General features: G+C 34.8%; 5 protein-coding genes across 10 annotated transcripts; 2 read left to right on the top strand and 3 right to left on the bottom strand.

Annotated features, from left to right (window-relative positions):
• The first annotated feature begins 812 nt into the window (after positions 1 to 812).
• On the top strand, positions 813 to 5,378 carry LOC146136285 (DNA-directed RNA polymerases I, II, and III subunit RPABC3-like). Of its 2 annotated transcripts, none has more exons than XM_083395860.1 (3): positions 813 to 1,057; positions 1,870 to 1,994; positions 4,570 to 5,378. In XM_083395860.1, exons 1-3 carry the CDS (start codon positions 917 to 919, stop codon positions 4,688 to 4,690), a joined length of 387 nt encoding a protein of 128 aa, XP_083251986.1. In that variant the 5' UTR covers positions 813 to 916; the 3' UTR covers positions 4,691 to 5,378. The 2 variants fall into 2 exon arrangements, with proteins under 2 accessions (XP_083251986.1, XP_083251985.1); XM_083395859.1 differs by having other exon boundaries at positions 1,870 to 2,019; positions 4,523 to 4,984.
• LOC146136284 (KICSTOR complex protein ITFG2-like) lies at positions 4,565 to 16,997 on the bottom strand. 2 transcript variants are annotated; one of them, XM_083395857.1, is made up of 9 exons: positions 16,860 to 16,997; positions 10,901 to 11,069; positions 8,986 to 9,126; positions 6,702 to 6,858; positions 6,054 to 6,127; positions 5,629 to 5,779; positions 5,253 to 5,399; positions 5,000 to 5,197; positions 4,565 to 4,927 (listed from the first exon to the last, which is right to left on the bottom strand). In XM_083395857.1, the coding sequence occupies exons 1-9, from the start codon at positions 16,981 to 16,983 to the stop codon at positions 4,844 to 4,846; spliced, it is 1,245 nt and encodes a 414-aa protein (XP_083251983.1). In that variant the 5' UTR covers positions 16,984 to 16,997; the 3' UTR covers positions 4,565 to 4,843. The 2 variants fall into 2 exon arrangements, with proteins under 2 accessions (XP_083251983.1, XP_083251984.1); XM_083395858.1 differs by lacking the exon at positions 8,986 to 9,126.
• Positions 16,998 to 19,071: 2,074 nt separating this feature from the next.
• LOC146136283 (uncharacterized) lies at positions 19,072 to 35,112 on the top strand. Of its 3 annotated transcripts, XM_083395855.1 has the most exons (8): positions 19,072 to 19,718; positions 20,701 to 20,868; positions 23,417 to 23,682; positions 29,523 to 29,881; positions 29,983 to 30,052; positions 30,171 to 32,591; positions 33,619 to 33,712; positions 33,891 to 35,112. In XM_083395855.1, exons 1-7 carry the CDS (start codon positions 19,648 to 19,650, stop codon positions 33,699 to 33,701), a joined length of 3,438 nt encoding a protein of 1,145 aa, XP_083251981.1. In that variant the 5' UTR covers positions 19,072 to 19,647; the 3' UTR covers positions 33,702 to 33,712; positions 33,891 to 35,112. The 3 variants fall into 3 exon arrangements, with proteins under 3 accessions (XP_083251981.1, XP_083251980.1, XP_083251982.1); XM_083395854.1 differs by having other exon boundaries at positions 33,619 to 35,112; XM_083395856.1 differs by lacking the exon at positions 23,417 to 23,682 and having other exon boundaries at positions 33,619 to 35,112.
• Positions 35,113 to 38,597: 3,485 nt separating this feature from the next.
• On the bottom strand, positions 38,598 to 53,344 carry LOC146136282 (sodium-dependent neutral amino acid transporter B(0)AT2-like). 2 transcript variants are annotated; one of them, XM_083395347.1, is made up of 11 exons: positions 52,755 to 53,344; positions 49,131 to 49,288; positions 47,122 to 47,326; positions 46,013 to 46,215; positions 45,127 to 45,255; positions 44,944 to 45,056; positions 44,585 to 44,756; positions 44,296 to 44,506; positions 41,546 to 41,690; positions 41,289 to 41,479; positions 38,598 to 39,039 (listed from the first exon to the last, which is right to left on the bottom strand). In XM_083395347.1, exons 1-11 carry the CDS (start codon positions 52,942 to 52,944, stop codon positions 38,969 to 38,971), a joined length of 1,788 nt encoding a protein of 595 aa, XP_083251473.1. In that variant the 5' UTR covers positions 52,945 to 53,344; the 3' UTR covers positions 38,598 to 38,968. The 2 variants fall into 2 exon arrangements, with proteins under 2 accessions (XP_083251473.1, XP_083251472.1); XM_083395346.1 differs by lacking the exon at positions 38,598 to 39,039 and having other exon boundaries at positions 39,835 to 41,479.
• Positions 53,345 to 71,812: 18,468 nt separating this feature from the next.
• On the bottom strand, positions 71,813 to 103,397 carry LOC146136281 (anaphase-promoting complex subunit 2-like). Its single transcript, XM_083395479.1, has 18 exons — positions 103,229 to 103,397; positions 100,085 to 100,179; positions 94,065 to 94,206; positions 93,745 to 93,914; positions 89,435 to 89,579; positions 89,111 to 89,255; positions 88,257 to 88,376; positions 85,283 to 85,400; positions 83,314 to 83,489; positions 83,035 to 83,126; positions 81,803 to 81,934; positions 79,908 to 79,976; positions 78,200 to 78,331; positions 77,269 to 77,398; positions 75,243 to 75,339; positions 74,713 to 74,887; positions 74,007 to 74,114; positions 71,813 to 72,624 (listed from the first exon to the last, which is right to left on the bottom strand). The coding sequence occupies exons 1-18, from the start codon at positions 103,337 to 103,339 to the stop codon at positions 72,523 to 72,525; spliced, it is 2,259 nt and encodes a 752-aa protein (XP_083251605.1). The 5' UTR covers positions 103,340 to 103,397; the 3' UTR covers positions 71,813 to 72,522.
• Between the last annotated feature and the right edge of the window lie 35,836 nt (positions 103,398 to 139,233).

Raw genomic sequence — 139,233 nt, 5'->3', positions numbered from 1 at the left:
TATAATTATTAAATTATCGCACATTATTTGGGTTAGGGCGCTGGTTATCGTTTGGGTTTGGTTGGGTCAACTATTGTTAAACTTAATCTTCTTATGCACATTTGTTAATGCAAATTAGTGCATTGTCCAAGACCTCAAAGTCTAAAAGTCGGACTTTTTGATCCTTTGAATGCACTGATTGTCGTAGACCTTTTTGCTTAGAACTGCACTGATTTCTGACGGATGGGGTGGCACACTTCACTTTTGGGTTTTACAAATTTATGAATATGTTGTAGGGTACATTTACATAAATAAAGCACCATAATAATTAAAGCGTGTCCAATATGTTTACTATTCGTTTTTGGTGGATCCATCATGTTGTCAGGTTTGGCTGTAGTGGATCATGGCAGAAATCATTTGAACACCCCTTTATGGACGGTTTTGAAATAACGATTGTCGAACCGGACCTGAACCACATTCCGAAAAAATCCTTGAACCCGAAAAGTCAAACGGTTCGACTCCCTGCTTGAAATTGTCTTGGCTTGCTATTCCTGCCAAAGACTTGACTTGAACTTGATTAGATTTTAGAACGACAAATTATGATCCTGATACGATATGCTAATATCGAGTATATTTCGGCCATTGTTAGGCAAGTTTTATTTATTCTGATCTAAAATGCTTTGTTTGACTAGTATTAATTATTGCCACTTTTTTTCTTTTCTGTCAAAAGCGTCTATTTATTGTCATTCGGGAAACAAGATGGCCTCCATGTCGCTAGAACGAAGAGCGAGTTAGTTGCGCAACTTGTGATTTCTATAGAGACTTTGGTCTACCCCTGCGAAAAGGTGAACATGTGTAATGTCTATACAAAAACAAGAGTTTAGCCGTGAAGTCAGCTGCAGATCAAGAAGTTTAACTACCAGCGCATTTTCTTATTATGGCCACTGGTCTACTGTTTGAAGATATATTTGATATTAAAGATGTTGATCCCGAAGGCAAGAAATTCGACCGCGTTTCGCGGATGCATTGCGATAGTGAGTCATTCAAAATGGATTTAATATTGGATGTCAATACCCAGGTAATTAGCAGCAAGTCTGTGTGGGGGAAAAATATAGACGCTGTCAGCCTTATGTTGCCACCGTGTGTTTTAAAAGACTATATAATAAAATGGGTGCTGGTCTAAGATCCTACCACATTTTTATCCTGGGGGGGGGGTTAAATTACTGATATTTATTTCTTCCTCGCAGTGTAAAATTTGACAACTTGTTTCGTTAAGTGATAGGAAAAGCGTCATTAAATGGTAGCTAGTTACCAGCAACCAGGTAACAAGGCTATAAAATTAGTTGTCTTCAAAGTAAAATTATCTTCTGTTAGTGTATAGCTATTAATGAAAACTACTTAACTAACTGAGAAATGTGAAATGCTTGCTTTGTTATAATTGTGCGAATGCACTACAAAAAGACAAAATGTTAGAAACAGCTAAAATCTTTGTAGCTACATTTCAAAGATATTTGGCACATACTTTGCCTTGATCACATATGGCACATGACTTTTCCTAACCTTTTGCCACACTGAAAAGGTATAACAAAATGATTTTCGGAAATATATAGATGTTGACAAATAATCTTGATACTATGTTCATATGTCAACAATAGATTTTATCAAATTTTTGCTTTTAGATTGTTAATGGTGGACTGGTGGCTACAATTACAGTTTTGGGGGTGTGTAATAAAAACCTGGCGCCCATAAATGTAAACTTTAAAACTTTAATTTTGGGTACGACCTAAGAATATTTTTTGATTTGGACACTGCCTCCTAGCCACCCTACAAATTAAATTGTCTTATCCCTAACAGCAATATAGTTCTTTTAACTATGTTTTCATTGTTTAGCTTTATCCTCTGGAATTAGGCGATAAATTTCGTCTGGTTCTTGCTTCAACATTGAGCGAAGATGGAACGCCAGGTGACATCGAATTTAACCCTCTGTGGGAAAACACTCCTTCACGAGCTGACCAGTTTGAATATGTTATGTATGGAAAGGTAAATTTAAATCCACTTGTTTTGTAGTCGCAAACATTATTAAATTACCCAGGGCTGCACAGTCTGACTCGTACAACATGCAAAACCAATTAGGCCACAAACTGTGAATTGTTAAGGTGGAACAGCATAGAGAGAAATACTTTACAAATCTGTATAGTGTGGGAAGATGAGTTACATGCAGAAGTTAAAGTAATATACTGCGATTTTTAGCAAAGGCGTCACAAATTTATGTCATAGGTAGGGAATAGGGATGTTTAAAGTAGAATCCCAAGGGATTTTAGAACTTTAGGTTTTGAATCACAATACATTTTTTTATTAATTTATTTAACTTCTACTTTGTTTGGGGGGAGGGATTATTGATAATTTATATATACGCAAATACTTTTTGGCGTGACCAAAATTCTAATACCAAGGTCTAAAAAGAAGCCTGGAGTTTTACTACTTGTGATGTCTCATTCAAATGAAAATATGATTTAGTAACCAATATGTTGCAGCCCCACCAACCCCATCTGCTACTTAGCTGAGTGCAATAATAATTGCTGGCAAGGTGTGTAATGATTTTTGGCGCGACAAATTTTTTTTAGGAAATTCAACACTTAAGCTTAAGATTATAAGGTGCGGATCAAGCATTTGGCACACCCAAAAAATTATGAACATATTTCATATTTCATATTTTCTTTTTGTTTTATCATAAAAGAATACATCAGCGAACTAATTTGAAGAAAATTGCATTTTTGAGAGTTTCATGCTACTACAAAGCATAAAACTTCTACTTATAGTTGTCATGCGCATGTCGAGAAGACTCCCTCGAAACGCAAACGGTTAACAACCCTGCTTTGTCCAGCCTAACTATATGCACCAAGTGCAACCAGAAAAATTATTTATCTGATTTAAGTTTGCATATTTTAATTTTAAGAGAACAACATGCTCATGACATTTCGGTTACAGAAAACTGGCTAAAAAGGCTCAGCAGATCAGTATGGTGTTTCGGTAATTGCCAAAATAGTGTTGGATTGCAAGCTGCTCTTTTCCCATTACCGCCATCTAACGAAAAAAAGTTTGAATAAAACCAAGTAAATTTCGCCTGGAGCAAACTTTAAAAAAATACTGTCAAGGTTGTTAATGATGCTGCTGAAAGAATGCTAATTGCATTGCCTCTTTTGTGTTGTATTTGAGATTGCCAACCATTTAACGAGCCCTTGATTTTGCATTAGAGTTAACTAAAAACTAATGGATCCGATACTGAAGTCTTTATCAGTGTACTTGTACAGGAATTTATTAAAACACGCAAAGGCTTAAACAAGTGGATTCCTTAATTCGAATGAATTCAATACAAAACAATGTTAATAAAACAGAATCAGTAAGTTGAACATCATCGCCAAACACTTACTATAATGTCAAGGCACCATGTGCTCAGTGACCTTTGACCTCAAGTCATAGAATGATTACACAATGAAATCGGTCATAAAGCACTTAAAAATGCGGTTTTGCAAGCTCACTGTTAATCTTAACATTTAACTATTGGTGGTTTGTTTAATAATATCAAGCTGAGCAAACTCACAGCGGTTTCCCAAATTCTCGCTATGTCTTGTCGATAATACGCATATAGCCTACGATCAATAGTTCACATCCGGAAAAAAGAATAAGTGGAGGTACAGCTAACAGAAGAGTTATTCACAAAAGAAGTGCACCTTCGATACTCTTCAATGTTTATTTCTGATTTATGGCGCATAATGATCAGTTTTTACTTTTTATGTGTGGAAACATAACAAGCAGAAGCCAACAAGCACACTTTGTTTGATTGTGCAGCAAACTTGTTTGGCGGCCGTGTTGGGCAGGCTGTTTGGTTGCTGACACAATCATTTAAGCTGTGCCTTGTCGAGTAATTCATTTTATGTTGCGATGATTGTAGTTCGTACCGCATCTTTAGAGATTAATGTTGTCCTAAAGTAACCTTTGAAATCAGAAATAACGTAATAATTGCTTTTCTTGCGAAACCTAGATTCGAGTTAATTCTATTCCTTCTGGACTCTTCTCCGACTTAAACTGAATATTATAAAGCTTAGGATGTCATAAACGTATTTACTCAACCTGACGTTTAGTTTTAACAATTGTTTGTGGAACACTTGCGGTCACCCAAACCAAACCTTAAAAAAAACCCTGGTTCAGAGCATTAAATTCTCCTTGTATAAATTTCTGCTTCACTTGTATTCCGTTCCGTTTACCACTGGTTGCCTATTTTAGTTGCATCCTTCTACAGCAATGGGTCGCAAAGCATTTCTAAATGTTACAGTTATCTATTAGATCGGGAAATTATTACATAACATTTAATACATATATATCACATTAACTATTTCAGTACGTACGCCAGTAGTGAAGATGCAGGTTTTTTATGTAACTTTATTCGTTTGGTCATATCTCATTGTGGGTCGCACAGTAAAACTTGCATTAAAAGTGGAGAAGCTCTATGGACATTAGGAGTAATAAAAAAAACATTTTTTAGGTTTACAGAATAGAAGGTGATGAAAGTGGTGGTGATGTTGCATCAAGATTATCAGCATATGTTTCTTTTGGGGGACTTCTTATGAGATTGCAAGGTGATGCAAACAATTTACATGGAATGAATGTGGACTTGAACATCTATTTGCTGTTAAAGAAACTTGCCTTTTGAGCAACTATAACACTGCTGACCTATTAGATGGCAACTGGCAAGGAATGCTAAAATACCATTTGGTTGTACTGTGACTCCATGCAAGCGATTGGCCCTTTGTTGTGCTTTATCTTCTTGTAAATTGTTTGAAGAAATGCATGTATCACATGGCTTTTAGCATTGAATAAACTTGCATTTTGAGCCCCCATGTTGTACTTTATCTTCTCGTAGGCAGTTTCGAAGAAATGCACGCTTGTCCTTATTAAAAAATAATAACAGTTTTAAAGGGTGCATGCATTATTAGCACGCAATAAAAAGTAGTTAACATACTATATCTGTTTCTATCCCTAATGTTTTAAACGTAGCATCAAATGCTTGATTATGTTTGGCGAGCCCAAGCAAAGATGGAGCTCTTAGAAAAGGTAATCGCACATCATAGTAAACCCAAATTTGTTTGTGAAAATCGGCATATACAAGGCACGGGCAGTTAGTTTTGCCATCAATGCTGTAGTTTCCAGCGTAGAATGCCTGTAAATAAAATAATTTTATGCAAGCCTAAATGTGCTAAAGGTGATATTCCAACCTGAACTTCATCTTCAAAATGGTATCGCACAACATTTTTATCGTGATCAACAATGTATGTTTGGCCATCTCTTGCACACACTATAACTTCTTCTCTATTATCTCCAAGAACATCCATCTTTTGTAGGGTGAATAGCTGGTGATCTACCTTTACATATAAAATGTTATATAATTTTATGTTTTATTAAAGGCATAGATGCAAATTTACTAAATGCAACACAGTTACCGAAGTTCCATGTAGAAACTTCACTACATTTAGTAAATCTGCATCTATGCCTTTTATTCCATCATTACATTAAAATTGACTGGATTGACACCCAACTGTTTAGGAATTAGGTAATTTGTAAAAAAATACTGGATTGAAATTAAAGCTTTACCTGTAATGACCACAAAATATGATCTTGTTCCATTAGCTTTATTGTCCCATCTAATGTACACAAGGCAAAGTATCCCTCTTCACATTTGTTGCTTTTACAAATGTTTCCAATGATTTGGCATGAAATAGCAGGGTTCTGTGATCGTCTTTGTCTGTATTTGTTGCAGTATTACTATATAAGAAATTATTTAAGAAAAATATTCATTAAAGCGATCCTAAAATAAGTAATATTTTATTCAACTTCTGCATCGCATTACTTAAGATTTGTCGATTTGTTTTTGTGTTAGCATATAATGTCAAGTACAGAACTAATCTTGATGCGGAGAATAAATATGTCTGTAAGCTATTATTAAAAACTTGATATTTAAGTTTTGAAAGAAGTATTACGTGCACAAATTAACACAAAGCATCACACAAAACAATTACCTAGACAGTGGAGTATATTTAACTTGACTTTCTGTAGTACATATGTTTTTTGGAAAGTCTTTACTTGATGATTCCTGAAAGTAATAATTGTTGTTTTTTATCAACAAATAAGGTACTGCTATAAAACTGCAGTCTAAGTTTGTTTTGACATTTTAACTCCACAAACAATGTCAGTATAATTTATAGTGCATTTTTGACTAATTCAAAATTAAATTGGGTAAATCCCCTGGCACACGTCTTTTATGGTAAGGAGTGGATCCAGGAGTTTTGTTAGGGAAGTTTATACTTTTTAGAGATGACATCACAAATTTAGTTTTGTTTTTTGTTGAATTTTTCAACTGTTCCAGGATTATATTTCCTTAATACTTTAAAAAAAATATCTGCTGAACCTTTCACAATAACATTCCTAACATAAAACCTTCGAAAACCCCTAAAAAATCCATGAATTCCATCAAAAATCATCTTAAGTCTACACGCACTATCTCGCTAAAAACGCTTTTAGTTGGTGGAGACACAAGAACAAAAGAAGCAGCATTCCACCTCATTTGTCTCTATCAGTCTGATTAAAAGCGTTTTTGTCAACCGGTGGGGATTCGGCCTTATATTAGGCCTTATAATAAAACACTGCTTTAAGCAATAATGTTATACCCAGGCAATATTCAACACCGCATATGAGCATCCAGGTTGTGAAACTATCAATGTTGGCAATCTATCAGTTCCATTATAGTGCAATGTCACATTTCCTGCTAGGTGTTGTAATTTCCATCTTTGTAACAGTACAAATTTTTTAAGACGGTCATTCCACCTATAGCCAAAAATAAGCATTTTTAGCAGACTTTCTTAACATTCCAATGCATAAAAATAGAATTAGTTCCACATGAGAATAATTATATCTATATGTATAAACCAAAGTTATTCAAAGACGTTTCACGAGCAGATATAAACCAGCCAACCTCATCAGAGTTAATAATTACAATGAGAAAACAGTACAGTTTTAATACTTTATAAAAATAAAGCTACACTTTGGTATAGTATACAATAAGGTGTGGTGCAACCAGGTCATCGGATGCAAACCTGCACCATTGCACAATGCAGTGTTTGTTAGCCATAGCATTTAGCTACAGAAATGAGAAGATTGTCGGATATTATTCTTTGCTGAAAAGTGAAACAACTTTTGACTTGCTAGGACTTTTTGGCCAAACTGGTCAGGAAAGTTGGGAACTTGTTACCCTAACTACACCAAAAAAACGTCAAGTGCAATGTCTGCCATGAGAAGGCATCCTGGTTGTCACAGAATTGATTGACAATTTTACTAAAGATTTATCATTCAGTACAACCAGGGTCTTAACACCATGAACAAATATGACTCCTTGTTTTAAAAAAATTTACTCATAACTGTAGGTGAGTGCCATGGATGATAAATGCTGCATTGTTTGATTGTACAAGTTCGCACATGACTCTGTCCCTCTGCACCTTACCACATACTACAGCGAAGTATAGCCTTATTGTTCATCTACATTCTTTCCACTTCACTAAGACTGTACATTAAAATTTGATCTGCAATTGAAGGCCCCCTGTTTATAAAAATACCTAGCATTGCGTTTAACTTATTTTTATGTGTTTTACTTCTTCACATTAATAACAAATACAGCCATTAAATGAATGCACTTTCTAAAAATTTACCAAATAAGTCATTTTAACTTAAAAATTTGGTTAGTCATTACGAAGCTTGTTCTTGGATTCCGCCAAGAATTTTTTATATTCGGCTCTGTTTTGTACAAAGCCAAGAGATGTCGCTACATTGGTTGAAATGATTTGTTGATTTTCGTTTTAATAATGCGTTACTATTACTTAACAAATAAGCACATTTCTAAAGGCATTTTCATGTGGACATTGTGCAAAACAATGCTACGTCCCCTGTTGGTAATTGTTTTGCCACAGCGACAGGCCTTTAACCAAGCTTGACATTCGCGTTTGTTCAATTAGGCGGCGTAACTCTATAAAACAAATCAAAAAGGATCCTATATTGTGCTTTAAATATCCCTACTGCCCAGTCAAAAGTAGGTGTCAAAAAATGTTACAATACGTTACAGGGAAGGATTACAGTCATAATAAAATACACAGATTTAAGTTAACCGGCACATTTTGGAAATGAGGACACTTTAATTTCGCAATACCTAGATCAAGAATTATGCCCATGGCTCCCAGGGGGTTTAAACCAAAGCCAGGTAAAACAGTAGCTCTGCTATGCATAGCAAGACAAAAGTAGCACTTGATCTGGATTGTTTATTCAAGCATCTTTGTGACTTCCGTTAAGATATCAAAATCCAGGGTTTTATCAAACCACAGGAATACAATCCCCAAATAAAATGGCAGCCATCAACCAAGAAAAAGTTTTTGAAATTTTTTTTTAACAGTATTTTTTTATTTGCAAAACAGGAAGGAGTACATTTCTCTGAAGAATAGTTGCAACGAAGTAATTAGTAATGACACTTTAGTTGTAAAAATGTTTACAACACTATTGTTAGCATCCTCGTTCAATTTCAAAGCAACTTTATAAAATATATTATTTTTAAAAAATCCCTTTAATTTGCTACCAATCTTCAGACTTGAAGTGGTTGCTAAATGCTGATAAAAACAAACTGTTTTGCCTGGTAAGAACTAGGGGAATTTCTGTTTTTGAATTTTAGTTTGAAAAATTATGAGCAATGTGTGCATATGGAAATAAATATAGATAAATGCACAGAGACTTTGAGCTAAATCAGTGGTTCGCAACCCTCAAGGGGGACAAGATAGCACTCTATACCTATACTACTGTAATTACTAAACATTGCCAAATTGAGGAATAAAAAGTAGTAAATATAAATAAGTATTGGGAGTGTGGCGCAGGCCCACCTGCCTTTAACCACTGATGTAGGATATTATAGCATACCTAAATGCTGAAACATGTTGATCTGTATGGCTGGTAATGAGTTCATATAGTCCATCTGTATCAACATCAGCTATCAGCATGTTGTCCACATTGGGTATCAACTGTTCACTTAAAACTAATTGAGAACAACCGTCTGTAAAACTTGAATAAAAAATAACACTTTTGCAATTAAAGTGTTTAGTCAAAAAAAATATATTATTTTGTATTATGCTAAGTGACTGGTAATTGATCTTACAGTGAACACACACATTTTCTCCATTACAGGTAATGTAGTGTGGTTAGGGATGTTCAAAGTACAAACTACTATACTATAATTATATAAAAGCCTTTTTCATTTTTTAACCCACTCATGAGAAAACTAACCATAAAAGTGTCACCTAAATTAATTCCCTCATCCCTAAAATATGTTTTTCATATTTATAATAGTATTTTACCTACAGAAAAAAAATTACCCCTAAACCATTTTTAAACAAAAATGCCACAAGAAAATTACATAAATAGCACAAACAGTTTTCTTCAAATGACTTGCTTGCCTGCTAGTTTCAGCTGTGTGATATTTTTTAAGTTATTAAGTTGTAATCTCTCAGAAAAATACTTTGTTTTTTACATATTGCTACAACTTTGATCAGACCTTAATTGTCTTTTACAAGCATGCTCATTGTTCATTATTTCATTTTTGATGCCATTCTGAAAAAAACTACTAGTCTGCGGTGAGGTTTGAACGAGAACGCACAATAGGACCTACAAGACATCAATCTCTGAAATCAGAATATCCAATACTATTAAGACCAACGGCCTAATAAATAACTAATACACAGTAATATCCACAACAGAATAAGATATAAACCTGACGGAATACAGCCTAAATTCATTGGTAAAAGGCCTAAACTGTTGGTAGAGGTGTCGACGTTTGGATGCTGCTGTATTGGCATCAATTTTTGACCCTGATTAGGGTTAGTGGGGGTAGGGGTTAGATATTGGGTTGGGGTAAAATTACTAGGGGAGTTGTTGAACTTACAAGCGGGGGGTGAGGTTAGGTAAAATGTTGCATAGGCTGATTCATTTAGGACTTGGTGTGATTTACATGTTATTACAACATAGGTAGTTTTATGGCTGGAGTCCATTTCAACTCACAATCTACTACTTTATGGGCTTTGATATTTATTCTATATCCTTCACCAATTTTTTGTAATTTTAGCTTATGACTTTTTTTCGGTGGATGATATGAAAATATAATTGATGCAGTCCTTCACATGTTTGATGTGCAATGGTGGAATGACGATTTTCTCTCTGGCAACTTAAGGTTTGTTAATGACATTAGCTTCATCTTGGCTGTCCCACAAGTGGATGAAACATGGATATTTTTGTATAACCACTTGCCAGCTAAGCAAAAACTTTACTATTAGCCATCGGAGAAAGGTCCAGTTTCTATAATTCACTTTCTTTAATATGTCTTAATGTTATTGTACTCAAAAAAAAATAGTAACAATATTTTTAACATCACAAAAGAATGCTAAATATTTGACAAAGTTTCTTGCAAAAGATTTTCAAGTAGCACTTGTTTACCTTGTGGACATATTTGCAGTATTTCAAATTTAGCAAGTTTCAGTAACTTGGATTCTGCTCTTACAAATGGCAGCATTACCTATGATTTGAAGAAACAAATATGATCTCACTTGACTTGAGAGCCGGGGGCGACAGAAAAAAGGTGAAGAACCACTGGCCACTGGCTTCCAAACTTTGTTAATTACTATCCACGGTTATACAAAGAAATTATAACTGGTGCCAGAATTGGATATGAATCAAATTTAGATTTGAATCCAAAGATTCAATATTCTACTTTGAACATCCCTGTTCGTTACCCTTGGCAACATTAAGTACATAGTCCAATATAGTATAATATATATAAGTTTACCTTTTTCCTAAGTCTAGTATTGTACAAATTCCTCCCGCAGTAAGTACAATGACCAAATCTTTTTTATTATTTAGAATTTTGCCAACAGCAATACAACAAACATCTCCAAGGTTTTTTATTTCCTGCCAAGGTTTTAGCAATAGTCCTTTGTACACTGATAATTTCCCATCTGTAAAAAATATATATTTTCAGGTCACCCACTTTTGGTCTAAATATTTTGTTTTATTGCACCTTTTTTCAATGAACACTCCGATCTTAAGAATAAACATACACTGTTTTTAATCTGGGGCAGGGGTTGTGGGTACACACTCACACCTCTTTTTGGTGTTCATTTTTGTCTTATTTTGGTCACTTAACTCTTTGCAGATGAGACATCAAAATCAAATGTGGTTATAATCATGAGCATGTGCACAAAGGTTTTTAATTTTTTTCTCGTATTTATTTGGATCTAAAATAATATTTTAAATAGTTTGTCCTTCTGTTGCTATGTTCGTTTGTTTCCAATAAGAGTTTGTCAATATGAAGCATTTCAGCTTGCAGCCAGTCAATTATGTTTTTCTTTAGGCAGTAAAGGGCCACATAGTATAGCCGACATTACTTTAATTTGATGTGAGGCAATTGATAAGAGTTTTAGTTATGCTAAATTGCCCAAAGAAGAATATCCTAAGGATTCAAATCCAAACCTGTTATTTCTATCATGAATTGGAATGGCTATGATTTATTTTCCAACACATCATTTGCCACTTGAGATGGCTCCCTTAATTGGTTTGTATACAACTGACATGTTTGTAGAACAAGACTGGCAAACAATATGGTACTGTAGATCCCCTTTAATGTAAAGTGGCTCGTACTAAAGCTCGATTCTGGGCCTGTGTAGCTCAGTTGATAGAGCCACGGTTCTGGTATGGCCGGAGGTTGTGAGTTCAAACCTCACTGCAAGCTACTTGTTTTTCTAGCCTGCCTCGCTTGCATCATTGATCGACAAATTCAGTTAGTCTGTGATGGCTTTCGGTGTACTAATGATACAAAGCCATAATCCTTGGTCAAAAAGAAGCTCCAGAAGGGCTAGAAAATTTACATATTTCCAGACAGATTGTTTCAAAATTTAACTAAAATGTGTACATTCAAGCCAAAAGTATGCATAACTAAATTATGGTTAAACTGTCGATTCAGGTGAATCTACAGCAGCGGATTTTGCGGATATTTGCAGCAGACTAAAATAAGTAAAGACGCCATAAAAAGGAGTCAGCCTGTTTGGGCACTTTAAGAAGGAACACTGATGTGGTAACTAAATTTGTCTTGTAAGTCTTTGCTTGGCAACAAAGGGGTATACATTGCATATAGCATTTGTATTGTCTGGTTTTGTATCGTAAACTAACAAAATCAAATAGAGATAGACCGATAAATCGGTATCCATAAATGTGGGCCGATATTTTAGTACGAAAACATAATATAGTTATTAGTTACTGTACAACAAACAACCTACCCATTTTTTAATCAAAAAATTTTGGGTTTTAGCATCACACCAAGTTAATATGACTTTATAGTTTAATAGTTTAATTTAATTAAGGTAAATAAACTAAAACGGTATTTAGATTTTATTTTCAATTAATTCAAGTTTTGAACATTTCCAAGATATACAAAAAAAATTGGTATCGCCAAAAAAGTGATGTCAGTCGATCTCTAAACATAAATATATAATTTGTATTATAGTAAGATTTTTATTGCTATGCCATAAACTGATTGCAACTTCATATTATATAGCAAGCTATGGTGCCTGGCTTGACCTGAGAAATAAAACAGTTTAGAGCAAAGTATAACAAAACTACTTGGTTCAAGGACATTAGGGATGTTTCCTGCCCGATTTCCCAAGTTATAAATCATTAAAAAGTATGTTTTGTGAAAGCAAACGCAAATTGGATTGCATTTAAGGGGTCCGCAAGCCCCCCAAAGTTTTTTTTTCAAAATATCTGGGAGATACCCAACGTTATTCCTTTTTCTGATTGTCAACTAGAGATGGATTATGACCTAGTTTTCAGTAGCCGATTGTTACGACTTTACTAGTAATTCTAGAAAATTACCTAGACCTCCTGTAAAGCCGTTAGTGAGTCCTTATTTTCGGGTATTAAATAACCTACCTAAGAGAACTTATATTAAAGACCACAACAAGAAAACCCAATGTACAGGTGTATTGGTTGCAAGAGTAGAATATTACCACACCACTAACAATAATGACACTTAGACACCACAATTTCTTAAAAAAAAAAAACGACAGACAGAGCATAATAAAACTTGAAGTTTTACTCGCTAATTTCACAAGGCTACACCCAGACGTCTATTGAGCTGTAGGCGGTCAGCCGCTCGTAATATACGCTAAAACAAAACTCCTTCTCACGGGAACCGACACGCTCCCGGAAACCCCAGGCCTGCCTCACAGGGCGGCCGTTTCGTGGAAAGATAACATTGGGCGGACCTTTTCGTGAGAAGTTAAACCGCGGCGGAAAACAAGCGATAAATGATCGTGAGATTTGCAGAATTGTTTAGAGACAGGAAAAAACATGTTTAGAGTCCAATTAACAGCAAACACCAGAGCGCACGAAAATATTTCGTTATTATACACTTATACATGTCTCGAAATGCGAAAACCTAATTCCTAGTCCTACATTTAAGAGCAAAGGCGCAAAATTAATAAAGAATGTTAAAATTTACAGTCGGTGTAACTAGCAACCGGTGATAATTTTGTAGTGCTAATTAAGCACATAACACCGATCTAATCTGTTAAGATGGAAAAGAGTTTCCTTCAGGTTTGTCATATTTTTGTAACAGGGTTTGTAATGGTTTCACCGCTAAGTTCAAGGTTTTTCTACTACCAAATCTTGCTTTAACAGTTGTCGGCCATAACGATTTTAACTGATTCTAAAGGTAATCAACTACTTGGTCGCAGCAACAACAAAAGCCTGTTAGATGGCAAAACAGCTGCTGGTGTAGCGACTGTGCGATAACTAAGAAATAATTGTTAATTCAGTATAGAATTCTGGTATCTACTGTGGAGTTATCTTGAAATGCTTAAATTCAGATTTTTTTACAGCGTTTAATGTTCTTAGTTTCTAGAACAGTTTACAAAATTTATCATTTTATACATTCAAAGATTTTTAGTAATACATTCAAAGATTTTTTTAGTAATTTTTTTTACAAATTTCAATCCCAAATGGAAGAACATAGACAAATCAAGCAATTTAAAACATTACACAATTTTTCTATTGACTGGGTAAAAGAAAGTTCTGAAAGCTGTTAAGGATATAAATCATAATTAGGGCTGTTCAAAGTAGAATTCCAAGGTATTCTAGAATAATAGGTTTCGAATCTAGAATAACGAATCCAGAATAGCGAATCCTTGTATATTTTTATTAAATTATCTAACCTTGGTTTTGTTTGGGGAAGGGATTAATCCTAATCTACCCCACAGGTCCTACAATCACAGCAATAAATCGCCCAAAGAATTTGCTAAGATGTGTACATTATAACAAAAATATCTCCCATATGTTTAACATTCTTAACAACTGTCATTTTGAACCAGTTCTGTAAACTGTATTATGTCAACTGTCCAGGTTGTTGCCAAAACTTATATTTTTGCCAATAGTGAGTACAATGAAACACTGCACACAGAAGTCTTAAGCAATTCAGTCCTCTTTTTTAAAGCATTGTTGGGTTTTAGTGCTTCTTTTTTGACTAACATGATCTGTTATGCAGTCAAATAATGTACTGCAAAGAATACAAAGCTATTGACATAACGAATTCTTGACAATTACGCTGTGCCTAACTGCATAACCTCGCTGAATATTGGCCTAAAGTTGACCTTAAGTAACCCTATAGCGCATTTTGTAGACGTTCAGCACGTTTTACAACGTAATATTACTTTTGCAACTTAACGCATTACACGTTAGTCGCTCGCCCAATAACGTTTGATTGACACTTAATTATTAGACGAACGTTATCGCGAGACGCTGTAATTGGTCGCCCGAAAAAACGCTGACACTGCACTACCAGGTTACATTTAATCCCATCTGGATTCGAATCCAAGGATTCAATATTCTACTTTGAACATCCCTAATCATGATATCATTGATAAGGAAAAACACACCCAACTCTTTTTAAGTAGAGTACAAAAAATGTTCAGAAAATATTTTGGTAATCCTAGGAGCCACAACACAGTGTCCACCTCATTAACCAGGTGCAACACATAGTGCAAGGTAGATGGGGCAAGTTTTGTATTGCCAAAAAATGTTTATGTGGTCTAAACAGATGGTTTATGATGCTATTTTTTTTTAGAAAAACTTCAAAGGTTCAATACATTTTTAACATTATTCTATGTTCCATTTTGGCTTAAAGCAAGCAATCAAAGTGATGCACCAATCAATAACCTAAAGTTTCTCCCTTTAATGCTGGCATACACTGCAATTGATAAGGAAATCGGTAAGGTTGCTTTTAATAAGCTTCATTGTCACCATTGGTATCTTGTTGAAGAAACTGACATATTTTCCTTGTTTAGTAATCACCCGCAAATGACCAACAACAAGAAGGCAGCAATTGCCAAAAAACTTCTTGCAACTGCAAAACCTGAAGTGTTTCACCAATGCATTCCAGTTTTGTATCATAAACTTAACAGTTATACCACTTTAGAGGATTTGGTTGGCCCAGGTTTATTTTTGCACTACCTAATCACGAATGTGATTGGCTGAAGCATTCTTCCGATTTATAATTTGTCGAGTGCAATTTTGTCGAGTCCCGAGTTCAGCCCGGACTCTACAGTCTGTATTTCACCAATTTACATAACTAAAATAACATGGATATTCAGCAATCCACTTGTAGGCGTGTCTTATAATTCATTCACTCACAATACATGGTTGGAAAATATTTCACCATATGCTATTTCGCCTTTACAATTTCTATTTTGCGGCCATATCAGTTTTTAAATTTGGTTGTGCACATGCGCATGTCGGACTCGGGTAGTTTTGCAAGGTCTTACTTGAGTCTTGAGTCCCGAGCCCTGGCACAAACGATTTAAAGTTGTGAATGATGCTGCAGAAAGAGAGGTAAAATTAAACAATGATTATGCTGCTATATTAACAGACAATCCTCAGCTGCAGGCTGTTGAAGATCACAGGCGATCACATCCAGATTTAAAAAAAAAACCTTGCTAATAAAATAACAAAAACTATTCAATGATGTTTTCTTGCTACATATATATTCAACTGTGACATTGTATTCCTTCTTTATCTCTTGTTGATTAAAATACTTTTCTTTTCATAATGAACAATTTGTTAAAATATATTTTATTGTATATATGTGATATATCTTAAATGACGGCTCTAAAAATGGGGTGGAGTAGGGCTTTAGAGGAATAAGAAATTTAAGAATAAAAACTGGAAAATAGATTAGTGCTGCTTTATAGCCATTGTTTAACATAAAAATTCCAAGGTTTTTAAACAAAAACGTACAGTATCTTGTTAAGGGAAGTCTACATATTAGCGAGGTAACTTTAAGGTGTCTGTGGACCCCCTTAATGTAGTTAGATTGTTTTGAAAGCTTATGATTTTTATGTAATCAAGCAGAAAACACAAATTTTCAAAAAAAAGTTAAATCTAAATTAAAAAGTCTAACCAATAAAAAATAATTAGGAAATTTCTTGTCTTATAAATATCGGCCCAACGTGCATTCAATGGCTCATTGTAGCGTTATAAGAAGTACAATGCAATTTCACTTATTCGAAACAAACAACACAAAATAATGTTAATGCTGGCTGAAACCATATATTTTCGTTTGGTTGTATAAAGTTGAATTCTGGCATCAAATTGGAGAATTATTTTAAATGATTAAGTTATGCCAAAACAAACAAACTAAAAAAACGAGTAATATCTTTAAAAAATAATTTCATTAAGTTACAATCACTTGCACTAACTTGCATCAGCAACCATCAACTCATTAGCTTCATCACCATCAACATCACCCAATGCAATACACTGATGCAAGATTTTACTGTCAACTTTTAATTTCAAATGTTCCACAAATGAAACAGATCTCATGTTTGCTTACAGGAAGGTCTGAAAAAACATATTAATAATAGAAACAATAATACTGATCAATTCCCATATTGCTGGCGAAATGTTGTGTGTACTGAAGAAAAAAAGTGTATATTGCTACTGTACAAAACTTAAGTGAAAGTCTTAATTCCAGCATTTAATCTAATACTGTTTTAACCTTAAAAGGTAAAAAATATGTTGTGACTAAAAGGGATTTTCAAAGTAGAATATTGAATCCATAGATTTGAATCCAAATTGGATTTGTATCAATTCAGCCGTTTATTTCAGGTAATAAATTTATTTGTTTCAATATGGATGAAACGCGAGTGGCCAGTTTAGATAAAGGCCTGTGTTACGTGTTTATTAAACATTTAACAACTAAATCGATCAATTGCCATAAGTCAATCCACAAAGTTGTTATCATTATTTTATAAGTAGATAAATAGGGTCTTAGATTAGCGCTTTCTATCTTTCGCACAATTAAATGTTTTCTTCAGATAAATAAATGTAATATTTCATGATGCAATGTTTCCCGTGTTGTTATGCAGTTAAAGCAATTAAGTCAAATTAGAAAATTCCTGGCCTTTCGTTCAGCTCTAGAAACATGAATTTTTAAGTAGATTTTATTTATCTGTATGTATTACAGTTAATTCGTGCATCCGTTCGTGGGAGTCGGTGCTCTTTAGATCTGACATTCAACCTCTAATTTCTAAACAGTGCTTATTACGAGCGACATGTCAAACCGCATTTGCGAGCCACATGCGACTCTTCAACCAGTTTTATTCTAAAGTTTATCCACTTGAAATAAGCTTGTGTTGCCTTCATGATTATAATTTAGCCTTATAAAAGGCCAGTCAGAATCAATCTTCAACAGTGGCCATCCATGTTTTAAAGCTCTAACTAGGCTTGGATGGACTATGGCATGTTTCTTTCGGGAACTTTGCTCGGTCGCTTTTATGCAAACGCCCACCCCATCCGTCAGAAATCAGTGCAGTTCTAAGCAAAAAGGTCTACGACAATTAGTGCATCCAAAGGATCAAAAAGTCAGACTTTTGAGGTCTCGGACAATGCACTAATTTGACTTACCAATGTGCATAATACTTGACCCACCTAAACCCAAACCAGCACTGAACCCAAATAATGTGCGTTGAATTAACAATTACATAAACGCTTTAGGCCCCAATATCTTATTTTGTGACGTAACAATCCTATATACCATGGACGAGAAACTATCTTATGCCCACCGAAAGTTTGTTTTTTCCCCAGCATTCAAATAATTATTACATTAACGCACCTTATTTGGGTTAGGGTGGGTCAAGTGTTATTAATGCCATCTCACACTTTTTGTAATGTTTTGTGAATTTTCAGCGAATATTTTCAATTTATCTACGCCGGAAGTTTACCTAAAGGTCCAAATTAGTGCATTGCCACGACATCAAGGTCTAAAAGTCTAGACTTTTCTGCCATTGGATGCCCTAATTTTCGTAGACCTTTTTGCTTAGAAATGCACTAATTTCTCCCGTATAATATGCAACCTACGCAGTATTTGCGAGTCATATGAATATGGTAGATTTGCTACTTCACCCGCGTCACGATGAAGGCATTATTATGACGTCGTAACTGTCAGGCAATATGTAACTGGTGCATAGCTACATTTTATGCACAATATTGGGCAAATATAACAATTTTCAACCTAATTTGGTGCATATAATACACAAACCATATATTATTTATTTTGGATGTGGAAAATAGAAAAATTTGATTTTACCCCAACTGAAAATTTAAGCAACATTTTAAGAATGCACGACATCGGGTTCCAAAACTTAATATTTCTATGGCGTTTCAAAGACTAAAATTAGTAATCACAATGGTTAACCACCACTGTCGCTACCAGTTTTCTTGTCAAATATTTTTTAGGGTCGATATGTTTATGTAACTTTAATAAATGTAACTAGTGAAAATATAATAAGGTACCCAATCCCTTGTATAGTGTAAATCTATTTTTTAAATATATATTTTAATTATTAAATAAATAGTTTATGATGTGTTAAAACAGGGGTCACCAATTTTTTTTATTAAGGGCCTGATAACTGCAAGACCTGAACTTCGCGGCCCGAATATGATATTTTTAAGTTAATTATCGGGCGCCACGCACATTATTTGGGTTAGGGTACGGGTTAGCGTTTCGGGTTAGGGTGGGTCGAGTATTATTATTAAATAATGAATATAATAACACTTGACCCACCCACAACTAAGCGCTAACTCGCACCATAACCCAAATGCTGTGTGTTGATTTTATAATTGTGGTAGGATTCTAGACCAGCGCCAATTATCGTTATACGCAAAAAATAAAAAAGCTATGCAAAAAAATGTAGTGAGCCTAATAAATTATAAAGTTTAAAATTTGATCACATTTTAACTGTAATTTATTTTTATTAAGGAAATATGCGGCGGACGGGTCTAAATCATCTGACGGGACGGATCTGGTCCAGGGCCCCTTTGGTGACGCTGTGTTAAACTCCAAGATTAATGACAATTCTGCTTTCAACAAACACTTGTCCTACCTACCGAAGCTTTCCACTGATTTTTAAAACAGAAACTTGTAGATACAATTATGTATGTTTGAACATGAACTTATGAGCAAAGATTTCTTTCAAAAAATTTGGAATGTCATTCAGTACCAAGAGAAAACCCAGTCGCCCACCGCGACCTAATCTACCCTATGGAAATCATAACAGGTAACCATAATCTATATACATACATGGACAAACTAATAAACTATCTCCTGCAGAATGTTATGTAAGTTTTTATCCTTATTTTGTTGGTTCAAGTTTTTGGTTCACACTTTCATGTTCACAAACACAGAATCTCCTTTGTTGCTTTTGTAAAATCAATTTGTGTGCACACTTAAATTAGTAACTTGCACACCTTAATTAAAAAAAATGTTGATTTGTGCTAGATTTTCGAACTTCAGGTGTGCATAAAAGCTTGATTGCACACCTAAAAATTTGGTGCTGTACACCCAAGATCTCTGCTTCAAATTCTATAGCATTATGAGCATTTTTATGAATAGTGTACTTATGATTTAATCATATTAGATTATATTTCCTGAACAGCAAAAAAATTCAAATTATACTGCTTATATTGGGTAATTTATCCCGATATAATCCTTGTTTTACCCTTGATAATATAAATGTTTTTATTATCATACCAATAAACCATGGAGTCAAATATGCACCCCACTACAGTGTTATGTACGGGAAATTGAGATGCATGTTTTATTTTTATATTATGAGGTAACGCGAAGTTGACCATTGTACATTTTGAAAAAAAACATGTGAGCTACTTGGATTTTACAAATCACTGTATCAGATAAAAAAATTAATTGACAGTAACCAGCAAAACTAACCGGCTCGCTGATCTCATAAAATTTTGAGAGGTGCGAACCGACTGAATCTAACCACTGGGTTAGGTCTATGGGCAAAAACTTTTCACAGTGAAACTTACGAAAATTTTTGGCTAAATTATGAACCACCTAAATAAAAAGAGACTAACCTGCATAAAAATTGAACAAAAATAAAGTGTGATAACAGACTCTATACACAGGATTTCTTATAAAATCAATTTGCATCAACTTGCCTAACATTCTAGGGCACTAATAAAAAATATCATTTTACTAACATTTTATTTAGTTAGATGTTATTTTTAATATTTGCGTAGGTCATCACGGATGTCACTTGAAGAGTTGAACTCGTCTCCAACATCTTCCTCTCAGATATTGTCAACAAGAACTACTAATCAAGGAAATCTACCAGATTACCACAACATTTCCAACAATGCGGCTTACAACACTGAAAACCCAGAGCCTATTAACAATCACACAAGACGGTAAAAAAATTTGTTTTGTACAATATTGCCATTATTTAAAAAAAAAAAATATGTTTAATGAATGCTAATGTGAGTGACATTTATATAAAATAAATCCTGTGATTAAGAAGTTACAATTTATGTGTTTTTTTACTTTTCTTTTAACTTTCCTTTCTAATTATTAAGGTATATATGTTTGTAAGTAACCATCAGAATAACGTCACTTTTTATCTGATCCGATTGCGTTAGTGTTTGCCAAAATATTGGATATCGGATTAAAATTTCCAGTAATGGGCACCCTAGTCTCAACTGAACATTCTAAAATCTGTGTTTTAGTTATGAATTATTCAAGAATCACATCAACTTTTAGCTTCAAGCAGTATGACCATTTGGCTATGCGGCTAAAAAATTAGCCAAAAAATTAGTGGAAAAAAATATTTTATTTAAAAAAAAAAAATACATTTATTTTGAATGTTGATCTCGCGAGTTAAAAATACCTTTCTGGTTGTTTTCACACAGTCAACCTCCTGTATATGTTGTTGATATGTGTAAACATTCCATACTACATTTGTCCAGAATTATGTTTGTTGTGCCTTCCTGAAAAAACCTACAGAAGTGTTTTGTGGGTAAAGGCAGTGCGAAAAATCTAGATTCTTTATTATTTAAAAAATACTAAAATTCGGTCATAATTTATTGTGTGTTTGCAGTTTTAGTTTGAATGCCAGAACTTAAGTATTCCTGTTTACCTTAAAAAAATCACTTTTCAATTGTATATATGACATTTAAACGGGTGAATCCAGGGGGCAACAGGCCTTTCTATCTACCCCTAAACTATATTGTTTGTCCATTTTAACTTAGTAAATGCACTTTCATCCAGTTTTACTATGTTTTTGTCTGTGCTATACAGAGGTGTAGCTTGGGGGGTTTCTAGGAGTCTTGACACCCTAATTTGAAAGTAAATGTAGATCATAAAACTAAAACCGTGATTGTTGTGAAGTTACAACGGCAACATTGCACCTGGCATTGAAAACAGACCGTGCTTATCTTGCCAATTCACCTCTCTTTAACGTTGTTTCATTTAGCAGTTTGCCTGTTACCGACTCAAGTAATCTCAAACAGACCTGATAACGAAAAAATATTTTATTGATGAAACAGACACACTTTTCAACAATGTAGAAAACAGGCGTGTAAGTTACATTAACATGCATTTTAAACCAAATTGATTTATCCTCGATTTTTTATATGAACTCCTGTATAATATCCAAAGAATAGTTAATATCGCTAATAAGTGCTTTATTTTATATTGATGACCTAGGTACTTCTGTCTTACTTCATGATGAATTATCTAAAAACATTTCCCGCAGAGGAGATTGATTAAAACTTTGGCAAACTATAGCTTCCTGCTAAACTGATAATAGATGGTCATTGGTCATCTTACCATAACTGCAGTAAAAAGCAATCTTTGTATTTTTTTGCACAGTTTCAGCTGAATAATTTACTGATTATAGGACATTGAAGCCATGCTTCATACAGTCAGCGAAATCAAACTGCAATCATCATATTTGTTGAAAGGCATCGTTAATTTTGCGGACAACAAAGTGTAGTTTGTGATTGATATGTCACAGGGGCTGTTCTAACACCGCAATTACCTAGGGTTTTGCATGCAATAGAAATCATGTGACAATCGGACATGAATGTGTCAATGAAGTGTTGCATTTTTCTATCGTTAAACAGACGATTTTAAACAATCCTAAGCTTATCATAATCGCCATTTTCAGCGTATTGAACAGGGGTGGCCAACCAGTAAGAGACCAAGAGCTGTATTGGTTACTTGGCTAAATGCAAAGAGCCACACCTTTTAAATGGGCAGGGATGAATATCACCCTGTTTTTTCTGCACTTACATAAGTACCTTTGCTCAGCTAGTTTTATTATAAATGTTACACACTAATAATATTGTGTAGGCTACATTTAGCGATTTTTATATTCACACTGAAGGACTTCTTGAGTAAATGCCAACACTCTTGTCAAACTTTCTAGATCTATTGACTTGATTTTACAATAAACAAAAGGATCTAAGTAGGGATGGGTCCCATAATTTTGTTTAAGGGACGCGGTAAAAATGTGACGCCACAAAAGAAGTTTTGAATGGAATTATGCAATGAAAAATACACTATATATATTCTACCAGAATTTTTCAAAACTTGCGAAGACATATTGCCTGGTGCCAAAGCAATTTTTTTAGTTTAAAGGCATGCTATGCATACTGTGTGACTTAGCAATCAGCAAACATTTCCTAGTGAATTGGATTGTAAATACCAGTATTTCAAGCGGTATGCAGATCTCTGTTATGTGCAAAATGTGTGGCATCTCTTAAATCTGCAGGTTTCACAAGTGTACTCTGGCATTCCCTTATGTATTTGTTACATCACAAAAAAATTTGCGCATTTACCTTTAAGGTTACAATTTACAATTTACAAATTACTCTTTACAATTTACAAATTAGCCGAAAATGACTTTGATTTTTTCGGCTTAAATTTATTTATTCTAAATTTAAAACATTAATGCAGAGGGAGTGATGGTGACAGGCCTTCACCACGTGCTGTTCGCGAACAGGTGCATAGAAAGCAATCACAGCGCACACGTAGTAAAAGTATGAGACAGAAAGCACGTCCATGCATCACAATTGTATCAGCTGCACCAATGAGTCAGCATCCTGCCTTTGCTGATGGTGCTAAAGGAAGCAACATTCCACCAGAGGCACCACCAAGTTATGATGAAGCAATGAAAGCTTCTCTGCCAAGGAACCCATCGTTTACTGATCCTGCAACACCTGGTATGACAAAGTAAAAAATATATGTATCCTTTGTCTTGTGCAACAGGCCTTAATTAATGGGGACTATAAAAAAACACGGAACTTCAGGACTATTGTTCAGGTGGAAAACTGCAAAAAATGTTAGAGATGATGAAATTAAAGTGATAATCATGATGTCATTAAAAGTGACATTTAAAATCTTCCTATGACCTGATGAACTCTTGCATAAATATACAATTAAAGTGGAGACTAGTAATGTTCAAAGTAGAATCACAGGGATTCTAAAATATTACGGTTTGAATCTAGAACAAGGAAACCATAATATTAAATCCTAGTATGTTTTTATAATTATTTAGTCCTAAGTTTTGGCCTGGGAATTAATTACAATATATCCTATAGCAAGGGGCGTATCGTGGGTGTGTCTTGACACCCTTTTAAAATTTCAGTCAATAATAATATTCACAAAAACGAAAACCGTGATTGCTGCAAGGTTACACCGGAAATATTGCACCTGGCATTGAAAACCTGTCAGTGTTTTTTTTTAATGCTACCACACCATCATCATGCGTTTTAGATTAGTTGTCACCATGGTTGTTCCCTAGCGATGTTGCACATTTATTAGCGTAAAGCTAGTCAGCACCCTTCGCCGCAGGTCTCTTGGTTGAATGTTTTAATTAGCCTCAATCTCGAAAAGGAACGTAAGGCTGTCATGGTTGTAACAGGCAGTGTCATTTCGTCTAGAACACTGGTACTCAACCGAGGGTGCTTAGGGGGCGTGAGCTCTAACACAATATTTAAATTTTCAAATAATTTTTATGGTTTCGTTTCGTGTTCATTCTGTTGACTGATGTCCCATGCTTTAATTAAAATTACAGGTTTGTAATTAAGTAAGTAAAGAAGCCATTTACGGTTTTGCAATTTGCAAGCTTTGCTACTAATTTTTAATAGTTTCTCAGTTTTTAAACTATAATTGCTACTTTTTACGACCAATATGGGCTATATTTAGTCATAACAATATGGTATACCTGTTAGTTGTAGGCTACACATGGATTGGGCACCACTCCTCTACAGCTGTACAAACTCTGTTTTTGCCAACTTTAAAATTGAAACTGCAAAAAAATTTTCCGCTTCAAGCAAATCTTCTCTTAAATTGTAGTTTTGTGTGTTCCCTGTTAAGTCTCTGTAAGTACTACTCCATAACAGCCTAATATCATTTACAGTTTTGCTAATTTATAGATAAACGATAAAATTTATCCCCCGTTCCAACTATTTTTATACATATTTTATATTATGATAACAGGCTAGCAACAGGAAGACTCAATTTTTTTGTGTGCATTTATAATGTTTTGAAACACGATTAATGCACAACATGTTTGTCAAATCAGCTTAAGAATCAATATGTCACGCACAAGTTTGTTGTGTGCCCAATGCGAAATGCCTCCTGGTTACAGTTCAGCCAATTAAATCAAATAAACTTAATTTTTAAATACCCTTTAGTATTTTTAATATTGTCTCACTGATATGTAATTGAAAAATACCGAATTGCTGTGTTACATTAACTTCAATTTTCAAGTTGGAAAAATATGAGCAATATATGGTCATTTGTGCTTTTATGAAACAAGGGACAAAAATTTTTGGCAAGTTTTAACCTTTTTTGAAAGTCAAATTGGCAGTTTTACATAGCCTCACACACCTAATAATAATCAACGCTTTGAGCGTCTACAATACACAAAACGTGAACCTTTTTTCCCCTACACCCGGTTTCCTGGGAGTATGTAAACTACATCTAAAGCCCCTGTTTGTATAGGTTTGATCTTTGTTTGACACAACCCCTTTTAGAATGTCACACTACGAGCTTGCCTATAGTAACCGCAATTAATTGCAAAACAATTAACTAAAACATATTTACATTGTAATAAAAAATAATCTTCCAAATCTTTAACATTATTAACTGCCATCCAGAAATGTGTATAAAAGGACAATAAGAGAAGAGACTCACCATTTTCTACAGTTACACAGCATAAATATTTAAATAAATAAATAAGATTTAATTGACATGGAGCAAATAAAATAAATTTAAACAATAATACAATCGTTAGCTCAAAAATGACATTTAATACATATAGTCAAGCGGGGTAAAAAAAAACAATTTTAGCTAACTTGTCTGCCTAACTTTTATTTTTCGCAATGGAAGTGTAATTTTTCATTCTTATTGAGCTTATGGGTCTACCTTTCCAACCACATAAAGGATTTTTAATTTTATTATAAAATAAAAATATATTTTACAAATCTGTTTTTTTTTTACCATGATGAAATAGAAAAAAAGCAAGTGTACATTAGGACCATTTATAATAATTTATAGAAGCAGGTTTCACTTTATTTGAAGTAAATAGACTAAAAATGCTCTTTCAAAGCCGCAACAACACACAAATTTCATGAATACCTTTAATGGAAAGAGAATTTGAGTAAAAAAAAACATTTTTTATGATTACATTATGGTACCCCGAATTTGCACCTGTTTAAAATATTTTTAGCAACTAATTTCTCCCTGGTAAATTAAAATTGTGCCTTTCAACAGTTAGCACTGGTCATCAGTGGTATTTCTAGGTCCCAGAAGAAGTAAATTACCTCAACAACATGAGTTTTTAGATTTGTGAGCCAGTCCGAGGACAACCTGGAATTATTAGCTTTTTCTTATTTTTTATGAAGAAAATTGCTAAGTTGCCTTTATTTCATCCTCATCATTATAAAAAACATTCATATCTTTCCCCTATGTTATGGGACAAGTCTAAAATAATTGCTCAAGTCTACCTCTGTGATCTGCACTTGTTTAGGTTCTGGGCCACTTGTTATGTTTACTAAAAATAAGTTTTCTACTTTTTCTACTAAGGTAAATTTATAGAAGTTTAACATCTCATGCTAATTACTTTCCTACTGTTAAGGCAAATTTTGATCAATTAACCTGAAGAGAATAACCCTAGAAGTATCAATTTAATCTATTTTGCCTGTTTGAGCATAATATTACCTTCATGTGGTATTGATTTGGATTGCGATACACTTTGTTGAAAATATCGGGTATCGGTATCAGAATAAAATTTCAAGTCCCTATTCATGACTAATTAATTTCTTCAAATGTTTCACTTTCTTTTGGCAGTAATGTTCCCTGGTATTCATACATTTTGGTGTATAGCTTTACATTTTTTGAATAAAACTAAAAAGTTAGGTTATTTTACCCAAGGTATATGCCTGTTAGTTGTCTACCTTAGTGTTTTTAGCTCATGGTCTACAAATAAGCCTCATTATGTAGCTTTGGTATTGGTACATATTGGCTAGGCATATTTAGTTTACTTTTTAAACCTAAAAATTACAAAATAAAATTATGGGATAAAAAAAATTACATTGGGGTAATAAAAAACACTGTTTTTTTTACCCTGTTACCATAGAATCGATTGGGGTAAAAAAAGAAAATATCTAAAACAGCTAGGAAAGTAAGGTATTTTTTGTTTAATAGATCAATGTTATGACACAACACAGAATAAAGGCCATTGCCACAAACTTGGTTGTATAGGAATTACACAAACGTTTCTAATGGTCGTACAAACCTTTTCAAGATACGAATTTAACAACTGTTGTTTAAACCAGCATAACTTAACTCAGAGAAAAAAAAATTAAAATGTTTGAGGGCTTATTGGTTAGGCCAAGAATGTATTTTTTACCTGAAAAAGAAATTAAAAAAAAATTATATATACTTTAGGTGTGATGACATTGTTTTTTTTTTTAACTTTAGCAAATTTTTTTTTACCTCAAGTGAATACATTATATATTACTGTAAACACTGTGTTGATTTTTAATCCTTTTAAACTTTGGGTTTATATTAAAAATTTGCATGAGTACCATATCTTAGTTCTCTTTGTTCTTTAGCATAAAGGTGTAAAGTCCAGGAAGTTGTTGACCAACTTATAACAACAAATACTTAATCGCTTAAATTTTGTATAGTGATTTGAAACTTGAAAGGCTTCTATCAGTGTGTTGGTATCTAACTTATATGCCATCAATAGGTGAATCATTTGAATGAGGAAGTTAGCAGAGCTAAGTGACGTAATATGCCTGTTAATGTATGCTAAGTTAAACTGAATGCATTGTTTATTTATTACTGCATAGATATTTAAAGGTTACAGCAGGACTAGAAAGATTTAGCAAATTATTTCCTTGTAGTTATTACATAACCATACCTGTTGAGCATTATGTTTTTAATTAAAATTCAGGTCTGTTTAAACAATAAAACTGTTTTCTAGATGAGCCAACTTTGTGACTGTTTTCAGGAATATTTTAATAGTTGGGCATAGCCAAATATTCAGTTATTGGTATGATTGTGCCCAGTTGCGTTTTGAAATTGCACCTAAAAACTGAATTTGCTAGTTAAAAAAATATATGATATAATAACATTACCGGAAATTGTAACATTTAACTGGACAAGAAAAAAATTTTATGGTTTGCATAGAACATAAAATAACATGTACTCCTTTTGTAAAGTCAAATCTAATGGTAGTCTAGTAACTTACTATTTTGTTGTTTACAAACGGCAGTATGAAACATGTGTAACAATATGACAATATTCTTGTAAGACAAATTATTAGAAGTAAAAATGTTATGCATACACAATTCATTTTTTTTCTAATTTGGCTCAAACATATTTCACACAAATAAATGTGTTTATAAGGTTTACATGAATTTGTATAATTGAATGCATGAGTCCAATGTCCACTTAACTGGTGCAAGTTATTATATTAGTTAAGCTCATAGGAGTAAATATGGAGGATTTAAAATCAAGTTTACCATGTCATATTTAAGTAGAGTTAAAGCAATATTTCGGTTTCAAATTAAATTACTGGTGTTTTGAATGTAAGTGGATAACATGGACTTTGGGATTGTCACTGAGCTTGGTTAGCTAATAGCTTTTACTGGGAATGAATTCAAATTAATTTGTTGATTTAAGATAAGGTATTATTTTATTTAAATACAGCCTGTAAACTGAAACCATACTACTACAGTGTTTCATCTACCCCTGTAAATAGCATTGAAAAGTTATGATTCAAGCAGATAGGTGTTTTCTTGCCCTAGAAATAAAATATGTTTGATATTCATTTATGTTGTAAAAATTACTTACCCAACTGCATTACCTTAAAATGACATGATAAAACAAAGTAATTTTGTCAATGCTTTGCTGGCATTGTAATGCGACAAAACCTTTTTTTGGAAACACTGCTCTAGGTTCTGTGACAGGGATGTCCAAAAATATGGGATCGGAGCCAATACCCGATTTCAAGTGGTAGTGTCGATACTCCGATACCAACTTAATATGGGTGTTTTAGCAACTATTTGCAATGCAAATTCTATCTTGAAAGATAAATTCAAAAAAATATTAGGTTAAAAACTGATAGTAATAAAACTTCTTAACACAAAAGTTGTGGCCTAATAAACTAGGAAAATTTATCTTTTACTGTTTCAGGTAATCTATTTTGTTTGTATGAGAATACTAATGACGTCTTCGGTATAGGGGTAAAATGTTAAGTATCGGGCATCCCTAGTGATTTTAATTTTTTTGTAATTTTTAATTAATGACAGCTTGTTGTACATTTGATTTTTTCCCAATAATCAGTACAATGATTTGTTACTAATTAATAAAAATGCGCTAAAATGAATGAAATATTGATTACTTCTTTAAAAACATTAAAAGCGGCACATATTGTTATAAAAAATGGCCAATGCTGATATATAATAAACAACTATAGGTAGGATATCTTTTGCAACAATTTTTTGTAGCCTTTCTATTTGATTTTGTTTCATACTATTTTTGACAGATCACGTTTCTCAACAAAGGAGAATTTTTCCTGCTGTTGAAACAAGTGTGACTTCCAGTTGTGATTCTTCATTGACTCCAGATGCAGAAGCAGAGACCCAACCTAAGTATTCATACAGGAACTCACCTGAATCTGCCTGTATAAGTGGACAAGTTGTTGAGCCATTGGTTGTTTCCTTACCAGACCAAAGCAACACCAATCGTAACAATAGTGAGGGGTCACCAGTGCAGTGTGTTATATCAGAAATTGAAACTGTTAGTGAAACTAATTTTGAATGTTCAAGAAACACTGAAGTCCTAGAATTCATTAATTTAACTGAAGAACAACATCCAGTTCCTACACCAAGAACAAAGCGAAGAGTAAGTACTTCTTACTTTAATATTTAGGGTCCATAATAAACGATACAGGTTTAGGATTTTCATAAAAAACAATCTTAAAATATGAACACGATTTTTTTTAGGTTTCAACACAAAGGAGTCCAATGCCAAGCTGTTCTAGTTCAACTTTAAATACAAGCAAACTTCAAATAGGTAAACAACAGAAAAAAGTACATTTTGAGCACATAAATAACTTATTTCCTTCTACAAAAAAACTAACAAACAGCAGCTTGGAATTTAACTAAAAAAACATATATTTTGTGTTTAATAGAGGATCATTATTCAGAGGAAGTGAAACACGAATCACAACCAATGAATTTATCTCCAAATAGAAAGATGAGGCCACCACCAAGACCCGCTACTCAACCCAAGTCTACTGGCTTGCCAAACACTAGTGATTCTCAGGAATTAAACAATAAGCAACCTGGAAGTTCCACAGGTGTACAGGACACTTTTGGTGTTGCAGTGCACCAAGAGTCAAACTTTTTAAGTAGATTTGATGTAGGTAAAGATTCTTTGTTTAATACAAACACTTCAAATCCGAATAAGAAATCAACCAGTCTACAATTAAGTTTGAATGCTTTACATATACCCAATGAAATTGAAGCCTTAACGGAAGTCAAAGAAAGTCACAATTTAAATGATAATGGAGAAAAACAGGAACCTGTTTATGCACAGGTTAATAAAAAAAATTGCCAATCTTCTTGCAAACCATTGCCTTCTAAAAAGCCTAATATACCTATTGCGGGAGAAGCTTTGCCCGAAACTGAGCAGTGTGCTGTTGGCATTCAGCTGGCAACTACACCACCACCGATTCCAACTAGAGGGCTACTCATGGAGGATAACCTTGATACTGTTGAACAAGGTCCCTCATCCGACATTAACCACCCTATATCTCCGTCAAGTAGTGTTGAAAATCTGTATGAAACTGTTAGCCAGCATAAAAATGTTCCAAATTCTCAAATATCTCCCATATCCTCACCAACAAGAACCCCCAAACCAGGATTAATTATTTCTCCTGTAATTCCACCACCTTTGCCAACATCAAGGCCTGTAGGCAATTTACTAAAAGGAACAGAATGTCAAAGACCCCAGTCTTCCCACATGAGCAGAAGGGCATCAAGCAGTGGAGAATTAAAAAAGGACAAAAATGCTATGAAAATAATTCGTAGAAAGAGTGCTCATTTTAAAGAAAGAGGTATAAAGTTATTCCAGAAGAAAGCATCATCTGATGATGTTGAAAAGCCTACCTCAGCTAGCCATGACACAAACCAAGAAAGAGTAAAGCCAAAAAAAGTTCCACCACCAAGACCTGCATTACCTGTTTCTTTACAAAAAAAACACCAGCAGTCACCTAACTTAGTTAAAGGTCCTCAAACATCTAAAACTTTTGATTATGGTTATGAAGAAATGTCTGATGACCATTTAATTGCTGTTGACACTTCAGATGAAAATAATCTTTTCAAGCTGGATTCAAAACAGGGTTACCCTGAGAATGAAAATAAAGCAACACCAAGGGCTAGACCAGCACGACCACCCCCAAAGAAACCTAATGCGATTAAAACAACCTCTAGTTTAGTTTCACAACAAAGAAAAGAAAATACAACCACAGAACCACCAGTTCCCAAACCTAGGAAACAACCACAAGTTTCAGTGGTCACCACCAATGATGATTCTTTTGACATGCAACCATTATTACCTTTTGTTAAACCCAAACCAGCTCGTCCTCCACCAGCTTTACTTTCAAATCAAATGATACCAATTCCAACGAAATCAAATTCTCAAAGTAATCCATTAAAAGAAGTTCAACCTGAAGTGGATGAAAAGATGAAGCAATATGTTAAGGGTGAACAACATTGCATAGCAATAATGACTTATAAACCGACTGATTTCACACATCTTACATTAGAAGCTGGAGAAAAGGTTTTGGTGATAAAAAGTATTGATGATTCTACCTTATTTGGTCGCAATGAAAGTGGTGAGGAGGGGCCATTTCCAAAAAAGTTTGTAAAACCAGAAAACACCAGTGACATTGAACAATGCTCACAGCTTACAGCATTTCAAAGTGGCACCGCAAATCAAAACAGCAACAACAACAGCAAAACCAAAACTGCAGAAAATTATGTATTTGCAGTGTTTACCTACCAAAGCAACAATTCAGAAGATTTAAACTTTAAAACTGGTGAATTAATTAAAGTCATAGAAAAAGTGTCAGATATGTGGTTGAAAGGAGAGATTCATGGTAGTGTTGGTATTTTCCCAGTTAACTTTGTTAAGCCATACATACCAAAAACTGAAAATTTGCTGCCAAAACAAAGTTTACCGTGTGTTGCATTGTACGATTTCATGGAAAATAGAAGTGGGTTTTCCTTTAAGCAGGGAGATACAATTGAACTGATTCGAATTATTGACCCTCAATGGTTTGAGGGAAAACACAATGATTTTACAGGTATTTTTCCTTCTAACTACATAAAATTGCCACCACAAGAAAACAAAATTGGAAATGGATTATTTCAACAAGAAGCCATTGACTGTTTAAATGGTGCAACAGACAAACCAATAAACCCCCCCAAGTTGACAAAAAAATCAAATTTGTTGCCGGTGTATGGTACTGCAATTGCTCTGTATGATTTTGTCGGAAAGGATGACAATGAATTATCCTTCAAAGTTGATGATGTCATTGAAATTAGTAGTAAGTATTAGGTCGAGCTTGGTATTATTGTTATAAACTCAAATTTTAATAAATATGCAGGGTATAAGGTGCATGAAGTTCCAATCTAGTATTTTTTTATTGGCAATCAAAATTGCTAACCTTTGACAAGTATTAGAACTAGTTTGCGAGGATTGCATTTAGGAAACTTTATATTTCAAACTAAATTACACAAAAAATATTAGAATTAAACAGAGTTGGATGAGAGGGTTTTTTCAATTTAAACAGGTATTCTTCTTAAAGCCGGTTGGTTGTGTGGGAAAAAACCTCGGTTTCTGTTTTAAGTAATATGCACATTTGCTAAGCAATATATTGAGCTCTGTGAGTTATCCATTGTGCAGGCTATGCGTTCTGAAACTGAGTAAAGCCTTTATTAAAGAGTTAAAATACCCCCGGCTATATTTATTGGTCTAAATTAGGGTTCATCAAACTAAGGCCTGTGGGCCAGGTTCTGTCTGCTTGTTTTATTCTTTCGCCAGTGGCTTATTACCATAATAGACCCAAAATGCAATTGCTCACTGTATATTTTATTGATTTTTGTTTTCTTTGTTTTATAATAGTTAAGTAAAATAAGGTAAATGCAAAGTTATATATATAGCCTGCGGTTTTGAATCTTTACAGTTATACGGGCTTGGATCACCAGTCCTTGGTGTTATTTCGCCCTTAAAAATTAATACATATAATAAACTTTATGCATGAAGCAATAAAAAACAGACAGATGGTGTCTGGGACACTTTTTTTATGTTTCGCTAAGATAAATGACTTTTTTTTTCACAATAAAACTAAGAAGTTTGGGGTGTTCAGGAAAAAACCTACCCCGAAATATCAACTTACTATAGAGTTTTAGGGATAAAAGAGTTTCTGGATAATATTGGTAATTTTCCGGTAAAGTACTATTTTATAATAGAAAGAGTTATACTAGAAGCATTGTAGGTAGGCTTAGCAAACGTATTTCCTCATATTACTTTTAGTTAATTTAGTTATAAACTCAACTGTTCTAATGTTTCAGAGGAGGTAAACAATGAATGGGTGGAGGGAAAGCTAAATGGAAAAACTGGAATCTTTCCAGTTAACTTTGTTTACATCACATGATTACATTGATGGTATATATTCTATATTATGTCAGTAACAGACCGTTTTTTTGGAGGACTGTTTTTTACATACCAAACCTTTTAGTTCGCCTAGTAGGTTAATTTATTTTATTTGTTTTGTTATTGTGTTAAGTTATTCTCAGTACTGTACTGCTAATTAATTCATCAATGCTTTATTTGTTTACAATAGTTTGGCTGGGAATTTCCATTATCAGAACTACATGCCGTTTATTTTTTCTTCATATATTAACCGAATCAATAGAAAATGTGCTGGAATATTCATGGTAAAATAAGACATTTTTGATGTATGGCGACATTGGCAAAACTACAGCTCCTGAATGAAGATTTTTTCTTAAGTTATTTTATAATTTATATTATATGAAGTATGTAACTCATCAATGTACAAACATATGTTGAGAAATTGGCAAAACTACAGCTCCTGAATAAACATTTTTTCTTATGTTAAAGTTATTTTATAATTTGTAATATGATAAAACTGCATGTAATCAGTATATACCTTATTTTTTCCATCATATATAAAGTATGTAACTTATCAATGTACAAACGTATGTAGCAGTTAATATATTGTAAAAGCGTGGTATGCCATTATTCTAATAGATCAGGGAGTTTTAACTGGGACGAATTTAAGCGGCCTTTTAAAACCCCAAATGTTGATATATAATTTCAAAATACTAACAATTCCTGTTGTTATACATATACAATTCTCTGTAAAACAGATGATTAACTTTTTGCACCAAAAGTAAGTGTCATCCACTTTGACCCTTTAACTGGCATCGGCCACTTTAGTCAGTGAATTAATAGTTTGTAATAATAATTTATTATAATTGCCAATGTGTTGATAACATATCAGATTTCGCCACAATGGAAGTTCAGCTAATAACAAACATAACAATACTTCATGTTTGTATTTATATATTACAAAAGTTTAAAAGGTAAAAAGAAATGCTTTTAAAACAATTTGCTTAACAAATGATGCATATATTTAATTTACATCTTTAACACATTTAAGTGCCTAATACATTTTATTTTGTAATTGCACTTCATATTCAAAAGACCTTTTTATTTCATTGTATTCAACGAATAGTTTCAGTAGCAGATCGAAAAAATGGAATAAAATCGCTGCTTTTGTTACTGTTGATTTATTTTAGTTTCAACTAAAAAAATAAATATTTTTTATTCTGTATGAAATGCAATATGACGCTTTTTTTGCCTCGTTTTACTCAATGCTTTAGCATTATTTCCTATTTGCTCTGTGACTTTAGTATTAATTAAAACTTTTAAACTTTATGATTTTTATGTTATAGTTTTTTGTGCAAATTTGATGATTTAGTGTTTTGTTTTAATTGTGTATTTTACGGTAATGCCTATTGCTGTACAATGTAAAACTTCATAGAGAACTTTGTGTCAATATTGACCCTATTAGTACAAAGCGTTAGACATGATACTGTATTAGAACGGTGGAAGGTCTCTTTGAAAATGTGAAATGGAAGTCACATAAAAAACAAGATTGTTAAATGTAATATTTAATGTATATATTAGAACTTTTGGTTATTCTAACAAAAATATATAACGTTTACCGATCACTAGTAAAATTATGCAAGCATATAGTTTTCCAAAGTTGTTAGTTTTGGTAAACTCAGGGGTCCGTAGCTAAGTTTTATAAGGGGTACAGAACTAAAAAGATTTGGAACCGCTACTCTAAGCCAAGGTACACACCCAATAGACATCATTATCTGTGCCCCACAAAGTAAATGTTTTATTTAAAGTATTTAAAACTGTTTTTGTTTGCATGGCACTCGTATGTCTGGCGGTCAGGGGCTGATCCAGGTGGAAAGGGTCCTGGCCTCCCAGATTATTATAATCTATGTTAATGCAAACAAAATTTTGCTCTTCACGCTAATATTTCTTGACTTTGCATATTGTTTTAGTTCATTTAAAGGAATTGAGCCGAAAGATGTAATGCACAACATGACATTCTCAAATTACCTACCGGACGTTCATGGACCGTCAGGGCAGTGGCGTAGCAAGCCGAAAATTTTTGGGGGGCCAAAAAGTTTGAAAATTTTTGTTTAGCTTTTGTCATTGTATTAATTGCCGTAAAGAACACAAATAACTATGCTAGCAATCCGTTTCGAGCAGCAATTCTGACTGAGTGTTAACGTAATACTCAAAAAACATTCAAAGAGCAAAAACTGAATAAAAGTAGTAAAACTACATTAATGTCTATAGCAGTGTTTCCCAACCTTTTTATAGTTGTACCCCCTTGCGCTTCATATTATTTCGTACCGCTCCCCTCTCTTAATTAATGACGTAGGTGCATAACTTAATTAAAGCAAATACTTTACATATAACACTAATTGCGTTAAGGTTTAAACACACTGGTACTCTGCGCTCATGCAATTGAAATGTTTTTTTTTTATAATTTTTACTGGCCCTGGTCTAGAACAGTGCTCCGCAACCTTTTTCCACTTGTGGCACTCCAACAGAGATGAAACAATTTGACCGCACACCTACGAAATTTATGTCGATCGACAATAGACAACATCAGCAAATATCATAGGCAGCAAATAGAAAAAGAAGCGACTTGTTATCAAAGGCGCCGAAAATTTTACGTACTACATTCCTTTATCATCTGATTTCGCGGTTTTGCAGAATTACTAAATTTTCTCAGTCAACGTCCTGAAAAGTGTGCCCCCTTGTTATAGCTAATTACAGAGGGCTTTTATAGCATTCAAAAAATCCAACCCGACCTTGGTGCTATTGTACTTTTTCGTTTAATACATTTTTTGAACTAGCTGTCAACCCTAATTAATGGATGGGGTTAGAATTATAGGATCAAAACTACCTGTCTTGATGACATATACATTTTTCGCATTAATTCGATTGATCATTAAAAAGTGCATCTCTGATGGGAACACACCTGGTACACCGGTTGCGGAGAACTGGTCTAGAAACCTACCACATCGTTGAAACGTTTATTAAAGCAACGCATAACATTTAGGTTAGGGTGTCGGTTAGTGTTTTTATGTTGAGGTGGGTCAAGTATTATTATTTAACAATATTGCTTAACATATAGCCGTTATTACGAGGAAAAATTCAACTTTCTGCACCAAGACTTTTAATAAACAAACATTTTGTCGCGTATAAAATGGTGAAACGCACCAACAACCAACGGGAACACACATTGAGACCTAAAAAGCAACAACACCTAAAGCAAGAAAATCTATAAAACCATAGTATTCAAATCAACGACATAATATAGTCAAATACGCAGTATATAATATCCAGTACTGAATAAGATCGAAATCATCTGAATAAGACCTAAATCTGCCGTAATACGTCCTAAAATCATCCGAATAAGGCCTAAATTACGCCTGAAACTGTAGTATAGGTAGAAGATATGGGACAATCCGTCGGTCTGGCCTCGGCCGTTTTAGTGACGATGTTTGTGCGCCACTGTTTCGGCACCGGATTTTTGATCGTTAGGGGTTATTGTAAGGTAATGGGTGGGGTTAGAAGATGGATTGGTTGAAATTATGAGGGGAGTTAGTGATGTACTTAGGGGTGGGGTTAGGGGTTAGTTAAAGTGTTGTTTAGGCCTGATTTTGACAATTAAAGTCTTATTCCGACGGATTTAGGACTTATTCCGATTTAAACGGCACTACCGCCATTAGGTTTTAGTCCTATTTTGGTCTTATTCCGAACTGTGTTTTATTTTGACGTTGATGTTGTTCTATCTCGGTTTTATGGCTAAAAAAGCCGATTATTACGTCAGAAGTTAACAATGGGTGGGAAACTACTACGGTACGTTCGCAGTACTAAATTGCCATTTAAGCCTCAATGTTACATATATTACAGTGCTGTTTGTTACTATTTTTATGTAAACAGTTCGGAAAATTTTGCAGAAAGTACTTTTACGTAACGCCCCCTTACGTGCGTTCAGCGCCCCTCAAATGAGACAAAGACCCAAAACGCCCCCTTGTAACTCGCTAACGCCCACAAGGGGGCGGTACCGCCCACGTTGGGAACCTCTGATGTATAGCAAACGTAATATTAACTACATCGTTTGTGACGTAACAGTGCATAACAATTGAAGATGTGGCATGCCTGTAATCGACTGTTGTGGTGCTGCTGCTCATAAATGCAAAAAAAAAACAAATTATTGAAGAGTAAAATATTTATAAATTTTGAGGGGGCATAATTTCCCCTGTCCCCCCTGCCTACGCCTATGCGCCAGGGGTCCACAGCGGTATTTTCGAAGGTCAAAGAGCTTTGTACATGCAAAATCAATGCAGAATAGTAAAAATTAGTATTGTCTCAGCGTGGTTCAGACCCACGTGCCAAATGTGGACACGAGAGCCTGTCGAACTATATTTTTTGCCAACTCTATAATGTAAACGCAAAATATTTCGCGGTTTGCGCGTTTAGTCCTCGTTTTATTATATGTTTTACATTATGGCATGACAGTGTTTTGGGCATTAAGGTGCCGCGTAATGTTTCACTATAGTATTTCACGTTCAATAGGTCTGACAGAGTGCTTTTGGGCCGCGACAAAAATAGTTTGCCGACCACGTTTTCCCTATTTGTGAAATAACAACGAAAAGATTTGTGTATTAAAACCGCCAATCTTAACCGATATAAAACAGTTAGCTTAAGCTGCAATGAACCACTGAGAGACTACCACTGAGAGACTACTATACTGTAGCTGTAACGCATAAGTGGGCACACCAGTTTATTTGATTACGGTATCACACATAGAGAAAAATAATAACATGCACCATTTCATCCGCACGACGTTCGTCATCCGCACTACAATTTTTTTTCATCCGCACAAGTGCGCACCATCCCACGGGTTGAAAAGCAAGATGCCACTTTGCAAATATCAACGCAGTTAACCGTCGATACCTAAGAAGGTTAGTTTTCAAGCGGATTACGCGTCTTAAGTAGGCCTACACAAATCAAAATGCTGACACCAGAGAGATGATAACGGAAAACGCTAATTAGCATGTAACACGGTGTGATTTAGCGTTACTTGGAAGTAGACGATAATTCTGCCACATAAGCAGAGACGGCATAACACGTAAACTATAAAAGCCATTTGTTGGTAATAAATTATAAAGAGTATCACCTTTCCAGAAAACACACTTTTAGGGAAAAAATATTATTATTTATCTTCATGAGCAGGGTTTTTTTAAGGTTTGGTTTGGGTGACCGCTAAGTAGTTTTAAGAGACCGCAAGTGTTTCATTTAAATACCAAAAAGTTGCGAGTCCAAAATTTGGGAAACCGCTGGAGAAATTTGGGGGACCGTTTCTGTTCCTGCAAAAAAAATCAAAAATAAGCTTGGAAAAAATCAAAAATAAGCTTGCGAACTTAACGAATGCTTTATTAACCCTCCGATTTTTCTTTCAAATTTTGTGACATTATGCTTTTTTGCAAAACTTAGTCATTGAACTAAAAAATATATTTTCTGTATAGTAATCGAATCAGCATTGGATGGCTTGTGCATTAAAATATAATTTTACTGATAACATTCTGTATTTCATTTAGGCCCACATCAATTTTTAAAAACCATACATTCATGTAACTGTAAAATGTATTACTTAAAAAAGTTAAAAAAAAAACATACATTTTCCATTGATAAATATATAAGAATGAAAATAGTAATAAATTAAATATAAAAATTATAAATGAATTATAATCAGTTTTACTTAAGTTACTAATTGAATAATTTTGATTTGTATATTCATTTCTACTGATATAAAATGTACATATGAACATCATAGGCATAGACTGAAGTTAAATTATGTTTATATATTTAAATTGCCCTTTATTGCAATTAGGTAATATCAGGTTTGTGCGTTTTTTCTCTAGATTTACTGGCCTAATTGCTAACCAAAAGCAATTTAGAAATGTGTTTATTTGACTTTTTAACGTATATGTTAACCAACAATATAAAACAACTCAAAAATTGAACATAAAAATATTTTTTAGATAGATCGCACTATTTAGGAAAGTTAAAATACCGAACCAAACGCATAAATATATAGAATGATGAATTGTCAATAGACGAGTTGCTTATCTATAACAGTAGAAGATCTACCTTACTGCAGAGGTTTACAAATTTGGGGCCAAAATATTGACTGGGTTACCGCGCTGCTTCACGACTTTAAGATTTATTGGTGTTGACAATCAGCTGTTCACCGAATCAACTTTCTTACGCCCTGGTCTAGCAGGGATTTTGATGATACAAACGAGCTAATACATATTCACGAGTCGATCATTTATCTTGGTGCAAAAATATGGAGAATGTAATTTATAAAAAAATAATGAGTAGACGTAATCAATCAAAAACACATAGTGAAAGTTTAAAATATTTTTTACCACGACGGTAAAGTAATATGTGAAACACTGTGTGTGCGTGACTTCAGCGGAAAATCTAGGTAAAGCAAGATCAATAAAATAATTTAGTAAAGTTAGGAAAAGTAATCATGTCAGACACATCAAATGGCAATGAGTTGTGAAAACAGTATTAAATGAAATCATAACAGTTCAACATAAACACTTCATTTAAAACAGCCGTAACTAAAAAAATCATATCTTAGTGGGTCTTATCTACAAAGAATTAGGTAACCAAGTTTAAAAGTGATATATTTAGAACAATCGTGGAGGCTTCGTCATGAATTAAACCGTTTTTTTATTATGCCGTAATAGGTCCAGTCAAAAATGTTTACATGTTAACTAGTTTGCCACATGGTGAATTAAATCTAGCATTAGACGAAAAATGCAAGGTAATAAATAGAATTAAAATTGGTATAAACTCCAAGACCGTGAAGATTTAAAGTAGACAGTTGCACTTCTCACAGAAGTCAAGCTTCTTTAACAATCAGCGCTAAATCATAGCAATACGTATTCGCCACAAAATGTGATTCAACGATTTATCCGTTAAGTTAAAATTACTGGTGTACAAAGATATTACAGTTTATATAGCACTGTTACGTGTTGTTCCATGATCAGCGGTGACACAGCTTTACCAGCACTAATCATGTTTAAATTTGTGACTTTTGTGAAATAATATTCTACGCATTAAAAGCGTCGTAGTTGTGCGAATTGTTTAAGGGGCTTTCAACATGTTAAGATCGATACAAGGCCATAACTACCACGCAGCCTAATGAAAAAACGATTCAGGTAAAATCGGGGATACAGTCATGTCATACAGGCGAGGTTCGTAAAAGGTTAAAAAGCTTCATACAAGAATATAAATATCACCATCGACACACCACAAATCACAATAATGTGCATCTAAATGTCCAAATGCGACCTACTAACCGTGGTGTTTCTAGCTTCATAAAGCTATATGCACAAAAATAAGTATCACTATCAACTGTTGATATTTAAAGCAAGTGGCTGACATGATTCAGTCACGTTATCTTCAATTTCCTTGCGTTTGGAACACTTGGCGCCAAATACTTTAGGATTGAAAGCTCGCTTGTAGTACAAGAGAGCCATGGCAGGTATGAAGAAAAGTGACAGAAGAATAATCATAACGATTATAAAGACCGCCCAACCTGGGAAAGTTAATACATCTTTTTTTCCGGTTTCTTCATTCCATCCATGGTACTCCGGAGGTTGCATAATCAGTCCAACTACACTTGCTATCAGTATTACAGTGAGAGCTAAAGGACAAACGAAGCACCAGGAGATTCGAAAGTACAAGTTTGGAGCTGTTCCAACCATTTCTTTAAGATCTTTTTCAAACCTTAAAACAGGAAAACAACACACGTATTTAAAAAAAAGAAAGTTTACGGCTGATAACGTTTATCACCTTTCAATTTTGTAAACGTAGCTGACAGCTAAGACTTCGCACAACGCAATGGTCACCAACGCAAGAGTGGAGGAATAGCTGTCGAATATATCAAGAAAATAGCTGCCTGATCGTTGCGTAAACAGTAATCCTGTCACAAACATACCTGAAAACATTTAAAAGACAAATATTAAAAAATAATTTGTAGATGAAAAAACGACGGCAAACGAAAAAATCTTGCATTTTAATAAAGTGACGAATATTTGTGAAAATCCTACGTGCGTAGATGTATACATAGCTTTGTTGTACAGCCTAGGTGTTAGTTTAAAAATAGGCATTGTAAAAAAAGTTTGCACATAGTAGGTAGCTTACAGCCTGCACTAACGCTGTTCGCTTTGACATAACGATTTGATTGAGATAAACCACTCGCTAAAATAACAAAAAATAGTGAAACATCCCGCTACATGATTTTGCCTTTAAAGTGCTTTGTGGGGGTGTGCGTATGATTAATGGCTTCTACAGCTTCGACACGAACATCTAGTATTGCAGTTAGAACCAAAGGCTGGGGATTCGGAATCTAATTGGTTTAAACCGGTGGTTCCCAAACTGAGGGCAATGGCCCAGTAGTGGGTCATGAGACTACTTTAAGTGGGCCACAGTGCTATTTGAAAATATTGCAACTACACATTTTGTTTTACTAAAATAGTTGTTGTGCGTGCGAGTTGTTTAACTCCAGCAGACTTTTCAAAAACATAATAAAGTTAAAATTGTTGTTAGACAAATGGTATCAAGGAATAAATATGTTTTATAATATTGGAAAACTTTTGTTAATTAATATGCACTAGTCATAACTAGAGGTGAAAAAAACGATGGGCTACGGTCCGTTTTGTGAAAAAAAGGGCTACGGAATAAAATAGTTTGGGAACCCCTGGTTTAAACCGACTCCGCAGCCCTGGTTTTCTGTGCTATCGAAGTTCACCGCGGCCTGAAAAACAGGAGTTCACAGAGGTATGTTCTTTCGGGGGTCCATGAACTTTAAATGCACACGATCAAATCAAAATTGTAAAAATGAATTGCCCACAACCACATGCATGACTCAGTTTGCAAAATGCGCTTAAAAATGCAATTTAAAAATAAGGCTACACATAAAATAACATATTGACTTTAGTCAATGAGGCAAATCATTTTACTGAACAATTTTGGCCAAAAAATTCTTCTAAATTTTTACTCAGCAAACATTTTCCCAGGCTTATAATTGATTTATGCTTAATTGCCGTAATAATTTTGGTATCTTAAGAAATATATTTTTGTTTGATGCAAGTGACTTGACTTGCACTGGAACTTGCTATGTGTTGAAAACAACGTGACTTGCATTTAAGCTTATTTTCATATGACTTGACTTGGGTTGCGGTTAAGGGTTATTTCAAAATATTATGTTACGACTTATGAAACTTGATTGTTTGCTTTCTATGAAACTTTTATATACTTAACTAACAATCTTATTTAGCTTTTTAGTATATTAAAGCCCATTTGGACTTTGTAGCATAAAGCAACACATACGATATTAACTATATTCATTACAATTGATAAATGACATTATATAAGATAGAGCAATTTGTGAATCTTTTTTGTGTGCTTAATGCTTAACGCCCAATTAGAAATCAAAGTTTGCTTATTTCTTAGCACGACCTGAACCGACAACAGAAGCTCCATACAAGACGTGTTATGACTAGGGCCCGCAAAAGCCAATAAATTCAAAATTGTTTAAGGACCTCGTCTGTCCACGAATCAAAGAATAAAGTTGTTTTTAGCACCAAGGGGACTGTTTCTAAGAAGTTTATAGGTTTAAAATAAAAGCAAAATTTTCAATAAAGTCAAAATTTGTCAAATTATGGCTTTCGACAAATTTTTTTAGGAATAGCCTACTGACATTCTGTAACACAAAAATGCCTAAGCAAGCTAAATCTATCGCAAAAAAACACAAAGCACTTTTTATTATCCAAGCATCTTGACTTTTCAACAAAATATTATGTTTGGGTAACTGGCATCAATTCAAGGAAGAACTGTGGCCTTCAAAAATAAGCAATTTCGTTAAATAAAAATGGCCCTAGTTATGACGTCATCTTTGAAAATTTATATGCCATCCCTCAAACGAAACGCTAGATCATAACCTGAAGTTTAACTAGTTTAGTTAAGGGATTCGAAAAGTAGTCAAATATCAAAAAAGTTCGGAACTAAAGGCTTAGACTCTAAGCCAACGTTTCTCAACCAGTGGGCCATGGAAACTTTTTCGATGGGCCACAGACCAATTTAAAAAAGTTAGATTTATTGAAGAATTTAGTTTCATTTGTGTCACTATACCTAATTTTACAGGAATAATGGATTGGGGAGGAACTGAGTAGGAGTGTAAGTAAAGTTTGTCCATTCATAAAAATTTATTGAGCCACAGAATTTTTATGCAACGAAAATGGGCCACGAAAGAAAAAAGGTTGAGAACCACTGCTCTAAGCGCTTCAGTCGAAAAAAGAAATAAAATAGAAAAGCACTTAAAAAAGAAAGCGCAAAAATCATATGAAACGATTAGTTTTACAGGTAAAAAAGTGTCCCCTAGCTATAAAGGCTGGACAGTGTTAGGGCTGGCAAATTTACAGAAAGAAATGTTTTTATAAAATGTTTAAAAATTAAATAGTGTACTAAGATCCAACTCATTGTCGCATTTATGACAACTTACATTTAAAAAAGGAAAACTAAGTTGTTAAAACATGTCTTACACGAACACAAAATGGCGGTAAGAAGCGTCTTCGATATTTTAAAGCCAGCGTCGAGAACCGTTGTGACCACGGTTTGAAGAATGCCAAACTCACTGCTCATACCGATGTTAAGCAGCATAAAGAAAAACAGCACCGACCAAAATGGAGCGGCTGGAAACATCTGCACGGCTTCCGTGATAGCAATGAATGTCAGGCCGGTACCTTGCACGTTCTGCAACATAAAAACGCTTTCGAGTCGGATGAATTAACGTGTAAATATTTCAGTTGCGAAACTCGATAGTTCACATACGTTGTCCAGTTCATTTTTAACAGAACAATTAGAGAGGTTTCCCATGATTTGGATAGCTTCATTAGATCGTATATCCATTAAGGTGTGTTCAACTCTGTCGGCTATTTCATGGTAGGTCATGTTGATGTAGGGATGCAATTCAGGAAAGGATGCCAAAATGATTTCCTTATTTCTGATCAATACAATAACATTGAATTAAAGTTTGTCTTTAATTACACAAAATATGAATATTGCTGACCTAATATTAAAAAGCATATTTTAAACAAAGCACTGCACTAAACAACTTCTGGTGGTGAAATTCTACTGAAAAATTGAACAGGTCAAATAAAGAAAAATATTATAGTAAATAAAATAATTACCTAGTTAAACATTCCAAGCTTTTCGCTTTTGCTTTAAATCCAAGAATTGAAAAAATTGTAACACAGGCAAAAATAGAAGTTAGACAATTCGCACTGGCAATAAAAATTGCATCCTATAAAAGCAATAATTTTTGAAAATACAACGTATATAATAATACCGAGTGAGTTTTCACAATCAGTTACCCTCTGGCAGTTGTTGTTTGACTTGCTATAACTAGAATAAGCAATAATGGTACCATAACCAAGACCAAGACTGAAAAATATTTGGGTAGCAGCATCTCTCCACACATTTGCATCTTTGAGACGAGTTAGCTGAAAAAAAAGATATTAAGAGTTTAATTCTTTAAGGATGTTAATGACGACTTTTCATATTTGACCATGGTAATACTAGTTAATATGTTAAGACAGATTTTTTAAATGGAGATGTGATAGATTGATGTCCAATGTGTTTCCGGCGCTGATTCTGAAAATGTCCTTAATTTTTTTACTATTCCAGGTTTTTTGAATATTCGCTTTTTATTTTTTTGTAATGTGTTGCTGTATTATTAATATAGTCACATTACGCACTTTGACATAATCCAACTATAATGCGACTCACATACCATTCTATCCGTTTTTTAGTAATATCTTAAAAAAAAACAATATAGGAAAGACCTTTTGTTTTTTGTAATAAGTAGTTAATTTTCAGATGTAAAAACATCTCCTGAGCCGAGTAAAAATGTTGTTTAAACAAGTTCTCATAACACTACAGCAGAAAAAGTAATGTTGTTACTTATCAAAATGTAAAGCAGACATGTGAAACACAAAAACAACAGTGCAGACTCATAATGTTTGGTTTGGACTTTATTGTTGTTGTAAAAAATACTAGGGCCCCTAGGAAATTATGCTTTTTAGACTAAATTTTGATTGCTAAACACTATAATGATATAGATCCATATTGCTTTAAATTGAACTGTTACATGACATGAGGTTTGCCTTTTACTACTTAACAACTGAAAAGTCCACTTGACAGCTAGTATAGTGATAGTTGCAGGTGTACAAATATAACAGAGCACAATAATACACTTACATCTGGGGAAAACATATACTTGACTCCATCGACAGCTCCATCAAGTGACATTCCTCTTATGAAAAAGGCGACAAGAACAGCATATGGAAAGAGGGTGGCAAAGTACATAACTTTTCCCGAGGACTTGATTCCCTTGTTCATTCCCAAAAACACAATAAACCAAGCAACAAAAAGAACCAGTACCATTCGCCAATTCTGTTGACCTACGGAAGAAATAATTACAATAAAATAATAAAACTTTTTGTGTGTCAGACATTTCCGACCTTACACGTTAACAGTATCAAATAAAACTTTCTGCTTTATCTATGACACTGTAATCAGGTGAATAGCCCGGAGTGAATAAACATTTTGCAGGGGTGAACCAACCAAAATAGGTGAATAAGGGTGAACTGTCAGAAATGGATGATAGCTTGCGAGCAGGGCGGTTATTCTGTGTTTTTTGCAGCTTTATATCTCTGGATTCGAGAAATTGTAGATTTACAATGGTAAAACTTAGCTTAAGTTGATCTTAACAAAAATCGAAATGAGACAACGGTGAATGGAATCTGGAGATAGATGCTAGGGGTGAACAAAACTAAAAAAGTTTAAGAAGCACTGATTTATGACACCAAGCATAATGCACATCAGGGGTTCACAACCTGGGGGCCATGAGCCTATTTCAAGGCAGCCATGAAAAAAATTAAAAAATAATAATTTTTTAATTTATCATCTCTAAGTCTACTCAACAATAACAAAGGAAATAAATTCAAATTTAATAAAAATACTAGTACAGGAATAAGCTACTTCTTGATCTTTACTGTCTTTGTTTTAATTTTTAGATTTATTAATTTAGATTCTAAAATAGGTGGGCCATTGATTTCTCAAAATTTTTATAGGGGGCCACTGGTTAAAAATGGTTGGGATCCCCTGATTGACATGCATAAAGAATACTATTTTTATTGAGTAAGACTACAAAAATCTCAAATAATAAAAATAAAAATAATAAAACAAAACTATATAAAAATAGGTAAATGATAATTCAAAAATATTTTTTGCATACAACTAAAAATTGTTTCTAGGCAAAATAGGTATATTTGTTGACTAAGGAAAACTTTAAAAACTTCAGACACCTCCAGAGTCAATGGTGTATGAAATGTCGAGGGTTTCTCTGTACCAGAAATAGTTTGTTGGAGAGCTCACAGCACATTCATGAACAGGTGTAGAATTGACCATGGGACAAGACTCCCAAGGTAAAGGAGATTGAAATGAATTGAACAAATAAAAAATGGCCCAACCAAGGATCATATTGTAATACAATCCAATCATCAAGCAAACCTGGTAAGAATACAGTTTGTAGGTGGTATTCAGTGGTGTTGGATAAATTGAAAAGTCACCAGTTATTAATTACAATAGTTAAAAGTTATGAAATACAATAAAAAAATTAGGGCCATAGCTTATTTCTTTTTGTTTATTTTTTTTCTGTTTTCTGGTTAAGGTGCCCAAGTTTAAAAAACATGGTCCAAAACAAAAACAGGAGGATACCAACTAGGGTTCCTCTTTTTCACGAATTTTTCACTCCCCGGAAAATGAAACTTCCCGGGAATCCTGGGATCCCGACGAAAAAATTATATATAAAATTACGTCATTATGACGTTTGAATTTTTTTTGTTTTAGCTTCAAAATTTAATGAAGCTCAATTATGGGCGTTCTTTCAACTTATGCACATGGAAAGTTATGCAAAAACCAAAAAAAAAAATACTGCATACCACAACTCATATTGTTTGGGTAAGGGTTGGTCAAGTATTACTATGTTTATTATCAATAATAACGCTTGACCAACCCTCACCCAAACGCTAACCCGCACCCTAACCCAAATAATATGTGTTGTGGTATGCAGTATTTTAAGACCATTTTTTTTATTAATTTATACGTTCATAACTGAAGAACCGCCCATTTATGTTCTGTAGTATTGCTTCTGCAAACTTACAAGACCTTCTTGTATTAAAGTCAGGACCCTTATTTGTTTTTATTTAAAAAAAAAGCGCATGCTTTTTTATTGGTAGAATATATTTAATTAAGTTTTTCCGCTGATAAGCGCAAATAAAGCAACTCAGGCAACGACGTTAACATGGTTGGTACTATTTTTTTCTCTATATTAGTCAAAAACGACAATATATTTAAGTTTTGCTATGTTGCCGAATAACCGGGATTTTAAAATAATTTCCTGGGATTCGGGATTGTTAATTCGTGGGAAATCCCGGGAATTTCCCGTCAAAACATTCCCATAGAGGAACCCTAATACCAACTGACAAAAAACTTTATGCCACTAATACAATGGCTAAACAACCTCAAACACATCGGTGTGTATTATTGTCTAACATTTGCGTTTAAAATTTAATTGTAAAATGCATTACTTTGTAGTAATTATTTTTTTAAATACGCAAAGCAAAGTATATATTGCGTAAAATAACTTAACTTTGAAGCAGGTTTAAAATCAAGCACACAGCTTGGGACGCAGAGCCGTTAAAAAACAAACCAGAGTCTGACTCCAGTGTCCCGAGTCTGGCCAAATGTGCACTTTGTTGCATCCTGAATTTGGCCCTGACGATAAAGCCTTTATTTGACCGGATTACGTAACTATATTAAGGTGGATTTTCAGCAAATCCCTTAAAGGGTTTATCATATAATTCATCCACTCATAATACATGGTTTGTTTGCGGCAATATCAGTGCAGGCACACATCGGACTCTGGTAGTTTGCGCGGTCTTGCTAGAACCAGAGTCCGACACCAGCAAAACACACCGACTCTATTGAGAGTCCCAGTCAGAGATCCCGCAGCCCTGCTGAGTACTATACAATATATATATAAAACAACATGATGAAGTAAAAAGTAAATAAGTTGAACAACCAATGACACTAATGTTTAAAACACTTTACAGCATATATATAATTATAAGAATCCTGGCACATTTAGAGCAGTGTTAACTGTTAACAAAAGCTGAAAAACATGTTTTTTACCATTAAGGGAATGGATTAACTGATTAGCATCCATGGACTAATGACTGTTTCTGTGTAACACTCCGCCTACAGGCGTACCACAGGTTGAGAACCACAGGTCAATATTAAACTTGCAACTTACCACATTACTAGCTACACCAATGCCTCCAAGGTAAGGATTGATATGTAACCATACTCCTACGGAACCTTTTCGTATCTTTTGTCCCACAGCCAATTCCAGGTAATAAAGTGGATAACCCTCCACAAACAACATTATCAAATAGGGTATCAAAAAGGCTCCTGCAAAACACAATGACAAAATTTTACAAGAGAAGCAAAAAGTATGTTGGGATTTTTACCTACCTGTCCAACAATGCGGGTATCTGTAGCTAAACATATTACAGGACTGCCACACAATTTTAGGGAAAAAATCAATAAGAAAATTATTGTTTTTTAAAGACCTAAAATTGGATTGCACATTTTAATATTTTTTGAAAACATAACAGTATAAATGCCATGGTCGAACAACATTTTCTGAAATTGAATTTTAACTGGCACTCTCTAAACGCATAACTTAAGCTGGACATGAAAAAAAAATTCAAAGATTATTCAAGGACATTTGAAAAAACCTAGGGTGTTTCGATCTAACAAGCATCCCAATTTTAAGTCAAAAAACATAACATTGCACACATTTGACAACAGCCTCAAATTAAATAGTATTAAGTGGTAGAACAATGTAGTTTAGACCTGGGTTTCCCAATCGTGGCCCTCACCCCCTGGGGCTACAAGCATAACTCTAGCTAGATATTGCGAAAACCTGAGTATCACTATTTTCAAAATTAATGAATTGATTTTTTCAGGCGGCCAATTAATACTTGCCTATAAGCTTCGCCTAATAAGTAAATAAGTGTCCGACAAATGCTGTTAGGCGAGCAACTAGTGTGTAATGGCAGGTGCAACGGTTTCGCAATTTCCTTTAATAGCGTCCAATTGAAAAAGAAACATTCCATCGTAGAATGAATAAGTACGCAACAGGGTTATTCAAGGTCAATTTTAGGCAAACATTCAACAGTTGCTAGACACCCCCCTTTGAAATCTTAGTGAACAAGCACAAAACTAAAACTGTGATTGCTGCGATGTTAGATCCCCAACATTGAACCTGTCATAAAAAAAAACACGTCGTTGCCTATTTCCGCCACCGCCTAATCACCACTCGTCTTAAGTAATCTCAAACAAGCCTGATAACGTACAGATATATTATTGGTGAAACGAACAAACTTCTCAACGAAGTAGAGAAAACAGGCATGTAAACTATAGCAATGTGCATTTTAAACAAAATAATTTATCCCTAAAGATTTTTTGATATGAACTTCTGTATAATATCATCCATGGAGTAGTTAATATCCCGGTGCCATATCAAAACGTCTTAATCAAGATGACGATCTACTCAACTTTCTTGGCTTTGCGATTCATTATCAAGTTACCTTACAGATCCGTGCATAGTGTACCCAAATAAAAAAACTAGCTATAGTATTTAAAGTTATGCTCATACATTTATGACATATTTCTTGAGCGGTTACCACCTCACAAAACCCAAATTTCAATTACCGATACCTTGTCAATTCTCTGTCGATATTTCTCAGACTTGAAAATCTAAGTGAGTTAACTTTGACCATTTTTCTTGGACGTAGGACATGTAATGACTCAAACATGATCAGCAGTCTTTTAGTATCAATTGAACAAAAGGATAAAAACTTATTTGTGTGAAATTTTCTTATAAATTAAGTCATAAATCTCCTGTAAGCTCATTGATTTCTATTAGTCAATTTGAAGAATCTCAGCATATTGTTAGAATGCTTTAAGGCCAAATTTTTTGAGACTTCATCTTAATAAACCATGCAGACTTTGCATTTTTTTAAATACAAATGAAGCATGATATTGGTAATCAAATTATATGGCTGTGCCACACAATTTTGGCAAACATTTTTATTTTAAAGCATTTTGTCGCTTCTCTGAAAAAGGTTTGACGCCTATGGTTTTTATCGGAGGTTCTCAAATTGTGCATTTTAAAGGTCTTGCATAGGGATTCCGTTTTCCTACCGTTTAATGAGTTATGATTTCATTCAACAAACCAAAAAATTGGCTTTCTTGTCTGAGTTTTAGTTAAATTTACATTGATTGGTGCGTCACAAGTCCAACAAACTTTTAAAGGGAGTTCCAAAAAAAAAATTGGGGAATCACTGGTGTAAATAGATTATATTTACTGTTTCATAAAATAAATGTATATTTTCTATTTCTCCTTCTTATATATATATCTTAATTTGTTTTCGTTAAAAATCTGCATAAAATGTTACATGTATATGGCCAAATCGCGACAATAATATTCTTTACGCAAAGCAACAATAAGGACTTCACAGGGCCTTGGCTTAATGAACAATTATTTAGTTGATATGTTTAGTATTTGAAGTAACTACAATTTATATTACATTATTAAGTAATTTAGATAAATCTAGATAAAGTAAATAAGACCAAAAATATATTGTTTAAGCTGGCTATTTGAACAAAATGACTTTCCCGAAAATATGAAAGGTGTGGAGAGTTTGCTATAGCACATCTAGATAGAGGTATAGAGCTTAAATCACTTACACTACGATAGCACACCTATTTGAAGATTTTTGCTCTCCACTAAAAGACTCCCAGGCAGTATGGCAGAATGCTGGCAACTTGGCGACTATGTCGGCCGAAGAATAATTTTTTTAAGATCCATTTCTCCTTAAAAAAATTGTTGTTTCTGCACATACTTATTCACATATATTTTTGAAATGCAGAATATGTAGAAACATTACGCACTACAGTTGGCAGGAATTATTTTTGTTGTGTCATTCTTAAAATTTCGCGCTTCGCGCAAACTTTACCTTTGTTTTGCTATGGTTCTGTCTCTGTTTTAAGCAAATCTATTCAGCCCATAGCCACTATTTCTTACTATGGCATGACTCTAAACTCGGTAAACAATTTGTATTAAACTTGATTATAAATATTATTAATTCAAGCAATATATATTAAAAAATTTCCTCTATTTAACCAAAGAATTGTTTTGCGTTTTTAATCTGGTTTTGCACTGCATGTTTTCTCATGAGTTCGCCCGAAAACAGCTTATCTATGTAACATTATAGGAGTAAAAAAAGCAGACATGTGCTACCCCAGGCTCCAGTTTGTGCTTTAGCATGTCCCTTAAATGTAAATATTTGTTTAAGTCACAAAAAAATTTGCGCAATGTTTTGTAAACTGATCTACTTGTTAACAGCCTTGTTTATCACTTTAACATGGCGCAAATACATCATTTAACTTTAGGGACGCGACCAAAAAAACGAAGAATTTAGGCCTAAAATGCGCGTCACCAGAAGGCTGGCAAGATTCTGCCAGTCTGCTCCCAGGTAGGCAGACCGCTAAACTTCATACGATCATCTTAATACTACCTCCGTTATATCAGAAAATAAAAAGCTTTAATGATTTTTACTTTTTTTTTTTTTTTTTTTGGTTACTATATCAGCAAAACAAGATATGTCAATAAATTTACTACTTGATATTTAACAGTTTATTGGGACCAAGTTAAGTTAACAAAAAAAGCTACCAAAAACTTGCCCGAAACCACACTTCTATGAACAGAGAATTGCAAGGTGTGCATAATAAATGCATGGTGTGTTGGTATAAATTATTATAAATTTTATCATTTATTATAAAAGCAAAGAAAACAATGAAATCCTACCTCCACCATTCTTTTTACAAAGATATGGAAACCTCCATATGTTTCCTAATCCTACAGCAAAACCCAATGCAGCCATCATATATTGAAATTTGTTGTCCCACTGTGGTCTTGGTTTTTCTTCGGACTCTAGAGGGTACTCATCAAAATCATTAAGTTTTTCCATAGCTACAATATCGGTTATTTTTTCCATTACTTCCAAGTGGAATTAACCAGAAACCCTACACTCAAACACAAAAATACAAGTCTCATTTCATTAGTTTTATATCTTTAGGAATATAGTTTTTTCTCATAAAGTGACAATGTCTATATAGTAGCTCTAAGTTTCCCTTTGTGAAATTTATTAACAATGCGAATCTAAAATATCTATAGTCCCAATTTATGCAAATGAAATATTTGCTGCTTTTAATTAAATAGGTTTGTTAAAGCTGTGTGTTTGTAACATTTTTGTAAACAATTTAAAAGCAGAAGCTTGTTGTGTTTTAATTTATACAGATAAATCTGTGATGGCTGAGTTCAAAAGAGCAAAGGATTCAACAGCATCTGTCACATAACTAAGCCTAGAAGCTAAAACGGAAGTTTTATGACTTGTGGTCTTGTGGTCTTGTGGTCTTGTGGATGTTACAATCAGGCCTGCGCAATCTTGCCAGCCTTCTGGTGACAAGTGGTGTAATAGTGGAGGCAAAACTGCAAAAAAATACATAAGGAAACAAAAACTAATAGATAAGGTTAATGTGAAAGTGCAACCTTTAGGTGTGCCATTTTCCTTTTCTTACTCTCCACATGTTACATCATAGGTTGTTACATAGATAAGTTATACCCAAGCGAAGTCATGTGCAAATATGCAGCATTAAGTTGGTTTAATTGCTTGAAGTTCGAAAAATAGATTGATTGAAATAAAATAGCCAAGATTTTCAATTAAAAGAATATATACATACAACATCATACAACGGCATTTGTGATCCAATTTAAGAGGTATTGTTTGCAGAGAGTCACACAGTGTAACATACCATAATATGCAAAATGCCTTGAGCTAAATAGATTTGTTTAGTATAGACAAAGGCTGTGCAGCCGGTTGAAAACAACCAGCTAATTTGGGCACTTTTTTGTCAGTATGTGGACAACAATACTATTTTGATCTCAATGAGTGTATCTGAAACAACTACTACAAAATTGTACCACTTGAATAATGGTTTAACAATTACATTTCTCTTCTCGGATTCACTTCGGTGTGCATCAAATAACAGCTGGAGAAGTTAGGTATATCAGTGCCTATATATTTAAGACACTTGGTATAAGTTTAAGTATATATCATGTACAAGCACTGGTTATAAATAAATAAAAAAAATAAAAGCCAATGTTGCAGTCTAAATGCAAATATATGGTAATCGTCCTAAAACAAAAACAATGTTAGCTAGTACAATGACTTTAAAATTTGTGATTTATGTTTATTCAGAGAAATGCAAGAAACAACTAATGACACTTTAGTGTGTTATATGCATAGAGGTATGGGCCATTAACAACATGACGCCTAATAAGCTTAGATGTCAATAAGGATTGTTATTTTGCAATTCATAATTAATTAAACCCAGTGTTTTTTTAGTGTAATTGCTCTGTTTATACGCCACATTACTTTGCAAGACCACACGTTACACCTATGATTCCTAAATTGGTTTTGTGCTTTGCGATCGATATATGTCACAGGTCTTCGTTACATATAATATGCGAGACATGTTTAGCCAAGGTTGTGTGTTTAGTAGCTCCATTTAAAAAAACACACAACGTTTTTGTTTAATATTAAATACCCAATATTTTTTTAAATCGTTGGCTATAACATGCGGCTTCAGCAAGCTTATACAATGTTTGTAACATGTGAATTAGTAATTAAATGATCACAGCGCGTTCCCGCCTTTCCTTTAAGAGACCTATTTCAGACACAAAACTGCTTTTTAGATTATACGTTGATTTTTTATTTTTACACTGTTTTAATGATGCTTAATAAGCTTAGATGTCAATAAGGATTAATTATTAAATTTGCAATTCGTAAATAAACGCAGTGTTTTTTTAGTTTGAACACTCTGCCTACAGGCCACACTACTTTGCATGACCACACATCACACCATGATTCTTAAACTGCTTTTGGATATGCAGTTACATTTATGTGTTTTCTATACACAAATAAGTAAAATAGTAGAATTCACATCACTAGATGCATCACAAGATATAAAAAAAACTTTTACAAGGGCGTCACAAGGAAAATAGTTTGAAAAAGGGTTGGGGTTTTGCACTTGCCCGCTTGCCAATGCGAGTGCAAATATCCAGGCTTTTTGTTGCATTGACACCGACACTTGATTTTGTAGTGCTGAATTCAAATATTCAGTTGTTTTTATTCTATAGCTACAGATTTTTTGCAATTCAGCTTTTTCCTTTTTAGCAAATTCAGCATTATTACCACAATACAATAGGGTTGATTTAATAATAGCCATGTAGTTTATAAGGGTAACACTAATTTACGGAATGATGAATGGTCGGAACGCTCACAGTAATATTATTATAAGATAATAACACTTGACCCGACTTCACCGAAACGCTAACCCCCACCCTAACCCAAATATTGTGCGTTGGTTTAATAATTGTTTTAACGGGGTAACACTTAAATTAGTGAGCGTTCCGACTATTCCGACCATTCATCATTCCGTAAATTAGTATTACCCGTTTATAAGCGATTTCGTACTTAAATATGCCCTATAGCAGGGTTTCCCATTTTTTTTTTCTGCTCGTACCCCTTCGTCAGGTCAAAGCATTTTTCGGCGCTGGTCTAGAATCCTACCACAGTTCTAAAATCAACGCACAAAATTTTAGTTATGGTGCGGGTTAGCGTTTGGGTGTGGGTGGGTCAAGTATTATTATATTCTTTGTTTAATAATAATGCTTGACCCACCTTAACCCAAACACTAACCCGCACCCAAACCCAAATGGTGTTTCGTTGTGGTAGGATTCTAGACCAGCGCCCATTTTTCATACAACTCCCCAAAAAATCTGACGGAATTTTTCACATATTTATAGCTTAATTCCATTTTTTTTATTTCTCAATTATATAAACATATCTTAATTATATATCTCAATTATATATAAAAAAATGTAATCAATTATTTTGTTTACCACTTCTCTGTGAGATATTTGTTGCCCTAGTTATATCTGATTTTGGAAGATTTTAGGCGCTGGCGTAGAATCCTAACACATTTTCGTCCAGAGGTTTATATGGCGCTGGTCTAGAATCTTACCACAACAAACATTATTTGGGTTAGGGTTAGCGTTTCGGTAGGTTAAGCAATATTATTAAATAATAAATATAAAATACTTGACCCACCTTCACCCAAACACTAACTGACACCTTAACCCAAATATTGTGCGCTGCCTTAATAATTGTTTTAACGCTGCAGTAGGATTCTAGACCAGCGCCGTTTATATTGCTAACCATATTTGGTTTAGGGTGCAAGTATTATTTTGGGGATCAGAAGAAGCTTGTGTCGCGAGACTTAACCAGTATAGTATTTTTTTAATTTTGGGTTGCCTTAAGAAAAGGTTGGGAACCACTGTGCTAAACCACAAAACAATTAAAATTAATAATATTTAATGGTAACCCTGATAAATAACGCTATCTATATCGGCCCACTGACACAGACAAAACATCTGTCAAAAGTAAGCCTTAAAAAGGGGTGGTACTAAATACCGAATGGTACCGAATGAAACCCAATGAAACCCCAAATAACCCATTGTAACTCGTAGAATAATCACGACCCCAATGGAGCCCAAAAGATTCCAATAGGACCTAATGTAGCTCGTTCGACCCAATGAAACTCGTAGGAGAATTACCGTACTAAACACCGAATGGTACCGAATGGTACCGAATGGAACCGAATGGCACCGTATTGAACCCAATAAAACCCATTGTAACTCGTAATAGAAACACTAAACACCGAATGGTACCGAATGGCACCGAATGGCACCGAACGGCACCGAACGGAACCCAATAGAACCGAACGGAACCCAATAGAACCCATTGTTACTCGTAATAGAAACACTAAATACCGAATGGTACCGAATGGTACCGAATGGTACCGAATGGTACCGAATGGTACCGAATGGTACGAAATGGTACCGAATGGTACCGAATGGTACCGAATGGTACCGAATGGAACCGAATGGAACCCAATGGTACCGTATTGAACCAAATAGAACCCATTGTAACTCGTAATAGAAACACTAAATACCGAATGGTACCGAATGGCACCGAACGGAACCCAATAGAACCGAACGGAACCCAATAGAGCCGAACGGAACCCAATAGAACCCATTGTAACTCGTAATAGAAACACTAAATACCGAATGGTACCGAATGGAACCGAATGGTACCGTATGTTTCTATTACGAGTTACAATGGGTTATATTGGGTTCCGTTCGGTTCTATTGGGTACCGTTCGGTGCCATTCGGTACCATTCGATACCATTCGGTATTTAGTGTTTCTATTACGAGTTACAATGGGTTATATTGGGTTCCGTTCGGTTCTATTGGGTTCCGTTCGGTGCCATTCGGTACCATTCGATACCATTCGGTATTTAGTGTTTCTATTACGAGTTACAATGGGTTATATTGGGTTCCGTTCGGTTCTATTGGGTTCCGTTCGGTGCCATTCGGTACCATTCGGTATTTAGTGTTTCTATTGCGAGTTACAATGGGTTCTATTGAGTTCCGTTTGGTTCTATTGGGTTCCGTTCGGTGCCATTCGGTATTTAGTGTTTCTATTACGAGTTACAATGGGTTATATTGGGTTCCGTTCGGTTCTATTGGGTTCCGTTCGGTGCCATTCGGTACCATTCGATACCATTCGGTATTTAGTGTTTCTATTACGAGTTACAATGGGTTATATTGGGTTCCGTTCGGTTCTATTGGGTTCCGTTCGGTGCCATTCGGTACCATTCGGTATTTAGTGTTTCTATTACGAGTTACAATGGGTTATATTGGGTTCCGTTCGGTTCTATTGGGTTCCGTTCGGTGCCATTCGGTACCATTCGATACCATTCGGTATTTAGTGTTTCTATTACGAGTTACAATGGGTTATATTGGGTTCCGTTCGGTTCTATTGGGTTCCGTTCGGTACCATTCGGTGCCATTCGGTACCATTCGGTATTTAGTGTTTCTATTACGAGTTACAATGGGTTATATTGGGTTCCGTTCGGTTCTATTGGGTTCCGTTCGGTGCCATTCGGTACCATTCGGTATTTAGTGTTTCTATTACGAGTTACAATGGGTTATATTGGGTTCCGTTCGGTTCTATTGGGTTCCGTTCGGTGCCATTCGGTACCATTCGGTATTTAGTGTTTCTATTACGAGTTACAATGGGTTCTATTGGGTTCCGTTCGGTTCTATTGGGTTCCGTTCGGTGCCATTCGGTACCATTCGATACCATTCGGTATTTAGTGTTTCTATTACGAGTTACAATGGGTTATATTGGGTTCCGTTCGGTTCTATTGGGTTCCGTTCGGTGCCATTCGGTACCATTCGGTATTTAGTGTTTCTATTACGAGTTACAATGGGTTATATTGGGTTCCGTTCGGTTCTATTGGGTTCCGTTCGGTGCCATTCGGTACCATTCGGTATTTAGTGTTTCTATTACGAGTTACAATATGGGTTATATTGGGTTCCGTTCGGTTCTATTGGGTTCCGTTCGGTGCCATTCGGTACCATTCGGTATTTAGTGTTTCTATTACGAGTTACAATGGGTCCTATTGGGTTCCGTTCGGTTCTATTGGTACCTATTGGGTTACCCTTCGGTACCATTCGGTGCCATTCGGTACCATTCGGTATTTAGTGTTTATATTACGAGTTACAATGGGTTCTATTGGGTTCCGTTCGGTTCTATTGGTACCTATTGGGTTACCCTTCGGTACCATTCGGTGCCATTCGGTACCATTCGGTATTTAGTGTTTCTATTACGAGTTACAATGGGTTCTATTGGGTTCCGTTCGGTTCTATTGGTACCTATTGGGTTACCCTTCGGTACCATTCGGTGCCATTCGGTACCATTCGGTATTTAGTGTTTCTATTACGAGTTACAATGGGTTCTATTGGGTTCCGTTAGGTTCTATTGGTACCTATTGGGTTACCCTTCGGTACCATTCGGTGCCATTCGGTACCATTCGGTATTTAGTGTTTCTATTACGAGTTACAATGGGTTCTATTGGGTTCCGTTCGGTTCTATTGGTACCTATTGGGTTACCCTTCGGTACCATTCGGTGCCATTCGGTACCATTCGGTATTTAGTGTTTCTATTACGAGTTACAATGGGTTCTATTGGGTTCCGTTCGGTTCTATTGGGTTCCGTTTGGTGCCATTCGGTACCATTCGGTATTTAGTGTTTCTATTACGAGTTACAAAGGGTTATATTGGGTTCCGTTCGGTTCTATTGGGTTCCGTTCGGTGCCATTCGGTACCATTCGATACCATTCGGTATTTAGTGTTTCTATTACGAGTTACAATGGGTTATATTGGGTTCCGTTCGGTTCTATTGGGTTCCGTTCGGTGCCATTCGGTACCATTCGGTATTTAGTGTTTCTATTACGAGTTACAATGGGTTATATTGGGTTCCGTTCGGTTCTATTGGGTTCCGTTCGGTGCCATTCGGTACCATTCGATACCATTCGGTATTTAGTGTTTCTATTACGAGTTACAATGGGTTATATTGGGTTCCGTTCGGTTCTATTGGGTTCCGTTCGGTGCCATTCGGTACCATTCGATACCATTCGGTATTTAGTGTTTCTATTACGAGTTACAATGGGTTATATTGGGTTCCGTTCGGTTCTATTGGGTTCCGTTCGGTGCCATTCGGTGCCATTCGGTACCATTCGGTATTTAGTGTTTCTATTACGAGTTACAATGGGTTTTATTGGGTTCAATACGGTGCCATTCGGTTTCATTCGGTATCATGTTCATTGCAACCCTCCTTAGGCCTCATACGTTTTAAAATACTCTCATGCGACAAGATATGCTTCAGTGTAAAATTAAATCAGATTGGAGTAAAACAAACGTATAGTTTGGTCGGTATTCGTTAGCATTCGATCCCATGTGGTTCCATTCGGTGCCATTCGGTGCCATTCGGTGCCATTCGGTGCCATTCGGTGCCATTCGGTGCCATTCGGTACCATTCGGTATTTAGTACCACCCCTTAAAAAGCATGCAGCTCGAACTTTCACGTGTAGTATCTCCGGAAGAAAATATATATTGATCAGAAATGATTTAACTTTTTGACCTTGAGGTCGTGGCACTGTACTAATTTGGACCTTTAGGTAAACTTCCGGCGTAGATAAATTAAAAATATTCGTTGAAAATCCAGAAAACATAACAAAATATGTGAGATAGGATTATTAACACTTGACCCACCTGAACCCAAACGCTAACCCGAATCCTAACCCAAATAATGTGCGTTAATTTAATAATTAATTAGCGGAACGCTGGAAAAAAATCCCACACTAGGTGGGCATAATATGGTTTATGGTCCATTGTATATAGGATTGTTGCGGTTGGTCAAATATTATCAAACTTAATCTTCTTATGCACACAAGTGTCGTAGACATGTGCACCAGGCTACGTCTGGGCTACGTAAAGCAATTCTAACTTAGTAAGCATTTAGACTTTTTATGAAAATATTTATATTCTTTTATGAATATAGGTATTTAGTCATATTCAGCCTTAAAGATCAAGCCTGCAAAAAGTGACTTCAAATAGGGTAAAATAAACGAGTCTACTCGCACGACAGTCACCACTATACCTCCTTTCAAGAATCTGCTTCAGTTAAACAAATGTCGATGTTACATCAACTTCGGATATAAGGGCAGAGACAGAACAGCGAGGAACATAGTCATACTGCGCTGACTTGACGTTTTTTAGCGAGAAAAAAATAGGAAATTAAGGTTTGACTTAGCGTTGTCAGTTGTCCAATACACACTTGCTAATTAGTCAACCTAAACAAATAACGAAAGTGAAAAAAATATCCAGGGTTTACGTTCAACCAAACAAAAGACGAAAAACTTACAAAACCCGACTTACGTGTCCACCGGTCTGTACAAGTTTAGCGACCCTTAAAAAATGCTTAAATGATAATAACCAACTTCTAAATAACGTAACAACCTGCAAATTTCCTAGAACTCAAGCAACTTCCTGTAATACCCCCTAAAATCTCTAACAAAAACACCCCCCCCCCAAAAAAAAAATCCAACAATCTTTAAAAAGCCCTAAAAATACAAATAAATAAACTCCTAACAACCCCTAGAACCCCCAAGAAGCCCAAAAAATGTCATCAGCCCACAAAACCCGACTTACATGACCACCGGACTTTACAAGTTTGGCGAAGTTTTTTACAAGTTTTTTCAAAATTGAGAAAATCTTTGCACCTGGCATTACAGTACACGGATCCTTAGCATTAAGGCGAAGGTTATCGGAACAATTACTTTCCGATCGCCAAAAGAACACCTAACCTGTGACGTGAGGTGAGGTTCCTAGATGGTGAGGCACAATTTTGTTTCGAGTCATGTTTTTCTTTAACAACCATAAAAACGGCATAGTACTAATGAAAAAATAAATAAACTCAAAAACCATTCAGAGATCAAAAACAAAACGACTAAAAAGTAGAAAAAGTTGCGTGTTTTTTTTGTCCAGTCGTCTGATGCAAAAGTTTTAAATTTGCAACAGGTCTGCCTTTATTTATGACTTCAACTTAGAGCTTTACACTACAAGAAGTCAATGTACACGTACCATGCAGGCATTCCAGCTGAACAAAGAAAGGTTTCATGGCTGGAACGTCACAATTGAGGCATGCCTCAAATTATAGCTAAATCGTTCATCATGTTTTCCGAGAGAATTAGCGAAAGAAAAATGCACGCATAATGCAGTGGATGGCACTTTTGTGATGTGAAGAAAGGCACGGCTTGGCACTTCCTTTCTTGGCGTAGCCTACTCAATGATTTTGACCGCGTGAACGCTTGATATGAATAACGCAACAGAAATAGAAGAAAAAAGAAAGCACGCTTTAGGTAAAATTTGCGGTAGTAGAACTTTTGCTTGATATATCTTTTGCTCTGCCAGATGTTGACAGGTGAGGCAGTGCCTCACCTGCCCCCCCTGACTGCACGTCCCTGAACCTAACGCCACTTTATTAGGCTACACGAAGCGGCACAGTAATTGTTTCGCCATAGCAAGATGCGGCGTTAGTACAAACTTGCCACTCGCGTATGTACGACTGTCGACTAGGCATAACTTCCGCGATAAAATGAACACATTTTGTCGGTTGGTTCGAATTTTAGGATCCGATATTGAGTAATAATAATCAAACGACGTGTCAGAAAAATGCGGTATATTACGTTACTTTCCGGTAAATTTGAGTTGGTTTTAAAATAATTCTACCCAGCTAGAGTGTTATGCCTGTGGCCCCCCAATGATCACTCCGTGGCACCCCAGGGGGGCGGAGGGCCACGGTTGAGAAATCCTGACCTAGCTAGAGAGTTATGGCCCCTCAATGATCACTCCGTGGCCCCCCAGGGAGACCGAGGTCCACGGTTGAGAAATCCTGCTTTATGATGTCACAAGAGACATCATAAAACACGCTATAATCAAATAATAAAGCAGAACTAAAAACAATAATGATGACAGATAGTGTATAAAATACCATATGTCCTCTTTTAGGAGGATTTGTCCTCTTTTCTCAAGGTTTTAAAATTATTCTACCCAGCTAGAGTGTTATGGCCCCTCAATGATCACTCCGTGGCCCCCCAGGGGGGCCGAGGTCCACGGTTGAGAAACCCTGCTTTATGATGTCACAAGAGACATCATAGTGTTTAAAATACCATATGTCCTCTTTAAGGAGGATTTATCCTCTTTTCTTAAGAAAATTTAATGGTCCTCAGAGGACTCTCAAAAATGCCCAACTGCTCTCTTTTTTCGCAGTTCGAGCTAGTTGCTTATACTTTCATCAAGACTTTTAGACGAGACGTTGTATTTATTTCCAAAAAATTACTGTAGCCATGAAACATGCTGAATTGCTGGTTTAAAACAGGTTTCCAACAAATTGCCCTACCAGCCCTACCTTCTTAATCACCCGGGCAACATACGGCCCGTCAAGCAATTTAATCCGGCCTGTGGTTTATTTTCCTTAAAATACATAGGCTAAGCGAGTTTCTACATGTTTGGTTGTATCGTAAACACTTTTTCCAGGGACGGATCTAGTCGTGAGCCCGTCAACTTCTATTTTAAGCCTGATTTAAATACTAAAACGGAAACTGTTTTCGCGATTTGCGCGAATCTTTTCTGTCTTTCTCGTATGTTCCACGCGATTTTTCGGCATCTTTACAAACAAATATAGCGTCCTATGCAATGTGGCACTATCTCCAACGAAAGTTTAACAAACTTAGTCTAATATTTATATATCTTTTGTGCTTCTGTCGAAAGTATTAGTTAATGGCATATTGTGTGTTTCTCCCCATTTATATCGTCTTTGCAATATGACCGTTGTACCACAAGTAACACATAGGTAACTTAAAGCCTTGAAAGCAAAAAAAAAAATATTTTAAGTTTTTTTGTGCGAAATTTTTACGTAGGCTATTTTAATGTTAATTATCGGGTCAACGCGACCCACAACTTTATAAACGCCAATATATCAAGCACTGTATATTTTTATCTGTGCTCAATGCGTCATGCCAACCTCTAATTCTAAATTAAACTTTAGATTTAAAACCAATATAGTCGCATTTTTTATGGGCTTCGCGCGACGCCTTGTGGATTTCTTTAATTTTGACTTAGATTGCACATTTTGGCACAACTCCAAACATAAAACAAGGTCGTTAGCTTATTTGTTTTATAGCATCAGAGTATGGCATCATGATCAGGACCGGATTAAGGGTACTGTGGGCCTAAGACTGATTACTAGAGAAGGGCCTAATGTGGCAAACCAAGGTACAATATATTGCCCGAATAGGTGGTCTAAACATTGGCATAAAATTTTGCCAGAAGAACAATTGTACAATTACAAGGTACAAAAAGTAACGAAATTACATACATACAATCATACATGCATAAAAACATTTTTTAAATATAACTAGGGTAAAGCGGGCCATAATTGACCCCTCACTTTTCTCGTTTACAAAAATTGCGAGCATCAGTATTTGTTTACTGAATTCTACCGACTGCAATCTGAAGAAACGTTTGTGGCAAAACATTAGGCAGATTCGATTTTGTACAAACCAGGAAGGGGAGAAAATGTGTTTGGGGAATGTTGATATGAGATAGCACAGCAAAATTATGCGTTTGTTACTAAAGTTCGAGTAAAGTCTAAGTTATTTTTTGCTTAAGAATTTTTAGTTAAGGGCCTGTTTATTAATCCGGAACAGTTGGACTTTTTAAGTTCCGAGTTTTTAAAGAAATTAGCTTTTTATGCGATGCATAGTTGGGGCAAACCCTCACAAGGTAGTCCGTTATTACTTGTGTAACTCAACTTAAAACTTTGCTGTTTTTTTTTTAATAAATTTAGTAAGACATGTTGGAACTGAAATAAAATAACTAAATATATGTAGAGAAACGACGCATGTCTGTTTGTGCTTGTAATTATAGCGTGTTCGCCTGGTAAAGTGTTAAATATTTCACCTAGATACTCATTTCCTTTCGTGGCCGTTCAGGCAAATCTATCCGACATTCGACTCAGCTAATCTCCATCGCAGTCGCTCTTGTGCTATATAGTGTCACGCTGCTGTTGGATTAAACTCTACAGTCAACTGATGCATGCCTTACTTGCGAGACCCGTTTTTACTGCGCTGTAAGCTCTTTTATTGAAAGCGAGCTATGCTAAATTATGTGAATGTACAATAAATCTATAAGCGACCTCACAGTATGCACTTTGTAATGCCATGGCAGTTTGTTTTAGTTTCGATTTAGTGGAGTTCAGATAGCACGGTGGTCATGTCCCCCCTGTTGAAACATACATTGGTGACCCCGACGTGATATGAACATGCAAATAAACTCTTCTGAATTAAATTTAATGCATACTGTCAGATTGCATAGAAAGTATGAATTATTTTGGTTTGCTAGCGCAGTTTCCCGTTTGTAAGTATTTTTTTAAGTTACGCCGATCAGTTATGATTTGTTGAAACGTTTGTTGACAAGTTTATGCCAGCGTTATTGCTTGTCAAATTGATATTTGATTAGCCGTAATGCAGAGAAGAATCGTTTGGCGCTTTAAATTAGTGGTTACGCAAGACTGTTATAGTTATTGTTGCAAATTATGGCCCTTTTTTGGTAAAGTTTTTAAGGTGAAAATATTACGATCGAGGTTGACTGCGAACACCTCTCGTGATATCTAATCTCAAACCAATAAACGGATAGATTCTATCTCAACCAGCACTTACAGAAGTGGTTACTTCTAAAGTGTTAAAGCCACTGCGGCTACTGTCTCTGGTCACGTGTTATGGTGATTGATGTTTTATATCTCACCCAAGATAACCTGATCACTTTGTCTGAAATTCCTGCGTCACTTAACCGTTATGATTTATTAGAAGGAAAACAGAGCAGAAGGCCAAACCTTGTTGCCAATTCCCAACATAACGCGAGATTTATTTCATTTGTGACTGCAAGCGAAAATGCCCTGGGTATTATAAACCCATGATTGCTAAGGCCTTTGATGCCTCATTTACCTTTCAGACGGTGTGAGATAACCGTCATATAGCCCCATTGTTGTTTATTGTGCCTTTTAAATACCATTTCAGACTTGCATCGTGTCGTACGATCAGCTATCCCTGGAATTGTCCGTTTGCCGCCAAGACAAGGAATTCATGAACATTTTTCGCTCTATTGAACACCACGATTTCCAATACGTGCTGGATCGATATTGCACAAATGTCAAACATTCTGCGTTTGCTGGTCGACTCGTGATCGGATCCTGGGAAGATTTTAAAGAAGAAGCGCGGCCCAACGAACTGCTCGAGACCTTTTTCGTTTTCCAGGGAGGAAGGAAATGATGTAGAGAAACGATGCATGTCTGTTTGTGCTTGTAATTATAGCGCACTGTAAATTGAAATCCAAGCCTAGGGGTGGAAATTGTTGAGCTTTGGGGTGGTCCACTCGAACATGGAAAATTCCATCCCACCATGGTAATTAGCAACCCCATGGATGGGAATTTCAGGCATGGAATTTTCCATCCTATATGCTTTCAAACTTTAGGGATGGGTTGGGCAACCCTCCTTTTTTGATAGTATTACGCATGGAATATTCCATCCTACAAATTTATCTATCTTTGTCAATCGGTTTCGGCCATTATCCCTGTTTGATATTACCACGCATATAATACCGATGTGATATTTATTGAAAGAAAAAGTACGAAAAACTAACAACAATTTCAGGTACCGTAACAATAAATAGCTTTGTATCAGAGGTGAATAGTAAAAGGTAAACGTAACATATGGCAAAGAAATAAACAGAAACATGTATGTATTGTATATACTTCTATGTTTTTACAGTCAAATCTTTGTTTTTTCTAAATGTTAAAACTCCGGCAAAGGAAACTGATACCAAACAACAAGTAAGCATTATACAAGCATAGCAGTATAACCTTGGTTGTGCAATGTGCAGAGCCAACATCTTGGCTTGCAAACTGAAGTACTATGGGTGTGGACACGGACATGTGTCATCACTGGTATCAGTGGTGTACTCTGAAAAACATTCAAACACAATTTATTAAAATAGTGAACAAAGGGAATCTTAGTCTACTAATTTACATTAATATATAGGTGGTTGTTAACCAGCTAAAAAAATTAATTTTAAACTGCACCAACAGGCAAAACTTTACGGTTTTGTTTACGAAAATTAATCTGAGAATGGTTACTAAATACTTAACACAGCCTTGAAACTGCTAAACAAAAATTGAAACACATGATTACTATTTAATTCCAGTGGTCCCCAAAGTGCCAGTGGTTGTATCGCATATCTATATAACAGGATAATTTGCAGTAGTTTTAAGATGTTTAAAAAAATGTGACTACACTCCTTTTTTAAAGAGTTTAATGAGTTAAAAATGAAAATTACATGCCTTTAAATTGTTTTACAATGGTTCCGATGTTAAATTAGGTTACAAGTTTTACGATTTCCAGTATATCATACTGGAAAGTTTGACCTGTATTGCAAACTCATCTGAAACTTAAATTAGCAAATGCACAAAAACTTTATAGCCATTGACAGTTTTTTTGATATTTATAGAACCGTTCAAATTAAATTTATTACAACAGCATATTTTAAAGTTGCTTTACCTTGTGCAATTACAATTTTTGATCAGGGTTAAACATTTTAAAATAATTTTATAATAAATGTAGTTGTAGTTAACCAAATTGACACAGAATAAATGAAGGTTTAAAAACATACGTTGGTGGTAGAAGGCTCTTTTTGGAAGACAAAGTTGCAGAGGCAAAACTGATGCTTGATGAAACTAAAAAAACAAAAAAAGTTACACTCTTAATCACAATTAAATGTAATTAGCACTGCGCTGCTTTGTCTTCAGAAGTAACCATTGTTGAAAACCCACATTCACAAAGATAGATTGATAGGAAGGCAATAGCCACGACATGACCATTTCATTAAGCTTATGGTATGAATTGCTTAGTTTAGCCCAAAATATGGTCAAACTATCTTTCTCAAAGCCTAATCGGGTTGTCTTCTTGCAGCTTAAAGAGTTAATTAAATTTATTTTTTTGGAGTGAAGTAGATAATGTTGTAGTGGAGTAGATAATAAACTAAAAAAAAATATTTTTCAATTTTTATGCCCCCCTTGAACAAGCCTCATGGACGGGCTATGGCCCACAGGTTGGAAACCCCTGGTTTAAAGATTTATTATAAAATAAAGAAAATGTAAAGCAGTTGGGAAAAGGGGTAACTTTTAAACTTTTTAAAAATGGGTAACTTTTAAAGCTGCAAAAATTCCAACATAAGGTCAAAGATGAACCTAAAGATATGGAACTGCTTAAATATCCATGCAACATAAAATAATGAGGTTAAACATTACATTATTAACAAACAACTTGATATTAAGAATTAAGTTTTTGTCATGCACTTTATATATTATGCTATTCAACCAACTTAATTACTATTTACCTGCAAATTTTGATGAGCTGCCATCCTAATTAGAAAATCTTTAACATCTATAAGCTTTAAACCCAACAGGTCAGTTCGCATTTATTGGCACTTTCTCTGTTACCTTCAGTGTTTTTTCAGATTTCCAGGTGTTCAATCAGGATTTTATGCTCATATTGTATAAATATTTTAGATGTGCCCTAAGACTTTTCCGCAGATGTAATAACCTTGTTTCCTGGGTTAGATACAAATTTAGTGCACGCTGAAAGTAATTTTATTCAATAAATTTAATTTTTTATTTTTATATAAACCTATCAATATAATTACAAATACAGTTAGCCTACTATCCTAAACATATATTTGATAACAAGCCTAATCTTTAACGCTGAAGGCAAAAATATAAAACAAGCTCTAGACGAGAAACTCCAGCGCTAAGCTGTCTGACTTACTTTAAACTTCTGTTGCCAAATGTTTAAACTCAATTGTGATGTCATCCGCATATCGGCCAATCGGGCGTCTGAAGTTTAAAAATATGCGCGCCGTTCGAAAATGAAAAAAGCGCAATATAATAAATTGCGATGACAGCGGGTGCGGGTAATGGTCGTCGCGAAGTTGAATCAGCGGGAAGCCATTGTTGCCTTTCGCAGGAAACCGCGTAAATAGCAAGTACGATAAGTACTTTTCAATGAGATTTGGTTAATGTTGAAGCAACCTTTACTAATGTAATATATTTCAAATCTTTATTCCCGGATATATAGATATTCTTCTTAATTTTTTCTAAATACGTAGCCTAAATCAGAAAACCTAAGAAAAAGGAAAGCAACAATTTATATTATATAGATGTTATGCTTGAAGAATAATTTTCTGCAACGAAAATTGAAAAATGGTAATTTCCATCCTTAGGGTTTTAAATTTAGTGCATCATAAAAATGATGGAAATAACCATCCTCTACACAGCTCGATTGGCTTAAACAAAACACGAAGCATGGTAAATTCCATCCCTAAGGTTGTCCATTTTTTTCAACATCACTTGAAAGGTGGAAACAACCACGCTTCTACAAATTTCCACCCTTTGAGTTTGTAATTTCCACCCCAAAATCGGACTCCAATTTACAGTGCGTGTTCGCCTGGTAAAGTATTAAATATTTCACCTAGATACTCATTTCCTTTCGTGGCCGTTCTGGCAAATTTATCCGACATTCGACTCAGCTAATCTCCATCGCAGTCGCTCTTGTGCTATATAGTGTCACGCTGCTGTTGGATTAAACTCTACAGTCAACTGATGCATGCCTTACTTGCGAGACCCGTTTTTACTGCGCTGTAAGCTCTTTTATTGAAAGCGAGCTATGCTAAATTATGTGAATGTACAATAAATCTATAAGCGACCTGACAGTATACACTTTGAAATACCATGGCAATTTGTTTTAGTTTCGATTTAGTGGACTTCAGATAGCACGGTGGTCATGTCCCCCCTGTTGAAATATACATATATTATTATTATTTTATGTTGTGATCAGTTTTGCAGGAAGGCCTAACAATGATAAATTTTAACAAGATCTACTTATAAGTTGATATATAGCATAGGGGAAATAAAAGGCTGTTTATGTACGGCCTATTTATAACCATGTAACTTATATATTGATATAAGGCTGCTTAAGTATTATTTCCTTTTTCGTTTTCTTGTGTGTTTTGATCTTTTTTGAAAAATATTTTTAACCTAGAAACGCGCCATGTATACTATTACTTAATTCCTGACGTCACGTTGTGACGTAACTTGTAACAATATTTCGGAAAATTTTTATGCGCCCCTTACACAAAAATCCGTCATCCTGCATTTCCACACAATAAGGCAATTAAATTATATTTTATTCGTGGGGTACGTTTTGCTCCGTGCAAAAATCGTCTAAAAATGTTAATTTATTCAGAATGTATGTTTCTCTCAGTTGCTTTATTTAAACATAGAAGTAACTTTCAGTGAGACCTTTCGGTTGCTACCCTACTTATCAAAAACATTTTGTAAACCTCAAAAAATAGCATTTATCCCGTTTTGCCCCGCCTTTCCCTAAGTATCATAGACTAATAGTCAGTTCTCCCTTTAGGAAAATTTTCTACTGCGAAAATATGATTTGTAGTGTACCGGTACAAAAATATTTGAAGCCTGAGTTGACAGGGGCCCGCAGAAGATTAATGTTTTTTTGTATGGGCGAGTCGTGAAAGTTTTAAAGATGGCGTAACATAGCGTGAAACCATGAAACTAATATTCTCAAGAAACTTGTATGCGCAACTTCAATCGAGTTTAAATATGTTTATGGATATGGCAACAAAGCGGTCGCGCGAAAAATATCCGACTCTTTGGGTTAAATTGACAAAACGTCCAATTTAGCAAGATAGGATATAAGATGCCTTTAGCACACAATTAAGAATCGCGAACTATTATCTCATTTGCATTTATCAAGATGACTTTGTCAATTTGCAAGGGCCATTGACCCCACAGCTGTATCTGTATAGAAATCACGTGAAAATTGTGACTGTGTTAAAAAAGGCCCCCAAAATGCTTTTCGGTTTCATGATCCTGGATTATTGTCAAACACGTAACTGCTGAGTTGAGCACTCTTCTAAATTCATATTTTTCCTTGTTTTTTTTTACTTATGATAAACAAAACATACACCGCATGGGTGATGAAAACCGATTAGACAAAGTAATTTACAGTAAAACATGTATTACTTTACAATCGTTAGTGCGGATTTGATTTGTTTACTTGCTTTCAACTACAAACATTAACTTAAAAATGGTCAATGCGAAATGCTCAAACTGTTGTGGCAAAAAACTGAAGATATTTCGTTTTAAATTGAGAATGATATAAGGTGCGTATAAGGCGAGATTTGCAGCCTGACAGCTAGCAAAATTCCTACAAAAATTTAACCTTAAAAAAATTTAGGGCCGAATTTTTCCAGGGCCTTATAGCCTTATTGGTTAATCCGGCCCTGGTCGTAGTACCGTCTAAATTGAAATAAGTTCAAAACCCGTCCGAATAAGAAATGGCCAGAATCAGGCCTAAACAACACTTCCTAACCTCAAACCTTACCCCTATAAGTACATCACTAACTCCCCTAATAATTTAACCTCGCCCATTACCCACCAATAACCCCAAATAGGGCCAAAAATCCAATGCAAAAACAGCGGCGCCCTAATGGCGCAGGTCAAACTAGGGCGTCCAAACGTCGTCACCAAAACGACCCATGCCAGACCTAACACAGTGGACCCGAGAATCCCAAAACAACCAAACATCCCGAAAATCGGCATAAAACATCATTAAACTCAAAAGGAACAATTTTACTCTCGTTTTACTTACCGGCAAAAAATGTCCTCTTTTTGTGTACCTAAAAATATGGTAGCCCTAGTTTAAAACATAGACTAATGTTTGAAAACTTCACTTAACCATTATGCTTGAATTGAAGAGCGAAGCCAGAACTTGTTAGGCCTACCATTTCTCAACATACCACGATATTTGTCTAATTTGTGACTGCAATTTGTGACTCCTATGATATTTAAGGCCTTTAATGCCCCTTTACCTTTGACGGCGCATGATAACCTTCACATAGACCACATGAAGTTACTATGGCATGCAGACAACAACTTCTAGTTTAACCTTGCGCGCCAAGCTACAACGGAAATCAAGCATACATAGGCTACATTCAAGGGTAGGGCGACAGAAGCCTCATCCTTTAAAATAATTCTATGTCAGCAAACTGTCAGAAAACGTACGGCCCGTTTCTGGTTTCAAAAATTCTCAAAACGGCTAAGAAATTTTGCGAGTTTCAAACAAAGCGCCAAAATATTGTATTTAATTATTTAAAGTAGGCAAAAATTAACACAATAGGCTAATTGACACTGGGCATCCTGAAAAAATCAAGTACAACCCGAACGTAAGGGCTACATAAAACCGGTTAAAAGCCGCGGTTAGGCCACTCATGGATGAAGTGTCTTGCATAAAAGTGTTAACAAATGCCACATTTTCGCACTTCGCAGGAGTGTTTTCTGTTTTTTTTTACGGTCCGAACAAATATTTAATTCTGTGGAAGGTGGCTATACAGCTAAAAAATTGGTGCTGATTGGATCGCGATAGATTTTGTTGAACATTCGAGTATAGGACACCCCTACTACAGGCCCGTCATCGGCAAAAAGTGCCATGTAAGGAAGACTGGTCTGACAGTATCTCTAGCTATATAGCTATAGAGGTCTGCCAATATACAATTAATTTTTTTATAGAAGTCATACAAAATTTTATAGAAGTCATACAGGCGTAGTGTAAAAGCAAGACAACTATAGTTTGTGCCTTCCCGGTTGTTCTTAATAGGTTGTTCTTAACATAACTTTATTTCTTCACTGGATTAAAGCCGCAAAACAATTAATATTTGCATTTTGCTGAAACATTGTTATTCACAGAAACACTACTTTTTGTATTTTTGCATTTTTTCAGGGGCCTCATTGTGGCCCAAGCTAACGAAGATATGGCTCTGAACTAAAGGCAAAATATATTGGCGTGATTGATTACAACGAAAACGAAAAACATTAACTACAAAAGAAAAAAAACAAACATGGTAAATATTTTAACCAGAATCTTTGACAAGTTTGTATTTTCCTTGCTCAACGGTCAATAATCCAGTCTGTACTTTAGAGTTCAAAAATCGTCGAAGCCGCGGTTGTTCGATCTAAAAAATATAAATTAGTGATGAGTCTTGTGGTAATACATGGTTATGTATGTAACAGCCGCTTACGAGCAAAAAAAAGTACATTTACTCGATAGCAAATAATTCAAAAAATAAATTAAGTTGCGTTAAATTAGAGGAGCTTACTCGAATTCAATAAAAAAGCGGCCGTTTGCATAATGTGCAAAAAAATAAACGTCAAATCTGTAATCAACAATGCAAATAGGCCTAAAAAATATTTTTGTTCGCAACTACACAGCAAAACAATATAGATGGCAATTGAGGTTACACACGGCAGACCGGCAGTGTTTGTGTAATTTTTTACTTTTTGGCCTATAGTTTACGAAGAATGATTTTTCAAAGTCGTAGGAATCTAATTTACATAACTTCCGAACAGTTTGCATCACATTTAGAGCTATGAATAGACTGACGTGACCGACAGAACAATTTATCCTGTGTACTAAATTACTACTACTTCATGTTTGCACCCTTTGCAAATTTGGGCTGGCTCTTGATTGACCGAATATCAACTACTCGCAAAATATATATCTAAACATAATATGTAAATTTTAATAAAAAAGAATATTACACATGAATAAATCATTTGAAGAACAAAATTAAAGCATTCTTTATTTTTTAAATGATTTATTGAAACAAAAATTATACATGTATTGGCTGTTCTCGATTACAAACATGTTTGTTAATTATTTAATAATTCGCAGCACATAATACAAAGTTAGTATTCATGAATTCCGTTACTAATGTTTGATCGTTTCGTGTGAAACCTCGTTGCATATTGTTTAGCATACGTATGACATTGTGTACTCCAGGGCGCATTTTGTCGAAGGGCCAGCGAGTATCGATGGATCAATGCTAATATAATACTATTATATTATTTTTGTTAATGTTGCTTTTACATTTTATTAAATTATGTTTCGTTAGACGAAAGGTGTGAAAGTGTAATCTAATTTATTAGAGTGATTAAAAGTTTTGAATATATCGATTAAAGTTGTTCTTTTCATTTTTAAGATCACCAATTGTTTTTTTAATTTTTTCATTGAAAGTTTGTTATTTCGTCCACAACTACTCAATCTCCTCATATATGCCATGTTTAGGATAGATCTTTGTTTTCTACATGTTGTACTTTCCCAAATTACTTCATAACGAGTCTTAGTTTAAAATTCGGGGCTTTATGAAATATTTGAACTACCTTCAACAATATTACAAATTTAATCCAACGTATCTTATTTCAATAATTAATTATCGAAATGAAAGAATTTAACGAATCGACAATCCACTTTATTTAAGCATTGACAATTCTATGAAACTACAATCAAATAGTACGCGGCGACAAAAGTTCACATAAAATAAGAAAATCATTAAACCTGCATGTCAGCGTCATGTACGGCAAACATCTGCAGCATTTTGTGAATTCGATCCAAAGGCAAAGTCTCAAAGTTTTTCAGCATTCCTTGAACGTAGCTCCAAAATACCTTATAATATTGAACATGTAGTTTATGAGTTAATAGTTTAGTTGTTATACAAGATAAAAATAATTGCAAACAATTAACAATGAGTTAGCATCCTATCGAAACAGGAAATGGGATAACTGCAAATCACCAAAAGACACAGCAAATACTGTCCAATACATTTGTCGAAATTAGAAACAACTAAATTTTATTAAAAATTAAAGACAGTTCAAAAAGCTCACTACAGTTTTTTGTTGATTAATATTCGCTTAGTGATGTTAAATGCAACGTACAAGGCAATTTAGCTTATTTAGTATTAAGTACAGGAGGTTGGATGGGGTTTGAGTTCACCATCTAATTGTTCATCTGATTAATCTGATTTGCAGTTACAAATACTTTCGAGGAAATTTAAAAAAGTAGTATTGGTCCTTTAACGGGCTCATTTTTTCAAAGCATGGTTTATTAAATATATTTATTTAGGCTACTATATGCCTATGCTACAATGTGCTAACCGAACAAAACGGTAGTTATATCTAAACATGCTATTTTCGTCATTCAAATTAAATATACACCAAGGTGACTCGGCCATAAAATGAGATTTGTATAAAGTACCCCAAAATACCTGCTCTTCTTTGTCATTTTTATCTTCATCGCCAGATTCAGCCCTTTCTTCTTCCTCGTCGTAATCAATTTGCAACATCCGAGACGAATTCATTGCTAAAGAATTCGACTTAGCAGTACCGGAAATACTTCGATCATCTTTCTCAACAACTTGGTAGCGGTCTGTCGACGTTTCTCTAAAAGAGATTTTTTAATTTATTTTCTTGCAAAAATGGTTAGCAATTGTATTTGTATTTAAGGCTTACAACATATAATTAGTAAAATTACTTAAACGTAAATGTTACGGCAAACACTAAATAAGAAGAACAACTTGTTACTGACTACTACAAGTTCTGAGCGCACCAATTTTAAATGAGCTTTCAATTATTTATTGGCTTTATACCAAAACAACAATATTTAAACACTATATATAAAACTGGAAATATTATTTTCACTATAGTCTATATTAGTTCATTGGGATGAGGTTATACTTTTGCACCTTTCAGTCACCGGTTCAAATAATGTTAAAAACAAATAAAAGCTAAAGTATACCTAATTACTCCCTGTTGCAGCCAAAACGCCATTTTACGCCTTAAAGAAGTAGGCGGGATTTTAAGAGCGTCACTTAAATCCTCCAGACTGCAAGAATCTGCAACAAAATAAACGAGAAAATAAAAGTTTAAACGCAGTAAAAATTGCATCGTATTTAAGTTTTAACCTGCGCTACGGAGTCGTTTAAAAAATAACCCGAGTCCAGAGTCCGACTGTAGGCAAATATACGATTTTGTCGAGTCCCGAGTTCAGCTCTAGACTTTACAGCCAGTATTTTACCAATTTACGTAACTAAAATAAGGTGGATATTCAGCAATCCACATATAGGGGAGTCAGACAACTAACTTATTACGTTTTGGGAAAAGATTTCAACATATGCTATCCCACTCTTACAATACAGTTTGCGGCCTTATCAGTTGAGAAAATTGGTATTGCGCATGGGCACATCAGAATTAGGACTAATCTTACAAATAAACTGTTTCTTAACTTACTTTAAATAGCGATTTTAACCTTTTTAACTTTTTGGCATATTTCTGATTATGTTATCGCTATTCATTTAATAATAGCTGAAGGGTTGTAAAATTTCATGGCTGGCGCATCTTCTGTCTACCTGGTATCGTAAAGGGATACATGACCCAATATAGCAGGTGTGGCCGACCACATTTTTGTTGTGTTAAAAATAACACATTACAAATATACAAAAATGACCATAAAAAAGCCTTTTATATGCACAGATACTCTATCTTTGCTCAATCTGGTTTATTTTAAATGTTACAAATGGACAGTGTTGTAATGACTTGACTTAAGTGCACTTAAGTCACTGTTTTCAAATGACTTAACTTGACCTAAGTATTTTGGGCAAAATGACTTGACTTGATTGAAATCTTTTACTAAAATGACTTTACTTGACTTAAGTCTTTGGCTTGGGTTAAAATTTATTGTTTTCATTAAACATTAATTCATAAAATGAGGTTATTTATCCTAAATTTTGCACATAAAACAATTTGCTTGCCCTCTATTGCGTAGTTGATATTTTTGTCATTTTAAAGAAAAAAAAAGTATAAAAATACCAAACAAAATCAAGACGCTGGTAATTTTAGAAAAAGGTTGTGTAAACACAGTTGAAATACAGGGTATAAAAGGTAAAAATAATCAATTACTGTTTAATGCATTTGTCCAATTCAGAGATACACACTTATATAAAGCAAAAACGAAGTTGGAGCCCAACCTAATGCGATAAACGAGGTCTGGGTGGTTAACTCTACCGGCTCGCGTATACTGTATATTGCTCTAATGAAGATCCAATAGAGTTAAAATGTCGTTGAATATACTTCAAAACTAATTTTTATAATAAAATCAACTCAACGACAAATTGAAAAATCTGCCTATAGTTTTTTTTAATTTTTTAAACGATTTATGTGATTTTTAATCGATTTTGATTTGAAATAATTTTGACAAATTTTAACCTAGCGTGTGAATTTTGACAAAATTTTGATTTATTTGACAAGTCAAAAAATAATAGCATTACTAATTAGTAATGATAATATTCAGAGTCAGGATATGCCAAAGTCAGTGACAAAGAAAATTGGCGACTTCGAAGTTAACTTACAATCTAGAAGCAATATGAAAAACAACAGGAAGAAAAGAGACGCACGTGGCTCGCGAGCCGCGTGCTGGCCACCCCTTCATTATAGGGTAACTTTTTTTAATTGTTTTCATCTTAACCAATCTATTATTCAAGCTTAAATCACAATACGTTATCGTAGCGAGAAAATAGGAAACTTTCCTGATGGTTAGAGTTAAGTTATAAGGCAGACGTAACTCAATAAAAGTTTTGGCAGAGTCAATAGGTTTAATCGGCCAAGGATTGCCTGTGAGGTTTCAAAATTAAACAAAATTAAAAAAAAAAGAATAAACAGGTTTATTGATTTCAACATGAAATATCACGGGGGTTGTCCTTTGTCGTCCATTCCCGCTCTGGCGATAATGACACAAGACTAGGAACGGCAGTTGAAATCGAACCTACCTTTATCCTGGAAATGGTGGATAATAGAGGCTTGCAAAGGAGTTACTCTAAAGTTCAACTTTCGGTCTTCAAACTCAAGGTCGATGTCAACCAAGCCAGCTCCTCGAATACAAGTAAGGAATCGGGAGGCCTAAAGTATTACAAACATTAGGAATACATAATTTCACAAAAAAGTAAGTTTAGTAGCTATAAAAAATTGAAACCTACAATTAATTATCTGAATTTATCAAAAACTCTCTGACGCAAATGTCAAGATATGTTTTTTCAAGCAACTTAATCTTCCAAGCCACGACGCAAGAAACAGCTTTGTTTTTGACAAATTTTACTCAATTTTTAGGATTTGTAGACCGATTGTTGCTTTCTAACGCCTTTCTAACATTTATTGGAATTCGTCTTTTTATGTTTACACTTAGCTGCTACCAGTTGTTGATAGCAAATTGTATTTTTAAAAACGTTTAAAGGCGGCAAAGATAAGGCTTATTATCTCGCATGGTGAACGACACAAAGCTAGCGTTCTGCAGTAAGTCGCTTATATTATCTCTACTCTTTTAATACATCACAGAGTATTGTCACGGGGTTGATTTGATTTTCAAAGTTTTTGCTACGGCAAAAAATAAACGTCCACGAAAATTATAAATGATTAAACTACTGCTTAACGGGCAAATTCGAACTCGGACAATAATACTAAACCAGAACTATGCGCCTTACTTTGACTTCATCCAGCGCTTTTCGCTATAGTATATACTGGTATAAAAAATTTATCCTACGGTTGAAAAGCTTAAATGCTTCGCAAATCATCCATTATAGTTTCTCACGAAATGCAAGACAATGGTTCGACCAACTGAATTCTTTAACTATAATATCGTGTTTAGAAAGGTGGTCAGGCGCTAAGTTAAAACATATAAATATAAGTTGAAACATATAAACTCACCTTTAAACTTTTAAATCCATTTCCAAACGACTCAAGAGATGCGTTCACCATTGGAGGAAGCTCGAATTGCAATTCGGGAAACTCCGGCCAGAATTGCGACGAAATAACTATCGTACGAATGTCCATATCAGACTGCAAATAATATTTAGATGAACAGCAACGCGATTTAATACTTCTTACAAACTGCAACGCTATATACCAGGGGTTCTTAACCTTTTTTCCCTTATTACCCATTTCTGACCAGATCAAAGTCCAATTACCCAAAATTTAATTTTATTTATTTGTCTATTTTGCCATACTAAAAATATAAAACACCGTTATTTTTCGAAATATAGCTCGCTCGTCTCAACACAACCTCACTAAGAATACCTTCAAAAATAAACGCTAACAGCAACGCAGCCATCAAGCTTGGACTAGGCTAGCAAATACAAGAAAAATCTTTCTATTCTGTCGCATAAAAATTAAATACAAAATTATGACTATGACGAAACAATACTAAAAATGATAAAATATCACCGTGCTTGTAAAGTAATAAAGCAACTTTACCACTTACAGCTGTGACATTGTTTGTTACATCCATAATTCTAAATATTCTGGTTCAGCTGATTACCCAACTGTTATCCTAAAATTACCCACATGTGGGTAATTACCCATAGGTTAAAAACCAATGCTGTAGACCCATCACTCCCCGAAAACAACAACAAAAACTATTGTTTTGCCAACTTTAACTATCTAAATGCATATTCTTCCAGGCGCGAGTAATATTTGATTCTCGGTTTGCTCATGTTAACGAAAAATTTTCAGCCTAATGACGTTATTTACTATTTTAATCAATTATTATTTGTATCTACAGCTCGCGCTACGTGAAGTCAATACTTCCTAGAAAATATCCCCCAGGCTTACCATTTTACTTTAAGCCTCTCGTCGATGCGGAAATGCTTAATAATTCACGACTTACTTGATTCTAAAGGCGAATACCTTAAGTATGAACAACTGGCAATAAAACACAACTTTAACCCAACGAACATCGATTTTAAAAGTTTTATTAAAATGATTGCTGCCTTGTCACCCGAATGGGCTCAAAATGATGACATCTCCGAAATTATGTTAAGTTAACGAATGTACAGAACTATTACAAATGTGTGACACACCACAGCCACCATACAATAAAATAATAATCGGTTCGCCCCAATCAAAAAAACAAAAAAATTGGAAAAGGGACTTAGCCTAGAATTTCACAATTGAAACCAAGCTGCTGGGTGCTATATTGTGACAAACGAAGCACTCCACTTTTTTGGAAAGACTCTGACCAATGGGTTTTGTGTCATAATGCCCCTGAAACTATATCGCATTTATTTGATTATTGTAAACATATTGAAAGCAATTGGGAAGAAATTACATCTTGCATCTCTGCAAAATTATTAATTCCCTTCGGTAGAAAAACCAGATGTCGTGTTTGGTACTGATGTCTACTGATACAGGATTATAGGTAGGCAGTGTGTTAATGTTTCAGACAGAGGATGTTCGCGCAGAACCCCTAAAGCAGCTTTGTGAAAGCCAGTTTAAACTAAATAAACGCTTTTTTTTGGCGATTAACTCAACTTCAGTTGCATTTTTGCAAGTCAAATTATTTTCCAAGGCATTTACATTATTACTTGACTTGTAACGTCTTATATTATTATTTTTTTTTATTACATTTCAGTTTTACCTTGATTTTTTCTTTTTTCCAGAATTCTTCTTTAACATATGAATTGATTCGCTTGCTGTCGGTCATATCCTAAACAAGTAATAGAAAATCCAACATGTTTTCATTGTAGCTACAGACAAACACAAACGCATTAAAAGTCAAATTCTACCAACAACAACACTCTAAAGCAGGGGCGGGCAACATACGGCCGCGGGCCGGGTCTTGCCACAATCCCCCACTACATACTTACTACGTCAATTTATAGTAATTGTTAGTTATTCTTTTGTTTTTAGTTTTCTTTGTGATTTTAGATTCTTTGTTTTGGGTTAAAATTATATTTAGAATTTACATGAAATATTTTCCCATGGAACGTAAGTTTGACAAGGAAATTTTTTTCTTGCAACGCCTTTGGATTATTTTATACGACTTGCGCCTCAACAGCGATAACAACTTTACTGGTTTCTATTTATTTGTATCAGAAAATTATAATCAATTGCTGCATTTTTTTCGTAGCAATGATTTCGAATGCAAATTTCATGGGACAGAGTTCGGACCCCCCTTCTTTTTTGTACGTGTCATTATCGTTTTCGTTCGTTTTTGTCAGGGTTCATCTTACTGTCTGAAGCGGCAATGATTTTTAATGTAATTGGGTCACGCGTCTTAAGCTAATGCGAAACTAAAATCAGGGTCTAACGTAAACGCAGGATAGTTTTTCTCAGTCGCCTTCCAAGGACAGTCCATAATTTACGACATTAAATCAAGACTTCTTCCTTTTTTCTCGCTAAAAACGTCGAGTTAGACGCAATTAATGTTACAGGCTGTTCGCACTCTGCGCTAATATCCGATGTTGGGCTAACAACAGCATCTTTTTAACTGATTCTTTTAAAAAGTGGTCTAACTGTCACTGTCGTGCGTATTTTGTCTCCATTTTTATGTAATAATAGTTACCGAAAAAATATTCTCTAAAGGCCTGTTTTAAAACCACTTGATTAGTGTGCAATTGATGCATTTCTTTTTCCCTCAACAGGAGCTTGAATTTTAGCTGACTTGGCGCATAGCTGCAATGTTCAGATTATTGTGGCATAATAACACCAGGAAAAATCTCTTCGTTTGGTATCGCAGGTGGCGAAAGGCTTGCATGAAAATTAGTGTTGTCCCGTTCAACTTGACAATGGAATTATAAATATACCAAAGTCAATCACACATATTTCACGGTCTTGGTTTAGATTTCAAAATAAAGTTAACGATTGCACAGTAAGCGGTTTCGTATTATGGCTCCTGGCAGGAGTGTCGACGACGCACGTGTTCACTTTGCATCCAACGGTTCGCTTTCGCGGGACATTATTTGGCTGTTTCTTATTATTTTCTTCCTATTTATGAAATCTTTACAGTCACTTTTTATGACGTCATTAATCAATAAGGTCATACGGAAAATTGGGTAATTCTCTAAGTTAAAATTCGGGACCTTTTTTCGATTTCTAGATACGCTCCAGTAGGACAATAACATTTATAAACGCAATTTAGTTTAGATAGGAAAACTTATCATTGTTCGACGCTCTTGAAAAATTTAAACGACGTTCCAGGGCGTCGCGACGCACATTAAGAACTTCTGGTTTAGTTAAAAAGTAGGGTTTAAAAAAATGGCCGAAAATTAAAAAGAAACCTAGCATGATTTCAGAATGGAAAAGGACTGACTATAAATTAAAAAAAATGAGGCTAAAACCACAGCATAAACTGTTCAATACATTTGCTATTAATCTAAAGCGAAAACCAAGAGATGAACATAACGAGATAAGCTATGAACTATAGCTAGCACTAAACGCAACTAAAGTGCATTAAACGAGGACAAATTTTGATCTGATGTGTAAAACCTAACCAATCTTATACTTTAGTCAAAATAATTGACTTTCAAATACCTTGAGCATAACTTCACACTTATTCATGTCGTCCTCGCCAAAGCGGACTTTAAGAAGTTCGAGATTACGTATCTCAGAAGATTCGCTTTTCTCGGCGTACCAAGTTTGGAGAAGACGCTTGCTTAACAATTTCTGACAAGTAAATAAATAAATTGGCAGTTAAAGTCCGTGCCGACAGGAAAATAAACGAAAATAAGGTATCATAGAAGTACATGTTTAATATAAAGTAGTAAATATTTAATAAATAACATTAAAGACAATTGAGTAAAAAATAGTCTGATCTGTTTTAACCAAAGAATATATTATAAAGATATATATCAATAACCTCTGATTGTTGATTGAAAACAAGGACCTGTTAACAGGTGCTATGCTCGGCATATAAAATAACCTCGTTGTTAGAACATAAGCTGACTTGATGTTAAACAATATTTACGTTCTTAGTGTCGGCGATCTTCTTGAGAACAATGATATAAGCCAGGGGTGGGCAAACTGCGGCTCGCCGGCATGTTTTTTGTGGCTCTTCTTGCCGAATCGTAAAATTCCAAAAAAATTGTAAAGGCTACCAAGATACCGGTAATTAAGGTTTCCCTCTTTTTCTTTTCTTTATTTAGGCCAGCATTTCGTTTATGACGTAACACTAGATGTACAGTAGAATCCGAGTTAGTTAACAGCAAGTCAATGCAAATCAAACAAAAGACTGATATTGATAAATATTGTGCTTGTTATTTTGTTATTAACGTTTTTATTATTATTGTTTAATTGCTTTAATTATTACCGTTTTGTTATATTACAATTCTGTTATTATTGCTGAACTTACATTATTTAACGTTTTTGTATTGAAATGACTTTGAGGCTCTCTGGTACTTGCATTTTCTGCAAATGGCTCTTCCATTAAATACATTTGCCCACCCCTGATATAAGCCATAGCTCGAGATAAATCCATGTTATGTTAATCGAACAGCACAAAGCTTTGTCATGCGGCTGGATTTAAAATTAGACAACGCGCAAGCTGATGCAAACATCAACATTTAGGAAAAAATGCCAGGACGATGGTTGTTTTTGTCGGTGTCATTTTACTTTGACGTAATCAGCAGCGAATAGCACTCCGACAAACGAACTATGATTCGGTAACAACCTGTTTTTGCACAAAAATACTCTGACTTGTTTTGTAATGTAGTGATTAAATGTTTAAATGCATAACAGTGTTGACAAGAATAATTCGTTTTCACCACCTGATATTCCTTAATGAACTTTTCTTTGCTTCCATACATTCGAATGAAAAGAGTCACAACGTCGGAAGTTCGTGATGATTTGTCAGATTTGTCTATATTAGTGTTAAAGTACACAAAAGTAGCAGGAAAAGGAATTTTCAATACACTTTTACAGAAATATATAGGTTATTACACAAACGTTTTACCCGCGCAAGGAGAAAAAAATATTCTACATACATTAAAAAAAAATTCTACATACATTAAGGTTAACTAAAAAAACTTTAACACCTCTTAACTCACTTGGGTCGGCTTCCCTTGGATCGGGATGCCAGTCTTCGTAATGATTCGTAGCGGTCTCGTTGTAGTTTCTCCCATCGTTAGGTTTGTGTCTTTCAGCTAACTCGGTGGCCAGGTCGTTACTACCATCGTCGCCTAGCAATCCTCGCATGATCATACGTACAGCATCATCTCGTTGTCTGTGGATGAACAAGTCAAAGCTACCCAAGGTTCCATTGCTGTAGAGACGAGTGTTAAGGAAGACGCCATCGATCTACATAGTTATAGTTTGCTCGACTAATAACCGTATCACCAGTCATACAATCAGCGATTGTTGATATTCGGAATGACCGATACTTCGCACTTTATTGTTTTTTTGTCGATATGTTAAGATAAAGTACTGATCAGATACTAAATGACATTGTATTACAATCTAATGGGCAAAATGGTTAACATTAAAGGTCAAAGGCGAAGTTTTCAAATTAATTAGGCCGAAAATTACGAGTTAAAAGCAACGATTGTAACATATAACTTTATTTTTAACTTTTTAAGTTAGAAAATGTTTTGTTGGACAAACAAATGTCTTAAATAGCAACATTAGCTTGGTATCGGATCGCCACTGATGTTACCCTGCGGTATCAATGTAGTGCCACTACTACCACTTGATATAGGGCAGTGGTCGGCAAACTGTGGACCGCGGCCCAAATTTGGGCAGCAGAGCCATTTTTAGTGAGCCGCGAGTTACTTTTGAATATCTAGCTTAGTGTTATCATGTAGTTGTGGGCCGCTTGATTGTCGTACATTAATTGCATTTTATTTTAAGTTTGTGTGGCAAAGAATTTTTAAATTGGCTCAGCTTGGGAAGGCCCACTTGCCAAATGTGGTCCTGAGAGTCGAACTATATATCTTGCCAACTTTTTTTTCAAAATTTTTTCACGAATATTCGCGAATATGCTTCTTTGTTAGTATGTTTTACATTATATGATATGGCAGTGTTTTGGGCATAAAGGCGCCATGTAATATTTCACCTTAAAATAAAATATCCTGAATCCGCCACTTTTTCGTAGTGGTTTTACGTAGTGGGCCTTCAATAGCTCTGAAAAGAGATCCGTTATTTTCGGAAAACCCATCCCTATTTGGTGATCTTTTTCGCTACTTACCGAATCTCGCAGCAATTTGTTTAAATAGATGCTTTTGCTTACAACTACACAAATAGATGCTTTGCTTACAACTATACGCAGCGTTTCGCGACCCACAGTAAGCGGACTAAGGTCTGCATCAACACTTTTGTGTCGTCCGTTAGTTAATTTTATCATATTTTGAAACAATGATAACACTACGTTATTTTTGGTTTGAGTCTTATTTTCGATGCCCCTTATATTTCGAAATCAGGACTCGTTAATTAATAAGTCTTTTAAATGCACTCTTTTCAAAGATTTAAAACTTGAAAATTAAATCGTTGGATCAGTATTTAAAAAAAAATTGGGTTAATTTACGAATTGCGAATATAATTATCCCGCTGTCAGTGGCCTATACCCAGCGACAAATAACACATTAGGTTTTCTTCGTAGTTTTTCAGGATACAATGGCGCTGATATAAGATCCGGAATCATTGTACTGCGCCCTTGGAAGATTTTAATCAGATTCAGAAACCAAGGCGTCGCAAAACACAGTTTAACTTGTTTTTCAGAGTTATACAGAAATAATAGAAATATAAAGATAAATACAATTTTAATCGATTTTTGTTACTAGTGTAATTGATTCACTGTTAAAAGATTTACTCTTTCTTTGGCACATCCTTCGTTTATACATATTTACTTAACCCAGGGGTTCTTAGACTTTTTTCAACGCGGACCTCTAAAATGTTTTTTGGTTTATGCGGACCAAGGGATGGTGTAATAAAACAAATAGACTTCAGAAACACCCCATGTATGTGAACAATTATTATTGTTTAACAAACGTGATATAAACTGTACGGATCTCGTTTGCTTACGTGAGGTATGTTGTGTAAGGTTCCAGTACCATTTCCATGATAACCCCACTATCATCCAACTCACGAAGAGCTTTTACAGCGCTTATATACACCGAGATGATGCTCTGTGTGCTCACTCCTAAAAAAACTTGTGTCAAAAGTAAATTCCACAAAACGCGAAAATTTATTTACAAAAACGGATTTCAAATGAACTTGGTATAAAAAAGCGCTTGTCCTGCTGGCGTTGTCCCGGCGGTGTAAATTAACTAAAGTTACAAACTTACAATAAACGTGATATATTTTGTGGTTAACCAACATGTAAGAAAACATGAAGCTGAGACCTAACTACTACATATTATGTTTCACCACCCTTTTGTTTTCTGTTTTGACAAACAGTAATGTCAATAGTTTCACCGTGTTTGAACTATAGCGTTGTCAAAATGTCAACTATGTAACATTTAGAAATATGACTTACTCACAAAAAGCCAACACCACCAACAAACTGATCCGCAAATGACAAAATACGGTCTCTCATTTCACTTTTTTTAAACAGTGTGATTAAAGACTAACTTCGCAACAAACATATTTCTTTTAACGAAAGTGATTATTTTAGTTAGAGTTTCACGCGGATAAATGGTGCGATTTTGTTTGATAAAATTTTTGCGTGGTTTTGTCTGGGTTTTCCGCTGTTTACAACAAACGCATCGCCTAACTTCCTAGGAAGATCCAACGAGAAGCCAAATGAAGCGCGCTTGGCATATCAACTACGGCTATCAGTCTTCTTTAAAGCTGGCTATGCAGCTCGTTTGCGCCGTCTTCCGTCTTTCTGATTTTTCCTTTTTAACAAATATAACGACATTCGACCTATCGACAGACAAATCTCAATATATATATATATGAGATATTCAATTTAGTAAAAATAAACCAACGATAATAATTTACAAAAGGGTTTTTTTGTCATTAACACTTGCTTATGGCCTGGAGCGAATCGATACATATCCATCAAGGGAGGGTCCTGAAACTTAGATAATTCTCTCAGTTTTCGCCTGACGTTACTGGAGTCACAGCCAATTAACGTCCAGTGAAGGTAAACTTACAGACGAGAAGCGAACACAAATACTTTTGCCCAGCACCAGTTGCGAAACCGCTTAGTGTGGAATCGTTCTGTTCCGCTGGAAACCTAAACGAGGCCCTATAAGTATGTACGATTAATTTTGGTACAAAATTTCGCTGTAAGCAGCGCAGTTTCCTAAGTTCTATATACGATACTACGCTTAATTATGACACGTATTCTGCCCCTGAAATACAAAAATAACTTTTTTACTAGGTGATACTATGTCACGATTATCGCAACATCTGTCCCGCAGCGGTGCACCAGGTCAGCTAAAATCCAAGCTGTGGTTGGGGAAAAAACGTTGTGTCAATTGCACAAAAATCACGGGATATTGGATAATTAGAATATCCCAATAGAGGAGATTTTTTTTGCGATAACTATCATTTCACAAAATGGAGACCTGAAAATGCGCATGACAGTCAAAGTTCAACAACTTTTTAGAGAACTGTACTTAGTTGACGAGGTCGTTGTTGATATTAGCGCAGACAGCGGACAGCCATCAACGGCGACTAACTTGACGTTGTAACGAGAACCAACAAGGAAGGCTTTATTTAGTATTGTAAATTGTGCACTATACTTTTTTATTTTGTGTAAACTAATCACTAATGTGTCGAGTCGGGGCCGGATTAAGGTCACTGTAGGCCTAAGGCTGCTTACTAGAGAAGTGCCTAATTTTGCAAACACAACTACAAAAAGTAATCAAAATACATATAAGAAATTGAAAATATTCACCGGAAAATAACATGAATATAACATAAAAACATGTATTAAATGTAACCAGGATTTGTTTTTAAGCAAAAACTGTACTGATACTGGATCTGTATCACTATCAGCTTTACAAAAATTTACCCTTAAAAAAATTGAGAACCGAATTTTTCCGGGGCCTAAGGCTATCTAGCCTTAGTAGCCTATTGCAATGGTTCTTAAACTTTCTGAGCCACGCCCCCCTTTTACAATTCTAACAAAACTCGCGCCCCACCTTGTTTCGAAATAACAACATAAAGCAGAGCAACAATTTATTTTCCGGTAAGTTGCATTAATGCTAAGGATGTAACAGTTTTTCGGATACCAAATGTTGAATTCGAGGATTAGTAGCAGATAATGCACATCTCAGATCGGCTTCACAGTCAAGTTTGTTTCTAGATTTTGTTTTTATGTTCACGAGATTAAAAAAACATTTTCGCACAAGTAAGTGGATAAAAATGGAAAAAGTGTGCAATAGCCACAGAACTAACACTCTTGTAAATGTGCACATATTTCGCCCTGAACTCATATAATTATTGCAAGATGATCGGTTATTAAAAATCAGAATACCAGGTAGAGTCCTGGAGGCAAGAGACTCTAGGTAAATCACGAGATCCCAGCGCATAGGGACTTTTTGCTTTATCCTGGCAATAAACCCACTTTGCGATCTGTGGCACTATCAGTGCAGACACCCACAAGTTTCTCCCATTTTATATCATTGTTTTTAAAATATGTAGCTACAAATTTAAATACATCTTCTGCTTTAGTAGTCGTTTTTAGGGGTTTGTAAAACTCTCGCCGCCCTTGTGAACCTCACACGCCCAGCTTAAATAACCACTGGCCTAATGGTTAACCCGGCAATGTGTCAAATGTACATTGTACACTTGTCGATCAGCCAACCTCGACAAAAAGACTCTCTATGAGAAAAAAAAATGCTGATACGGTCGACCCAACCCAGGTGCAAACAAAAGACAAAAAAAAGCGTTTTTCGGATGTTGGTTTTGCAAAAGCGTGACTTTAAAAAAAATTCCGTTCCGACAGTGAATTGAACCGTGACAAAAACGAACAAAATTAATTTAGCACTTGCACAAAGGGGGAGTGCGGAACCACCAATGATTATGGTTAAAAGAATGTTACCTGGGTGCAGTACCCTGTTTTGGAAATCGCTTTTTAGGCTTTGTATCAATCTAGGTCGTAACCTGGTGTGTTGTAGGCAAAACTTTAGATCACATAAAACAGGACTGCTGTCCGGATAATCTGCAAAGCAACAAAACAAAATACTAGAGTTCTTCTAAATGTCATAAATGTAACACTTAATTACCTTAAAAATATAAGCGAGTCTCATGTGATCACAAAAAAAGTAAATCCAATAGTGCTACAGGGTTAGGAGTATGTCTGGTGAATTGGAACGTACATAATGTCAAGCCTCTTTACTATGTAAAGTGAAACTGTTTCCTTTAAGTTGTCTAGTTTGGTGATGAGTTACAGATCTTGATTTATAGCCAATGAAGTAACGCCAGTTGTCACATATCTTTACTATAATAAACAATATACATGTTTTTATTGTAAAGGGCATATTGAAAGCTCCCTATTATATTTTTTCACCAGGAATTTCATACATTGAGAAATGATATATAGTTTACAGCGCCCTAAAAACCACAAGGCTTTGTCGCAAAAAACTATCATACCAGGGTTGGTATCGATGACCATTATTAATCTAGTTGACACTCTCCTGCCAAACTCTGAACATATGTAAGCAAAGATTTGAATTTAACAATCTAACAAGCAAATCATGTAAAAACAAACTATAGTTGAATGTACAATAGTACAACATAATAATGAATAAATTCTTACAATATGTATGCTTATTAAGTGCTTAGTGGTAAAGGTCATGCATTTGTGTAGTCCTAAAGGGGGGTCAAAACAGGTACTGAAGCACTTATCTTGAATATGCAACTATAAAAGTTTCAGAACATCTGCTATATATTTACCTGTGATGATGCTGAGCATCTCACTTATCCTCAACCTTGTATATGAAGTAAACATGAAATGTTTTAGGGTTTGCATCCATCTTTTGTGATTGTAATTGTTTTGAAAAAGACTGTTTAACCATGTCCCAACTTGAGTATCTAACCACTAAAGAAAAAAATACTCGCCTTAAAATACTAACTTTGAATTTCTAAATATATTTTTTGAACCATTTTTTTGTTAGTTTGGAACACCAACAAACAGCACACATATTTCAGTTAATTGAATTGAAGAAGGTTGAAAACTTTAAAACCCTAAAACAAATGTTTAACAATTATAAAACACACAATTATCAGTTTTCCTCCATCATCATCCAGCCATCGTTGGTCAAACTCATCAGTGCAATTCTTAACAATGTATGAGTCAATCTCAGTTTCCAACATACGTAGCACTGGAAGCTCACAGAACTTATGTATAAGGTTCAACGAAGGTCTAAAATGTAAAAAGTTATCATATGAAAAGAGGTAAAACATATTTTAATCCTTTATTGGTAATACGCTTTGTATGTGTATTAACAACAGAATCTGGCCCTCCAACAGAACACATAATGCCGACGATAAAAGTTCTAAAATTTATTAATAAAAGCTTGAGAAGCACACCGCTCCGAACAAAAATTAGTCAGCAAGGTCTAAAACTTTAATACAAATATGCATTTCGCCTATAAATGGCATCATCAGTTTGTCTGTACAAATAAATAGTAAAAAATTAAAATATTAAAATATATGAAATACATCCAAGATGAACAAAGACAAAGACAGTCTGCGTAAAAACCGCAACCACTACTGTAAAACAAAAGCATTTTGAAAACTATCGTTTAGTTAAAATATTAGCAAGAAAATTTAGTTTTTAGTTATATTCAACAACATTTTAACAGTATTATGTCTTCATTGGAGCAATATACGGTGTACAGCTTGCAGAATAGTTTATGACATTAGCCTCATCTAGAACTTCGTTTTTGCATTATAGTTGTTTATCTCTGATTCAGACAAATGTTTTCAAACAGTATTGGCTGTCTTTTTCACTTGTGATTTGCAATTATCCCATTTCCTATTTCGATAACTAAATCTTTGTTAATTTTTTGAAATTATTTTTACGTTGTAGGCCTATTTCAACTGTTTACATTTTTCTAAAACAACCAGCATATTGTTTGTTTGTCTTTTTTAAATGACAAAATAACAATAAGCATTTCATGAGTTTTGCATAAATCGAAAAAAATATCTGATTTGTGTTCAACCGGTATAGTCAGTATAACATCTGAAACGTGTGGTTGGCGACGCCCAAGACACTAATACAGTACTTCATACAACAATTTTCAAAATTTTAAAATTTTAGGTCAAAATTTCTCATTTTTTTGGTCAAAAAATAATCGCCCTACTAATAACCATTAATTAAAACAACACTTAGGTTTTGTGTAAAACAGTATTTTTTTTAATGTGTCACATAGTGCAACTTTTAGGGTGAAATAAAAGTTTTGTATCATTTAACACAATCTTTGTACTTGAGGTACCTACATTAGCTATTGATACTACAAAAACAACTAAAGGAATTTTTCAACGCTCCACTGAAGATTAAACGTTATATTTAATTTTGGATACATTTTGATTAAAAACATTTTAGTTTTAGTTCTTGATTGCCAGTCTGTGATTCTTATTTGCCAGCCCGCCAAAAAGTTAGCTTTATTAATGCCCTTTACAAACTAACTTTTTAACCGTATATATGACTTTTTATCTTTTGCCTTCCCGCCAAGCTTATTGTTTTTGCAAAATATTGGGCACTTGTACACATTTTTAAGGTAAGTGCGCCAAATTAGAAAAAGTGACCAATTAGGTTTTACTCTAGCTACAGGCGGACAAAAAAAGTGCTAAAGTTACTGTTCAAGCTTTATGCAAAAAAAGTGCCTGAATTAGTTTGATTTCCAGCTATTACATTTAAGCTATAGACATACAAAAAAGATTTTAAATTATGTTTGCTTGAGTTATGTTTGAACAAAAAAGTGTCCGAGTTTTATTCAAGCTACTTACAAACAAAAAGTAACCAAATTGTTTTTATTCAAACCATGTACTAACAAAAAGAGCCCAAATTAGTTTTCTAGCTATGTGCAAATACCCCCCAAAAAATAGCTTTCTCGCTGTGTGCTAACAAAAAATACCCGTTTTTTTTATATTTTACTAGACAAAACACCCGGGATTGTTCCATACAATGAGCATGATAATCTGCATATCTCTAGAATTTTTCCTCGTAAATAAAAGTAACAGTCATTCAAGCTGTAGGCTCTTCCACCTTTACTACAATGAAAACCTGTGACATATTGTATGTGGGTATGACTAACAAATGCTAAACTGTAAGTTGTAGCAGCAATTGTTCTGTATGATATTTACGTATATACATAATGCAGGTACAAACTGTGTGAAGCGAAAGAAAAAAACAGTTTATCACCTAAATAGCTCACTGCTTTAAATGCTGCAATAAATGGGATATGGTAAACACCCTATAAAATATTATTTTAATAATTTTAACCCTAATAAATATATATATTTGAATAACGTAAGTTCTGGCATTTGTTCTGCTTAGGTAAAATCTGTGTTTTTTCAAATAACTTTAAACTGTAAATTTAAATAGTATATTAATGACGGGCAACCGAATCTCAATGACACTACAGATTTAAAAAATACAACAGATATTGCACATAAAAACTAAGTAAGTAGCATTTTAAAGTCGTTTTCAAAGAGTAACATTGATTTTTTTAGGTGGATGTAATCTATAGAAGTGCGAATTTGCCCTGCCATGAATGAAAGACTCACACAAACATATGTGTTTAATAACATCTGTGATCTAGCCCCTCGGAAGTTGCTTTATGACCAACGATTACGGCTTCCGTATCAATAGTACACCGAAAAGCCATCGCAGACTCGCCGAATCTGTCAATCTATGATGCAAGCAGAGCAAGCCAGAAAAACAACTGGCCTGCAGTGAGGTTCGAACGCACGACCTCCGGTCAAGCCGGGACCGTCGCTCTACCAACTGAGCTATGCAGGCTCAGAGAGGAGCGAGTCGAGACACAACCATGCGCCAATACTTGCACATTTTGTTAGTACAAGCAACTTCACACTGGGGGATCATCAGTCCGTATCAATTAATGAAAGACTCACACAAACAGATGTGTTTAATAACATCTGTGATCTAGCCCCTCGGAAGTTGCTTTATGACCAACGATTACGGCTTCCGTATCAATAGTACACCGAAAAGCCATCGCAGACTCGCCGAATCTGTCGATCTATGATGCAAGCAGAGCAAGCCAGAAAAATAACTGGCCTGCAGTGAGGTTCGAACTCACGACCTCCGGTCAAGCCGGGACCGTCGCTCTACCAACTGAGCTATGCAGGCTCAGAGAGGAGCGAGTCGAGAAATAACCATGCGCCAATACTTGCACATTTTGTTAGTACAAGCAACTTCACACTGGGGGATCATCAGTCCGTATCAATTAATGAAAGACTCACACAAACATATGTGTTTAATAACATCTGTGATCTAGCCCCTCGGAAGTTGCTTTATGACCAACGATTACGGCTTCCGTATCAATAGTACACCGAAAAGCCATCGCAGACTCGCCGAATCGAACCTTCCCTTGGAAGCTTGGAAGCCGTTTCTCGACTCGCTCCTCTCTGAGCCTGCATTAACTCAAGTGTAAAGGAAATTACCAGTGTTTTTTAAACTGATGTGTAAGGGAATTACCATTTTTTTGAAACTGTTGCGACCCTAGAGGGGAGTGAAAAAAAAGACTTTGTTTTTACATATGGTGCTTATATAAATGGTAAAATGAATTACAGTTGTTTGTACTTAATGTTAAAATCCTCAATGAAAAGAGGGGGGAAATTAAGCATTGAATATGCTGTCATACATCTGACATTTTTCAGCAATGGACAAGCTTGCTGCAGGCTGATAAAGATCAAAGGCAATACTCGAGATTACCATACAACAAATTTGCTTTCATATCAAACAATTTGTTAAAAAATTGTTTAGTATATATATATATATGTGTGATAAATTAATCAAAATGGGGTATAGAAGGAGTTTATGGGTTTTAAGAATTTAATCTAAGAAACAAGAAAAGAGAAAATAAATTGCAAATGCTACATTACCCTTGTTTAGTATAAACATCACAAGGTTCCCCTGTTTTTCTTTCTTTCTATTTAAAACTATAGGAACCTGTCTCACTTACGACAAAGCTCCTTATTTCCCTTCCCCTGCCCTCTTGTTTGTTTTTTTGCGACTTGCTAACATACCGACTCACTAAGCAACCGAAATACAAAGATTACCAAAAGGTTACAGCTGAGTGAATTTTTAATTTTAAATATATTTATTCAAAATTGTAGTTGAGCTTGTAAAAACATTTATATCAATAGTAATTATTTTACATCCCAGGAACAACATCTTACACTTGTAAATGCTACATTTAACCCTGGTAGCATCAGGTATTTTATTTTATGAAGTACACACATATGTATATGTAAATTGAATTCCAACTTTAGCTTGTAAAACAATTATTATTTTTATTATTTTATTTTAGTATTATAGAAAGCAAACCATAATTACTTACAGCCATTCTTCAGTCATGTGATAAAAATTTGAAATAACATTGAGATTAAAGTCAACAAAAGAAACCCTCTCTTTATAATCTTTCCACTGTAGAGGTACTAGTTCTTTGTCATCATTTGTGCAAGTACTATTCACCATACAACTTGTGGTTTCACCTTGCCATATTTGAAACTATATAAACATTAGCATGGTTTTAAATCAGCAAAAAAAAATTATGAAAAACTTTATCAAAAGACCCATTAATGATTAAATACATAATTCCATAAGGAAGGGTAAAACATTAAAAACGCTTACATACAAACAGACAAACCACTTTGGTACCTGAAAACAGCAGGCATAAAGTTTAACAAACTTTAAACAATCAGCTTCCTTTACAGACCAAGTTAAGCACGCCTCCAAAACTTCATTTAGCTTGACGTTTAACGTTTCCGAACTCGGTGACTTTTTGACGTAATCAAAAAACCTAAAAAAATTCATCTGATAAATAGAAGGTTATATTTAATATTTTGTTCGAGAAATTCATTATGGTTTTATTGCATATCATAAAAAATGCTTTCTATTTAGTTTGCAAAATATACTAATATGAAGGATAACTTCTAAAGATTTTTACCAGATACCAGAGAGAAAATTTCTCTAAATACTAAAGCTAAATAGTGAATAATTATTTAGGATTACTCAGTTACACACCTTTGTAACATCTGTAAAGATATTATATAATAAAACTGTTTCTACTGTCAGAAACACACTTTTTCAAATTTATTTATTTATGTTACTGATCTGTGATGAAACATTTTTTTGTGAAAAAAATATTTAGGTGGAAAGTGTTTTGCAACAATAGTGTGGAACAAAAATACTCTTTTTTGTTGATGCAGATTTAAGACCTAACTACATGATTTGCTGTTGCAGCAACTAAAGAAAACATAACTCTGCTATCACAGATGCTGCTTCAAACCAGGGCTTTGGAGCAGGCGTAAATGTTAAATTGCTCCGGCTCCAGAGCTCTCTTTTATTGTAGGTTAGCTCCCAGGTCCAGCTCGGCTCCATTACTTCAAAAACTGAGGTTTAAGGATGGACGCTTAATTTGCAATATCTAGCGTTTCAAAATATTCACAAACAATACACTGAAGTATGGATTAGTACTGACTCCACTAAGTAGAAAATCTAATCACGAGATACCAGTATCCAGTAGCCTACTAAAAATAAAAGCATGGTAGGCTACAGCATGCACTAAACAAAGGTAAATATCCACAACTTTACTGCTGCATTAATGGCTACAACAGTGGTTCCCAAACTTTATCTACTCGCGTACCATTTTTTTTTTCGTACAATGTTCTTCTACCTTCTACATTTAGAAAACTTGTCAAAGCTTTTTGGCTATACTTTCGTTTTGACATGATACTCGAGGCTTGCTAGTATTCAACAAGACAACAGAGCTAAAATACGACTAAACTTATACAAAACTAACATGAAAAAAATACAAAAGAATACTTTGTTTTCATTTGTTTATTATTCAGTTTTGCTAACACAAATATTTCTTTTTAACAACTTTGAGTCATTTTCAAACAACTTTTGAGACACAGACACTTAATATTTTATTTTATTCAGGTAATATATCTCATCAGTGTTTTAATTTTTTTTTGTATTCAGTTTAAAAAAACAGAATATGGCTGCTCTGAAATACTCTAAAATAGACCTGATCTACCACAAAATTAGGCGGCTTAACAACAGATGCGCACCTTCAATGACTGGCAAGGTGAAAGGTGCGGTGGCTCTCCTTAAAATGCATGTGCGAGAATTAAATTTTAACCAGGATATTCTAATTGCGCATTATATTATTCACTAATAGGCGCTTTGTGTGAAAATTTTAAAAATGATGCATAAGATGGAAGTGCGTAGGCGAAACAATTGACACAATATTCTTACTCTCGCTTAGAGAAAAATAACTAGCCAGTTTTATTGAGGAATGTTCGTTTTTAGACTCAGTTTGGAAGCACATGAACAAGGATTCTCTGTCATGAAACTCAACAACTCTAAATTGACACTTAGATGAAGTAATGCACTATACACAGCTTAAGGCCGATTTTTCGAGTTTGGCTGAAAACAAACGTTTTAAAAGAAACAGATTTGGCCAATTATGAAAGGTTTGCTCGATTAAATACACAAATGCTTTTGATGTGTAAATAAACGTTTTATTATTTGTAAAAAAACACTATAGCTCGCTTTTTGAAATTGTCATTCAGTTTAATGTTTCATCAAAATTTAGTTTGAATTACACCAAACAAGATTTTAACTGAATTATATTTTCAGTAGGGCAATATATGGTTTCTGCATCTGGCAGAATTAAACACACAGGCCTATTTTGTCGCATTAGGTTGAGCTAAAACTTTGTTTTTTATTCAAATAGTTATTCATCTCTGATTTGGACAAATGTGTTGAACAGTAATTGTTGTGTTTTTTTTGGCGGTGTTTTGCATTTATTTTATTTCCTAATTCAATAATATGCTAGGTATTTTTTTATTTTTTGCAAATATTTTTACCATGAATTTCAACGAAACTGTTGACTCATTATTTTCTAAAATAACAATAGTCTTGTTTTTCTTTGGCTTTATTATAGTTCTTGGTCTTTTTGACCTGCCAAAAATATCAAAGCATTTTTAAGAGTATTGCATAAACCCCCAGAATAAATGAATTGTTTCCACTGCTAGATAGCAGAACATCAACTACAAACTGACAACGCTAAGACACGAATCCAATACTTCATACAACAATGCGCTGTTTACATCAATCTATATATTATTCATAATTTGTGAAATACTTATTTTTAGGTCAAAATTTTTTTTAATTTTTGTTATATAGGCAACAAATACCAATGTGTCAGTATATAATATAAAGACACATATGACACTTTGTGATTCTTTAGAAAAAGTCATGCAGCAAAAATCAGGTCTTCAACCAGTTGCAAGTAAAATCATTTTTTCATGGGCTAAGCTGAAAAAAGTAGCCTAATAAACATATAAATTTTAGGTATTATTATGTATCTTAAAACATAACATTTGTAAACGATTACTAAAATAATTAAGTTTCCTGAACTTTGGAGTTTTGCCTCACCAATTGAAGGCCTTTGTGTGGGCAGATTTTATGCTTTATTTTTTTCATTTGCACCCTACTTCATATTAATTTTTTTAAGCCATATCAAAATCCTACAGTACTATGCCCTACTACATTTTTTAGAGAACAAAATACCTTCAGCACCCCTCAACAAAAAAAATATCCCAACTCTTGTTTACCAATTTAAAACCCCTAACTATCACAAAAAATCCTGGCATATCACCCCGCAGCTGGATACCATGAACATTAAAACAGACATTTTATTTCCAGCGCCATACCAACAGCAGATGAAGAGATTAAAATAGAATTGTAATAATACTGCTGTGGTTGATACTAAAAAAGATTCTGTTAGGTTTATATAGGTAAACCAAAGTTGCTAAAAGATAACAACTGAGTTGTGCATTGTCTCTCTCTTATCGGCTTTTATTCTTCAACGTTGTTTCGCGCATTTTAACTACTTTTTTGTGTCAGTTTACTTTCTGTTTTGTTGATCGCGTGTGTCATTTCCTTATGAAGGCTGTCTGAAGTTAGCCGGAAGGTTGGACAAACAAATAAATACCAGAAGAACTTATTTTAGGATAAAATATAACCCATTAGGCCAAACATCCATTTTGCTTTAACTACTTTTGAACATCAGTTTTTGATGTATATTGAACAGTACTTGCTGTGTGTTTTTCAGTGGTGATTTGCAGTTTTTTGAATTGCTTTTTCGATAATATGATAACTCTTTGTTATAAAGCAATTCTTTTTACCCTATATTTTAACCAAACTGTTTAGTAAACAATTTGTAAAAATATATAGAGTCTATGGAATTTTTAGTTGTTTGTTATTTTGGTATGAGAAAAAAATTAACTAAACACTTGAACATATTCGCATTTAAACCCTGAAAAAGTAATTGTTTTGTGTTCTGCTGGTTGTAGAAGTAGCGACGACGTCAAGACAAGTACTTCATGAAACATTGTGTTGTTTAAATCAATGTATTTCTGATGGGTTAAAACTTTGTTCAAAAAGTTTTTTTTTAAATTTGTTAAATTTTCCGAAGTTTTTCTAGAACAAAAATAATCCCCCTAGTTATAACAAATATAAAACATTCTTTCATTAGGCCTTCCAAAAGGTAACACATATCTTATTTTGCTTAAAAAAACAACAAATCACTAAAACATTAGGGCCAAAATTGGGTGTCAAAGCTCATATAAAAATTGTCTTACAAATTCTAAAAATAATTAAAATAAGGTCAAATGGAGATTACTTACAAATTTTGTATATTTTTAAAAATGGGCTATGATGCATTAAGAAACATCATGCCATATTTATAGCTTCTAACTGCCATGTTGAAATATTTACTTGCATTGTCGAGGTCTTCAAAGTTTAAAATTTTGTATTTTGACCTTCTCTAAAACTAGTAGCCATGGGCTACATGTTTGCTCAACTGCAATAATGAATAGTATTTTTATATCAGAAAACATTCTATACATTCAATGGTCACAATGCATCGCACCAGGAGGTAATTCAAATTATAAGTAGGGATGTTCAAAGTAGAATCCCAGATATTCTAGAATAATAGGTTTCGAATCTAGAATAACGAATCCAGAATAGCGAATCCTAGTATATTTTTATTAAATTATTTAACCTTGCTTTTGTTTGGGGACGAGATTAATCTTAATATACCCTACAGGGCCCACAATCACAGCAATAAATCGCCCAAACAATTTTCTAACATGTGTTATAATAAAAAAATCTTCCATATGTTTAACATTCTTAACAACTGTCATTTGAAGCAGTTGTGTAAACTGTAATGTCAACTGTCCAGGTTGTTGCCCAAACTTATATTTTTGCCAATAGTGAGTACAATGCAACACTGCACACAGAAATCTTAAGCAATTCGGTCCAGTTTTTTCAAGCATTGTTGGGTCTTAGGGCTTATATTTTTACTAACGTGATCTGTTATGCAGTCAAATAATGTACTGCAAAGAATACAAAGTTACTATTGACTTAACGAATTCTTGACAATTACACTGCGCATAACTGCATAACCTCGCTGAATATTGGCCTAAGTTGACCTTAAGTAACCCTATAGCGCATTTCGTGGACGGTCAGCACGTTTTACAACGCAATGTTACTTTTGCAATTTAAGCATTTAGGGAAATTGCGAACTCCACACCAGACATTACACGTTGATCGCTCGCCCAATAACACTTGATTGACACTTAATTATTAGGTGAATGTTATCGCGAGACGCAGTAATTGGTCGTCCGGAAAAACGCTGACACTGCACTACCAGGTTACATTTAAAGCAAGCACTGTAAATTGGTCGCCACAGCGACAGGCCAACCTACCACACGCGTTTGTGTAATCAGGCGCAACAATCCGCGGTAAAACATTAAATTATATTGGTTCCAATTACCCGAAATAAACGGCAGAATTGAATTCAAATCCCATTTGGATTCAATATTCTACTTTAAACATCCCTAATTATAAGTACATACAATTTGTTGAAGGGAAAAAAACAGCAGGTCCAAATTTTACGATACAGTTCTTAACAAAATTACAATGATTTTGAATGTCATATTGATCATGAAATTATGTAATTATGCAATATTAACTAATAAAAATGATCTAAAGTGGGAATGTTTTATATCAGTTATTTTAAAACTAAGGTTGAGTTTTAGAAGTAGTAGTTTGCTTTCCTTAATAATTAACCAAAGTTAACTTAAAGAAATGTTTAGTTTATTACTTTTTAAACATTGAGAGTACCAGCAAGTTTAAAAGAGACTAAAAATGAATAAGTCATGATTAAAAGAACCTGCTAAAAAACTTGACACCTTATTTTTTAGGAATTGATAATGCCTAATAAAACAAAACAGTAGTTCTCAAACTTTACTTCTAGCGTCACCTTTGCAAAAGTTTGTTGGATTTGCGCAGCACCCAGCAATAGGAATTTTTTTAATTTTTACTAAAATTTGTCTATGTAAGTCAATAAATATATTTGTTCACTAAATAAAATTATTATCAATTACGTTAGTTTTTTTTTTTGTAGTAATCTGCCTAAGCTCAAATGAAAATGTCAGTGAATAATAATAACTGCAATTAAAAACGGAATCACAGTGTGAGACTCTTGGAAAATTGATGCTATGCACCAAGGCATTGCGACACACAGCTTAAGAACTAATTCAAGTCTTAGTAGCAAATGTAAGACATTTTTAACAACTATATTAACATTTATATTTGCTTACCAGTTAACAGTTTTGAAAAGCTTTTCAATTGCAGAAAGTAGGTTTTCACATGAAGGATTGACAACAGCTGTAAGAAACTGAGGCATAATTTCATTCTAAAGAAATAATAATTTAAAATTAAGTTAAATAGCATGTTTGGACAAGAAATGATGAAATCATACAAATATTAGTCAAGTGATGCTGCAGCTTGCTTTGCAGATGTAGAGATTAAAATAGAATTGTATTAAGAATGCAGTGGTTAATACTAAAAAAGATTCTGTTTGGCTTATATAGGTATACTGTTAAAACAAAGCAGCAACCATTGTCATGTGAAACTTACAATGTGTGCTATGATGCTAAGGTTTTTTAGCTACGCTTAGTATTTAATTTTTAATAAATAATTTTGACAAACCTTTGTTAAGAAAATGTATAGCATAATGCTAAAATAGTTTTACAACTTAAAGGTATACAACAATTCTAAAAAATGGACCAAAGGTTTTAAACAAATACAAATCCAAGAGACATTATATCCATCCATGTGTTCTGTAACTATGTACAAATATTTTGGCATTTTAGCTTCTCATTTCAAGGCAATTTTAGCCCCTCATTAAGCTGTTCCTGTTTGCACTGTATAAAATTATTCTTAAAGGTGTCTCTGTTTCACAATGGTAAGGCTTAACAGAGACAAATCATTATTCTAAAAAAGGGAATGATGCAGCCTAAACAGTATGGCCTTTACTATTACTGCATTAAGTCCACTGCGCAAAGTAGAACAGATATCTCCATGCAAATGCATTAACAAGAACACCCAGTTCAATGTCTGAAGGAACATTCAATAACCTAAACCCAGCGGCGCAACCTCCTCAGAGAAAACTCGGTGGAAGGTAGTGTTAGTGGGTTCAACATCATACAGCTAAATGTAGAAGGTATTTCCACAAGCAAGCTTAAAATCTTCGAGCAGCTCGACAACAACAACAACAACAAAGCCTTGTTCAACCTACTTCCTAAAACACATCAGACAATCTACCAAACTATTACATTATAACTATGTGCTGGCTGGATTCCCTTCAACCTAATCTCACAGTTTACAGAGTTGGACATATGAGAACCCAGTCCCCCATGCACCATTAAATATTGCGTGGCTTTGTTCAAACGTTCACAACAGTTACTTCATGACTGTGTAACTATGTCCCTCCCAGTGTTCCAATTCCAATGTACTTAAGCTAGTGACCTTAACTGCAACCATACAGCATGAGGAGACAACTCAAGCAGCAGTGATGCCCGTTGTCACTTAGGCGGGGCCTTACTTTTCTCAAATGACAAGAACACCACTCTACCTGTGAACTTTCTATCTCCTAACAACAACAATGTGATTCAAGAACACCAATCCTCCTGTAACGAACTAATAGAAACATCTCAAAGGACCATTACATATGGCTACGGTAATAACTAAATGCCATGTTGGAATGCTTAGTGAGACTACCTTTACTGCACCTTGTTTGGCGCTGCCCAAGGTATTGAGTCAGATGCAGCAGCTACAGTACTACCCACACACCCTAACCAAGAACGTGGTTTCCACTGGACGAGGTGGCGAAATCCATCGACTTACCACACTCTAGCTGGGAAGGCATACTTTTACAGGACATTTTAGCTGTAGTCAGTTTTCTGAATGGCCTATGTCTAGCTTTAAACCTTGTTGCAAAATACAGTGCATGTGGTTTGCAATTGTGGTGCAGAGAAACAGAGAGCAAACCACACAGACTCACGATGCCCCATATACTGCTCATCAATTGGGAAAAACCTGACATTCTTGTACAACAAGACTATTCGCTAGCTGCTTGACTGTTGGCCAGATGTCTTAACTGGGAAAATAAACCGTCCATACATAAGAAGAATTCTAAAATGTTTGATGTTTATTACAAAGATTGTAGACGTTGAAACATTAGAAGAAAATAAAATTGAACTTTTCAGCCCTAGGTCTATTTTTAAAAACCATAAAAGTTATTTCTCTCTTGTAACCATAAATATAATATGTCCATGTCTCAAATGTCACTTTAAGTATATTTTTAGGGTGAGTAAGAAAAAATTTTAAATATCTATGTAAATATAGGAAGTGAAAACAGTGAAAACTTGTTAAACCATGTCTTAGTTGTGTTTGTAATTATCTTCAATATAAAACTAAGAAGCTTTTTCAACGTATCTAGGTAAATGAAACAAACATGTTCAATGACTGTGATCTAACCCTTAAGAAGTCATCTTTGTTATCAACTTTAAATGCACTAGTATCATAGAAAACTGAAAGCCTTTAAGAGACCAAACTAAACTTGAACCTTCATTGAAGGACTTCAAAAAGCCAAAGTAAAACCGCACCAAATATTTAAAGTAACTTTCACTAAAGCCAAAACTGTTAAAAAAATAGGATTTTCTGATGTTTGCAATATATTTCAAAAAATAAATTGGAAATAAATAAACAACAAAGCTTTGTATAACCTTTATTTGTTAGCCTAATTTTTTATGATAAAATAATTATTTTTAAACAAATGTGAAGCAATAAAAATATTTATTAAAAGTAAAAATTAAAAGAGTACTTGAGAAATAAACTGTAACTAGGAAAATAACCCTGCAACAGCGTTTATGGAAAACAGTGCATATTCATACAACTAAATATAATATTTTAGAGGTTTCACAATTTTAGGTTTAACCCAAGTTTATCATGACTGGACCTTTAAAACAGTTAGTATAATGAACATTTTTTAACCAGACAACTGAAGCTATAGATTTTTAAAAAAAAGCTTTGAATTTAAACCAAACACGAACAGCTAAAAAGTCAAATGGTCCCGCTTTTCAACACAAACAAATCCGTGCCAAAACTAGTTTTACTCCACCTCTGAGCATATAAAAAGCCTAAAGTAGTATTTTTAGCTATGATGACGATTAAAGTCTCAAAAGTTATGCTGGATTAAACCGCTCTTTTGACAAGTTTGGTTAAGGTTACTGCAAAATATTTAGTTCCGTTAGTACGACAGCTTGTAATCTTAAAAAAATGGATTGGTTTAAAAAAAACTTAGTATGAAACTAGTTCCTCAAGACATAAGATATTATTTAGGGTTAGTTATACTTCCTGATTTTTTTTTTATATTTAGTGTTTTTATAATTTTGGCTTACCTGAAGTGATTTTTGAAAATAAATTAAAACAAGGTCATCAAAGAATTGTAGAGTGTCTGTTTGCTTCATTGTGTTTAATAGCTCATTTGGGTCATTAGGTAGGTGTTCCATTTCATTCCAGTTGCACAATTATTTACAACAAAATCTTCATGAGTAACACATTACACAATACTATAAATATAGCTTGTTTTCACACAAGAAATATGTATTTTAAAACGAAAATATGCTTCCAGCTAAGATTATACATGTTGTTACTTGTGATTACAGGGACTACCAAAAAAATGTTAGCACGCTGTCTGCGATTTCTGTCCTACTAAATTGTTTTTTACAAATGATTTAACCTATGTGTGGTAACAAACTTATTTTATGCTCAGCCTTCATTGTTTACCAGACTATTGAATACATAAGATATATTAACATGTGTAAGTTGTTAGTTTAATTCAGGGGTCTGCAAATACTTTTTGGCATGATCCAAAATTACTTCTACCAAGGTCTTGCGGCCCCAATACGAATTGTTTTCAATAAATTAGCTTTGTTAAATAAGTTAGTAACTTATTGTGTTTGTATTTATTAGTATTGCATTTTTTTCTTTTAAAAGAGAAAGGGTTCTGTAACACAAGCGAAAAGAGGCCTTGAGTTTTACTACGTGTGATGTCTCATTCGTATGACAAATATAGCAACCAATATGTGTTCTTGGAGTTGCAGCCCTATCAACTCCTCGCCATAACCCCTTCACCCTTGTCTGCTACTAAGATTTCTTAGTGCAATAATTACTGGCAAGGTGTGTAATGACTTTTTAGCATGTTTTGTGCAACATTGATTCAATCTTTTGGAGTCTTCAGTTTGGCCAGTCACTTACGTTGATGCAAAATTTAACCCCACATAACAACAGTTTAGTGAAGTTGTCAAATTCATGGCAGATTTGTTGAGAATGACTTGTTCAGATGCACTGCTGGAAAGTATGGCAGATCTCGACGAGACCTCGCGGGTGCACGGCCAAAAAAATCCGGGTGACCGGGTGCAACTAAGGTCAAAAAAGTGCACCTCAGGTGCACATTCTTATTTTCTGATGCACTCTGTATTGCATACATTGCGCTGTAAACGTACTCCGCACAAGCGTTTTACATATTTGGGGTGCATTTCAGATTTTTTCGGGGTGCACTTTTGAAAAGTTGAAAAAATCTTGCGGGTGCACTTGCCATACTTTCCACAGTGGTTCAGATGTAGATGTTCAGTGCGTTTCTTTCCTTGCAGCTTACGCCTCATTCCTACACCAGCTTGCTGCGTAGCCACTACCATAGATCCACATTTATGTAAAATGGCCATAAAAGAGGTCAGCCGCGAAAAGTCGCTTTGATATTATGCTCATTGCATTGAATCCCGCTTCACAAAGGGGTCGTGACCCACAGGTTGGAGACCACTGCATTACACTATTGTTTTTAAAGTGCCTATCCTTAATCATTGTTAAGACTTTAATCCTCCAAGGCTCTAACCATGTACCTTCAATGATTGTATGTAACAAGTTTTTTTCTACAAAATAAATGTTTTCAGTTGTCTTGCAAAGGTAATCTTGTGTTTTTGGCTTTAAAAAATGTTCAATATAGTTTATAGAGCAATGTCTTAAGCTAAAAACCTAGCGCTGGCGGAGCAAAAAAAATGACGCCAATAATGTTTAAAAAGTCAGATTTATTGAATTTGGCGCCATCTGTCAATCCTGGTTGTTGCTTCACTACTACTATAGGTGGAGCTTATTTTCATAGGGGAATTTTCGATTTGTTTCCACATAGGGGAATTCCCAGTTTGATAATTTTTCTGCAAAATTTTGAGGGCGTTTGCGAGACCCACAACTGTAATTATAAATCTGTTGTTGTGTGTGAATATTGTTAAGGGAGCTACATGCGTAATGGCATGCGTACATTTAGTCTGGCAAAGCGTTTATGATAAATATACGTTTAAAATGCCCTTTAAAGATCTTAAAACAAGGAAAACATGTATTTCTTTAATTCTGTCGGCCAGTGACTCCTAACCAGGGGATCGCAAACCAAAATGGGTTCACAAGACGTTGTCTGGCGAGTCTTCCTGTAACACGATTACTCTTCTCTGTTATAAATTGCCGAAGTGTTGCTTTAGTGTAATGGCCTTTGTCTATACATAGGCTTATCATAATATACGGTTTTAAGGGATTTGTCACGGCGCCCCGATGAATTACCATTTACCTTATGTGCATTTTAATTTTTTTGGGTTTAAGAGTAAATCTCAGATAAAGTCTTTAGATATAGAACGAAAATACTCTGACCAAATGTTCAGTCGAAAACAGGATAAGGTACGGTATGACGTAAGGCTTAATGCATTTGCAACAATAAAAATATTTTATGCATCGTTTTGGCATCTATTGACCTTTTTTATTTTTGGAAAAAGACGAAGTTTCATAATGATGGGACAGTGTGTTTCGCAAGATGGGACAGGAAGAATCCACTGTTTTAAATTGATCAATTTGTACCACAAGCATTCAACTTTAACTCCAGCTGCTACACTTAGGCCTACATTGTTTTATTTCGAATACGTATGGTTTTTGTCAAGTGAAGTTTTACCTGCATTTGCAATATTTCCGTAAAACTATAACGCAACCAGCTTAGAACGTCATACGTGACGTAGAATTCACGTTCATTTCTGACGTCACAATTAACTTGTTATAGACAAATTTTAATGTAATTTCAAACGTTTGATTAACGTTCTTTCGTAACGTTGAAACAAACCAAATACAAGTTATTTTAAAACATAAATCACGTACAAAAAACGTTGTTTACTGACGTCAAAACTAACGTCTTCTCAGCCACTTTTGACGTCGTTTAAAATTTTTTTCAATGGTATTCTTTAAAAAAATTGTGGCGCACCACAATGTAACCTGATTATAACGTCAAAGGTGACGTACGAAAGTTAATTACTTACTTCGAGGCTAATAACTTGTTTTAGGCTATTTTGTACGTCAGAGCGAACGTTTTCCTAACATTATTTCTAAACTTTGTGACCACCATTGATGTAATTAATTTACAACGTGATAACAACAGCGTTACCTTTTGTAACAAGAATAATTTTTTTATGATTTCATTTTCATTTGATTTCATTTCATACGTTGTCGTGAGAAACCACAATGGACCCAATTTAGGAAGTCATACGTGACGTACAATCAACGGTGATTTCTGACGTCAAAGCTAACTTATTTAAGACCGTTTTGGATGTAATTTTAAACGTTTTAATAACTTCATTTCTTGACGCTGCGACAAACTAAGATCCAACTAACTGACAACGTCACGCGTGAAGTATAAATGACGTTGAATTCTAAGGTCGAAGCTAACTTCTTTGACAGCATTTTGGACGTGATTTTAAGCGTTTTAACAACGTTATTTTTTGGTTTGTAACTAACAACAATGCAATCTAATTAGAACTTCACGTGACGTAAACACTACGGTAAATACTGACATCGAAGCTTACTTGTGTTTAGAATTAGACTATTTTATACGTCATTTTTAACGTTAATATAACGTTATTTTTCAACGTTATTACAATCTTCAATATAACCAATTCAAAACATCATACGTGGCGTATATGCAAAAAGTAATGATAACTGTCGCTGAAGCTAACTTATTTGAAACCATTTTAAATGCTATTTTTCAAAATTTCCAACTTTATTTCTTGACATTACGAAAAACTAAAACGCGAACAAATTTGCCACATCTTAAATGATCGTAGTCATTTCGAAGGTTACGGCAAACCACAATGCAACCGGATTAAAACGTTAAACGTGACGTATACAACAAGGTATATACCTGACATCGAGGTCAACTTGTTTTAGACTATTTTATACATAAATTAAAACATTTCATTAATATTTTTTAGCGTTGATCCAAACGTCAAAGGAACCCTATTAAAATGTTAAACGTGAGGTAGAAACAACATCATTTAGCCTACTTACGTTGAAGGTAACTGATTTTAGACGAATTTTACACAGTTTTTTTCGACTGAGCTGAAGTACAATCGAATCAAAATGTCATACGTGTCGTATAAAAAACGTTGTTTACCGACGTCAAAACTAACTTTCCAAGTTTTAATTTTCGTTAAATAGAAATGCTCTCTTTTTTGAGGAATGCGTCGGGATTGTGTAGCCCAGTGGTTCTCAACTTTTTTTTGTTGCGACGGAAAAGTTTTCTGGACTTGCGACGCACCCGAAAATAAAAGTTAATGATAAAACTTATTATTTAAGCTGTTTTATTGATACAACAACAAAAAGCAATGTTTATTATTGAATGTGGCGTGTGGGCTTGTTTGTTTTTACAAGTTCATTGAATCTTGGGAGAATTTTTGAAATTGCCACACGCATTTCTCTTTCTGTGTTAATTCGTGATTGATATTTGCTTTTATCACCGCCAAGGCAGAAAATCCTGCTTCACATAAATATAGGGCTACCACATTTTCAGCACCTAAAAAGTGGACATTTTTTTGCCTGTAAGTAAAACGAAAGTAGAATGGTAACGTTTGAGAAAATCGTACCATATCCACAAGTAATGCATTCAGCTTCGAAATTAATACCTCCCTTTCTGAAACAAGGATACTTCTAGCGTAGCTCATCAGGAAACAGAGTTTCGGCGTTTTAATTTAATTAAACATTGCGTTATCGTGTTTCAAAAGATGTGACGACACACAATACAACGGCAATATTGCAAAAATATTATCGATTCGCGCCAAAAAGTTTGAGTTCCCTGTTGCTAGCCTGTTATCATATATAAAATATGGATAAAAAATCTAATTCGAACCGTGGATGAATTTTATCGTTTATCTATAAGTCAGCAAACTTGTATTTAAATACGGCCGGTATACCTTTGATGATATGAAAACATGCAATGGCACTCAAAGAGACTTTGTGCTAAAAAAGTAAACAAACGTAGAAAAACAAGATTCACGAAAATCTTGGGCAGTTTCAATATTCAAGTTGACAAAAAAGAGTTTCTACAGCGCTGTAGGAATGGTTGACAACCCAAACGAAACCATTAGAATCATTGCATAAAATTTAACTTAGATCTCGCGCCCCCCCGGTTAAGAACCGCTGTCATACACTAACTAGACAAGCTTCTGTAAGAAATAAGAACATAGCCACTGGGCCTGCAAAACTTTTATACCTTTGCTTTATTAATGGGCCTTTTTAGATGTGAGGTTCTGTTGCCATTTTTCTGGCGCAATGTTTGTAAAAACAATCAAGAAGGTAGGGCTGGTAGGGCAATTTGTTGGAAAACCTGTTTTAAACCAGCAATTAAGCATGTTTCATGGATACAGTATATTTTTGGGAATAAATACAACGTCTCGCCTAAAATTCTTGTTGAAAGTATAAGCAAGTAACTCGAAATGCGAAAAAAGAGGTCATTTGAACATTTTTGAGCGTCCTCGGAGGACCATTCAGTTTTCTTGAGAAAAGAGGACACATCCTCCTAAAAGAGGACATATGTAGCCCTACATAAACACGACATGGCGAATGGGATAATAATTCGTAGTGCTTTCTGTACCAAAGTTGGATAATCGGCATTCATTGAAATCCAAAAAGTTGACCGATTTCATGAATTAAACATCCTTTTCAGGGAATTGTCACAGGAAACGTCAATGTAGGCTTCTTTTTCTTGTGCAGTAAAACAGATGTAGTAGGTTGGACAAAAGGGTCAAGAATCCATTCGTAGTTTGATAAAATTTCGGAGAAGGTTTTTGAAAATTTCGACTCGAGCTTGGACAAATGTTGCCCAAATATGCCTTGCAAATTTAAAGGCAGCGTCATACTTTTCTTTTCAAGCAAATTGGACAATATTAGAGTATTGAGAGCTTCCAGACAGGTTTGCTTAATTTGTTATAAGCTAACTTGAAATTAAACAATGTTACTGCTGTATAAAAGGCTATTGTTGTGTAACAATGCATTAATAAACATGGCAGGAATCAAAACTTTTAAACAGCTAAATCAAATCTATTAAACAGCACTTGAAGAATAATTTTAGTCCAACTGATTTTCGAAAAAGTTATAAAACTACACTTAACCTCATTTTATAAAATAAACTGAGTTCAGCAACGAAACGGAACTATTCTGCGACGCCCTTGGGAAATTGAAACGACGCACCAGGGCGCCGCGACGCACAGTTTGAGAACCACTGGTGTAGCCTATGTACAAAATATTTGTTTTTTCTGTAATGAGTTTTGATTAACTTTTTTAGAAAATGTAAAGAAGTATACTTAGTTATGCTTACATAAAATAGAGGTGACTTAATTTAAGATAGCATTTTAGTAAGGGTAACATTGTCTTTACATGAAACAAATCGCATAAAAAAAGTACTTAGCGCAGCGACCGCTATAGACGCAGTTTCCTGGATAGACAAGAATGTCGCTCCCTGCTGCTTTTTTTCGCGGTTTTTTGAACGGCGCGTAGACTCGTGATTGGCCAATATGCGGATGACATCACAGTCCAGTTTGAACATTTACTATTAGGACACATAGTTGCCATTCTAGATTATTTTAATCTAGATTTAGATGTTTTGGTTTGAATCTAGATGTAGGATTATACAATCTAGATGTTAGATGTTTTTTTTAGATTATTATAAAAAAATATTGTATAATCTAAATTAGTGACAGATTCGCTATTGACGATAAATATTTAAGTAATTTCAAAAGATTTTTTTTACAAATTGAAAAAAAATGATGAGATATAAAATCGAAATTTCAGTAACTCGACTCGTCATGTTCAGTAAAATGTTTTATAAAGCAGAAATCTTAAATCTAAAGCATCAAGCAAGTCCCTTTATGCAACTTTATACGGCATTAAGCCTCAGGCGTTGATTAAGCTTTTATGTTGATTTTTTGTCCAAAAGTATTGAATATTTTCAAAAATCATCTTTAGATTATTTTTTTAGATTTATCCATAAAAATCTAGATGTTTTTAGATTATTTTTTTGGTAAATCTAGATGATTACTGTGAGAAAAAAATGGCAACTATGTCAGGACATTGGAATTCAAAATAAGTTTTGGCAGCTCAGGGCTAGAGTGCTCGTTAGATATTTAGGTTGTTTTCCTTAAACCATGAAGATTAGGGTTACATAAAAAGATTAGGCTTTGTTATCAAATTATTTTCAGGTTAAATAGTCTAAGCTGTATTTGTACTTTTATTTATAATTTTTATTTTAAGTAGGAAAAAAAATAATTTACTGAATAAATGACTTTAAAGCCTACACTAATTTTCATCTAACATAGAAAGCAAGCTCTATTACCTCTGTGGGCAATTGCAGGCGCTGGTCTAGAATCCTACCACAGTGCACAATATTTGGGTTAGGGTGCTGGTTAGCATTTTGGATTAGGGTGGGTCAAGTATTAAATAATAGATATAATAATACTTGACCCACCCTCACCCAAACGCCAACTCGCACCCTTCATTGTGGTAGGATTCTAGACCAGCGCCCAATTGAAATCTACGGCAAGTGAACACCCAAATTTTTTAGACAATTTTAATGCAAATCTTGATCTTTGTATCATGCCAGCGTAAATACCTTGGGTGTGCATAAAACCCCAAATGAACACTTGAAATTCATTACTGAAGATCTCGACTAAAGGCAAATTAAAAGTTCAAGGTGGGATTCAAAGAAGGGTACACGTTCAGGCGCGGATCTAGGATTTCAGTTTGGGGAGGGCCATGAAATTTTTTGAGATATGACGTCACAAAAGTATACCATTGCATGACGTCATAATTCCGATAAAAATAACATCGGCTGGCCGAATAAACTAACTCCTACAAAATAACGCGAAAAACAGACCTTTTGAAAGCACGAAAAAGTAATAAGGTTAGCCTCTACAGTGGGCCGGTTTCCTAATTTGACCCGGTATGAAGAATATCGCTGAAAGACGCTACCATGTTTATTGTCTACACATCTTGCTTTTTCCCGAAAAGGCGAGAGCAACCGCACATGCTTCCGAAAAAGCATCGAGGTCACGTCGCAATAAAACCATAGCGTTGTCTGCTGCGGTCAGCTGTAGTTCTTTCATGGCACTCTCAATTTTTAATTCACTGTAGTTGGTTTTTGCCAAATAAGGTTGCTGAAATGAGCAAAATTCTATGCAGAGTTAATCCTAACATTGGATAGGTTATTCAAATCCTTACACAAGGGTCGGCAACCTTTGTGTAGTAGTCGCGGGCTAAAACCAAACTCAGAAAGGTCTCTGCGGGCCGCACAACATATGTTAAATGAGATTTTGTGTTATTACAACTTTATAACAATTGTGAATCAGGTGGGCCTCGGATTTTTTTGCATATTAAAAACGTGTTTATAATTACTTTTAAGGAGGCAGTAATAAAAAGTCTTGGCGAAAATTCGCTAAAAAAGCGTATACTTGGTTTAAAATTCGAGTCCACACGTCGTCATCCCCCTACTACTATTAAAAAAGTGTATCAAACTACTTTGAGAAAACGCGATAAATTTGATAGTTAATCTATTTTAGTGTTTGTTAACCATTTGGGGCACACCTGGCGAGCGAAGCGATCGCGATTTTTTTGGTATACCGGTATTTCTTTTAAATTTCTTGTTTTTGTTACATTTAAAAAAAAAATGGTTAAAAAATATTTGTCGATTATGTTTGAATACGTTTTTCGTTTGTCCGCGATGCACTTGGCAGCTTTCCACGGCGCAACAGTAAAGAAGCGCTGATCTAGTTCAAAAAGAGCATCAAAACGTAAACACACTGGATGTATAAAGATCATTAGCGCGAAGCGCGAAAATTTTTTGCATTTACACACTTAAAATAGTCAAAAAGTATTTAAAATGGACTCGTGTCTAATTTGTCAAAGAGGCGGCGGGCCGGATGAAGTATATTGGCAGGCTGGTTCTGATACAGATTTACATTAATGAGTTGTTGGGAAAAAATTATACCATAATGGTCTATATTTTTTTAATATAAAAACAAAGTTTAAAAAATGTAAAAAATACTAATATTCATTATTAAATATTAATATTGGCAAAAAAATGAGATAAAAATTCTTGATTCTAAATTTTACCAAACAAATTCAGGTTGCACAAGAAAATACATTAACAGTGATATAAAATCTCTGTGCTTGGCTAAATTAGTAAATGGCACATCTAAATTTTGAAACTATGGTTGAGTTGTGTTAGGATTCCAAATGTCTGGATCATAATATTACCAATAGTGAGAACAATTAATCACAAAACACTTTTCTCACATAATAAAAAAATCAAAAACATGAAATAACTATCAGGTTGTTTTAAATTTTTTGTTTAAGGCAACCAGTTGGGCATTTATTGTACCATGTAGAATCACGTGCATCATTGCAATTATTTTTTTGGCTTTGCTCATTTCGATTTGGTTTCATAAGGTAAATGAAGTTATAAGTTATTCATTAATCACATTTCCCAGTTAATGCAGCTTAAACAGATGAAAGTTGGATAAATGGGGTTTTCCTTAGCTTGACAAACACATGAGCCATTTTTATAAGGTATATATTCCCCTGTTCGACCATATAGCCCTAGGAGTCACTTCCCTATTCCCTAATTTTTTTTTAATTTGAGCCACAGTATAAAATAAAACAATTTATACAATACAAATAATTACAAATATTTGTTACCATCTTGTTAAATATATTCACTAACATAAAATTCTTGTACAGTACAACAATGCATGTATGCATTTTTGCCTTGAGAAACAACCATGTCTTTAAAGTTAATTAGGTAATTGTATACCAAAGGTAAATTAATGTACCAAACATAATACTAGAAAAAATACTGTTTACAACATTTTGTACTGCTGATTTTAATGTGTAAATGGCGATGTGGACAACTGGACATATTATGCATTCTAACTAATGTATGTGAGAATCAGTACCATTGAGAATCATATCCACCTCACCTAATCACCAAGGCGAATATTTTTTGACCTTTCAAAAAATGTCATAACTTACATGTTAGGTCAAAAATTAATTATATTTCCTGTTTTAATGTGCATTGTTTTACACATAGTCTGTGAAATGCAAAACTTTTTAAATTTTGTCTTTTAGATAGTGTTAGTGTAATAGAGCAATTTAAGTAACACTCTAAAATTCGTGTGTTTTGCAGGTCCACAGACCAATTTTCTCAGTTTTGTTGTCTTTTTTACAGTTCTTTACTGTCAACATTTTTATACTGCCGTGTTTGTTTTACTTCAATACTATATTATTTCTATATTTTCCTGGATGGTAATTGTTTAGAAGATTTAGTAATAATTTGCAAGTGTAAATAATTACAGTCAGATATGTCGCAAGTATAAGTAGTATAAGTGTTTTAAAAGACAAGTATAAGTGTTTTAAACACAAGTATAAGTGTTTTAAAAGTTCAAAAAATCGTTGCGCAAAATGCGAACGCTTTCAATAACCTAGTTATACAACGTAGTTTCCAACGTCGCATGAACTTTGTCCGGATCACACATTTTTACGTAAAAATAACGTATATGATAAACGTATAAATAACGTCGCTGAACATCGTAATTTGCATCGTCTAATCTACGTCGTCTGGAGTAGACACTTCTACGTAAAAACAACGTTCATGATAAACGTATAAATAACGTAGTTGCACAACGTCGTATCTAAATCGTTTGGTGTCGACGATTTTACGTGAAAATAACGTTCATGATAAACGTCTAAATAACGTAGTTGCACAACGTCGCATCTATATCGTTTGGTGTCGACGCTTTTACGTAAAAATAACGTTTATGATAAACGTATAAGTAACGTAGTTGCACAACGTCGCATCTATATCGTTTGGTGTCGACGCTTTTACGTGAAAATAACGTCTATGATAAACGTATAAATAACGTCGCTGAACATCGTAATTTGCAACGTCTATTCTACGTCGTCTGGAGTAGACACTTCTACGTAAAAATAACGTTTATGATAAACGTATAAGTAACGTAGTTGCACAACGTCGCATCTAGGTCGTAAAGTGTCGACGCTTTTACGTAAAAACAACGATAGGTGCAACGTCTTATCGACCAAACTTAAACCAAAAATCTACGTCGCTGCGACGTCAAACTGTTAGCTGGGAAGGCTTTTTAAAATACATATACGATCCGAGAGAGCAAGACCGCGGGACGACCATATGTTTAAAATTCATTGTATTAATCTTTCCAATAATCTTTCCGAAGTTTAGTGAATACAACTGTTTTCTATCTCTAGTTGAAATTTCTACACCGAGATAGCGGAATGACGTGTTAGGCCACTGGTTCCCAAACTTTTGTATTTGGTGGCACAATTTTTTTTACAAAACAGATCGTGGCCCATTGTTCTTTCCACCTCTAGTGATGACTATAGTACATATTGATTAACAAAAGTTTTCCTTTTCCAAAATTAAAAGGATTAATTATTCCTTGATACCATTTGTCTAAGACAATTGAAACGTTATTAAGTTTCTGATCAGTCTGCTGAACTCGCACGCACAGTTTTCGCTGTCACAAGACATTTTACATATGTCGACCACTATTTTAGTAAGACAAAATGTATATATTGCAATATTTTCAATTAGCTCTATGGCCCACTTAAAATAGTCTTATGGCCCACTGTTTGGCAACCACTGTGTTAGGCCATGCCATACCTTTGTCATTTTGTTCAGATAACCGTTTTGAATCTATAATGATGACCAGGGTAATATCCAGGATAGCAGGGTAAAATCCAAAATTTCTGGAATAAAGTCATAAAAAAATAGAATAGAAAAACCCCAAACACCTATTTTGTAAGTGCAAAATATAGCTTAATCGCGCGAAGCGCGAAAAATATGCGTTTTTCGGTTAACATTGACAAAACCTTCTATTTAAAAGATGTGACGCCTTAGGCCAGGGGCACCAAACTTTTTTTCATAAAGGGCCAGAAAAAAAGTGTGCCACTGGAGATTTTTCTAAGTGTGCCGCGAACGTAATAGTTTACCACCCTTACTTAATACAGGCTTTGTTAACTTTTTTGGGTCAGCGTGCACCTGTACAGTGTACAGTGTACACCTTTTAAAATGTGGTGCTTGGCAGTATGAAACGCTTATACACAGTCTCAGCTACCACTGTAATGTAATCAAGTTTAGTTTACTTGGTGAAGTTGTGCTAGCAATAAAAATAATTCATCAAATGCTGCTGCCATGTTTCTCGCAAAATTTATGTGTTTTGCCGTAAGATTGTGGGTACTAATTGCTGTTTTTTCCATAGCATCTAGGCTTATTTCACAATATCAATAACAGCAATGACCCTTTTTCCCTTTCGACTTCGTTTGATACTAGGAAATTAATTTTTATGTTTATCACAAAAAACGTGCTTTTGCTGACTCATTCTCTCAATAATATTTGGTTTGTACACTTCAACACACATATGCCTTAATCTACAACGTCATCCTCACGTCAAGCCGAGAGTTTACTTGATTTGTAATATAATGTATTGTTGATATAATCTGGATGAAAGAAAATGTTAAATATGAATAAATGAAGTTTCTCAATCCTCCGTCAAAATGAAAGAACTGATAAAGGACATTTTTAGAAACTAAAATAAGTCAAACTAAGCTCGAAACTCTAAAATAAGCACGTTTCTTAAAAATTAGCATATTTATGTTTTCTAAGACACTGCACCCAAAAATAAGCACAAATCTGAGAAATAAGCACGGTATGGCAACCCTGCCTATAAAGAACGCAAGAATTTTTCCATATTCAATGCGCAACCTGACATTTCAGCAAACTGTACGCGATCAAAATTAGTTTGGTCGCCTCTGAGAAATATTAACGTGTCTTAAGCGAGAAGGGACACAATTCGACTTGATTAAGTTTTATCCCTTGAAAGGCATCATCGCGCAGTGCCTTGGCCAGACATCCGATGCATGGTAAAAATAACGAATTATCTCTTTTGATAAAAAAGCTCTTTGTTATTCTGCATGTTGGTCGAGAGTAGCAACATTTTATCCAGTTTATTAATTTCTTTTCAAACCCAAACGCGTTTAAAGCAGAATGAATAAAATCCCAACTAATTGTATCGAACGCTTTGTAAATGTCCAAGCTAATGGTCGTTCCTCGAATTTCATAAAAATTACAGGAGTCCATGACAGCTGTATCTGCACAGAAATTGTGTAAAAACTGCAATTGTGTTAAAAATTTACCTCCTAAAAATACATTTCGGTTTCCTGATCCGAATTATTGTAAAAATTCCACTGCTGTATTCGGCACTGTTCTAAACTCGTTTTTTCTTTAAGCTTGATCTTCCTGAGTAGACATTTAATTCTACATTTAATTTCCACGAGATAAAAACGTACACAGCATGGATGATAAAAAGCGATTAGACAAAGTTGTTTATTACGTCACAATCGTCAATGCGGATTTGATTTGTTTACTTGCTTTTAGCAACAAACATAAACGAAAAAATGGCCAATGAAAAATGCTTAAACTAATGTGCCCAAAAAGTGAAGATAGTTTAGTTTTAATTTGAGAATGATGTAAGTGCACATAAGCAAATTTTACTGCGCTATTTATCTGGTGTGGCTACGCAATTGCGCAGCTACCTATACGCGCCTTATATAGGGAACACTTGCGAGTTGCGGCACTTCGACCAGTTCAACTCTAAAGTTTGCACTTGTGGTCACTCACAAAACATTTTTTTTAAATACCGGTATGTCGAAAAAACAAGTATGTGATTATAGATTTTTCAAGTCATCAAACAGTCCAGGCAATAAATGTTTGTAATTGCACCGTATTCCATTCCCCAATTCGAAGACTGAAATTTGGAACACAATACCGGGTACACGTTTTTTATTAATTTCAATAACAATACTAAAGCCATTATTTATAAATAAAATCGACATTTCGCTGTTACAAACGTTTGGGCTTAGTGTTTTTATCTTCACTTGTACTTTTAAGATGAAGATGCCATGAGGTATTGCCGAAACGTTTGTAACAGCGAAATCTCGATTTTATAGAATATAATGGCTTAGAAAGTTGGTTAAGGTAGCCGTGGTTTAGCCATCATAATATACTACACCACTTTATGGATTGTAATGAGAAATATTTATTAGGCGAATGTGCTTTCTAACGGTATAACGTTGATTCACATAACAAATTTTAAATGAAAAAGCAACATCGCTTTTTATTTAGTAACTTATGATTCAATCACTTGGCGATTTACTTCTTTCTTTCTATTTTACCCAGTTAGACTACTTTGTGATTGTAATCACTACTTTGCAATCCATTTTCACTTTGTAATTTACATATCTTATTTGTGATTACCTAAACAAATTTTATTTACAACTTTCAGACATCTAATTGCAAAATAGCTTTTGAAACGGCAACTAATTAGACAGCAACTTTAAATTTTATTACAATGCTAAAATCGTAAAAATGCTAAGGGTATTCAACACACGTCACCATTTACCAAAACATGGCATGCAAGTGTGGGGCACGAGTTTAGTTTGTTGAAATTTTAATAGTCTATTCAACAAAGAGCGCTCTAATTAACGCTTTCGTTCTGACTTCAACTTTAAGGTGTGTATCTAACTCGCGAGCCGACACAAGACGTTCTGGTGATTAGAATTGTATTAGTTGATAAACGAGTCTGCGATGGCTTTTTGGTGTACTATTGATACGGAAGCCGTAATCGTTGGTCATAAAGCAACTTCCGAGGGGCTAGATCACAGATGTTATTAAACACATATGTTTGTGTGTGTCTTTCATTGATAAACGAACAACCAGTTTCAACTATATCGGCGAAACCATCAGCGCTGTAAACAGCACCAGTCGATAACTAAGAAGAAGTAGTTTTCGAGCGGATAGCGGTCTTAAGTAGCTACCGACAATCCAAATGCTGATCGCAGTGATAATGGTGGAACACGCCATTTAGCGTTAACACTTTGGTGTGAGTCAGGGCTGCCACTCTGATTTTCAATTTATCCCAAACTTTCTTGTCTAGAAATCCCAACAATTGAAAAAAAATTCCAAGATTAAAAAAATGTAAAACAAGAGGCTGTGGTGGACTGAGTGATGAGCATTCATGTGTATGGAAGCTCTAACAACTCTCATCATTATCATCGTCGATTGGGTCTGGAGCATTTAGTCGTCACACAAGCTAGTAAATGAACTGTTTCGTCACACAAGCAAGTAAATAGGATTGTTACGTCACATAAGCATTACATTATTACGTCACTAAAGACACAGTCCGCTTTACAATTAGGAACTATTTTAACTAATTGGGCTAGCCGCCCCCCACCCCCACGCTCGTCTCGAACGTCGCACGAACCCTAAAGGTTTTGTTCTTGAGGCTGCATTACCATCTTCGCCATTAATTCAACACGCATATGTCCTTATGTCACCGACGTAACGTACTGGAACGATTCAAGTCGCTCGACCCAGAGCCAAACGCAGATAGTTTCTCGAACGAACACCGTTAACTTCGCACTCGCCATTAACGCTCCTGTACTCCACAACTAGGAAGCCGTCGCAACCCTATAATCACTAACGAGTGTTCGCGTACCAGCACGAGCCAGGCAAATAGCCACTTCCTTATTCTTTTTTATGAAATTGGTCCTTAAATATGAGTAAAAAAATATTTGTAATTTTAACCTGCTAATGAATTAAAATTCCCAAGATATGGAACGGATATCCCCAGATCCCAAGGTCTAGGCTGAAATCCCAAGATCTTGGGTAAAAATCCAAGGAGTGGCAGCCCTGGTGTGAGTTAGCGTTGCTTGACATAGGCAATAATATTGTCACATAAGCAGAAACTTCATAAAACATACCGTAAACACAAAAACTCTTAGTCGGTAATAAATCATACCCTCTACATCTACACAAGCACCCCAAATATACTAAATTAGTTATTTAGCCAATTGTCAAAAATATAATACAGTTGTTATACAGCCATTTTCTTTTGTTTATTCACAATAAAAAAATCGCAATTACGACAACTAACAATTAGTTACTGATATTATAACATTATAGTGTAGTGAAGGCTTGCATTCACACAACTATATAGCTTGATGTGAAGAAACAAAAAGCAAAAGTTAGCTTACCGACCGACACTTAGATGCAGAAATGCGCATTGCTATTACATAGCTTAAAGTTACTTTGAGTTTGGCTGAAAACAAACGTTTGCAAAGAAGCAGTCATGGTCAATAAGTGGTTTGCTTGATTAATTGAAAAAATATTCCCCATGTCATTCAGTGATTTTCAACCTTTTTGTTGTCGCGACCAGGACCGGATTAACCAACAGGCTAATAAGGCTATAGCCTTAGGCCCTGGAAAATTCGGCCCTCAATTTTTTGACGTTAAATTTTTGTAAGGCTGACAGTGATACAGATCCAGTACCGGTGCAGTACAGTTTTTGCTTAAAAACGAATGACTGAATCTAGTCAATATGTGTCTTGTGTGTGAGTAGATAAATAAATCTATTTATTTATGCTGTAAACGAGTTAAGAACCATCTATGTTCTTTGCTATTACTTTTAAGGGGAACACACAATAAAACCTAAAAAGCAGCAATCAATACCTAAAGCAGAAAAATCTATAAACTCATAGTATTAAGACCAATGAAATAATAAAGCCAAATACTGAAACTGTAGGGAGAGGGTATGGGTCGATCGGGCGCTGTGTTAGGTCTGGCATGGGCCGTTTTGGTGTCGACGTTGAAGGTTGAACGCCCTAGTTTGACCAGCGCCATTAGCGCGCGGCTGTTTTTGCATTGGATTTTTGGCCCTGTTTGGGGTTATTGGTGGGTAATGGGCGGGGTTAGAAAATGGGAAGGGGTTAAAATTATTAGGGGAGTTAATGGTGTACTTAAGGGTGAGGTTTGAGGTTAGGTAAAGGGTTGTTTAGGTCCGATTCTGGCCATTTTGGTCTTATTCTGACGGGTTTTGGACTTATTTTGATTTAGACGGTACTACGACTATTAGGCATTGGTCCCCTATTTTGGTCTTATTCAGAAGTGTGTTTTATTGCGACGTTGATGTTGTTCTTATTTCGGTCTTATGGCTGAGGCCCTTTTAAGAATAGATAGTGATGTTGTTAGAGGTTTGAATGTCGATGACATCATTCATAAGGTTGTTTCACACTAGACGCGTCTGGCGTTGACGTAAAACGTTTAAAAAAAACGCTTTTGGTTGCGGAAGTTCAAACAGTCAACTTTGACGCTTTCTGTAATGAGTGAGGAAATTTGCCGTTGACGCTGACAACGTGTATGTGTGAACTGGACGACGCTGGCGTTGAACGCCAGACGCCAACGCCAAAAGCAAAACGCGTCTAGTGTGAACCAAAAACGTTATACGTATGGTAAGGAAAATGTAATTTTAAATATAGGCAACATTGTAATAAGGGAAATATGGGACCATTGTCTCAGGAGCTTTTTCCTATTTTCATTTAAAATAGATATTTGAAGATTTTAAAGAATAAAACGATTTTTGAGGCAAAAAAGTAAAATTATGTCATCTAATAGAATCTAGAACAGGGTTTCTCAACCTTGGCCCTCAGCCCCCTTGGGGGGGCCACGGAGATGTCATTGGGGTGCAACGGGCATAATTCTCTAGCTAGGTCGTAGTTTGTGAAACCCAACTACACAAGTGTCTCTATTTATAAAATTTGCCTTTTTTGTAACGTATTTTAACTCATTTTTCTGACACCTTCTTTGATTTACTCGTAGGGATGTTCAAAGTAGAATATTGTATCCTTTTATTGCGTTTTATCGCAAAGTTTTACGCCTAATTGTACGTTTGCGAGTGGCAAAATTGAATAAAGGCCTGTTGACGATTACCTTCGCCTAATCTTAAGGTTTCCGTCAAATGCTGTTGGGCAAGCAACTAACTTGTAATGCCTGGTGCAGAGATTTCCCAATTTCCTTCACGAGTTTGCAAAAGAACATCGTGAAACGCGCAAGGTATGCTACAGGGTTACACAAGGTCAATTTTTAGGCTAAAATTCAGCTAAGTTATGGACAGCGTATTTGCCAAATAATAGTAACGCATTTTTAAAATATAAATCTAGGAATCATCTCGGTGAATGTAGTGACAAAACAGAGTCGAATACAAAAAATACCTCGACGGAGTCCAAAATAAGCTTTGAAAGTAGGTGCATTTTATTCAACTTTTCTCTTCTTACATTTTGAGTTAAATGCCGTGGTAGGTTGAAGGGTAGATTAAACTTTACGTTACGACCTCTAAATCCTATTATTCAAAAACGTCAAAAGTGATCCACTGGTCCCACATCTCCCCTAAATTGTGAGTCTAGGACACTTAATTACATTTATTACATGTTTATATTATGTTTGTGTTATTTTTTTGTAGCTTCGTTTGCAAAATTAGGCCCTTCCCTGGTAAATAGCCCTAGGCCTACAGTACCCTTAATCCGGCCCTGGTCACGACCCTCTTGCCAGCTTGTCAGTCCCTACGCGATACCATTTCTTCTTTCATTGGTTGAAAATAAGAGTAAAGGTGACTTAAAAACACGACTGGTTCACTAAAGCAAATGTCGTAAACATAATTGTTGGACTGGCCCATTCTTTTACTCCACTGCTAATTGGTTTGTATTGTATTGTTTCTTGTCAATTTTTCGTTCGGCAAATAGTATACGGCGACCCTCCTCACAACCACTTGCGAGCCCCATTTGGAAACACTGATGTAAATAAAAATTTCTCATGTTATTGTTTGATTCGCAAAGTTGCCATTCCATTCTAAGTATTGCCATTATAATCGTTCACTAGATGTTTTATTCGACATGTTGTTAAAATCCTAAACATGCTATGCCATTTGCCATGTTGCTGTTTAATTCGCAAAGTGACATTCCTTTCGTTATAACTATGCGTTTTATTTGACATTTTAAAATAGCAATTTATTCTCAAAAGAACGTGAATGGTAAATATGTGTGTGCTAATTTGTATGCCCTTTTATGCTTTTTAGACTGTAAAAATTGCATAGGCCTACAAGTCGTTCAACCAAAAAATTATACTTAAAATTCTATGTTTAAACTGAAAGACTAAAAATGCCGTTGGACAAAGTAGCATTTTTTGTAAAATCCGAATTAGATTACAATAAGAGCACTCAAGCAATTCACAAATTAGATTAGAATTAGCCGCATTTTGCTCTAATTCAGTGAATTAGAAAACTAAAATTGTCGAGTTGTCCAACATGTTGTGAAAAACGGAAAGATGTCGTTCGACGTTATGAAAAAAAAAAAAAAAAAAAAAAAAATTGCGGCATTGTCACGTTAAAATCACCTGTGGTACGTTGCAAAGTTAAAGTGGCTGTCTCATTAATTGCCGTTTCAAAAGCTATTTTGCTATTACATTTGACTTGTAAATACAGTTTGTTTAGGTAATCACAAAGTAAATCGCCAAGTGTTTGAATCCTAACTGGCTTAATAAAAAGCAATGTTGCTATTTCATTTCAAAACTTGATATGTTAATCAACGTTATTTTTTTTCGTGTTTTGTTTGGTCGATCAGTAAAGGCAGGATATTTTTTTTACCGAGGGCTTAGTGACCATTAGGGTTGGTGGCCTGGTGGGGCAAGCCAGTTGCTAGCGCGTCCCTTTGGTTTTGGCTTATCAATAACATTGCCCCGAACGGTTTGTATTTGTTTATTGATTTTATTGACGGAAAACAAAATAAGTGGGAGGTGGGCAAAGAAAAAAAAAACTGACGCAACTCAATGGTGCGTAATCCGGGCTGGGAGGCATGTAACAAACGTAAAGCAAAAAGAAGCTTGGTTTTCACTCCTCCTAAAAGGATTGCATATGGGTCATTAAATTATTACGAACACAAAATACAGATTGTGTATTCCAGTGCTCTTTAACCTTTTTTGGCTTGGTGAACCGTTAAAGTTGTTGTGACGAACTTGAATATTTCAACAGGGGAGACATGACCACCGCACTATCTGAACTCAACTAAATCGAAACTAAACAAACTGCCATTGCATTTCAAAGTGCATACTGTCAGGTCGCTTATAAATTTATTGTACATTCGAAATATTTAGGATAACTCCGCTTTCAATAAAACAGCTTACAGCGCAGTAAACGCGTCTCGCAAGTAAGGCGAGCATCTGTTGTACCGTATATAGTTTTTTATCCAGAAGCCGCGTAAAATCAAATAGCACAAGAGCGACTGCGTTGGGTGTTGGGGATTAACTGAGTCAAAATGCCGACTGGAATTGCCAGACCGGCCAAAGAAGAAGAGAGTATCGAGGTGAAATATTTGACACTTAACCAGGCGAATACGCTACAAGCACAAACAGACATGCGTCGTTTATCTACAAACCCATGAACTGTGTTTACTTAAAAGGTACACTGAGATAACAAGCAAAATGAATAATATCATATCACCATGTCAATTAAACCGAGCGGAGCTGCCAAAGTTTTACACACTGTAGGTCGAAGAGTTCTATTATGGCTGTAGACTGCCTGCCTATACTATTGCATGTCATAAAACAGCATTCAAACTTTGCACAAAAAGCAAGAATACAACTTGAACCACGACAGTCAGGCCAAAAAGAGCGACATGTCTCAGTTTGCTCACATTGATTACATCTCTATTGACTATTGTCTTCTACAAATCGGTAATTACTGACAAATACGATGTAACATTAATGGTTTAATAAAATTTGTGATGCACCCTTGTATACCTTTTTGTACTGGTGCAACCCATGCATATTTTGGTGCAACCTAAGGTACACCGTGCACACCGGTTGAAGAGCACTGGTGTATTCGACAATTGACAACGTTAAGCCAAACCTTCTTTCTTTTTATTCTCGCTGAAAAAACGTCGAGTAAGGCGCAGAATGTTCCTCGCTGTTCGTTCTCTGCGCTAAAATCCGTTGATGTAACAACGGATTTTTTTTAACTGAAGCAGATTTTTAAAAGGTGGTATAATGGTAACTGTCGTGTGTGTTTCAAAGTCGCCATTTTAAAGTTATGATAATTACCGCAAAATTATTCTTTAAGCATATTTTATGACCTCGTGTTTAGTGTTTAATTGCAACAACTTATTTTCCCTCAACCGCAGCTTGTATTTTAGCTGACTTGGAGCACTGTTCGGCGCAGATGTTGCGCTAATCGTGGCATAATAAGACCTGAAAAACTGACTTCGTTTATTATTGCAGGTGGAGAAAGGCGTTCCTGTTGCTGAAAAAAAAAATTATGATTCTACTTCTACCGCAATCAATCTCTCCGCAGCTGGCGCTGGGCGGGAGTGTCAACGATGCACGTGTTCGCTTTGCGTCTCAAGGTTAGCTTTTGCTGGACGTTAATTGTCTGTTTTTGATTAGATTTTTATGACGTCATTATAATCACTATTTATGACGGCATACTCATCAGTACTTTATTACAACGTTAGACTAAAAATAGGGGACTACCCAAGTTAAAAAATTTGGTATCCACTTTTTGATTTTCTGAATACGCCACTGCGTTAATCATATGTTTGAAGACATAAGTAAAAAAAAACAAAAAAAAAATTGTGAATATCCAGTGTTGTAAACAAGTCATTTTGAAATAACTTAAGTCCCAGTCAAATCATTTGAAAAAAAACTTGAGCCAGTCCAAGTCATCGGTTGCCCAAGTTAAGTCCCAGTAAAGTCGTTATGAGAGCAAGTCATGTCATTGACATAAAAATGAAACGTTAAACTATTAAAATTCGTAAACTCGTTCGATTATAAGCCACAATTTAATTCAAAAAATAACACAACTACAATATACAGCAATAAAAGTGTTTAATGTACGAAACTTGAGAAAAAATTTAATAAAAAACACTTAATTTAATCCCAAGTTGTTTGATAAAATGACTTAAGTCCAAGTCAAGTCATTTATTCAAAGGACTTAAGTCAAGTCTAGTCATTTTGGTCAAAAGACTTAACTCATGTCAAGTCATTTGAAAACAGTGACTCAAGTGCACTAAGTCATTACAAACTGTGAATATCTAAAAATACCTGAAAAAAATGAGGGAAGTTTTAGAATCAGTACCAATACACTTCAGAAACAATCTATCATATCTCCGTCTAAAATTTGCTGTTGACCATAATGAGAACGAATGACTATAATAATGTGCTTTGTTGTTTTTGCCATTCGTTCCAGCAATTATTACAAAACACAAGCACATCCGCACTTCTTTAAAATAGAAACAATGTGTTATTACATTGTGGACTTATGTTGGCATCACTTTTAGTAGTTTATTTACATTTACTTTTCAATAAAATGGTTTATATCGTGAATTTATCTTTTGTAAATAAAAACTGTAAGTGCACAGTCCTCCTTAAAACTGCCTATTGATTCTATGGTACAACTATTTTCAACAAGTATAGATTCAACAAATAATGTTTGGAATTCAACACAAAAAAAGAAAGACTCTGCTATTTTTTCTTTAATTGTTTGTCCAGTCCACTTTGGCATACACAAAAATGGAAATGGACCCTTCCTTTCCTTTAAATCTTCCACAAACAGATTGACAGAAAGTGGATAGTTGTCAGTTTGCTCTTGAGACTTTTTGTCTTGTAATTCCCAAAAGGACTTGAACTCCTTCAGTAATTCTGGATCTGCTTCTTCGAGATTGCAGTTTGCCAAAAGTTCTATGTTTTTCAAGTATTTCTTTAAATCAGATGACATATTATGTTTCTCATGTTATGGTCTATAAACAGACTGAGTTGCCTTCATATAGCATGTTTTGGTTAGGTGACTAGTAGTTTTAGAGACCAACTTTTTACAAATAAATATTTTTGTAATCTCAAGCAATATAAAATTCTGAAACATATTTAGCAATGTGTGGGTTTTACATAACAATTTAGTTTGATATCGCATTAAACAAACATTTCGGTTACCTAACCATGAAAAAACAGATTTTCTGTTTATCAAGGAAATGTGCCCTTAGCAGGAAAAATTAACCTTGTGGCAAAAGTTTGGTGACAACAGATAAATATAACATACAACTTGTTCTCTAACCGTTTTTATGATATTACACTTTAAATAAAAGAGCAACAAAAACATGTCCAAGAGCCTCCGTTTGCCCATGTGTTTTCTAAATATCTGCTGTTTGGCCATGCAAGGAAAAAGTTAAACAACGAAAAAAAAAAAAAACATTTGCTACTGTCCTAACTAGCATATATAAAGTACCAATATAACAAGTTGCAGGATTGATGCCCCTTGGTTTTAATTTTTCCCCAAAAGATGATTAGCAAGTAGGTAATTTTTACCTTCCACTGTGATTTACTAACTGGGATAGTTTTGTAGTTATACAATTTAAATCGAAATATTAGTATCTATATTTTTTAACAATGACAATGGGCATGCCTAAATTGAGTAATTGGATTCTTTGTGCACACAATAATGACTAAACCTCACGCTTTAGTATTAGTATAACAAATTACATAAAATGCAATGCTTTACCCATGCTTAATAGAGTACTTTCAGAGTTTTATAAATATTTTTTCCATCAAATGTTTTCAACGCAACTTAAAGCTTTGAGGGTAAGAACTTAAGCGATAAACATATGTGTAGTTGCTAGGGGTAAGCCACTGTGGAAAGTATGGCAAGTGCACCCGCGAGGTGTTTTCAACCTTTTAAAAGTGCACCCCGAAAAAATCTAAACTGCACCCGAAATATGTAAAACGCTTGTGCGGAATACATTTACAGTGTAATGTATGCAATACAGAATGCATCCTAAAATCATAAAGTGCACCCGAGGTGCACTTTTTAGGCCTTGGTTGCACCCGGTCACACGGATTTTTTCGGCCGTGCACCCGCAAGATCTCGTCGAGATCTGCCATACTTTCCAGCAGGGGGGGTAAGTAGGCGCTGACTCTTAAGGCGAGAGCCGACGGTTGACTAAGTCTCCTACACGTTCCTTGTCAGTGTCACAACTGAAGCCGCTAGGCTAGTATAAAAGCTGTATTAAGTAGAATAAATCGTGAAACGCCAACAAAATCCAGGGTTGCCAGATGGAAAAACAAAACTTCCCTTAAAAAAAGCCTAATCTACTACAAACTCACTGTGGAAAGTATGGCAAGTGCACCCGCGAGTTTTTTTCAACCTTTTAAAAGTGCACCCCGAAAAATATCTAAACTGCACCACAATTATGTACAAAATTTGTGCGGCATAAATTTACAGTGCAATGATGCAATACACAATGCATTGTAAAATCATAAAGTGTTTTTTTTACCTTTGTTGCACCCGTTTTTTTTACCTTTGTTGCACCCGGTCACCCGGATTTTTTCGGCCGTGCACCCGCAAGATCTCGTCGAAATCTGCCATACTTTCCAGACTTGCTACAAACTCTTACAAGCTTATGTTTTTTTCTTAAAATTAATAGAAAAATGCAAAAAATAGTTATGCTTGTAACCTTGTACATTAAATTCCCTTTTTGAGGGAATTTTTCTTATGTCGCTTTTTGTAAAATTTTCTTGGCATTTTTTTCTCTTTTTGTAAATTTTTTTGGCGATTTTTCTATTTTTATGCTAGTTTGATCAACTAGGCGTTGGTTTGATCTCTTCTTAACATAAAACTCATAAATTTTTATATTAAACAAAAAAAGCCCCAAAATTCCGAATTTCAGTTGGATATCTTTTTGAAAAAATAAAATCCAAATCGGTTAAAAAAAAGCCTAAGTTTTCAAATTTGGCTTAAAAAAAATCCTAACTGGCAACCCTGACAAAATCCTCGGTTCGGGTGCTAGTCACACCTCAGTGGACACCAATCATGAGTATTGTGATGGCATACTGGGTTAAGCAGTGGAGTCATAGAGCGCTAATAATTAGTGCGTGGAGCAGAGATTTGAACCTTGAAGTCTATTTGCGTGGAGTAATGCTTGGCCACAAATACATACTTTTCATATTTTATTCTAAATCTTTTCCCGTTTGTCACCTTGAAGCGGTTTGGGGATGTCTTAAATGTTTATTGGGACAGAAGATTACAACCCAAAACTACTTAGTTCATCAGTCCAATTTAATAGCATTAGAAAGCGCGACCGTTTACGAAGCGCCCTCGATCAGACTACCGAGGGCGTTAACACGAAAAGGCACATGCAAGAGAGTGAGATTAAAAAGAGAGATAGGGAGGAGCGAGTGAGAGCAAATACCGCGAAACGAATAATGGTAAAAGAAGGCACACTACTCAGTTAACGTCGCGGCGAATATTTAATTAGTTAGATACGTCACTACAACCTTCCTAATGTAAACTATGAAGTACTGACACCTTTTCTTTGATATCACCATTACACATAAAATAATTAGCTTTGTAAACATCGCAGGACTAATGTTTTTATTCACACTCACAGTGCCTCTTCTAAGCTATTGTTAACAATTTTCATCGACTATCACACATCTTTAAACGTTTTTATATGTTTTTTTTCGTAACCAAGCGTTTTCAGTTGTCTTGCAAAACTAATTTTGGCTCGCAAAAAATTTAACGCAGTTTGAAAAGAAGTACGGTACATATCTTTAGTTTAGAAATATGACTGATATAAACAACCCTTAATAAACATCTCCAAAATACAGATAGCTTTTAAAAAGTGACGCTAAAGAAGTTTTCTATTTTGAGAGATAATTGACTTAATTCCTGAATTGGAAACAGAGAGTGTGGGGCTGTAGGCGCTTTAAAATCCTTCCATATTTTCATCACCCGATCCGTTAGAAATTAGTGCATTTCTAGGCAAAAAGGTCTACGACAATTAGGGCATCCAATGGCAGAAAAGTCTAGACTTTTAGACCTTGAGGTCCTGGCAATGCACTAATTTGGACCTTAAGGTAAACCCCCGGCGTAGATAAATTGAAAATATTCGTTGAACATTCACAAAACATTACAAAAAGTGTGAGATAGCATTAATAACACTTGACCCACCCTAAACTAAACGCTAACCCGAACCCTAACACAAATAATGTGCGTTAATGTAATAATTATTTGAATGCTGGTGAAAAAGCCCAAACTCGGGTGGGCATAAGATAGTTTCTCGTCTATGGTACCATAGGATTGTTACGTCACAAATTGAGGTATTGGAGCCTAAAGCGTTTATGTAATTATTAATTCAACGCACATTATTTGGGTTAGGGTGCTGGTTAGCGTTTGGGTTTAGGTAGGTCAAGTATTATTAAACTTAATCTTTTGAAGCACATTTGTTAAGTCAAATTAGTGCATTGTCCGAGACCTCAAAGTCTAAAAGTCGGACTTTTTGATCCTTTGGATGCACTAATTGTCGTAGACCTTTTTGCTTAGAATTGCACTAATTTCTAACGGATCGGGTGTTTTTATCAAGGGATTTTTTTAATGGATAACATTATTTGGGTTTATAGGTGGGTCAATTAGGTATTTATTAATATATTTATATCTTTCCTGCAATTTAAATTTTGACAACTTTTCCGTTATTGTAAAATAAAGTAGTAGGATTCTATAGTTCCATTTGTAGTGGATTCTTTGGAACTCTGTGACCCGGTCAACTCTGGCCGCCTGTAAACAGCTTGCCGACTGAATCGCTCATTCTGTCATTTTAATTTCCCGTCGCGTTTTTTAACGAATTAGTAATTACTCACATCTGTCCGATGTAGGCTATATAAGAAATGTTGTAAATCATTAGTTTAGCAGTCTCACTGTTCACTTAGCTGGAGTCAGATCGCGTACGTTACGGAGGTAATTATTGTACTATGTATACCTGTGCAAGTACTGTTTGTCGTTTGCTTGTTTATTTGCAATAAATATTCTTTCATTGTGGCTGCGCCCCACACATTGATGTTTAGTACGAGTCACGTGTCAATCAAAGATGTAAGTGACCAAGATCAGAAAGGATGTTCAAACTGTTTGGTTGTTATTAAGTTATTCCTGTAACACTATTACCCAAACCGGTTTCCTATCACTTATAAAGTTCGGATTCAGGGGGTGGAAAGAACGTTTGATTTTTTTGTATTATGTTTCACACGTTTCGAAGGAAGACGCAGTGCATCCCACGCAGTGGCGTAGGAGCATATGCTGCCACCCCTGGCTTTCGTTGAAAATGCCGCCCCAAGTAGACTAGTGCAGCAAATTTTGAAATAGTTTCATGTTCAAGCAATCTTTTCAATAAAAATAATTAGAAATAACGTGCCGCGTCTCAGAAGTTCTAAATTGCTTGAGAAAGAAGCCTCACTGTCTCAGCGTTAAGGCCAAAAATAAAAGACAAAAAATGGAAAACAAATGTATTAGGCAAATAAAAGATCAATAGCCCCTCAAACTTTTCGAGCTTTCGCCGAAACAAAATCAGCGATAATATCTTCAAAATCAAGTTTTTGAACGTAGTCTCTTTCTATAAAGAATCGATCGAGTTGATAGCCGATCATCATTCATAGTAGAATGTAAATACGACACTATCATTTTGAGCTTTGAGAAACTCCTCTCACAGCTCGCAATTGAAACACCAATGGTAAGATTAAGTTTCAGACACAAGCATAAATATGGTGTCGAATCAAGTAGGTGTGATTTAGCTAGCCACTGTAAAACATCAAACGCTGTTGCATTATGATCAAACGTGGTATCATTGCTTCGCACCAGTCATCTGTCAATTTCTACAGCTAACTCCAAAAAGTCCACCTCGTCGTCATAAGTGCTTTTAAAAGCGTTGGTGAATCCATTGTGACTTTCTTTGCAGCCAGACTTGGACAACTAGATGCGGCTAATTCTAATTCTAATCTAATTTGTGAATTGCTTGTGTGCTCTAATTCTAGTTCTAATCTAATTCGGATTTTACCAAAAATCCTACTTTGTCCAACGACATTTTTAGTCTCTTAGTAAAAACAAAGAATTTGAATTCAAACTCTTTGGTTGAAACGTAATTTTCACGGACTAAAAATTATATGCTATTCTAAAATGCTTAAAAATTAGCACACACATAATTGACATGCACATTCCTATTAAAATACTTCTCGATTTAAATGTAATTGATTGTGAATAATAAAATGTAATTTTAGTTTAAATTTTAGTTCAAATTCGTTTTTTTAAGAATTCGGTAATTCTAGTTCTTAATCTAATTTGAGAAAACTCAAAATGATCTAATTCTAATTCTAATCTAATTTGGAAAAACTGAAATGCTCTAATTTTAAGTCTAATCTAATTTTAAAAAGCTAAAATAAATCTAGTTGTCCAAGTCTGTTTGCAGCAGCGCGTGAGAATTACCAACAGATTTATGACGTAATAAATGTTACTAAGAATTGAACAGCAGAAGGAGTACAGGCTACAGCTATCCAACATCACGCAAGAAGCGTGTGCTAGCTGTCTCTTTGTAAATCATTTTCTTGTTCTACTTTTTATTTATTTTTGCATTACTTCATTTCTCGTGCTGTGTGCACTGTGCAGCCTCATTTTGCCGCCCCTTGCAGCCTGCCGCAGAGCCAGAACCGCCAAGTGGCTGCTACGCCACTGATCCCACGGCACTTTCTGAAACTTCTGTTTTACAAAATTAGGGAAGGCGGGGCAAAACGGACCCCTTAAGGGATAAATGCTATATTTCGAGTTTCACAATTTTTTTTCAAAAAGTTTATGGTATCAACTGAAAGGTCTTACTGAAAGTTAATCCTATTCTTAAACAAACAATTGAAAGAAGCATACCTTCTGAATAAATTGACTTTTGTTGAGATTTTTACACTGGCAAAACGGACCCCAATATTAAAATATAATTTAATTGTCTTGTATGAAAATGCCGCATCAAGGATTTATGTTTAAGGGGCGCATAAAAAAATTCAGAGATATTGTCACAAGTTACGTCACAACGTGACGTTATAATTTAAGTAATGGTATGCATGGCGTCTATAGGTTAAAAATATTTTACAAAAGTAGGCCAAAACATACAAGAAAACCAAAATAGCACTATACTAAGTGGCATTGCAACTACAAGTTACATGGTTATAAATAGGCCGTGCGTAAACTGCATTATATTTCTCTTAATGTATACCAACTCATTAGTATTAAAACAAATATCAATTGAGCTTTTTTACAATAGATCTTGGTAAAGTTTCTTATTGCGTGGCCTTCCTGCAAACCTGATCGAAACATATAAAATACCGTAATGATGTACTATTTAATTTTATTCCAGTTCCAAAATGTCTTACTGAAAGGCTAATCGAAAAACATACATTACAGTTTTAAGAGCAGTTATACGCTAGTAATAACGGATTGACTTGTGAGGGGTCCGTTTTGCCCCAACACCATCTATTGCATGAAAACCTGGTTTCTTTAATATCTTTTACGTTAAAAAGCCAACTGTTTCGGATTAATAAACAGACTCTACCTACAAATTATTTAGCAAAAAAGTAACTTCGCCATTACTTCAACTTTAGTAACAATAAGCATCATTTTACTGCGCTATCCTTATTTCAATATCCCCTAAACACGTTTTCCAGTGTTGTAAATAAGTCATTTTGAAATGACTCAAGTCCCAGTTAAGTCATTCGTAAAATAACTTAAGTCCAAGTCAAGTCTTTTTGAATAAATAACAAGTCAAGTCCCAGTCCAAGTCATAGTTAGAGCAAGTCAACTTCAAGTCAAGCCCTTGTTAAAAAAAATAAAACTTTAAATTATGAAAACCGGCAAACTCCTCCGATTATTATGAGCAACTCAAGTATAAAATAAAATAAAAGCAACATATTACAAGCAAATTCTTTTATGTGCAAAGATTGAGATAAATAACGCAATTTTGTAAATAATTGCTTAATTAAAACAATTTATTTTAACCCAAGTCATTTGTCCAAATGACTTAAGTTAAATCAAGTCATTTGCCCAAAAGACTTAAGTCAAGTCGATTACAACACTGAGTCATTTTCTTTCATCCCTGGTTAGTGCGAAATCGAATCTGCCTAATTTTTGGCCACAAACGTTTTTTCAACGATATTCACTGTTCGGAAAACATATATTGACGCAAGAAAAAGTGAAAAGTGAGGGGTCAGTTTTGCCCCGATTTCCCTTATGTGCTATACTTGCGTTTTTCCTGCAGCGCGCGAATGTTTTCCGTCTTTTATATATAAAAATAAAATAGAAAGTATGCGACCCTATTTATTACAATCTTTGGCACTTTTAAAATAAATCAACAATAAAATATACGTTGTTTGTAATTTGGCGTTTGTGTGGCAACAACACCAACTTAAATTATAAAGAGATAAACGCAAGGTTTTTTTAGCCTGGGAACATTAGGCTATATGTTTTCAACCTTTTAGCTATGGGTTCAATGGCAACTCGTTTGCCAAAAACATCCTAATATATCCTTGGTGATTTAGAAAAATGAACTGGATTCCTGAATTGGACAAAGCCTGGTTGTGAGGAAGACATTCGGTCAATATAATTGATCAACAAAGACAAGAAAAAGTTTCTAAAAACAGGGCATTATTGAAACTTAGTATTGATACGAAACAGTGTTGTAAACAAGTCATTTTGAAATTAATTAAGTCCCACTCAAGTCATTTTAAAAATAACTTAAGTCCAAGTCAATTCTTTTGCAAAAATAGCAAGTCAAGTCCCAGTCCAAGTCATCAGTTGCCCAAGTCAAGTCATTATGAGAGCAATTTCAAGTCATGTCATTGATATAAAAGTTAACTGTTACACTATTAAAATTGGTAAACTCGTCATATTATAAGCAATAATTTAACTAAAAAATTAACACAAACGCAATATACAGCACTAAAAGTGTTGAATACAAAACTTGTGATAAATTTTAATAAAAAACACTTAATTTAATTCCAAGTTATTTCGAAAATGACTTAAGTCTAAGTCAAGTCATTTCTTCAAAATACTTAAGTCAAGTCATTTTGGTCAAACGACTTAAGTCAGGTCATTACAACTGTGCTTATTTACCTTTTTAAAAACATTTTCGAACAGCATTTTACTCAAACTGCGTCCCAAAACCCTTGTAAACAGCATAACAATAAAAACAGTCACCGTTTCGCTATGTTCATAATCAAATTGAGCCATTTCACTCAGAGTTTAATTAAACTTGCTAAAACGACTGCTAGAAAGTAGGTCTATTATTACTTTGTTAAAACTAATTTTATGATCTTTTTTGTTGCATTCTAAGCTAAAAGTAAAAAACCGTAGGCTACATACAATTGTATATTTCAACAGGTGAGACATGATCACCGTGCTCTGAACTCCACTAAATCGAAACTAAACAAACTGTCATAGCATTTCAAAGTGCATACTGTCAGGTCGCTTATAGATTTATATTGTACATTCACATAATTTAGCATATTTCGCTTTCAATAAGAGCTTAGCGCATCGTTGACCCTTTTGCAGTAGAAAGGACACGACTAACGTTGCAGTAAAAGCGAATGCGTTGAGGATTAAAACTGGCCAGTTAATGAGCAGGATGCAGGGAAAGGAAATATACCAGAACCACCTAAACAGGCATTTAGCACACGCACAACGAACACAGTAAATAACAAATACAGACGGTGGGACCTCTACACAATTAAAAAAATATGAGCACCATTTAGCAGGCATCTTTAGATGGCAATTTTCTCTTTCCAAACTGAAAAGAAACTGGCTGACTTCGATGTTCTTTCAGTTTCAGGTGCACATAAAACTTGAATGATTGGATGCAAGTCTTTGTACATTTTGGAGGCCTTGTGTATACTGTATCCAGCAACATATACTAATATTTCACTTTAAGCTTTATTTATAGAATAGAATTGTAAAACTGTATCTTCTTCTTTGTTTTTGACAATTTCATTGAATAAATGTAAAAGTTGCTTTGCAGCTTCCAATTGTGGTAAATTAAAAAATAACTTATCAGCATTACAGCGAAATTTCGGATATTGTAATATTTTACAACCCGGTTGATTGTTTCTTAAAAATAACTGCACCTAATCCCTAATTACTTCATAGCCAATAGGGTAATGCTGAATCTCTCCTGGCAGAACACGAGACACAAAACTGATGGTTGCTTCGGGTGTTGGCTTAATTAGTGATTGTAATTCCACTTCTTCGGGAACTTTAAGCAGTTCGGCTAATTACCTCACTTGTCAGCAGGGCTGGGGAGCCGGAGCCGGAGCTGGAGCCCGGAGCTAAGCATTTTCTCTGGAGCCAGAGCCGGAGCTGGAGCCATTGTTATTATTTTTGTGGAGCTGGAGCCGGAACCGGAGCCATTTTTATTATTTTTGTGGAGCTGGGGCCATTTTTCAATTTTGGTGCTAAAGCTAAGAAATTATATTTTGTTCCATCTCCAACGTTATTTGGCCAAAAGCAATTTTTAAAACTTGCCATTGAATAAGTGACTGGTGGCACCGGAGCTGGAGCCGGAGTCATTGGGTGTGTGTTTGATGGCTCCGGAGCTGAAGCCGGAGCCAAAGGATATGAGTTTTACTACTCCGGAGCTGGAGCCGGAGCCAAAGGATATGAGTTTTACTACTCCGGAGCTGGAGCCGGAGCCAAAGGATTAAGTTTTACGACTCCGTAGCTGGAGCCGGAGCCATTTAATAATTGCCTGATGGCTCCGGAGCTGGAGCCGGAGCTAATGCTATTTTACGGTGCTCCCCAGCCCTGCTTGTCAGTTCAATACTTGATATGTTAAATTTATCAAACACTGACAAAATATACATAGATAGAATAAGAAAAGTTGGTGCATTAACTGAAACGCTTAATAAAATACGAAAAAACGTGCAAAATAATACGCATGTTATCAAACGACATAATAACCCTGCCTGTAATTGCCGCCGAAACTCGTTTTTTTTTAACAAATCGTGTCAGTGTTACTCATGCGTGCCAAGACCTAGTGAGCCTGCTCACTGATCTCTATAAAACCTGGATAGCGCAACTAGTGGTTGAAAATTGAAGCCAATTAGAACGCTGAAACTCCATCTTGAAAAGGTCCTAAAGTGCGTAAATTTTGCATTACGGCTTATGGAGGAAGGTGCTAGTAACAGCGTTTTCCGACTATTTATTAACATTTATTACTCAAAATTAATGGTTTCTAAGGCTGCAAGCCATACTCTAATCATTTGGAAGAGAAAAAAACCTAATACTGTATAATTAACGCAAAAATCGGCATTTTTAGAACGACGAAACCCGTGAACCCGTGCCTATATATATTCAATATATAGGCACGGCGCTGGTCTAGAATCCTACCACAATTATTAAATCAACGCACAATATTTGGGTTAGGGTGCGAGTTGGCCTTTGGATTTGGGTGGGTCAGGTATTATTAGATTCATTATTGACCCACCCTAACCCAAAACGCTAACGCACACCCTAACACAAATTATGTGCTTCCAATTCAATTTTATTATTTTGGCACATAACGTTAATACAACAACAAATGCAATAAGAATATTATGCCAGGAGGCACCGATACAACCAACAGGTTTACCAGTCAAGGTGCCCCATTTTCACTATATATAATGATTTTAAATTGATATCAATATTTGGCGCTCGTCTAGAATCCTACCACAACGAACATTATTTTGGTTAGGGTGCCGGTTAGCGTTTGGGTTTGGGTGAGTCCAGTAATAGTGTTAAACAATATTACTTGACCTACCCACACCCAAACACTAACCGACACCCTAACCCACATATTATGCATTGCTTAATAATCATTTCAACGTTGTGGTAGGATTCTAGACCAGCGCCCAATATTTCTCCATACCACTGGTCCTTGATAGCCAAGTGATCTCTGCTCTAGTGATGTGTTTGTGCGAGGTAAAAATAATTGCCTAGTATCCTTTAACCTAGTAACATGATCGTGTATATCAGAAATTTTAGTAAAGTAAGAGCTAAATGTGGGAGGTAGAGCATTGCTGTGGAATTTGTGCATAAATTTCCCAAATTCTAATTTATATATTTCTGAAATTTTAAGTAATTGCAATTCCTTAAAAAGTTTTGTCGGGTCATCGTTGTGGTATAATTCTAGGTCAGTATGATTTTTTTCCAACTTCAATGCCACCCAACCTTTCAGCTTAGTTTTTGATTGAGAAGCTGCTGGTAAAACTCTGGAGTATAGACAGTTACCGGCCAGAAATTTATTAATAGTAATTTTGAGCACAACGTGAACAGATTGGCCATTTTCTGTCTATTTTTTTCTTAGGAGGCACTGACAGTGGCATGTATATAAATACTTTTGAAGTAGCTATTTTTCACAAATTCAAACTAGATGGGTAACACTAATTTATGGAAAGATAAATGGTCGGAACGCTCACAGTATTATTATTAAATATTATAACACTTGACCCACCTTCACCCAAACATTGTGCGTTGGTTTAATAATTGTTTTAACGGGGTAACACTTAAATTATTGAGCGTTCCGACATTTCCGACCATTCATCATTCCGTAAATTAGTATTACCCAACTATAAGATGGGTAATGAGAATCGACTGCTGATGATAATATTTGAATATGTATTGCAGTTGACCAGTTTTGCTTTAACTATCCAAATAAAGTATAAAAATGCCAGGCATGCAATGCTGTGCGTTTGGTTGCCTAAAGCGCAAACGCAAAAAAGCTAGTAGAAGTGGCAGTGATGGTAGCTCAGATGAAGAAACAGTCCTAAAGAGAAAATTTCCGAGAACTTTTCATAAGTATGATAATTATAATAGATGTCAGAAATATCCAGTTTGAGTGTTGTCTTACTGGTTATAAAACTCATAATAACTGTAGTAGTATAGCCAATCTTTGAAAATGGTTTTCTTGGTCAGTGTTGTAGATGTATTTCAATTTGGTACATCTTTACTATGCTGGTTGATAATACTGTTTTTGACCAACAACGCTTATAATCAGTTGGCCCTGTAAATATACATACTTTTAATAAATGCAGTTAGCTTAGGTAGTTGCAGATTGAATATTAGTTTACCTACTCACTTAGCTAATTGAAAATATTAGTTCTTAATTTAGCTTAACTTTCAGTTACTAGTTACCTATAAGCTATGAGGACAGATTAAAATCGTTAGTATTAGACAGGTTTTAATACTAGTAATTAGCATTTAGAAGTCACATCAATTTCTATATAATTATTACAAATCACTTCCGTAGAATTTTAGAAGTATTTCTCTATTATAGATGAGTTATGTAATAGTACTCTTGACAGATTTCCAGTAGATCAGGAAAGAAAAAATCTTTGGGTGGCAAACATTCACCGTAGCAATTGGGCGCCGACGAAACATTCGATGGTGTGTTCCGACCATTTTGCTGAGAAAAAAATAATTCGGACTGGACATAAAGTGCGACTTGCCAGCGATGCGGTTCCGACCAGACATAAAAAATTTCCAAAATACTTAAAAAAGGTAGATATATACATTCTATATATATATATGTATATAAACATACCATACTGATAATATCAGAGCTGATAGACATGTCTAATAACTAAATTACTATACTATACTATAGTAGTTTAGTTCTTACAAACCTCGCATCAGCTCCAAAATTACCTGGATAGTCATTCCATGCTTAAGTTAAAGAGCCGGAAACCCAACACAGATTATTAATTTATAAATTTCAAATATTCACTAATATTGAATATTCATTAACTAGGTATAAAAAAATTTCAATTAAATGGTTTTGTTTCATGAAATACACATAATAATAAAGGATAATTTTTCAAATGTGTCCCTCAGGCCCCAGGGGGCCACAAAGAAGTCTTCAGGGGGCAACAGACATGTCATATTTTAATTTTTAGTTAGTTAAACCATTTTGTTTCGGTTTGAGGTATGTCCAGAGACCTGACTTATAAAAGGGGGCATGACTTATAAAAGGCTGAGAACCACTGGTCTTTATGTGGCAATATGCCTAATAATATTTATATTTTGTACAAATGTACATTGTACAAATGTATTGATTAATTTAATTACTTTCTAGATTGTCCTGTAAAATATCTAGCTATTCGAACCCATTGATTTAGTTTGTCAAAGTTAGACAAGCCATAAAAATTAAAAGTGCCACTATAGCTGGAGTCTGTTGCAAAATTATTTTCCCTTTGAGGTCTTTGATAGATGGGTGCAAAAATTTTGAAAAACTTTAAATTAAATGTGGAATGACCCAT

Source organism: Ascidiella aspersa, chromosome 8 (assembly GCF_963924565.1).
Source record: "Ascidiella aspersa chromosome 8, kaAscAspe10.2, whole genome shotgun sequence".
NCBI classification, from domain to species: Eukaryota; Metazoa; Chordata; class Ascidiacea; order Phlebobranchia; family Ascidiidae; genus Ascidiella; species Ascidiella aspersa.
Note: the sequence above shows the minus strand (reverse complement) of the source record. Positions and strands in the feature narration are given on the sequence as shown.

Coding starts and splice junctions, on each gene's coding strand:
- LOC146136285 (XM_083395859.1), top strand. CDS start 917: ATGGCCACTGGTCTACTGTTTGAAGATATATTTGATATTAAAGATGTT. Junction 1,058..1,869: donor TATTGGATGTCAATACCCAG/GTAATTAGCAGC, acceptor TTCATTGTTTAG/CTTTATCCTCTGGAATTAGG. Junction 2,020..4,522: donor AATATGTTATGTATGGAAAG/GTAAATTTAAAT, acceptor AACATTTTTTAG/GTTTACAGAATAGAAGGTGA.
- LOC146136284 (XM_083395857.1), bottom strand. CDS start 16,983: ATGAGATCTGTTTCATTTGTGGAACATTTGAAATTAAAAGTTGACAGT. Junction 6,128..6,701: donor CGGTGTTGAATATTGCCTGG/GTATAACATTAT, acceptor TATTACTTTCAG/GAATCATCAAGTAAAGACTT. Junction 5,198..5,252: donor ATTTTGAAGATGAAGTTCAG/GTTGGAATATCA, acceptor TTTTATTTACAG/GCATTCTACGCTGGAAACTA.
- LOC146136283 (XM_083395855.1), top strand. CDS start 19,648: ATGTCATTCAGTACCAAGAGAAAACCCAGTCGCCCACCGCGACCTAAT. Junction 19,719..20,700: donor CCCTATGGAAATCATAACAG/GTAACCATAATC, acceptor ATATTTGCGTAG/GTCATCACGGATGTCACTTG. Junction 20,869..23,416: donor ATTAACAATCACACAAGACG/GTAAAAAAATTT, acceptor ACATTAATGCAG/AGGGAGTGATGGTGACAGGC.
- LOC146136282 (XM_083395346.1), bottom strand. CDS start 52,944: ATGGAAAAAATAACCGATATTGTAGCTATGGAAAAACTTAATGATTTT. Junction 47,327..49,130: donor TTGGTGTAGCTAGTAATGTG/GTAAGTTGCAAG, acceptor TATTCTTACCAG/GTTTGCTTGATGATTGGATT. Junction 45,057..45,126: donor CAAACAACAACTGCCAGAGG/GTAACTGATTGT, acceptor TTGCTTTTATAG/GATGCAATTTTTATTGCCAG.
- LOC146136281 (XM_083395479.1), bottom strand. CDS start 103,339: ATGGAACACCTACCTAATGACCCAAATGAGCTATTAAACACAATGAAG. Junction 93,915..94,064: donor TTTATGCCTGCTGTTTTCAG/GTACCAAAGTGG, acceptor ATGTTTATATAG/TTTCAAATATGGCAAGGTGA. Junction 78,332..79,907: donor GGAAAAAAGAAAAAATCAAG/GTAAAACTGAAA, acceptor TATTATTTGCAG/TCTGATATGGACATTCGTAC.